This window comes from Leucopleurus acutus (genome assembly GCF_964270905.1).
Source record: "Leucopleurus acutus genome assembly, chromosome: 12".
NCBI classification, from domain to species: Eukaryota; Metazoa; Chordata; class Mammalia; order Artiodactyla; family Delphinidae; genus Leucopleurus; species Leucopleurus acutus.
This window is the reverse complement of record NC_139154.1, coordinates 56,388,715-56,512,102: the sequence shown is the minus strand read 5'-3', so window position 1 is coordinate 56,512,102 and position 123,388 is coordinate 56,388,715. Positions and strand designations below refer to the sequence as shown.

At 43.6% G+C, this 123,388-nt stretch overlaps 1 protein-coding gene across 2 annotated transcripts; it reads right to left on the bottom strand.

Annotated features, from left to right (window-relative positions):
* Positions 1 to 28,195: 28,195 nt before the first annotated feature.
* VIT (vitrin) lies at positions 28,196 to 123,019 on the bottom strand (the record flags this gene model as incomplete). 2 transcript variants are annotated; one of them, XM_082851855.1, is made up of 13 exons in its annotated part: positions 28,196 to 28,374; positions 31,860 to 32,373; positions 38,817 to 39,043; positions 43,017 to 43,120; positions 55,918 to 56,065; positions 60,627 to 60,689; positions 62,193 to 62,237; positions 73,191 to 73,382; positions 80,796 to 80,885; positions 85,530 to 85,663; positions 92,688 to 92,844; positions 114,098 to 114,163; positions 122,968 to 123,019. In XM_082851855.1, 13 exons carry the CDS (start codon positions 123,017 to 123,019, stop codon positions 28,196 to 28,198), a joined length of 1,971 nt encoding a protein of 656 aa, XP_082707981.1. The 2 variants fall into 2 exon arrangements, with proteins under 2 accessions (XP_082707981.1, XP_082707982.1); XM_082851856.1 differs by lacking the exon at positions 114,098 to 114,163.
* Positions 123,020 to 123,388: the final 369 nt, after the last annotated feature.

Sequence of the window (123,388 nt, the reverse complement as noted above, 5' to 3'; positions counted from 1 at the left end):
ACAGTGAGGATGAGGATTGAGTTTCTTTGTGGGGGAAGGGGTATGAGAGCGAGAGAGAGGGAGAGAGAGAGAGAGAGTGTGTATGTGTGTGTGTGTGTGTGTGTGAGTGTTTGCCAATCTGTGAAGGTCCTGATTTGTGACCATCAATGTCTTTTTAATGTATCTGTTCAACTTCTAGGACTTCAGGGGACATTTCATGCGCCGTCTTCGTGCTCTTCTGAGCACCATAAGTACTTTCCAAGAATTTTGAATGTGAATTCCTAGAAATTTCAGTAGAGAAGAAAATGGCTCTTCTTTCATTGTAAGTCAAGTTCAGGTAGTAGGAGAAATTATTGATTCACCAAAATTATGGGATCTCATGAACGTTGGCTAAGTAAATGTAATTTTTAAAGGCTCACTTTTTTAGCACTTCATATATTTCCCCTTTACACAAGAGCATGTCATGATTCTTATGTGATGAAGATTCAACTAGTAAAAATCATTTTTAATGATTTTTAAACACCTGAACTAGTTAAAATTCCACCTAAGAATAGTATTTAAATGGCATCTTTCATATCTACCTCTTTGTCATTGCTGCCATTTTTGACTCAAGCAAATCTTTATGACATCTAAAATAATGGTTGGATGCAATTTAAAAATCTGTGTTGGTGCTTTTCTCAGGCTTTGTCATTTAAGTTATATTGAACAAAGATGTCACAAATCAGATTGAAAGGCTTAGAATTAATTTTGATTTTCTTTTGAAAGAACTGCTTAAAATTTATCGTCAATGTTGATAGTGAGTTGGAGATAGTCTCTGGTTAGTATATGTCTGTGTGATGCTTTCAGCCAAGAGCCAAACTGTTACTGATTTACATGGGAAAAGAGCTCTTAAGTATAATTTTCTTCAGCTTACTTTATTCTTTGAAAGCTATTTCAAGGCTATTAAGTACCTAATCATTAATTTTATTTACTCAGAAGTTGCCTCTGTTACTGTGTTGTTTAGTTATTTATATAATTGCATTATTTTGTTTAACACTGGGATTCAGGTTGTACAAAAGTAGTAGCTGACAGAAATTGTATGTATATTTTTCTGAAACGTATCAATTCCTTCAGTTCATTTTAGAAGAAGGTCCAGAAAACTAACATATCTGTGTTTAAAAAACAAAGGACAGATCAGGTCCTTGGTAGATGATTTGAATCATTCTACTTTTGCCACTGGAAGTTTTTTAATTGGCTATATATCCATCATCCAACTGGATCTCAGTGTCATTGTAAAGGATGCCGGGTTCACAGAGTATTAAACAGATTGCATCTTTTTTTTTCAATCCAAAAAAAAAAAAAAAGCGAATATAAAGCCAAACAGAGATCTCTTGATCCCACTTATTTATTCTAGGAGTATTCCTGAAGTGGTGCTTAAGGGTCAGAATTTTCTGGATCTTTGCTAGCCAAGCTTTAGATTTGATTTAACTGGGACCACATGCCTGTCATCCCTTGGATGCAAATTAGAAAGTTCATTTTAATTTATATTAACTGTAATGTCTGCCTGGGTTTTTAACAGGCTGTGAACCAGTGAGTGCCTTGTTAACGTAGAATGATTTTTCCCTGGTTGTGTGTTAGCTCCTCTCTGAAAATGTCTTAGAGAATGGTATTTTAGTTGACTTGTAGAGAGCTGCTAAATTTGGTGTCATCAGCAATCAGAAAGCCTTCAGTCTATCACATTACCACCCTCCGTACTTTCTTTTCATTGTTTGGCTGAAGTTTGCCTCTTGTGAGAAACAAATACAACCCCCTTCTCCACACAGCTTTTTTCCAATCCAGATTAAGAGGTATCCCCTATACCTATCCCAACTATATGATCTAATACCTGTTTTTAGGAGGAACCACTTCTGGTTTTGTAATCCAGAAGGATTACAAATCCTGTAATCTACTGGTTATTTTATGTCTTCTCCACTTCAGTTTACTAGAGCTGACCTCAGGGCATCATCAGTTCAGATTCATCAATAACTCCTTTTCTCCACACCCCTTCACCCCTCCAACTGGTGATCCCTGGGCCAGATTGTTTGATCTTCAGGTATTTTAAAATTTAGGTGTAATATCAATTAATGTAAATTAATCCAAATGCTAATTTTTGTGGTGCAAGAAGTTTCTTTTGTAAATTCAGGGTATGGATAAGCTAATTAAGATATCCTTTTTTGGTGGCTCTAAGTGTATTATTTGTTTTTAAATAAAGTGTACAAATATAGATAATGTGCTATAGGTGTCTCATGAATTGAAATATTTGTCAGATTTGGAATCTAGTGGGTTTGCAGTTAAAATACTTTAATACAACCTGATTTTGTTTTGGGGGTTAGGTAGTAAAGGGGTGCAGAGAAATAAAAGTGTATTAGACAAAGTAGATGTGAATCCAAAGTAATGAACCAATCTTAATTATTGATTGTAAGGAAGGTGGAGAAATTTATCATTATAGAGAGTTTGGGGCTTTGTAAAACCAGTAAAATTAAAATACCCCACACGATTGGATCATGATACTTTCAGGGACATATGTATATTTTTTCTCAAGTGTTCAGTTACATAATTTAAAAAATTACACATACACATATAAATTTAATGTGCTTTTATTTTTTCTTTGTTTGGCTACTTAACAGGCAAGCATAAGCCTTCTACCCCTTGCTCCTTCAGATCAACATTATTTTTCAAGGGCTTCTGCTCAGAACTCACTGTCTCTTTGTTCCAATCTGGAGCCACAATAATATATAGAATCTAAAAGGTACCGCTTCTGGTGTCCTTGAAACTATCCACTGTTCTATGATGTTTCATATGCTGCTGTAGTAATAAGTGTTGTATTCTTTGGTATGTACACATTTTTCAGTAGTGTCAGAAATGTCCCTTTTGTCCCTTGTAATGAGAACTGAGATGTGATTTGCTGGAGTTGTTTTAAGTCATCTAGCTCAGAAAGTCAAGAGGACTCCAGAAGTTTTTCAGGGATTGATGGACCCTCTGGGGTCAGCCCAGGTTCAGAATGGTATTCTAACCTGCTTTAGGTTTCCCAAGGGCACCACTGAGGTTTTGAAGGGTCCTAGGTTGTCCTGGCACTTAGAGTATTCCCCAGGAACACCTGGAAATCTGGTAGCATCCAATGCTATAACCATAACACATCCCTCCACTTGTTACTTCTCAGTTACAATGAGAAGGGGACGTTTACAATGATGAGGACGCTCTAGCTCTGTGGAGAAGCACTGACATGCAACTTTGAAAATTAGATTCCATATTTTCTGAAACACAAATTCTAATTTAGTATATTTTGTATACTTCCAAAACCAAACAATCCAAAACCCACCAAACGGAAAATTACTCAAGTTTCACTTAGATCTTACAAAACCCTAAGCCCTTTCTTATTCTTAGTTGTTATTAGACTAAAGGTAATGGTGTTTTTGGTCAGACTTGAAGAAGGATCTGACTATTTGGGAGAATAAAATCTGCAATATCTTTCCTACTGGAAGGGTCTGTTTCATAGAAAATTCTCTCATCCTTGGTTATTTAGCCATTCACCTTACAGGAAGACTGGTCCAGATGCTAACTCCCTTTTGACTTTAAAACTCCCTTTTTAACTCTTTAAAGAGTTAATTAATCCAGTGATATAAAGGAGAACCCACAGCAAAACACCTGTTAAATAGCACTTGGAGTACTAGAATTAGTATTATTAATTCACATGCCAAAGTTTTTCATGTCCTTATAAGATCCAGGGTGTGTATCAGGTTCCCAATCTATAACCTCAAACCAAAGATATTTTTGAATTACCTCATATATAACAGCATCATCAAATTAAGGGTAATGGTAGGGAAACCCATCATTCACAAATGAGAATTCCCAAACTGAAAAACTTTCTTTAATTAAAAAAAAAAACTGCATGCATGGAAAGCAAAATTTTATGTTAAGCATATGTTGAGAAAATAAGCAGCTTGTGGTTTATATAAAATGTGTTGAAATGTTAATGTATACTGACATCACCTACTCCTTCCTTATGGAAGTGGGACCAAGGCAGTAATTTTTCAGAAATAAATAAGATTAACTTACCTTAAAGCAAAAGAAACTCATCAGAAAGTTTTCTTTCGGTGCTGGATAACTTGGGTGAGGGTGTGGGGAAAGATGTATCACACTGAAAAGGAAAACACAGTTAGCCTCTGATCTGGACCCATCACCCATTGTCTTCCTTTCTCGTTAAAAGACTTGTAAAGATGACCTCTAAGAGACGTTTGGTCTGTAAAAGTGAATGGTTCCAGTTCTGGCTTTTTTGTCATTGATCCCTGTCATCTAAATTAAAGATTTTGGGGAACTACGTCAAAAGTATCCAGGAGTCCCCTGGTTAAAGTGTCAGACAACATAGCTTTTTATTATATTGTAGGAAGCTATATTAACATAGGCCCAGGTATGCTGTGTCATCTGCATATGTCAGAATGAAAACCAGACATGTAAGAAATGTCCTAATGTAGCCAAGTGGTAATCTCATGAAAAGATAGAATCATTTTTATAGAATGAGTTCTGTTGTTTTGAATGACTTTGTGCTTTTAGAAGCATTTGTTAAAATATTTACATATTTTTCTACAAGCTTTGAGCCCACATATTTCAGAATATCCTATTGATGGAATTATTTCACTCAGTGTGTATTTTAGAAAAAGAACGCAATGGTCTCACGTATCTTTTTGCAGTAATTTATGGATAACACGCCTGACCCCTGCTCCCCACCAATACTCAAGTGCCATGTAGGAATTCTTTCATATGTGGTAAATATCTTAGTATTTTGCTGACTGGAAAAGCAGTATTTTTATACATAGCTTGCAGGTAAACCATGGAGCCTTGTGCATCTGATAAATGTTGAAATGAATGGAAAGTTAAGATAGAGCATGTATACCACGTAAGTAATGTTAATAGTGTCCCCTCAGAGCTAACAAGGATAAGGTTAGATTCTGCCAATTGCCATTCACAGATTTTGAAAGTATGTTTGTTTAGCCAAAATACCATTTAACAATCAGTTCGTTTAAGAGGAAACTTTTTCAATGAAATAGTACCTGTTCAGTTTCCTTGTATATCTCAGGGTCAGAAGAAAGGAGGTTTTTCCCCAACTCTGAAACATTCAGACTTTCTTTTATTCCTTTGATCAGCCTTTTAAACAAGCAGGACAATAAGCTCCTTATTTCTCATTGTCGTAGGATACCTAGGAATATATATCTGATGATTAAATTAAAAAAAAATAAAACTTGCAAGCAGACTTTTTTCTCTTAGAAACGTCGTTGCTTTCTGGAGGCAGAAACAATTTTACTTTTGAACTTGAAGGTTGTAGATCAAGGCAGTTTTATACCCTTGATGTATGCAAGTTATATACAGCTTGTCTCTGCAGATAATCACATTTTGTGTGAATTTTAGAATTGTTTTGGGAGTACAAAGATTGTCAAGGAATATACTGTAAGTCTAATTTACATACATATCTTTCAAAACCTTGTGGATTTTTTTTTTTTTTTGAGGCATGAGGAGCAGGTAGTGATGAGTTTTATTCTGAATGCTTTGATTCTAACCCCATTCTTAACTCAGATTTTACATATTAGGTATTGCTCACTTGTCACCTAAAAAATAAGAGTTGATGGTTATTTGTTTGCTGCTGTCTCTAAGCTCCTTGAGGCAGGGACCATATTTGATTTTCTTATATTCCTCAACACTTCTCCTGGTGCCTTACCATACAGAAAGTACTCGATAAATATTTATTGGTTGAGTGATCAGAGAACACGTTTTGAAACTCTAAATCTATCCAGATCACCAATAACAAAGGAAAAGAAAAAAGCATCCCTGCCAGTCCCTTGGCAAACTCAAATGTATTTAGGTCTGTGGAGCTGACGCTAAGATTGAGGTCTGCACCCTCCTTGGGGAGGAATTTGGACCTCATCTGAAAGGGGGCAACAGGATGCCCAAGGCAACACCCTCTTCTGCTACACACTTCCAGTTTTGACTGCTTTGGAACTGAGCAGAGCATCTGGGGGAGTAGGGGATCTCTCTAAGCTCTGTTGTGGTATCCCTTCTGTCCCCCTATCCTCCTGAACACCAACCCACTGGCCTCTGATCCCTTGACGGGGAACTCTCCAGCCTGGAACCTAACCCTGCCTTGACTGTCTTGGGCCCAGACAGGGTCCACCAATCTTTTCCCTTGTGACCCTCAGATGGTCCTGCTCTTCCTGACTGGCATTTTTCTCCAAAGAGGTAGGAAGCTTCTCCCAGTAGAAGGTTGTCAAGCAAGACATTTCTCTGGGGAGCTTGCTTTGGAGTTGAAGAGTCTGGGACAGAATCCCTCAGGATGTTCTTAGGGCTGATTTTGTCTTGAAGATTTGATGGTAATTGTCTGAATGTTTATTACCTCTCCTAGGAATAGTTCTGTGTTGTCTTGGTGTGCTGCTGCCACTCCAGCAGGGCCCAGGAGGCTTGAGACCTTGAGCTGAACAACTTAATTGTTTCAGGAACTAGTTAGGGACAGGGTATTTATATTTAACAGTCAAATGACTTTTAAATCATTAATAGAATCATCAACAGAGCAGTGAATTATGTGACTATGAAATATTCAACTAAATAAATCTCAAAATAATATTAAACCTATAGATCATGTAAGAACTGTTATCTCTTTTTTAATTATTGAAACATGATTCCTTTACAATCAGTATAGCACAGAGGAAAGAACAGGATTTTGGCCTGGGCACAGGACATTTATTGGCCATGAGACTTTAGATAAACTAATCTGAGTTGGTTTTTCATGTACAAAATGGGTATTATAGATCTGCCTACTTAGATTGACTTGAGATAATAGATATATAACACCTGATAAAATGTCAGGCAGTAATAAGTATCAAAGAAGTAACTATTATTCACTCCCTGAATTCAGTCTTCTTATCATGTAATTTTGTCACACTCCTGATAGCTTCTGAAATACCAGGTTTTTTAGGAGAAATCAGGTTAAAATGAACATCAAGAGGAGCCCTTAAATTATACATAAAATATTAGTTTCCTCAATAGTTGAGTGCCTGCTATGTGCCGGAGAGTTCTAGGTGCTGGCGTTCAGCAGTGAACAGATAAAATCCTTTACCTGCAGCTGACATTATAGTTGGGGAAAACAAACAACAAATAAGTAAAATACATTGAATATTAGTGATAAGTACTGAGCAAAAACAAAGGGAAGGGAGATGATTTGATGTTAGATTAAAAGAGTGATACAAATTAATAGTACTATAATTTAAGTTAATACAGTTAAAAGAACATCACAAAAGAGCAATAAATGAAATAATAAAGATGCATAATGGCAAAACTAATCATATCCCGCCATACCATTTCACTCCCACCTCCCCTGTAGCAGCCTGATGTATATTCTTATTCCTACAAATATGTATACACAAACATTACATACAGGGTTTTGTCTTTTTCTACAGTTACTCTGCAACTTCTAAAATGTAATGTATATTGTGAGCCCCTTACAAGTCTATACATATATAATTGCTTTTAAATTTCTTAATATACACACACAGTTTTATATAAAATGAGATTTTTTGGGTGGGTCAGTTTGCTTTAAATGGGAACATACATATCCTCTGCATCTTTTCTTATCCAACAATGTATGATAAAAATCCCTCCAAGTCTGTCTTATAACTCTTACTCTTTTTAGTGCTGGGTAATAGTGTATGATGATGAAGAGGTTATTAAACCTCTTCCATATTGATGGGCATTTACTTTGTCACCATGTTTTTACTATTATGGTAACTGTGCCTGTGCACATATTCATGACCATGATGGTTTTACTTCTGTGGAATAGATTCCCTGGAGTAGGATTGCTGGGTTAAGGGGTATGTCGATTTAAAATTTTTAAATAAATGTTGACAGGTTGTCTCCCAAAAAGGCTGGGACAATTTATATTTCCATCAGTAAATATACAAAAATACTGTTACCCTTTATACCCATTAGCAAAAGCTGTTGTAGCATTTAAAAAAAAGAAAAGGAAAGGAAGAAAAGCCTGGTGGTGGGTATAGTGATTTCGCAGTGTTTTTTTCTTTGCATTTTCATTACTACTGTAAATCTGGAAAACTTTCCATATGTTCTTTGGTCATTTGGATTTCATTCATAATTTACTTATTGTATTAGTTTTCTATCTCTGCGTAACAAATTACCACAAATTTAACAGCTTAAAACAGGACCCACTGATTATCTCATGGTTCTGTGGCTCAGAACTTCAAGCAGGCTTTGATTGGGCTCTCTATTTAGTTTCCAATAAGGCTGGAATGAAGGTGTGTGCCAGGCTGGGCTCTTAGCTGAAGGCTCTGGGGAAGAATTCACTTCCAAGCTCATACATGTTGGCAGAATTCGCTTCCTTGGGATTGTAGGATGGTTGCAAGATGGAGGTCTCTGTTCCCTTGCTGACTGTCAACTAGGGTTGTTCTCAGCTCCTAAAGGCTACCCTCCAGCCCTTGCACGTGGTCCCCTCCATCTTCAAAGCTAGCAGGCATTCATCGAATCCTTCTCATGTTTTGACTCTTTGTTTTCTGCTACCAGCCTTTTTAAAGGGCTCATGTGACTAGGTTAGGTCCACCCAGATAATTTCTGTATGTTAAGGTCAACTGGTTAGTATCCTTAGTTACATCTGCAAAGGCCCTTTGCCCTGTAAGTGTAGCATTATCATAGGAGTAACACCAGGGGCAGAGATCATGGGGACCATCTTAGAATTCTGCCTACCATAAATATTCATATTTTTATTTGTACCTTTATATTCATTTTAATTTTAATTCATATTTTTGCTCATGTTTCTCTTGTGTTTGTCTTTTTATTTAGTTTGTAGGAGCTTTTTGTATATTAAGCCTTCCAACTCTTGGTTGCAAACATTTTTTTCTAACTCTTCTAAGCTGTCTATTAACCACATTAATAAGTACTTTTTCCATAGAAAACTTAGCCATTTGGATTTCACTCTTAAGGTGAATTGCATATTTGTATTTTTAAATTCACATTTAAAATTTTAATTCATTTTTATTCATTTTTATTAACATTTCGCCCATATTTGCAGTCTTTTAAAAAAATTATAAGTGCTCTTTGTGTATTATAAACTCTTTCTCTTATTATTTGCAAATTTTCTCCAGATCTTTGATTTGTCTATTGACCATATTTATAATATCTTTTCTCATTCAAAACTTTATATTAGTATATATCCTATATATTATTTTATTTTTCAAAATACAGACATTTGTGAATATATAAACATTTTGAAGTATTCTGTATTGTTTAAGGTCTTCACCCCTGAGTGGCATGTATAGTCTCCTGGAATGGCTTCTGCATTTTATTTATTTATTTTTAATTTGTCTACTCCATTTGGAATTTGTTTTTGTATACAATGCAAGCTATGGATGCAACTTTACTTTCTTCCGAGTGAGTTGCCAATTGTTCTAGCACCCTTTATTAAATAAACTATCTTTTCCCAATGAATTGAAACACCAACTTTGTCGTATATTAAATTTTCACATATGATGAGATTTACTTCTCAATATGCTATTCTGTTTCACTTCTAGTTCTCTTTACATATGGCAGTATCATGTGGATTTAATTACAGTGGATTTCTATTCTGTTTGTGAACAGTGGTTTTATAAAATGATCAGGCAGAACATTTTCCTACCCCACACGCCTGCCTACTGTTCTTTTTACTACTTTTCTTGGCCATTTGAAATTTGTGATCACTTTATCCAATTAGGGGTTGAAATTGCATTAAATTTTCAGATTAATTTTGGGAAATTTGACATATGATATTGTCTTCTAAGAACTAAGAAAATTGTATCATTTTCAGTTTGCTCAGGTCTATAGCTTTATAGTAAGATTTGAGAGTTTTCTTCATTCAAGTCTTGCGTCTTTTTTATTAAATGTATTCTTATTTCTTAGCCTTTTGGTCATTACTGTGAATGGATTCTTTTTTCCATTTGCATTTCTAAAGGCTTATTATAAAAAAAGGAAAAGCCTGTATTTTTCTGTGTACTTATCTTGTATACAACTTTACTATATATACTTGCTAAATTTTCTCATTAATTTCAGCAGTTTTCACTAGAGTCTCTTGGAATTTGTAGAAATATAATGGTGACACAAAAATAATTCAGCATTTTTTGCAATGTTTGACAGATTCTTTTCTAGAATCTTTATTGTCTGTAAACTCCATCATAGTGTTGAGTGATAACAGTGATAGCAGGCATCTCTGTTACTGATTTTAGCAAAAATAGTTTGAGTATTTAGTTATTTAGAATATTTGTGTTGCTGCTTGGTAAATAATCTTTATCTTATTTAAATACATTCTTTCCTGTTTTACCAAGAGATTCTGTTAGGTGTAGCTGCTAATTTTATCAAATGCCTTTTCAGCATCTTTTGATGTGGTCATGTGTTACTTTCTTTTAATCTATTAACTAGCTGGATTATGTGTGGAGTTGCTGACATGAAACCACTCTTTTCTCCTTGTAATAAAGCCTGCTTGGTCATAATGTGTTATTCTTTTCTTATAAATCAGTATTCCAGTTGCTAATCTTTTATTTAGAACTTTAGCATGAATGTTCATAAGTGAGATTAGTCTGTAGATTTTAGTGGATTATTTTATTAGGTGTAAAAAATAATGCAGGTTGGCAAAATATGGGAGTCATCAGAAGGTTCATCCACTGCTGGTGAGAATGCAAATTTTTTCAAATACAGTTTCCAATTTATTGGAAAACCATTCGGCAGAATCTACTAAAGTGAAAATATTCATACCATGGAATCTAGTAATTCTGCTTCTAGGCATACACCCAATAAAATGCATACATATGTTCACCAAAAGATATGTTTTAGAGTGTTTATAGCAACACTACTAGTAATAGCCTCAAACCTGAAACTACCTAAAAGTCCATCCACCTGTAGAATGGATAAATACATTTGTGTGTGTTCGTACAATGGAATACGATCCAATGAGAATGAACAGTTTGTAACTGTGTGCAGCATATGGATGAATCTCAGAAGCATCACGATCAGCCTAAAAAGCCAGATATAAAAGAATGCTATATGCTTTCCTTCATATAAAGTACAAAAACAGGCAGAACTAATCTATGCTGTTAGAAGTCAGGAAAGTGGCTATCCTCAGTGGGAGGTAGGCAGGGGAGGAGACAGTGTCTGAAAGGAAGTCTGAGGGGGACTTCTGGAGCGCTGGTAATGTTTTGTTTCTTTATCTGAATGCCTGTTTACGGTGCATTGTTAATGAAAATCCATCTAACTTACATGTACACATTTTTTTTCAATAAAAAGTTTTTAGAATAATGCTGTTTCATAAAATGAATTGGGGAGATTTTCATCTTTGTCTATGGTTTAGAATTGTTTAAATACGAGATCATTGAAATTACCTGTTAAAGATTAGGAGGAACTTGGCTGAGAAATCTTTTGATCCCGAGGCCTTCTTTATTGTGTAGGACTGTCTCATGCATTTTGCCTCCCTAGCTCTTGGCTATATACACATATACACGTATATTAAGGTTTATTGCTAACCCCTATTTCCCTCTGCTTCCTTTATTTTCCTCTACATTGAAGTCTGTCTTCTAATTAATATCTTCTTTGGTTCTTAGTATTTTCCTCAGGTGGGGTAATATACTCTCTGAATCTCTGGTAAGCCACAGTTCTTTTTTCATCCTAATAGGTAAGTGATATCTTGGTTGGGTATAATATTTGGGATTACAGCTCTGTTTGTCCAGTGGCCTAAAATACATCATATTCTTAGTGTTGCAGTTGAGATGTGTGATGCTAATCAGAATCTTTTTGCTTTACATGTCACTTGCTCTTTTTGTCTGGAAGTAATTTTAAAAAATTCTTCTGGTTAAGGAATTAATTTTGACCTATGATTTGAGACAGTTTTCCACTTTCAGGCCACAAATTCCCATCTCATGCATGACCTTTCTCCTTTCCTTTTGTTTTTTAAGTTTCAGGGACTCTTTTGTGTATGTTTGTTGTAATTTAATCTACTTACATGGACCTAATTATTTTTGGAAGTTGTCCATCACATCCACAACCCTGTTTCACTGAAAACTTTTTCTGATCTGTTGGTTTTCCCCCCATCTCTGATAACTTGGCTTCTTGTATGTGTTACTGTACTGTTCATAGGGCTCGGCTGCTAGGAACTATGGTGTGTTCCAGAAGTGGTGGAAGACATGGCAATCTCTGCCCTGAGTACTAGTTGTTTGGAAGCAAATGGGTTGTCAGTGTGCTATGAAAGCCATGGAAGGAAGGCTTTCTGTGTCTAAGCCTCCCGATAACTCTTCCTGCCTCAGAGACATACAGAGGACTCAGTTCATCTCTTAGCTTCTTCTCACCTCCTTGGGGATTAGGATAATTAGTTATGCTCAAGTTGACCAGTGTCGCTTGCCACATGAATTGCAAATTGTGAAGATGCCCTACGTATGTATGAAAGGCTCAGTTTTGAATGAAGCAAAAGTTACAACAAAGATGATAGCCTGGACTTCCCTGGTCGCACAGTGGTTAAGAATCCGCCTGCCAATGCAGGGGACACGGGTTCGAGCCCTGGGCCGGGAAGATCCCACATGCCACAGAGCAACTAAGCCCGTGTGCCACAACTACTGAGCCTGCGCTCTAGAGCCCGCGAGCCACAACTACTGAAGCCTGCGTGCCTAGAACCCGTGCTCCGCGACAAGAGAAGCCACCGCAATGAGAAGCCCACGCACCACAGCGAAGAGTAGCCCCCGCTCTCCGCAACTAGAGAAAGCCTGTGCTTAGCAACGAAGACCCAATGCAGCCAAAGATAAATAAGTAAATTTATATATAAAAAAAAAGATGATAGCCTGTTCACTGTTGGACTCTATGATTATAAATGGTGAACGGTTCAAGCAAAAGAAGGACTCATTTCTCATACTGAATTCCCCGTGGCAACTTGAAGGACAAGGAAGAGAAAATTAAGGTACACCAAGAACTATCTCAGAATCTCATCTGAAGATTCCTGGACCAGTAACTGAGGAAGTGTGTTACTCTTCCTCCATTGCCCTTACCTTTGAAAACTAACGACATCAATTCTTTTTTTCCCCTCTCCTTGAATCTTATTGCTGCATCCAAACCTCTCTTGTTTCCATGCCATTCGGAAGAGTGTGCAAAGTAGGTTGGTTTCTGATACTATACAGTCAGTGGACAAGTTCCCAAGAATTTGAAAACTCTTCTTAGGTACAAACATGTAAAACAAATGGCAAAGAATAATCTGGAATGAGTCATGAATACTAGCCACCTTATCTATCTTATTCCAAGTGCGTTCAGTCATTATTACTGGACCATTTGTTTTCAATATTCAGACAAAGTGCAGCCCTGCCAATTTGCTTTCTGTTTCTGTTTCAGCAAGGAATGGAATTAGCCTTCATGCTTAAGAAAACCAAACAAATAATGGCCTAAAAATTAGGGGTTATTCCTCCCCTATAATAAGAAGGAGGAGGTTATTGGCATTGGTTGTACATGTTCAAAATGTGAAGAAAGATCCAGGCTCTTTTTATTTCTCTTCTGCCATTCTTAGAGTAATTTCATCTTTTTTTTTTTTTTTTTGCGGTACGCTCACTGTTGTGGCCTCTCCCATTGCGGAGCACAGGCTCCAGACGTGCAGGCTCAGTGGACATGGCTCATGGGCCCAGCCGCCCAGCGGCATGTGGGATCTTCCCAGACCAGGGCACGAACCCGTGTCCCCTGCATCGGTAGGCGGACTCTCAACCACTGCGCCACCAGGGAAGCCCTCATCTATTGTTTGGCTTCAAGATGGCTCTCACAATACCAGTCACATTATACAAGTTCAAGGTAAGAAGAAGGTAAAAAGGGGGAAGGGCAGTACTAATTAGGACTTTTCTCCTTTTGACAGTAAAGGAAATATTCCCAGAGGCGCTCCCTCTGGCAGACTTCCCCATGTATCTCATTGGCCAGAACATTGCCTCCCTACATTTAATGCATGTTGATAAAGTGAGTATCTCACTTTTTCAGCTTCTGGTGGTAGGCAATGGCAAGTGATAAGTCAATTTCAAATGGCTGTTAGGTTAGACAACAAACCTTTGTCTAGAAGGTTATCTCTAGATAACCTTAGAAGGGAATCTCCTTAGTCACTCATTTCTATTTTGCATTTCCCTTATCTTTCTCTCTCAACCTGATTGTGAAAGGTAAGATATGTAATTTGTAGACACTGAGTCCTAATATCCTGATATTCTAATATCTTGAAAATAATGTCTCCAATCACCTCCCAAATGAGACATTTGCTTCCTCCATAGGACATCACAATCATTCTAATCTTGTTTGTCCATTCCCTGCTTTGAATACACTCATTCTCTGAAGAATGATCAAACATCAAAGCCTGGTAAGTAGGCTTCCTTTCACACAAATCTTGAAGAAATCTATTGTCTTACATATAGCCTTGAGTTTGTCCCAAGGTTGTTGTTTAAATTTGTTGTTTAAGGTTGTTTAAGTTTGATGTATGACTCTTCTTGCATTCTTTCTACCCCAAGAGGATTATCTTTTAAACCTTAGAAGAGGTTGGTTTGTTTTCCGGAAGATGCTAAAAACAACTTAAGAAATGCCATAAAAAATAAACATGTTTAGGCATAAATACTTTGAGCCAAGCAATTTTTTTTTTTTTTCGGTACGCGGGCCTCTCACCGCTGCGGCCTCTCCCATCGCGGAGCACAGGCTCCCGACGCTCAGGCCCAGCGGCCATGGCTCACAGGCCCAGCCGCTCCGTGGCATGCGGGACTCTCCTGGACTGGGGCACAAACCTGCGTCCCCTGCATTGGCAGGCGGACTCCCAACCACTGAGCCACCAGGGAAGCCCGAGCCAAGCAATTTGAAAAAAAAAAACACACTCAAAACTTTCTAACCTTCTGATATAAAAGTGGACTTCCTTTGCTCTTTAAAATTAGACCAAGATGGAGTAACAGAGACCATATTTACACAACTTTTAAAAATAGAGAAAACAACAACAACAACAGTTTTCAGATATTGAACAACATCACAAGACAGTAATCCCTGACAGAGGGGAAAACAAATTGTTGCCCCAGCTTTCTACCTCGAGAGACTGTCCATGACTCAGTACAGGGAGTTGCAACCCAGGCAGAGCTGAGATTGTCTCTGTGAGTAGAAAAGATGGAGTTGAGAGTTTGGTGAGTCCAAAGGCAGCTAGAGTTTGCAGGGTGGAATATACAAGAGAGCTCTGGAGATCTCAGCTGGGCCCTCCCCAGGTCTTCAGCTGAGGATAAGTATAAGCATGTGAGGAACATATCAGAAGCTGAAGAAAGAGTCACCCAAAAGGTACAGAGAGAAAAATCCTATGATGTTACATACGGTTGGGAATAGCTCATGTTTCCACCAGGCATAGTGGAAATATAAAATTTGAGGCATTAGGTAGAGGACTCAGAAGAGTATTATTGCTTCATGACTGTGAAAAAACTCAGCCCTAGGCTAAAGGTTGCTTTGGTTCTGCCATAAAGCTTAAACGTAAGACCTGAAAGGATCGAATTATTTTCAAGTAACTTAACTGTGACCCAGAACAAAGCTCATATGTATACATATATGTATATAAATAAATTTATATATATATTTGTATATTTATTTAAATATAAAAGAATGTCTAGCACTCAACAAAGTAAAATTCATAACATTTGGGATCCAATTATCAGGTATGCAAAGTGACAGGAAAACACAACCCAAAATGAGGAGAAAATGTAATAAATTGAAAATGACTCAGAATTAATGCATATGATAGAATTAGTAAACAATGACAATTAAATGTTATAACTATACTGATATGCCAAAAGGCAGTGGAACAACATCTTTAAAGTACTGAAAAGAAAAAAAAATCCTGTCAATTTGAAATTCTGTACCCAGTAAAATTGTATTTCAAAAACAAAGGCATACAAGAGCCAAAAGTATTCATGAGTAACAGATATATTAACGCAAGTACTCAGGCAGAAGGAAGTTGATACTAGATGATAACAGAAAAAAATTACTTCTTTTTAAATCACTTTAAATGATAATTTACAGTTTAAGGCAAAAAAGTAATATACAGAGGGTTGTAAAATAAATGTAGAAGTAAAATATGTGAGAACAATAACACAAAGACTGAAAGAGGGTAAATACAAGTATACTGCTGTAAGATTCTTATACTATGCGTGAAGTTGTATGATATTACTTGAAGACAGACTGTGATAAATTATAGATGTATACTATTGAACCTAAAGCAACCATTTAAAAAAACATAGCTAATAAGCCAATAAAGGAGACAAAAGATAATAATAATACATATCCAGTTAATCCAAAAGAAGACAGAAGAAGGAAAAGAGTAACAAAGAACAGATACGACACATAGAAAACAAGTAACCAGATGGTAGATTTAATCCCAACAGTAGAAGTAAACACATTAAACGTAGACCATTAAATGTAGATGGTCTAAACACCATAATTAAAAGGCAAGATTGACAGATTAGGTACAAATAATGAGACCTTGCCTACATTGAATGCTGTATACAAGAAATCCACTTTAAATAAAAAGACTCATATAGGTTAAAAGTAAAAGGATAGAAAAAGATATGCCATACCAAAAGAAAGCTTCAGTGACTATATCAGACAAAATGAATTTCAAGGAAAAGAATATTATCAGGGATAAAGAGGTTCATTTCATAATGATTAAGAGGTCAATTCATCAAGAGAACACAACTCCTAAAAGTTTATGCACCTAATAGCAGAGCTTCACAATAAATGGAGAAAAAAACTGATAGAAAGAAGGGAGAAATAGACAAATCTACAATTTTGGTTGGCAATTTCAACACTCCTCTCTCAATAATTGATAGAACAAGGAGACAGAAAATTAGTCAAGATATAGAAGACTTGGGTAACACTACCAACCACGTTGACCTACTTGACATTTATAGAACATTCTACCCAACAACAGCAGAATATACTTTTTCCCCAAGTACCAAGAACATTTACCAAGATAGACCATATTCTGGACCATAAAACAAGTCTCAATAAATTTTAAAGGATTCAAGTCATACAAAGTATATTCATGGACCACAGTGAAATTAAATTAGAAGCCAGTAAAAGAAAGATGTCTTGAAAATCCCCAAATATTTGGAAACTGAATAACACACTTCTAAATAACCAAAGGGTCAAAGGAAAATTAAAAAGTATTTAGATTGGCAAGGATGTGGAGCAACAGGAACATTCATTTATTGCTGGTGTGAATGTGAATGGTACAGCCACTGTGGAAGACAGTTGGGCAGTTTCTCACAAAATTAAACATGCGCTTAGCTTATGATCCGGCAACATGCTCCTTGGTATTTACCCAACTGAGATGAAAGTTTATAATCACACAAAAACCTGCAGAAGGATGTTTATAGAATCTTTATTCATAATTGCCAAAACTTGGAAGCAACCAAGATGTCTTTCAATAGGTAAATGGATAAATAAACTGTGGTATATCCAGACGATGGAATATTATTCAGCGCTAAAAAGAAATGAGCTGTCATGAAAAGACATGGTGGAAACTTAAATTCATATTACTAAGTGAAAGAAGCCAATCTGAAAAGGGCTACATAGTGTATGATTCCAATTGTATGACGTTCCGGAAACTCTAGAGATAGTAATAAGACCCGTGGTTTCCAGGGATTTGAGTGGAGGGAGGGATGAATAGGCAGAGCACAGAGGATTTTTAGGGCAGTGAAACTATTTGTGTGATACTGTGATGGTAGATACCTGTCATTATACATTTGTCAAAACCCACAGAATGTGGACCACGGTGAACCCTCATGTAAACTGTGAGCTTTGGGTGATAATGATGTGTTAATGTAATAAATTTATTGTTATAAATGCACCACTCTGGTGGGGCATGTTGGTGGGGGCATCTGTGTGTGTGGAGGGAGACTAGGAGTGTATAGGAAATCTCTATACTTTCTGTTCAGTTTTGTTGTGAACCTACAACTCCTCTAAAAAAATAAAGTCTATTTTAAAATATTGGGGGGAAAAGTATTTTGAACTGGATGAAAATGAAACCATACCAAAATGTGTGGGATGCACCTAAAAAGTGCTTAGAGGAAAATTTATGTAGCACTAACCTCCTATATGGGAAAAGAAACCTCTCAATTTGATGATCTTGTCTTTCTCCATAAGAAACTAGACAAAGAAGGGTAAAGTGAACCCAAAGTAAGCAGAACAAAGGGAATGATAAAAATAAGAACAGAAATCAGTAAAATGTATAAGAGAAAACCAATGGAAACAGCTGATTTTCTTGAGAAGATAAAAGGAAACCTGTTCTGGCCAGTTCTTCAGACAAACTCCTGCCCAAATAGTTCAAGGAGGGGGCTTGCAACACCAACTCACACCCAGGAAAAATGACAGAAGAGGTCTCTGGGTAGCAAGAAATACCTGTTTTCCCACGTGCTGGGAGTTAATCAGTTTCCAAAATCAAGTAAGACCCAATGTGTTCTTCAGTGAGGAAAAAGCACAGGATTTCTTAATTTTTCCAGGAAAGCTGTTTGGACCTAGTCATTTAAGAAGTTTACATATATACTGTATTTGAGAGTTCTAAAACAGTATTTCTTTAAATAATTCTATAATTCCAGCTTCATACTTTAGACATCCTTCTTTCATCTTCATCCCCTGTTATTCAGAATTTATGAATTTGAACCTTCTTCAGAGCTTCCCTTTATTTATTCTTTAATTTCTTTTTGGTGGGGGGAGAAAGAGATCATTTGCTATGTTTATTCTTGCTTGAACAGACACATTCTAAATTAATCATCAGTGAAGAGTAGGATAAACATTCAGGAGCAAATATGTCTATTCTCTTAATCCTGACATTTGAAGAAAATGTATGAGGAACCTTTATATAAAATAAATCAGATATTCAATAAAGGCAGTATAGTTCAGGAATCTAAGGTCATGATGACTATCCCAAGCCAATGAAGTAATTTTTTCAATGAAACCATTACTTGATCATTTAACCTCTAAAAACAGCATCAAGCAGATGATCAAAATTGTCACTGGAGAGTACACTGGACATACAAAGATGGGTAAGTCATGGACTCTGCTGCATAGAGTTTTTTGTTGTTGTTTTTTTAGTATTTATTTATTTGGCTGCACCGGGTCTTAGTTGCGGCACACGGGATCTTCGCTGCGGTGTGGGGTATATTTTTATTAGTTGTGGCGTGCATGTGGGACCTAATTCCCTGACCAGGGATTGAACCTGGGCCCCCGGCATGGGGAGCGTGGAGTCTTAAACACTGGACCACCAGGGACGTCCCCTCCAAAGAGCTTTCTTTCTTTTTTTGTTTTTCCTACCCTTCTTTTCTTATATGAAAGGTAGCACGCTATATTCTCTTTTGCACTTTGCTTGCTTTTTTAACCCATAGCTTCACTTTAATTTGTTCCATGGCTTTTTTTAGCTTATTGGCTTTCTGTTTTCTTCTATGAGGAGCAAACCTTAAATGACTGTTGTTTTCCCAAAATTACTGCTGCATAGTTTTATTGCATTTACTAAAATCATACTGTATTTACTTAAATCTTTTTTTTTTCCGAGAAAAACTTGGATTTAAACCTGCCACTTATCAGATGTGTGGCTCTGGGACAAGTAAAACCTCTGAGTCTCTATTTTTCCTTCTAAAAATGGTGCCTTCACATCTACTATCCCAATTAAATCCCTCAAAGATAGAGCCAGGCTCGTGAAAGCCCCTCGGGAAGGCCAGTTTCTCCCCTCCCTTCCTCTTCGTCCCCACCCCCTGCAAACCTTAGGCAGCTGCTAACAGCTCCTGGCCGGAGGGAGAAACTTCACTGTGGAGAATTCTGGACCTGGTAACTAAAAGCAACACATTACAAAGACCTCTTGTTTTTAGGAAGCTGCCTAATCTGAATGTTTCCAGGTGATTTATTTAGAAACCTCCTTAGAAAAGGAGTCAAACTAAAGTAAAACTAATTTTCTTCATTCCCAGTTTTTTCCAGAAAATAGATTTATTTAAGAGAATTTATAGGCAAAGCCCTATTCAGGAGGAAAAGCTAAGAAAGCTCCCTTTTAGTTCCCCAAGTGTGCTTTGTCGAGATGCAGCCTTACTCCTTAAACCATGGAGAGGGGTGAACACCAACTGGGAGCCGACACTGCCCCATCCCTCTCCTGTGACACACATTGAGAATCAATTTTAGTATAGCTTGCTTTAAGGACCTTGGCCTCAGAGCCAATCATTCTGCATATGGTTCTTCAGGCAGTGGCTCCTACCTGATCTACCCAGGCAACACCTAAGCACCATCGCAGCCCAAAGGCTGCCAGGGCACCACTCCGGGTGTGGTGAAGGCAGTGTAGTTGCAAACATTCATAAATCTGAAGAGGGAACTCTTTGTTTGCACTCTGCTCCTTAGTAAGAAAAAGTTTTCCAATCACTGGCAGATCATTTGTAGCTGGGGTAGGTGACTGGGGTAGGACTCGGCATTGTTGTGGATATGCAGAATCAGGGGCACCCAGAAACCTTTTGGGGGACAGTGTTGTGGTAGGGAGGGCTTCCTAGGGCATCTGGAAAAAAACAGCTGCTGTCAAGTGGCCAGGCAGTCCCTACGCAACAGGGGTCACTGCCATGGCCAGATGGGTGCCACGCTGCAGTAGGTTTGGCAGGTCAGACACAAGGACCCAAGTGGATGAGGTCAGTTCACTCCACAGTCAGCCCCCTTGTGCCGAGGACAACACAAAAGCGAAAGGGGCCAGATGACAGGCAACATGAGTAGGGACAGGGCACCAATTCTAGAAGGCAGTGAGTTCACTTTATAGGCTGCAGCTGTACCCTAAGGAGCGGCCAGGTGGAAAGTCCCCGGCTGAGAAGAATGTTCTGTGAATGCGTCCTACTAGATGGAGAGGCGGGCAAAGTGACTGTGACAGCACCTCACTAACTGCCCACCTTGCCATGTTCCTGGGATGATGATCTCAGGCCATTGCAACAAGACGAGGGGCAGCCTGCAGCGGAGCCTTGCCCACGCGACCTATGTGGAGGTGTGCAAGGTTGCCAGGGCGCCACGGCAGAGCCATTTTCCTAAGGCGGCCACCCCATCATGTTCCACGGAAGGAAGTGGACATGAAAAAGGTGTCTACCGTCGAGTCTGCAGTTGGAGGGTATGCCTGACAGTCCTGAACTTCCTTTCACCCAAGGAAATTAAGCCCAGATATAATTAGAGTTTGGTCAGAGGAAATTTCTTAGAGCCACTTGTTTCTAAAATGCTTAGTTTTTGTCAATGTCCAGAGTCCCTTGAAAGCCAAAACAGTTCATTTACCAAATACCTTCTCTTTAAAATAAAAAGGTTGAGGGAGGCTCCACACTGGGACTCCTTCCTTCTCCAGATGGATATAGTATCTGCCACTTATTCTGTGTTTAAGGGCCTGTCAGCAGATGGACTAATACTGCCTGAGCTGGTGAGTAACTCCTACGTAATGATCAGGAAAATAGGAAAAGGGACACGGAAGGCAAAAGGCAACTTAGAACTTCAAGTAACAGTCCAGCCTCCCAAGATCTTGGATTTGATGCTGCAGAGTAGCAAATAGTTTTGTGTGTTTCCAGTGATATGCTAGCACCATTCATGGAACATTGGGACTGCATAACTGATGTCTCAGATTGATTTTACCCTCGTCACCAGAATATCCCTAGGCACCCCCAGCCTGGGTGCAAACGAAGTCATGTGAATGATAATTACTCAGTCGTGTTGGCTGGCCCTCACTGATATACTGCAGGACCAAGTATTTTGCGGGGGTCAGTGAGGGATGCCCCAGATCCGCTCATGAACAAGGCTTGCCAGGACCATCTAGGCTGCCACGCATGTGGGCGACTCCCCACTGGGCTGCCGGGTGGGTGGGTGGGGGCCTCGACTGGTATTTGTCTTCAGAGATCTTTGCTAACTGGCCAGGATTAGAGTGACTCTGGGATGAAAGGGTTGGTTTTCCACTTCAAGAGAATGCCTCCTCTCTGTAGGTAGAAGCATGTGGGTGTTCCAGGCCTTGCATTTAGGTCAGAGGAGCTGGAAAGATCCCCTGGAGTTTCCACACTGCCGTTGTCCCCCAGTTCAATGAGGGTATTCTCTTAGGAGGAAACTAAATTACACCACCACTTTGCCATTTAGAAAACTTCGTCTGCTCGTTTATTTTGCTTGGTGCATGTCTTAGTCATAACCACAGCAGTTTGAACCTTCGACTTGTCCCTGTTCCCTCTTTGGCTTTAAAATGCCACACAATCCCCCTACTGAGATTGGAAAGAAACTCCCTTTTACTATAATTTCAAGGAGAACTTGTAGAGTATTAGGATAATTGAAAAAAAAAATCGATATCATAATATCAGGGTACAGGTTTACAGATGCCTTGGGGATGTCAGACCAACAACAATTCAATTGATTTGGGGTTTTGTTTTGGTGTTTGCACAGTTTCTATGGCTTCCAGAGCCTCACAGTTTCTGTGTCCTGGGCAGTCATGTAAAGGCTCTTTGTTGAGAACTCAGATTCCAGTTTGCCATTAATCTGAATACACCCTGCTCACCTCAACCAAGTGTGAAACTGGAGGAGTCTCAGAAAGGGGCTATTCAGCTGAAATTGTATTTTTTATAAGAAAGTCTCAGCTGCCACGCCGAGTAGAGTGTTTGCTTACTTGGGCAGTTTATTGCCTGTGGGCCCAGTTTGTGTAAGAGCGATGGCAGGGATGAAGTTAAGCTCAGTATTTTTCAATTATAGGACATTTAAAAAACAAAAACGAAAACTAAAAACAAGAAAGAAAGAAAAGAAGCAAAGCCTGCATTGAAATTGTGATCTTTCAACCTTATTTGTTTTCCATGTAGATGGTTATTTAAACAGTACTTTTCTCCTCAATTAGGTCTTCATACTAAAAGCAGAGATGGATCCCAGAGGCAGCACTTCTTCCTCCCTGATGGTCTGAACAGTTTTCAATGGCTAATGGCCTATAAACAAGTAATGTCTTGTAGCCATTGAGGCCAAGAGAAGTGAAAAGGAGTCTTTGACAGTTACTGGTTTTCTTGGATAAAGCTTCTAAGCAAAACAGGGAGACTGCCATGCCAGAAGACTCTGTTATTCAGCCTGCATTTGGTTCTCCAAATTCGGGAACTTGTGGACATCCGTGTGTCAGCATTCAAGACAATTTGATGCTTCAAGGAACCTCACAAGGTTTTTAAGTGCAAGGTGATCAGATAGAATGATGCGAGTGCTCATCCCGAATCAGCCACACCAGCTTGGTTTGCTGGGTAGCCCTGCTGAAGGAGGCTGCGCGGAGAGGTCAACCCTTAATGGGTGGGAAGTTTCACTCTGTTCCCTCTCTGCAGGCTGGTGCAACAATTTCCAGATGAAGCTCATTCTGGAGGAGAGGAGAGTGAGAGAGTTACCTGGTCCTCCTGTCCTGCTCTTGTCCTTCCTCTCCTTTCTGAGACTCTGCCATCTCCCTGACCCTGGAGTTCATGAGTTTCCCCAGGTTGCTTCCAAAAATTCCCCCTTTGCTTGAGTTACTGAGGGGAGAGTTTCTGTTACTTGCAACTGAGAGAACTTTAAATGACACAGCGTTCCATGGCCTGGCCCCTGCCTCTCCCTCCAGCTTCTTTTCCTGACACCTCTGCCTCAGCCTCAAGTTGCATGCTGTCACTGTGTATCACACTGTCGCAAGCCGCCTTGCCTCCCTAAGCATCTTGGGCAGGGACCAGGTCTTATTTATCTTTGTACCCCAGCACCTGTCACAATGCCTGGCACATAATAGGAAGTTAAAACATGTTTGTTGAATGAAAGGAAGGTAAACAGAAGTAGGATTTTCATTTCTGCAGGAAAAATGAGAGCGTAAGGTGAGGAACAGAGTTTCCCTATGGGTAGATACCTGAAGAGGGTTCTGGCCCTAGAAAAGCAGTGATTGTAACAGACAGTAATGAACCTCAGAAGGGTTCGAAAGAGTGGTGCAGTCTGCGTGGAATTAGATCCTCTCTTTCTTGCCATCATATCCTGTTTCTCTCTTCCTGAAATATCTCTGCCTCCCATTCTACCAGTGCCATTGTATTAGGGGTTGGAACTGTCAGGTTACTTAGATTCAGAGTTCTCATTCCCTGCATTCCATGTCCTTGGTGATGTGTGTGTGTTGTGTCCCCTAATGGGAAGGGACTAAGGACATCACTGGAAAATAGGTGGGTCAGGATTGTGCATCCAGAGAGCCTAAGTCTATCTGAGCAACTCAGGGAAGGCTCCAAAGAGGAGGCGGCATTTGGACTGAGACTTGAAGGATGATTAGGAGTTTAACAAGAGGATGGGGAGCCCAATGTGTTCAGGGAGCTACAAGGACTACGGCTGTAGATTAAAATCACGCAGCTTAAGTGAGGACAGGAGGAGTGATGGGGGGAAGTAAAGTTTGCACTGGATGTTTAACAGACTCCTCACTTTGTACATTTAATAGACCCTGAGATACAACTTAGCAGAATTATACATTTTAAATTGCCAAGCTTACTAGAGAACCCCCTATGCAGCCACTTTGGTTATTTCGTGTGTCACCATCATAAGAAGCAAAGCCATTAAGTATATAGACCCTGGAGTCAGGCTACCTGGGTTTAATTCCCAGATCTGCCTCTCCTAGTCCTATGACCTTGGGCAAGTTACTTGACATCGTCATGCCTCTGGTGCGTGATCTGTAAAATGAGAATAATAACAGTACTTCTTGCAATAAATCATAGGGATAAATGAGTTAATACATGTGAAGCCCTTAGAACAGTGCCCAGCATGCAGCAAACACTCACGAATCGTTAGGCACTTCATGATTATTTCTCTCATGAGGTTGTTTGCAGTCGCCAGTCATGCACTCTGTGCATAACCCCATGATATTAATTATACGATTTTAATTGTTCATTTGTGCATAGTTTCTCACTGGACTGTGAATTCCTCACAGCCATTAGTTGAATAAATATCTCTTTCCAAAGTAATTGAATTCATGCATTCAAGCATATTTCCTACTTACTACATTTATATATTGGTAACCCAAAGGAGCACTTCTCTTAGGATGGTGACTAGAAGATAACATTATATTTTGGAAATTCCTCTTTCAGGCTGGAAAATCCTTGGTCACAGAAGCATTGTCTTCTTTATAAAACCATGTTGGTCCCCCTGAGACTGCCGCTGGAAAACTTGCTTCAGGGAGGTTTTGTCCCGTTCAAATGGTTTAAAGAGCCCAGAGAAACAAGAAATATCTGAACATGGTCAGTTTGGCTGAAAATTTTTAGTAGAGCCTTGTTGCAAAACTTATAGCCAAGAAACCTCTTTCAAAGAGCCTTAACTCTCAAGAGATGCGCCAATTAAGATGAGCGGAGTTTAGACATCACTTGCATCTGGAGAAGCTGGTCTGATGCTCCTCATCCGCTTGTTTTGGTTGACTTGGAGGAGAAAGGGCACGGAAGAGGTTTCCTGCTGAGACCATAGAATCAAAGATAGAGTTGCCTTAGGAGATTGGCTCTGAGTCTGCAGGACCCAGAGAGCTCCACAAAGGCTGGACCAGAGCCCCCGAGTGTGCAGAAGCAGGTGTGTGTTTGTGGGATGCCCCGAAGGCACTCAGATGAGTCAGGACACTGGAAGACAGGAGATCTGAATTCTAGTTTTATCCCTTCGCATCAGCACAAACTTCTTAAGGCCTGGGTTTCCTTTTTTTTTTTTTTTGCGCCATTGAAGAGTTTGATGTAGATTGTCTCCAAAGTTCTGTTTTTTGTGTTAAGATTTCAGTGTTGGCCCAGCAGTGCTGGGCACAGTTTAGGTTGAGCAAATTGGCATTTATATGCAAGCCTCCCATGGCACCCCTCACCACCAGGACCCTTGTCTCCACCCTGCTCCGTGGACCTCACCCAGCCCCACCTGCACTGCCGCCTTCCCACTTGAGCCCCCAGAGGCCCAAGCCCTTCTTGCCCGCTCTTACCTGAAGCCTGGTTGTCTTCCTCAACCCCCCGAGTGGGGGCTCCTTGTGCTCTCTCACCCCACGTGTTTCAGGCCTGGAGTCGGGATGGGTCTGCTCCTAGCTCCCTTGAATCTGGCCTCGGCCCTCCAGCCCTGTCACTGCTGTCCTCTCCCAACCTCCTAGTCACCTCTGTCCTCCGCTGAGCATCCATGAGCTTGGCTCACTGCTTCTCTCTCCATCCTGACTCCTGTCACCATCTCTGGCGACTTGAACATCCACACGGACAATTCTGACCACACCGTAGCCTCTGAGGACCTCAAGCTCGGAGCACTTCACCTCTGATGGTCCACACAGCATGTACTCAAATACGTGTTGACGACATGTCGACAATGGGCACGTTTGAAGAGGTTTCATTTATCTTCAAAATTATGATACCTGTAACTAGGGTGACCATATAATTTATTTTCCAAACTGGGACAATGAATGAAAGAGAACACCAAAATAATTAAAATTATGTTATTTTTGGAAGTATTTACTTATTGATGACAAATTGGTTTTTATATTAAGGACCCTGTAAAATAATTATATTCCAAAACTATTTTCCAAAATAAAATTTTTCTTCAAAAAACTTGTGTACATTGAAGTGACATTGAAAAAAAACTTTATATCAATTATCTGCACATTCAAAATCATAGGCAGAATAATTGTTCCTAGTACTTATGTTCTTTAATTAGTTTCCTAGCTAAATCTGTCACTAATAATGTGTCACTGGTATCTTTATGAAGAATTTCCTTTTTGAAGCTAGTTTTCCTATTTTGAAGGTTTTGAACAAATCTGTTTGCAATTGCTTTCGAAATAAAATCTATGGTTAATAAATTTGAAATTGCTGACACCTTTCTCTGTAGACCACAACATTTTTAATTGACAATAACTCCTCAGGTATTGAGAATTGGTAAGTTCTATGCAAATTCTGCTAAATGGATGCTATTTTCAATTCAGAATTTCTTATGTAAATATTTTGTCCCAAGTATTGACACAGGTACTGTCTTTTGGCCTCCATTCAGAGTAGCATTCTCCAGCACATATTTTTACAGGATATAACTTGTCAAGTTAGTCATCTCTATTTAGGATTCTTCTGAATGTTTCCCTGTGGTGTATGTAATTTCACATCCTAATAAATGAGTCCTTGGTAGAAGCCAGAAGTAAAAAAAAAGTGGAGTTCAACCAAACCCATGCCAGCTTATTTTAATGAAACTAGTAATAACAGTATCTAGTTAACAAATGAAATATGCAAGACAAATGCTAAACTAAATGGGACTCAACAACAACAGGCATAAACAGGGGCTCTCCCAGGAAACAGCTCTAACACTGACCCCTCCGAGGCAGCTCAGTAGTTCTCAATCCTGGCAGCATATCATCAGTACCACCTGCCAATGCTCAGACTCCCTTCCCAGAGAGTCAGCTTTCACTGGATTAGCATGGGGCCTGGGAACAAGCATTGTACTCTCAAGTGATTCTAATGTGCAGCTCGGGCTGAGAGTGGCTGCACCAGCCTGATGCACCACTTTTAAAGCCAGGTCAGTGTGGTCCTCCAGGGCCATTCCCCAACTGCTCCATATACTGCAGGAACACCGTGATTCTGATAACAGAGAACAGGGAGGTAAATCAGGCGCTGCCGTGCTGCTGTCACCTTGTCTCTGCACCCCCGTGGGTGCGCTGTCACCTTGGGCCAGGAGAGAGTGCACGGCAGGTGCTCTGGGGCATGAGTAGAGCAGAGAGGTGGCCCTGCCACAAACCCTGTGAACACTACCCATGACACGGTCAGAGTGATTGCATGAAATCCTGTCAAACGTGTAATTAAGCATCTCCTATATTGTCATGACAAAAATGAAACTTGTGGAGAGTTACAGAATTCTAATGGGAAATTAAAATGTTACAAATCTCACAAAAGCTCTAGTTAAGCCTTCGTAAGTGCTGTGTTCTATTCTCAATTTTTATTTTGAAAACAATTCTCAAAATGTAAAATCCCCAGCATTCCCAAAACGATGGATTATTTTGGCTCATTCTACAAATTTATGATCACCTTTCTAACTGTGTGTCGAAGTATGAAAAGCCACACTGGCAAAGAAAAATAACAACATGTGGTTTCCAAGCCCTAAGTGCCTTGCTGCCCCACGTGTGTCCCATAAAGCATTGGGGGTTGTCCGAGAGCCAGTCGGGAAAGCGGCATCTGCTGGTGCTTTGCCTGCTCTGAATTTAGTTCCGGGGCTGTGAGTTGAACTCTGTACAAATGTTCTGGATGACCTTGGGAACCACTTTGTAGAGGTGGTCGAACTCGTCCACAAAGAAGGCATGGTCCCTGGCAGGGTGAGTGGCGATGACTTCCAGCTCGTCCTGTGCAGCCCATGCCACGCCTATGGCATAGGTGATCACTCCTGTGGGGACAAAGGGTAGATGAAGCAAATGTCCCCAAGGGAAAGTACTGAAATGAATCCTTGCCTTCCTGCTGCTCTGTTGGCCATTGTGCTTGAAGGCAACCGAGTCCAAAATCAGAAATGTGCCCAAAGCATGAACATCTGCTGTATGCCAGCAGCAATAAAGTTGGTATAGTTGCTATCTCATAGGAGTTTACAATCTTTTGGAGAGAAAAAACAGGAAAACGGAGTAAATGCATGATAAGAATTTCATGTCCAGGAGCAGCATGGGGATGACATTTGGACAAGTGAAACTTTGGTGCCGAGCAGATTGTACCACATGGCACACACTTGCTCTGTGTGTAGAGGCGCACAAAATTCAGTCTTATATGCATCAAAAGGCAGTTCGAGATCTTTTAAATGAAAATGAAACTATGGGTAGTCAAATCCATTTCACCTGCCTTCACTAATCAAGGTCGTTTTAAGACTTGCATGTCCTCCAAGTGGCAAGTAGCCTAAACAGTAAGATGTTTGTCCAAGTTGTGCTCCAGAAACTTGGAGTCAGCTGTGAGTTGACCTTAGAGTCAGCTGCGTCTAGCTCAGCTGAGCTGGTTAAGACAGGATAGGACCACTGACCCTCCAACGGGGCATGCGCGAGTGCCCGCTTGGTGACCTTTAGAACAAGCGCAGAGGCCTGTAGCTTGGTTACGCCTGCGCAGAGCAACACTTCCACACCTTTTTCTAATCACACTCCCCACGCCTCAGACCGCTGGGCTCCTTTACTTGCTATAAATACCCCGAGCTCTTTGCCCTTGGGGCGGTAGATTTGAGGCTGGTTCTCCCGTCTGCCTTGCGAATAAACTCTCTCTACTGCAAACCTAGACAAAAAAACGGTGGCATTGAATTACTTTAGGCTTGAGGGTGACTTTATAAGCCATAGGCTCCAACCTCATTCCCGGTGCAGGAACCCTGCTTGCACAAGGACCTGGAGAGCTGTGACCCAGCATCTGCTCCATCACCACAGAAAAGTAAGTGTTTACCGATAAGGAAGTGGCGGGCAGTGTTGACTGATGCAGGAGGTCATGGAAGATGAAAGGGAATAAGCGCTCTTTGGATTCAGAAGAAACAGAAACAAGATACTGGTAGCCTTTGAAGGGAGCAGCGGCAGAGGAGTAGATGCTAAAGAAACCAAGTGAATTGCTGTGAGTTGAGAGTGAAAAAGAAATGAAGATGTGGGGCAGCACATATAGCTGATTCTTTCCAGAAATGTGGCTATACAGAGGAGGCAGGTGGTAACTGGAGCTAGAACATGAGGTCAAAGAGAATTATTTCCCTTTTTAGGAAGAGAGGGACTTGAGCTGGTCTAGATGCAAATGGGAACGAGTATAGTAGGATTAAAGGGTTTGGACTGTAACATGGAGCAGGGAGGAGAGGAATTCGGAGGGCAGGGATCTGTTCTCAGTGGGGAAACAGGCTGCCTGCTGTGTGGTTCTTGCCTGGTGAGTGGAAGCTTGACCTATTCCCACGCCCCCTCCAGGCTGACCAGGGTGGGGTTAGCAAGATGGCCATGAGACAGAGGGCAGAGCCTGGGTGAGGGTTTCCGGCCAGGCTCCTCTCCCCCGCCAGCCACTCACAGGGCCCACATCGCTCTCTCCAGCATCTTCCGGGTGCCCTGTCCTGCTGACCGGAGAGCCATCCACACCTCACGTGGTTCTGGCCTAAGCTGGCCTTTTTTTTTTGGCCGTGCTACGCGGCATGAGGGATCTTGGTTCCCAGACCAGGGATCCAACCCGTGCCCCCTGCAGTGTAAGCTCGGAGTCCTAACCGCTGGACTGTCAGGGAAGTCCCTAAGCTGTTCTTCTGTTGTGGCTCGTTGAGCTGAAGTTAAGCTGCCCGTTCCTTCTCTTACCTCTCCAGTGTCTTTTCTCTGAACACGGTCCACATTGGGAGAAGCCAGCGTGGGGCTTTAGACCCCTGCCAAGTGGCTGCAGAATGGGGCTTAGACTGACTAAGCCCTCGTTTCTGCTCAAAGATGGAAGGACTGCCCCGCAGTAAAGACAGCATAAGCAGTACTAGAGATTTCTACTGCCAACCCAGCCTCGGCTTGGACACTCCCAAGTGTTGGCTTGGACACTCCCACAGTGCTCATTGCTTCCATGTCACTTGCATCTATTGGTCCTTGTTCTTTAAAGCTGCCCAGAACATAACAGCCCTGATAGTGTCCAGGACATCTCCCTTGATCTTCACTTCTCCTGACGAGTAGGCCAAGGCTACCCTCTGGGTGAGGTGCAAAGGAGGGGCATCTAGGAAAATGAGTGAGTGGAGCTGAACATGAGTGGGACCAGATATTTGGAAAAAGCAGGAGAGCCCTGGGCTTGTCGAGAGCTGCCCCACCTGCGTCCTCCCACTCACTTTGGAACTTTGGGCAGGTTGCTTCTGAGCTGTAAACCATCTTCCCTCTGCTGACATGAGCCCAAGGAGCCCTGTGAAGGCTGGCACGTGGGCCACCTGCCATCCCACCATTATGAGTGCTCTGCACAGGGCAAATCACTGGGCAGACCGTCTGAACTTGGTGTCTGGTTACTTTGGTTTCCAGAAGCCAGAACTGCTGGTTCCTAAAGGCTTGTTTATTTTTACACCCTTCCTTGTTTCAAGCAGGATTAAAAGCAGCTTTAAAGAAAATGGAAAATCTTGCATCTGAACCAAGTTTAATGTAGGCAGATAAGAAAACTACCCCCACAATGAGTGAGTCTGTTCACTAGTACTTATCTACAGGTTTTTGGTTCACTGACCACTCAGTTTACTTCTGTTATCATTACTATTATTACTATCACTTGGGGTTTTCTCCAGGTTGTTTGTATTTTCCTGGTATTTTATGGCTCTTTCAAAACTGGTTATACATAGATTCTGTCAAAAAGCATTAAATATGACCGATTTTCTAAATATTTGCAAAAATAGTTTGCTCACTTTTCATGGTTGTAAACTTTCTGTTGCCCACTTCCAAATTTTCATATGGAAATATCTCTTTAAATATTTTGAATGAAAATTTCTTTGAGGTCTCCCCCAAACCTCCAATATCTGGTTAGCAGTTGCTTACAAAAGTAGCACTTTTCTTTTAAAACATCCATTTTCTTCAAATTTGTAACACAATTTTGTGGTCTTCAATGGAGATGAAAGCCATGAGTCAAATTCCTCTTCAGTGTGTCACATGTTGGTGTGCCCTGCCTCAGTGTGGGACCTTAATGTCGGCAGTCACCCACAGGCCGTGGTTTGCCGTGACACTGTGGAAGCCACCGTGGTGGCCCCTGCCTGACCCTTCTCTGCTGCCCAGTGGGGCCTGCAGTGTTGAACTACACCCCTAACACTCTCCCTGCAGTTCTGAACAGTTTATTAGGTAATAGGCAAAACCAGTGCATAGAGAGACAGTCCCTTTTTTGTCCCACTGGTCCACCAAGCCCCAGAGCGATGCTCAGCCCCAGACTGGTCAGCAAGACCAGCTCACTCACCCTCGTGATGGGCGACCATGGCCGGTATTCGGACATCGTCATAGGACCTCCCGTCAGTGATGAGGATCATTAATTTCCTCTTGTTGGGCTTGGACTTCTTGAAGAGCTGTTCCAGGGCATAGTTGATGGCAGCCCCCGTGCTGGTCCCACCACTCCAGTACCCCACTCTCTTGATGGCGTTGAGGACGTCAGGCTTGGTGCCGTACACGTCGAACCCAAACTCCAGCCGCTGCTCGTAGGTGTACTGCACGGCCCCGATCCGCGTGTCCGTGTCGGAAATCTCAAACTCTTTGCTGAGGTTGGCCACAAACTGGAGAACCGTGCGGAAGTTGCCCGTCCCTACGCTGCTGGAGCCGTCGATGATGAAGCCAATGTCGGCCGAGTTTAAGCAGGTCTTGCTGCAGGCCAGTCGGTCGGTGTCACAGACCCGCTTCACCAGGGGCTGCACGGTCTTGTGGAGGCTGAACCAGTTCTGCACACTGAGCGAGTAGAAGCCGTTCGTTCTGCACACAGCCTGAAAGACAGGGGGAGGCCACTCGCCAGGTCAGGGGCCTGGCCACGCCCCTCGCCACGCCCCCTGACCCCCGGGGCGGGGGAAGAAGCTGGCAGATGCTTGTTTTCCGCACCTGGCCTCCTAATGCGCTCTCTCCATCTCGGTTCACCCAGTCAGGTGCTCACCGGGGCAGAGACCTGTCAAGTTATCCCTGGACTCACTCCCACGCCCTCAGCCAGGTCTCTGCTTTTGTGGAGAGCCATCAGTCAAGCAAATCCACAGGGAGAGGGGAATCACTGGTTCCAGCTTCATATTTATGCCTCCTCAGGCCGCTCTGTTCATTTGTACTGGCAGCCAGCCATGAAGTTGGCATTGGTGGGCATCAACCCAGGAGAGATTAAAGAAAGCTTCTGTTGTGATTGGGAAAACAAAACGCACGCATGAGACATAGATAAAGAATTGTTTCCAGAGCAGCCCTGCATCCAGCAGGAAGGGAGTTCCACACATGTGTCAGGCACCACGCTAGATGTTCTTAGATTATCTCACTAACCCCCCAACTTAACCCTACAGGGTGGAATTATAACCCCCTTGTCATGAAGGAACAAACTGAGGACCAGCTGTTAAGTGACATCCCTTGAATCCTTGAGGCCGGAACACAAATCTGTCTGCTCGTAGAACCCAAGCTCTGTCCTCTGGACAACCCTGCCTCCAGGCAACTTCATATTTACTTGTGCCCAAGTTTGTTCCAGAAAAAAACTCAAGGCACCTGCAGATAAACATTGAGCAAGCTGGTTGGTGTGTTCCTGGAAGTGACTGTTTCCCCCTTGCCGCTGCCTCTCTGGGGGACAGGGTGGGTGTGCGTGGGTCACAGAGAGAATCACAGACCTGATGGCTACAATCGAAGGTGTATAATTAAAACATTATTTTAAGACAAGAAATGACTTTAAAATGTCCTAGGAAATATACTTTAATTGGTTTGTAAAAACCTAATGGGCTTCATAAAACTTTCCATGGCTTAGGTGGCATATGAGATGGGTGTTGAGGCTGAGCTGAGTTGTAGCCAACGGACGGAGAGGAGGGATTCCCCACCAGGCAGCCTGAGTAAGTCACAGCAGGATGCCAGGTGGCTGGAGCTAGGAAGATGCGCTGGGAAGCTGGGTTAGGACCACACTCCAGAAGACCTTGGGAATAATAGGGAATAATGAAGGATTTGAAGCAAGGACCCCACAGGACTGGAAAAACTCTTCATAAACATGAGCTTCATTGTGAAATCTAAACTGGAGGGAGAAATAATAGATGTAAAGTAGCTTGAACTGGAGAGGTGGCATTGGGCATGGGAAAGAGTGGACAGATGTGAGATACGTGACATGGGAGCTGACAGGGTGTCCTGGGGTGACTCTGGTTGTCTGAGACAGCTGTGGGGCCTGTATGTACAGTCCAGAGGAGGAAAGAATTTGGGTGGGAAAGATGATGCACTTGGCATTTTGCATGTAACGTTTAAGGCTCTTGGGGACATCGGGTGGAGACTAGTCAATCAGCTGGAAACAAATGGCTGTTGAGCTCCGGAGAGACCAGGGAGGGAGACATATGAGTGTGTCATTGCCTGTGAGCAAAGGCTGAAGCTGTGGCCCTGGGAGAGGTTCTGGAGGGAGAAAACCTAGTGAGAGCAGAGGAGAGGGCAAAGAACTCAGCCCTGGGGAAGTCTACACTTAGGGTACAAGACGGAAAAGAGGGCTTCCCTGGAGGCGCAGTGGTTGAGAGTCTGCCTGCCGATGCAGGGGACAAGGGTTCGTGCCCTGGTCCGGGAGGATCCTACATGCCGCAGAGCGGCTGGGCCCGTGAGCCATGGCCGCTGGGCCTGCGCGTCCGGAGCCTGTGCTCCGCAACGGGAGAGGCCACAGCAGTGAGAGGCCCGCATACCGCAAAAAAAAAAAAAAAAAAAAAGACGGAAAAGAGGAGAGAGCAAATGAAGTAAGAGCCACACCGTGTCCTAGAGGTTAAGGGAGATGAGAATTTCAAGGACAATGAAGTGCAGGATTCGTGCAGGGAGCTGAGCCCTAGCAGATCTGGAGACACAGAACACTAAAGCTTGCGGGCATCCCCGCACCCCTCCCTCCTATCCTCTTCCTTTCCTTTTTTTTTTAATCATCTTAAATTTCTTTCATCAGTGTCTTATAGTTTTCTGCATAGAGGTCTTTTGTCTCTCTAGGTAGGTTTATTCCTAGGTATTTCATTCTTTTTGTTGCAGTGGTAAATGGGAGTGTTTCCTTAATTTCTCTTTCAGATTTTTCACCATTTGTGTATAGGAATGCAAGAGATTTCTGTGCATTAATTTTGTATCCTGCAACTTTAACAAATTCATTGATTAGCTCTAGTAGTTTTCTGGTGGCATTTTTAGGATTCTCTATATATAGTATCATGTCATCTGCAAACAGTGACTGTTTTACTTCTTCTTTTCCAATTTATATTCCTCTTATTTCTTTTTCTTCTCTAATTGCCATGGCTAGGACTTCCAAAACTATGTTGAATAATAGTGGTGAGAGTGGGCAACCTTGTCTTCCTGATCTTAGAGGAAATGCTTTCAGTTTTTCACCATTGTGAATGTTTGCTGTGGGTTTGTCATATATGGCCTTTATTATGTTGAGGTAGGTTCCCTCTAGGCCCACTTTCTGGAGAGTTTTTATCATAAATTGGTGTTGGATTTTGTCAAAAGCTTTTTCTGCATCTATTGAGATGATCATATGGTTTTTATTCTTCAATTTATTAATATGGTGTATCGCATTGATTGATGTGCGTATACTGAAGAATCCTTGCATCCCTGGGATAAATCCCACTTGATCATGGTGTATGATCCTTTTAATGTGTTGTTGGATTCTGTTTGTTAGTATTTTGTTGAGGATTTTTGTATCTATATTCATCAGTGATGTTGGTCTGTAATTTTCTTTTTTTGTAGTATCTTTGTCTGGTTTTGGTATCAGGGTGATGGTGACCTCATAGAATGAGTTTGGGAATGTTCTTTCCTCTGCAATTTTTTGGAAGAGATTGAGAAGGATGGGAGTTAGCTCTTCTCTAAATGTTTGATAGAATTCACCTGTGAAGCCGTCTGGTCCTGGACTTCTGTTTGTTGGAAGATTTTTTTTTTTTTTTTTTTTGTGCGGTGCGCAGGCCTCTCACTGCTGTGGCCTCTGTGGGAGAGGCCTCTGTGGCCTGCTGTGGGAGAAGCGCAGGCTTCTCCTGTTGCGGAGCACAGGCTCTGGACACACAGGCTCAGTGGCCATGGCTCACGGACCTAGCCGCTCCGCAGCATGTGGGATCTTCCCGGACTGGAGCATGAACCCTTGTCCCCTGCATCGGCAGGTGGACTCTCAACCACTGCGCCACCAGGGAAGCCCTGTTGGAAGATTTTTAATCACAGTTTCAATTTCATTACTTGTGATTGATCTGTTTATATTTTCTATTTCTTCGTGGTTCCATCTTGGAAGGTTATACCTTTCTAAGAATTTGTCCATTTCTTCCAGGTTGTCCATTTTATTGGCATAGAGTTACTTGTAGTAGTCTCTTAGGATGCTTTGTATTTCTGCGGTGTCTGTTGTAACTTCTCCTTTTTCATTTCTAATTTTATTGATTTGAGTCCTCTCCCTCTTTTTCTTGATGGGTCTGGCTAATAGTTTATCAATTTTATCTTCTCAGAGAACCAGCCTTTAATTTTTTTGAACTTTGCTATTGTTTTCTTTGTTTCTATTTCATTTATTTCTGCTCTGATCTTTATGATTTCTTTTCTTCTAACTTTGGGTTTTGTTTGTTCTTCTTTTTCTAGTTCCTTTAGGTGTAATGTTAGATTGTTTATTTCAGATTTTTCTTGTTGCTTGAGGTGAGATTGAATTGTTCTAAACTTCCCTCTTAGAACTGCTTTTGCTGCATCCCATAGGTTTTGGGTCATCGTGTTTTCATTGTCATTTGTCTCCAGGTATTATTTGATTTCCTCTTTGATTTCTTCAGTGATCTCTTGTTATTTAGTAGCGTATTGTTTAGCCTCCATGTATTTGTGTGTTTTACGTTTTTTCGCCTGTAATTCATTTCTAATCTCATAGCATTGTGGTCAGAAAAGATGCTTGATATGATTTCAGTTTTCTTAAATTTACTGAGGTTTGATTTGTGACCCAAGATGTGATCTATCTTGGAGAATGTTCCATGCGCACTTGAGAACAAAGTGTAATCTGCTGTTTTTGGATGGAATGTCCTATAAATATCAGTTAAATCTATCTGGTCTCTTGTGTCATTTAAAGCTTCTGTTTCCTTATTTATTTTCATTTTGGATGATCTGTCTGTTGGTGTAAGTGAGGTGTTAAAGTTCCCCACTATTATTGTGTTACTGTCGATTCCCTCTTTTATAGCTGTTAGCAGTTGCCTTATGTATTGAGGTGCTCCTATGTTGGATGCATATATATTTATAATTGTTATATCTTCTTCTTGGGTTGATCCCTTGATCATTATGTAGTGTCCTTCCTTGTCTCTTGTAACATTCTTTATTTTAAAGTCTATTTTATCTGATATGAGTATTGCTACTCCAGCTTTCTTTTGATTTCCATTTGCATGGAATATCTTTTTCCATCCCCTCACTTTCAGTCTGTATGTGTCCCTAGGTCTGAAGTGGGTCTCTTGTAGACAGCATATATATGGGTCTTGTTTTTGTATCCATTCAGCAAGCCTGTGTCTTTTGGTTGGAGCCTTTAATCCATTCATGTTTAAAGTAATTATCGATATGTATGTTCCTATGACCATTTTCTTAATTCTTTTGGGTTTGTGTTTGTAGGTCCTTTTCTTCTCTTGTGTTTCCCACTTAGAGAAGTTCCTTTAGCATTTGTTGTAGAGCTGGTTTGGTGGTGCTGAATTCTCTTACCTTTTGCTTGCCTGTAAAGCTTTTGATTTCTCAGTTGAATCTGAATGAGATCCTTGCTGGGTAGAGTAATCTTGGTTGTAGATTCTTCCCTTTCATCACTTTAAGTATATCATGCCACTCCCTTCTGGCTTGTAGAGTTTCTGCTGAGAAATCAGCTGTTAACCTTATGGGAGTTCCCTTGTATGTTATTTGTCGTTTTTCCCTTGCTGCTTTCAATAATTTTTCTTTGTCTTTAATTTTTGCCAATTTGATTACTATGTGTCTTGGCATGTTTCTCCTTGTGTTTATCCTCTATGGGTCTTGCTGCACTTCCTGGACTTGGGTGGCTATTTCCTTTCCCATGTTAGGGAAGTTTTTGACTATAATCTCTTCAAATATTTTCTCGGGTCCTTTCTCTCTCTCTTCTCCCTCTGGGACCCCTATAATGCAAATGTTGTTGTGTTTAATGTTGTCCCAGAGGTCTCTTAGGCTGTCTTCATTTCTTTTCATTCTTTTTTCTTTATTCTGTTCTGCAGCAGTGAATTCCACCATTCTGTCTTCCAGGTCACTTATCCGTTTTTCTGCCTCAGTTATTCTGCTATTGATTCCTTCTAGTGTAGTTTACATTTCATTTATTGTAGTGTTCATCTCTGTTTGTTTGTTCTTTAATTCTTCTAGGTGCTTGTTCTTTAATTCTTCTAGGTCTTTGTTAAACATTTCTTGCATCTTCTCGATCTTTGCCTCCATTCTTTTTCCGAGGGAGGTCCTGGATCATCTTCACTATCATTATTCTGAATTCTTTTTCTGGAAGGTTGCCTATCTCCCCTTCATTTAGTTGTTTTTCTGGGGTTTTATCTTGTTCCTTCATCTGGTACATAGCCCTCTGCCTTTTCATCATCTGTCTTTCTGTGAATGTGGTTTTTGTTCCACAGGCTCCAGGATTGTAGTTCTTCTTGCTTCTGCTGTCTGCCCTCACTCTTCCTTTCCTTTTTAAACCTGTGGTCCTGTCTTTGGAGGAAGGTTTATGTGGGGTCCCACTGTACAAAATATACAAAAAATGGGCTGCTTTGGGGGGATGGGTGTGAGGGCCTGGATCCCCATCTGTTCTGCTCCCATCTCCTGCCAGGCATTTCTACAGAACTGAGGGGCAGCTGAGTTTGAAATCCTGATCTCCCTGACTTGATTCAATACCTTTTTCTTGTTTATCAGATTAGTTAACTTGTAGTGCATGTGTGCCCATGTACATGCTCGTGTGAAGTCTTGTGGGCTGCCCAGTTGAGGTCCCCTGGGGCTATAGGAGGAGCTCAGTGGAGTCTTTACTGTGAGACCTTGGCGATCCTGCTCCTCCCAAGGTGCTGATGCTGGGCCTCAGTTCATCAGGTACATGGTGGTGGTCGTGGGGTGGGGTGTTGCTTTGAGAGGATAACTGCAGGTTCCAGACTTACTAGTCTCTCACTGGAGGCCCTCCTACCTAGAAGTGAGCTTAACACCCATTTGAAGGAAAAAGAGACACAGCCTGGATGGCTGTTACAGCTTCACAAAGTGCAGGGAATTCTTATGTTGGGTGGGTCTCCCACTCACATACCTTGTTTGCAAAGTTGGGCTCTAGCACGTACTGCTTCTCATTTTCAGAGGCACCTTCCATGGTGATGAAGAAAATGTTGATTCCTGACTCTCTTGCAAACCGTGATGCCGCTTCCACCTTGTCCGTGGGCCAGCCGTCCACCATCACCACGGCCACATTGGGAGCACTGCCTCTGTTTCCATTAGATTTGGAAAAGAAGTTCTGAGTCACAAAGGAGATGGCCCGGCCTGGGAGAAAAAGAAAACTCGTGCTTGGAATGATCATGGAACTGATCATAGCAGCATAAAGAGATGCAGAAAAATACTCATTCCCTCCCTTGTTGGCTTCTTTTCTTTTTTGATCACATTAATTAGTTTTAGGTGTACAGTTCAGTGGTATTAAATGCACTCACAATGTCGTGGAACCATCACCACTAGCTGTTTCCCTCCCGTTTCATTTTAAGCCTTTAACTTCTAATTTTCTTTCTTTTTTTTTTTTTTTTTTTTTTTACAGTTTTACACCATTTGCGGCAAGCTGGATGGACCTAGAGATTATCATACCAAGTGAAGTAAGTTAGACAAAGACAAATATTATATATCACACGTGGAATCTAAAAAATAATACAAATGAATCTATATACAAAACAGAAACAGATTCACAGACATAGAAAACAAACTTATGGTTACCAAAGAGGAAAGGGAATCAGGGGAGGGATAAATTAAGAGTATGGGATTAACAGATGCTAACTATTATTCATAAAATAGATAACAAGGATTTACTGTAAAACACGGGGAACAATATTCAATATCTTGTAATAACCTATAATGGAAAGTAATCTGAAAAAAATATATAACTGAATCACTTTGCTGTACACCTGAAACTAACTTAATATTGTAAATCAACTGTACTTCAATTTTAAAAATTAAATTCAAAAAATAAAAGTTTTAAAGACCAGCAAACAGATGAGAAAAACTTTCATAGGAACGAAAGTGTCCGTTCTTTGCCTGGGTGCTGGAACCAACCGCACTAAGCCCCTGTGCCATTTCCCAGAGTGTGGGGTGGGGGGAGCTGAAGTGACGGGAGCCTCTCCTTGGGCTACGGTGGCTCGGGGTGAGCCCGGTGCTCCAGCAGCCGCTGGGTGGGAAAGGCTATATTCTGGGTTCAGTGGAATCTTGTGTCTAGTTCCACCAGGGGCACAGGTCTGGCTGGCTCGGGATGCGCTGCACCCACTAAGAACTAAGAGAGGTGTTCTAGCCTGGCTATGCCGCCTACTGGCCATGTGGCCTGGCTGGGTCACTCGGGGCCTCTGGGCCTAGGTTTCCATGACGACAACCTGCCTCAGCTGAGAGCAACAGTTGAGAGGGATAGCACAGCCTCCTAGCATGGCTTTCTCAAGCATATACTTCACACTGTCTAGGGTCTCCTGAAATTTTTTGGAATCAAGGAGGGTGATCAACTGTCCCAGTTTTCCAGGACTTTGCCAGTTTTAGCACTGGAAGCCCCATATGCCCCTGGGCAAACTGGGATGACTGGTCACCCTAGAGTCAGCATAGTTGCATATAGTAACGTAGGGCTCTTAACCTGGGCTCTGTGAGCCCCTGGGGCACTGGGGGTGAGTACCCACAAATCCCCTGAATTTATACATAGTATTTTGTGTATATAAATATTTATTTGGGTACAAGGGCCATAGCTTTCAAAGGGGTCCCCAATCAAAATAAAAGTTAAGAGCTACCTTCTTAAGACATTAGGGTTAATGACATTACACTCAATGCTTCTTTGGTTTTGGCCAGCATCCTGGCTCCCCTGGCTAGTATAATCTTACCTGACAAATGAAAGGATCAAATGGTTACATACTCAGTTGCTAGAGAAATGTCTCGGAGAACCCATGTGAGCTGGCTGCATAGAACACAGTTGCTAAGGGAAACATTGGCTGCTGAGAACTGCTTTCACAGCTGGGGCTGATTTCCCTCAAGGCCCAAGGCACCCAGCAGTCCCCCCTGGTTTAACGTTAACTGCCTGTAGACAGACCACAGGGAGCCATCAGAAGATCACCTTGACCCCACCAATCTTAAATTTGGATGTCATGGTCAATTTGTGCTCAATACATATTCCATCCACCTTCCAGCATGTCTTGAAAGCAGAGGCTGGAAATCTGAAAACTACGTTGAGACTTCCTTGCAGCTAGTTCTGGATTTGTTTTAGTTTCATGAAATGATGCACACACATGAGATTTGATTCTGCTGTTTCTGCTGACAAGTCTGTAGAGTGTTTGACTTCTCCAGGGAAGTGTTAGCAGAGGCGCCTATGTTTGGTCACCAGCTTCCTTGGTGTTGAGAATGTAGGGTGCAGAGCATTCACTTTGTGGCTGTGAATGGAGCAGGCAAGGCATGGTTTTGTAGCTGGCAGCTATAGCAGAAACTTCCTGATCGTGGTGGCTTCCTGGCTGAAGCAGATTCCTAAGGAGGCGGTGGTGGCAGAATTGAGAAAGCAATTTCCTGGTCTTGGAAGAGGTACAGCTCCTTAGAGGTCCTGGTTCTGCAAGAAGCCTTGGGAAGCCATCTCTGAAAGCTCAGCCTACAGTCCATTTCTTCAGTAATTCTCAAAACCATTTAATACCCTGAAATAAATCCCTTTCTGCTTAAACCAGCTGGAATGGGTTCAGTTCTCTAAACCCAAACCCAGATCAATACAGGGCAGAGATAGAACATGTTACCCACTGAAAGAATGATTTTATGCTGATTTTATTAATTCCATCAAAGAAACAGAATGTCTTCTGAAGTTTTAAAGTTTTTATTTTTTAAACAATTCTTTTAAAAATTTTATTTATTTTTGGCTGTGTTGGGTCTTCGTTGCTGCTCGGGAGCTTTCTCTAGTTGCGGCGAGCGGGGGCTACTCTTCGTTGCAGTGAGCGGGCTTCTCATTGCGGTGGCTTCTCTTGTTGCAGAGCACAGGCTCTAGGTGCTCGGGCTTCAGCAGTTGTAGCACGCAGGCTCAGCAGTTGTGGCTCGAGGGCTCTAGACCACAGGCTCAGTAGTTGTGGCACACGGGCTCAGCTGCTCCGCGGCATGTGGGATCTTCCCGGACCAGGGCTCGAACCCGTGTCCCCTGCATCGGCAGGCGGATTCTTAACCACTGCGCCACCAGGGAAGCCCCTGAAGTTTTAAAGTTTTAAAGTTTTACTGCATGATACATTACTGGAATTTCACTGATATAAGTATTAAACTGAAAAATCAGACATCAATTCTATCATGCTCCTGATGAGGTAATACTGATTTGGTGTCTTGGATAGCAGTGACTTGGCCAGTGTTTATTTAGACTTGTTCAGAGATCAAAGGCTCTTCATTTGCCAGATGCTAATACACTGGTCTACAGAGACAAACACTGAGGTGGAGAGGGAAATAATTAATCAGGTTTACTGTAATTTTGTAGATGATCCTTCAAAGATAGTTCTATTCCCTGTGTGCGCTCCATGTTAAGCAACTGTGCCTCACTTCTCCATTTCCCTGGATTGCGATGGTACAGACAGGTTCCCCAAGAAGTGGACAGCCTTCCCAGTGCCCCCCAAACCAGACTACCATTTATAAATTAGTACACTGGCATGGGCTCATTGGTGGCCTTTGAGCTTGGTTCGTGTGAAACTGTTTCCTAAGGCCTGGTCACCTCTGGGGAACTGATAAAATGGAGTTTCTGGACCTGCCCCATTGAGGACTAGATCTTGACCTTGGAATTCCGGTACCCCACTGCTACCCCACCCCATCACCACCACCAAGGATCAGATAGAGACTCAGCTTGAAACAAAGACCATGTCTCTTTTTGCACAGTTATTACTATAACAGGAGCTGATTAGAAAAACACTCTCAAGGGGCACTGTGGAGCTTCCTGAATGGAACTGATTACAAATTTTACTTATTTTTATAAAAAAAAGTTTTTACAAAATATAATGAAAAATAGCAGATGACTCGGAGAACAGTTGGGATAGTCACGATTGCAGTTCTACTTGTCCTGAAGAAAGCTGCCATACTGAGGAACCCGGCGTGCTGGAACTCTCCAGCATGTATGTGGTAATGATTTTTGTCCCCGAATCCATGATAATACTTGAGGAAAGATACAGATATATGTGAGTCATTTCTTGAAGGATTATTTTGATTTTTTCCTTTTTCTATCTAGCATGAAGAGAAAGAGAACCATGGTAGCAAGAAGATTGACATCCGGATCACGTACCTACATTAGAAAGCCCTCCTCTCTGGGTAATTTTCTCTATGGCTGTCTTCACATCCCGGGAATTCATGTGAGTCTTGAGATTAAACTGGGTAACAGGGTTGTCTCTGAAGATTCAGAACAAGAAATAAAAATTAGCTGGAAAGTTATTACACTTTGAGGAAAGCAGAAATCAGAGCTGATTGTTTCAGATATGAACAGAATGGAAGCTGCTTCAAAGCCTTAAGCTGGTGTTTATAAAATGCCCCACTGTGGACAGAAGTAATGGGAGGACTGGGTCCTCCACAGTGTGTGTAGAGAAGATTGGGCTGTTTCGGGGCTCCGAAGGTGTGGGTTCTAGTTTTGACTATGCTGTTTCCTAGTTGTGTGACCTTGAGAAGTCATCTAACTTCTCTGGGCCTCAGTTTCCTCATCTAGATAAAAATAAAGATCATAACGTTTATGTTGTTAAAGATCAGGACTGTTGTCAAGTGGGATTTTGCAAATGTCAGGATGTCCCCAGGCTGCCCCAGACCCTCCTTTCCAGGAAGAGAGTCTCAGCTGATAGCCACCCCCGGGTTACCCCAGCACTGGAACTGCATCTTAACAGCTGTGTCAAGGAGAAGACATCCCTTCATCTTTCTCACTCTGTGGCTCCTGTGACTGGGTGAGAATATTCAAATCTTACCCGGAAGGTCAACATCTATTTTGTTGAAGGCTGAAAAAGGTTAGCTGGAGAGGAGTTGGAGTGAATTAAGTGGGGAAACAGAATGAGAACCCTTCTCTAGAGCAGAGTCTCCTTGGTTAACAGGCTTGGGAGCAGCTGAGCAGGGGGTGTGGAATACCTTTCATGACCAGGTGGAAGGTGTGTCAGGAGGGATGAGGGCTCCGTGGGGTGGACGTGTGTGGTCACACTCAGGATGAAGTGGGGATGCACAGTGAAATCACATCTCTCGAAGCACTGACACTCAGCCACTGGCAGCGCTTCGTGCAGGTGTGACCTCTAGGGTCACACGGAGCCCCAAACGCCAAAAGAGCCTGCACTTGCTTCAACGCTCTCATGCTGCTGTCTTGAAATGCTTAATACTTTTTGAAAATGTGGAACTGCAAATTATGTAGCTGGTCCTGGCTGCAGATGACTAAGTCTTCAAGGAGAGGGAGAAGGAGACCTTTAAAAGCAAGTCTTTCCATAAACACCTGGAGTAGATCCAGGAAGAAGCAGGTTTCGGCAGTTTCAGGTGGGAATTCCCCGGCCCTACAGTGGATTCTCTGCCAGTCCTTTGGGGAACCTGGCAGTGCAGTCACCAGCAAGCCAGTTCCCCAGGACCCAAGAGGAGACATCCTCTGCCTCCCTCCCCTCCCCTGCTCTGACCCTATTATCCGACCCTCCTAGCTATCACAAGGTGATCTATGTCGGAGGAGAGTTCGGAAAGAGGCTGGAAGGATGCCCCTCTGTCCTCCATCTCATTAGTGAATATGAGGGACACAGGCTGGTTCTTGGGCAAAACCAAAGCAAACTGCCCAGAAGTCCACTTCTCTAAGCGAGAGGTGATGTGAAACTGGGAGGACCAACTACCTTCAGCGAAGACAAGGAAAGTTTAAGACAAGCTCGACTAGGGTGGGTGTTGGGGAAAAATCCAACCAGATGAAAAGCCCCCAGGTGAAAACTAAGTTCTAGTTCAGGATTAAACACGAACAACAACAATAAAGCAAAGTGCAGGACAGAGAAATGTGGGCATTCTGGCTGAGCTCGACCTCACCGTCAAGCCACATGCGAAGGCTGCGAACCGAACCGAGGCTGCTTTAACACACCCCACTGCTCAGGGCCCAGGGAGGGGGAATCACAGCGAAGGAACTCTAGTACCTTCTCGGTTAGTCTTCTTTCCCTTGGGGCTCCAGGGCTTTCCGGTTTCTATTCTCACAGATCAATTTCAGTAACTGCTGTACTTGCCCCCTGGCCATCTAGGCTCAAACCTGGACCCCATCTTTACTTGCTCAGTCATAGGACCCGTGGGACCTGTCAGGCGCATCTCCTAAGTTCCTCTGTCTGGAGCACTTGCTTTTATCCCCTCCTCTGTGTTTCTGTGCAACCCTCTGAGTTCAGGCGCCCTTACTTCTCGCTGGTTCTACTATGAGTCTCTATGTCAGTCTGTGCAGTGCTGGGTATATGCCTGTCTGCTAGAGAACCCTTCCTCATGTTCAGCTCTAACTGTAAAACTTGGCTCAAAATCATCCGAGACTCCTATTGTTAAACTTCATATTTTGGCTTTCAAAGCCCATCCGTAACTTGATTCCAGCCTAGCAGGCTCATACCGTTCTCTCTCACTCTCACCTATAGTCTACTTAGAATGAGCTACTTACTATTTCCTGGTTTTCTAGCCCTGTGCCTTTGCTCATCGGTTCCCTCATCTGGGAAACCCCAATTGTGCCCACCCTCCAAGCTCCAGCTACCTGTCTCCCTGGGCCCCGGCCCCAGCTGACAACCTCTGTGCCTGACTGCTTCCTCTAGCTGAGGACACCTCTCACAGTATGTGGTACCTGCAGGCACTCCATTAACAGTATTAAAGAGACATACATTTCTTCTTTCCTCTTCTGTGCATCTCTACCTCTAAGTGCTGATGTTCCCGGCAGTGCTATCTCCCTCATGCATCCCTTCTTAATTTACGCACAACCCTGGGGGATCTCATCAACTTCAGCCACCTGGGGTTCACCGAGCATTCATATGCCAACAGCTGTTTCGTGCACACTGGTCAGTCCTCTCACTTGAACCTCAGAATAAATAAAAGGCTTCCATACATCTGGAATAATTCCATACACCTGTGGTCCCTGGGTGTGGTCCACAGGCTCCTTGGCTTTGATATTTCCAAAACTGAAGTCAATTATCTTCCATATCTGCTCCATCAAACCACCCACATCCCCTCTGTAGTCCCTCTTCTGACTCATCAAGTCATCCCAGCAATATGCATTCCTGTCTCACCAACCTCTTAAATATTTCTTGTGTCTCTCTCATCCTTTCCATCCTCAAGTTTGGACTATGATCTTCTCTTTTCTGAACTATGGCTATAGCTTCCTACCTGGTCTTCCTGCGCCACAGTGGCCTCTGCAGAGGATGTTTTATCCAACAGGTGCTAAGTGCCTATGAGAGGTGGATTAACTTGGCTCCTAATGATACTTCTTCCAAGGGGCCTAATTTTGTGTTTGTAATTTTGCGTTCTTTTTCTTAAAAGAGTCCCCAAGCTACATAAGCTTCAGAGTCCCCAAAGTCTGGATCTACCCTGGGTAACCAAGGAATATGAACTTTTCAGGGACTGGAAAAAAAAAAAATGAATGAGTTAAAACAACAAACGTATTATTAGCTATAAAATAGAAAATTGAGAAATTGCTATTGACAATAACAACTACGTAATCGTCTACCAAACATAATGTTATATATGCCCCATTAACTGGAAAATTTTTAACTCTACTTACATTTGAAAATGATTTTGAGGCTAGATTTTCTCACTTTGAAAGATTTCCTGAGTGTGTCTGACGATTGTGAAGAAATCATAGCTGATCGTAAATTAAGCGTTGCTCACAGACAAATAATTTCAAAAGCAAAAATATAAAATTTTCTTTCAGAAGTGTTTACAGAAAAAGTATTTAAGTGTGGAAGCTAGTCACCTAGTCACATCCATAGTGTTCCGCTGCTCATGAGGCTGTCTGAATGTCGATCACTTTGTAGAGTGATTGATCACCTCTTTCCCATACTACATGTACTGTCAAGTCTTGTTATCTGCAATAGTTACGTTTTATAAAGTTGCTGCAAACATCAAATTAGCAAGTTCTGAGCCACTGCTCCTAGGGAAAATATGGGCTTATGTTCCTGTGGGCCTCTGGTCACATTTTCACCAATAGATCAGTATATAAACTTGTTTTATGTATGTTTCTGTTTCAAGGTACCCAATTTAATATATAAGTTTCTGACAAATAATTATATGCAAATTTTATGTATAATGAAATACTGAGAAGGGTTTAACATTTTCTTGACCCTGGGTAGTGCTCCTGTAAATTTTTCGGCCTTCAGTCTCACAGTGCTATCCACTGTGCTTAAAACAAAAATCAGTCATCATTTCATGAATTCCTAACTTCAGCCACTTTTCCATAGCTTCATCATGCACTATAGATATTAGGTACTTTAGCACTTTCTGGAGCAGATCAAATCTGTTGATCACACACAGATCAACAAATTTCCTCTTTTTTTTTGCTGAATATACCAAATCATCAATTCATTATTACTGAACTCATGACCAACAGCACAATAAGTTGCCTGAAGGAATTTTGTCCAACACTTGCAGTTTCTCCATAAGCACATCACAGCCTTCTTGTGCTTAGAACACTAGATCGCACTTCAACACTACACTTGGGGCCATTAAAAATAGTGAAATCACCAATGAGTAGCAGAAAAATGAGGTGCTAAATAGACTGTGAAAAGGACACTTGTTTATAGTAACAAGCTGAAACTAGAAGGCAGAGCATGGCCTTGTTGAACCTCAGCTGGGAATGTTGTATATTTCATACCCTCTCTGTGCATGTCCACACAACAGCTGTGAAAGTGCCCTAAGTATTGATTTTGGAGATACAAGTACATTTTAGGGAGTCGGTGAATTTGTAGGTATGGGATCTGTAAATCATGAAGATTGACTGTAACCTACTTGTGAACAGGTGCTATGTCCCAGTGTTTCCTATCCCTGGTGCTTAGCATACAGCGGGTAATAGAGAATTATGGAAAGGAAGGAAGGAAGTGAAGGGAGGGAAGGAGGAAGCTCAGATGTCCTCTCCTCTCTTAGATCATCCCGGGTAGAACTGAACACTCCCCTCTGAGCTCCACACTCCACTCTCTTCCCCTATTACATCATAGCGGTAGATGAATCTATCTTCAGAAGCAGACAGATGAGCTATTCATATACCCAATGAATAGATGCTTTTCATTTTATTTAATGTTATTTCTCTTAAAAATATCGCCTCCCTTACTAGCTGGTGAAGTCCCAAAGAACAGAATCTCTATCACAGTTATTTATTTTTAGTGAACTGAAAGGTTGGATCAGAGGACCTCTGAAACTCTTTCCAGTTGCTAAAATGACGATTAGGAGTAAAGCCGCAGAGCTCACCCACCAAGGGACTTACAGGCAAATGTAATCAGACCACTTCGATGAATTTTGCATTAGTATCCCCTGCGAATGGCATAGCGCTTAGACCGTGGTAAACACTCAATAAATCTTTGTTAAAATGTAATGTAATTAAATTATAGGAATGAATGGTAAGTCTTTAACCTGCAGACTGTGGCAGCTCTCAGTACCGGAGCACACGGGTGTATGTGTCCTTTTTTAGGATATATGGGCTGGTGGCCTTTTATTTAAAAGGCACCAGGCTAGGGGTAGGGATTTTTTTTAATAAAAGGAGAACACTTTTATTTTAAAAAATCCCTACCCCCTAGCCTGGTGCCTTTTCAGAGATGAAGATTATTTTAAAAGTTCAAAGAGATGTGCCACTATATTTTAATGTAAGCAACATTTTAATTTGTAATTTTATTAGAAGATCTCATTAAAGGAAAACACATTTTTTCCCTCAGTGATATCAAAGATTTCCTTTGAAACTAAGAGAAGAAAATAAAGATTTACAGCTCAAGGAGAAAATATCAAATTGTTCTGTGTTTGGAAAAAGAGCTAAGACTAATGAAGAGAAATGATAGGGAGCCAGCATTTGACTATGCGTAGAAAGGGATAATTCATGCAATAGGAAAGGACTATCCTGCAAGTGTGTGAGAAGAAAGAACGCCTGTTAAAGATGGGCACAGGTGATTCCTAGGAAGGCTGGGGCCTGGGGGCAGGGAACTGGACAGAACATCAGGGTCTCCAGGCTTCCCTGATGACACGTCTCACCTGAGCCACCCTGTTAAATTACACAGGTTACCGGGTCTCCTCCCAGCAGAAACTCAATTCAGTAGGTCTGGGCTGGGGATAGGGATTTTTTAAAATAAGGGATCCAGATGGATCCCATCCTTGGGACAGCTTGGGAAGCCCTGGATTTTAGAGGACTTCTGAGGCCCTTTCAGTCCTAAGGTTCCCATTTGGTTAAAGTCCCAGAGTCTATTGGTTTACCCCATAACGCTTTGAGTCACATAGAGTGAGCCTCTCAAATGAATTTTTATGCCAGTAGAGACACATTAACTAACCATATTCCCTATAACAAGAACCTTTTGAAACTGTTTCCTACAACAAGGCATCATCACCTTAAGGTGACAATAAAATAACATGACTATCCTTAGCCTTTTAATTAATGCTGAAGTGTGATGATTCATGGACTTAGTCATTGAGGTGAACCATGCCTGTGAACTCAGGAGGATGTTCTAGGGTGACCCTGGTTGCCTGAGGACATGCTGCTGGCTGCAGGTCAGGTGGCAGACTTGTCCCTTGAGGGTATTACCCACTCGGAGTGAAAATGATTCTGCCCCTCCCTACAAAGGACTGAGCATGGGGCCCAGGCCGACCTGCTGAGGGAATTAGCACAACTAGCCCCTTTTGAAAGGACACTGGCCTTTCTCACATTTCCTAGGATCAGAGACGTGGAACAGAGTCTTATAATCAAATTTTGTTTTTAGAGGAGTAGGGTTTTCTTTTTGGTAATTAGCAACAATAATTCCACCCCTCCACCAAAAAATAGAAAATTAATCTGCAAGCGTCTTCCTGCTGGAGGAAATGTGGATGAGTAATCTGATCTAAGAATTACTCTGGAGCCAGGGGGCTGTTTGGCTTGCTCTCTGTTACCACGTCGCTGGGCTATGTAAGTCCAGGGACACGGAATGTCTTGGCAACAGACACAGTGTTTGGTGCTTCCCAAATTTAGCCGTTTCGCCCGGTCACCTGGGGATTTTGTTAAAATGTGGATTCTTTTTTTTTTTTAATTTATTTTTGGCTGCCTTGGGTCTTCCTTGCTGTGCATGGGCTTTCTCTAGTTGTGGCGAGCGGGGACTACTCTTCATTGCGGTGCACGGGCTTCTCACTGCGGTGGCTTCTCTCATGGAGCACGGGCTCTAGGTGCATGGGCTTCAGTAGTTGCAGCATGCGGGTTCAGTAGTTGTGGCTTGCAGGCTCTAGAGCTCAGGCTCAGTAGTTGTGGTGCATGGGCTTAATTGCTCCACAGCATGTGGTATCTTCCCAGACCAGGGATTGAACCTGTGTCCCCTGCACTGGCAGGCAGATTCTTAACCACTGTGCCACAAGTGAAGTCCCTAAAATGTAGATTCTAATTCTTCAGGTTGGGTGTGAGGTCCTAGGTTCTGCCTTTCTAACAGCCTCCCAGGTGAGGCCATGGATCACATTTTGAGTGGCAATGTCTTAGAGGTTGCTGTAAGAATCAAGAAAATCAGCTGTGGGGCTGCCAGTGATAAGGGGAAGGGAGAAGAATAAATAAGAAGTCTGGAGCAGGCATAAGAAAGGCTGAGAGGAGGGAGGAGGATGGAGCTCCTGTAGCCCTAGGGTGGCAACCTGGCAGGGAGACAGGAGGGGCCCAGGACACAGGGTTCACCAGATGAGAGCACAGCCCTGTGGGAATATTTGTGCCTTCACATTCTGGTTGTGCAATAGAATCACCTGGGGAGTTTTAAAACTGAATGACGCTTGGGTCCCACACTCAGAAATTCTGATTTAATCTATCTGAGGTTGGGTCTGGGCATTGGGATTTTCAGATGCTCCCCAAGTGGTTCTAATGTGCATGGGGGTGGCGACCTGCTTCTCTAGCAGAATGGTCCAGGGGTCTAGGGAGAATGATCTCAGCATGGGTGGGGGGCACTGGGATAAGACCCAGCGATGTGCGATGGGGGGTCAAGGGGAACCGTTGAGTAGAAGTGGTGCAAGTCAAGGGCAGTGTCCTCATTTCCTTTGTCCCTCTGGGAGAACCGCATGGTGGGGAACATAAGATTCTTGTGTGAGCTGTATTCCCAGCTCATTCAGCCTTGAGACTGTGTCCCCGAGGCCTGTGGCTCAAGGGTTCACCTGCCTTGAGAGAGAAGTGGCAGGGGGCTCTTTGCAAGTGCCAGTAGGCCCTGGAGAGCCCTCTCAGGCAGTCAGGTGGCTGTTCCTGTAAAGGCAGTGTAGGCTGAGGGCGTGAGGAGAGGACGGGGCAGCAGTTGGAGAGACCTGTGCTCGGCCGGGTGCTGCCCTCTCACCTGGGAAGCCAAGCTGTCCCTTGCCCTCTCGGGGAGTTGGGGATTCTCACCTTGGCTACAGATTGGAATTATAGATGAAAAGACCAGCTTCTGGGTATTTGCAGGATTCTGGTTTAATAGGGCTGGGATGGGGCCCAGGCATCAGCATCTCTAAAAGCTCCCCTGGGGATCACAATGTGAAGTTGGGGCTGGGCAGTCCCTTCCTGCTCTGAAGTCCTGAGGTGCTGAGACTTGCAACTCCCAGGCCCCCTCCAGCCGGGGCTCATGCCCCAGCCCCTCCCATTCCTTCCTTTGCTGCAGGCTCAAGGAAATGTGACAGAATGGTCCTCCTTGCCAGGTGTATTAGTTGCCTATCTCAGTTGTAAACTTAGGGGCTTCAACAACACACTTAGTTTATAGCTCTGGAGGTCAGAAGCCCGAATTGGGTCTCCCTGGCAGGGCTCTGCTCGTTTCTGAAGGCTCGAGAGAGACAGAGAGAGAGAGAGAGAGAGAGAGTCATTGCCTTGCCTTTTTCAGCCTGCATTTCTTGGTCAGGGCCCCTTTCCTCCAGCTTCAAAGAAAGCTGTCGCATCTTTCCGACTAATCTTCCGTAGTCACATCTCCCTCCAACTGATAATAGCTGGGAAAGGTTCTCTGCTTTTAAGGACTCAGCTGATTAAGCTGGGACACTGGGTAATCCAGGACCATCTCCCATCTCAGGGTCCTTGACTTTAACCACATCCACAAAGCCCCTCCTGCTCTGGGAGGTAACGCAGCCGGGGGTTCCAGACGTGGGCAGCTTTGCGGCCATTATTCTGCCCATCACACCAGACCCGACACCTCGTTTCTTCTCCCTACTCTAGTTGCCCCACACTCAGCGGCTCCGCTGATCCACGGGAGCCCTTGGGCATCCTTCCCGCTTTGGGGGGCAGGAAGGGAGGCTCAGCTGAGGGTGCTCGGTCAGGGCTGAGTTGGGTGGGCTGTGAAGTAAAAAAGTAGCTAAAATGCGAGCGGCTTCTCTTCTTTATTCTGTTTGCTAGACTTCACCTACCAGCGACTTGCTCTGGCCATGCTTTCATCTGGCCTCTTAATGTTCCTGTTGGTCGTAAGCGCAATCACGAGCATGTTGGCTGTTTAACTGTAAATTAGAACATGTGTGCAAGATGGGGGCTTGAGCCTTGGCTTGGTCTGCAGCCGTGTCTCTGTCCTCAGTCTGGTGGAAAGCCTCCATTATCAGGAGCTTTCTTGGCAGAGGAGCAAAATCTTGAAGTCAGTTTGGTTTGACATTTTAGGGATTAACCCAGGATTTAACATCTCTCCTCTCCCCAGTGGTCATGCATTTAGCTGTGTGTTCTTAGGGAAGTCACTCAACCTCTCTGCGTCTGTGTCATACGCTGCGTCTCTTACTGGAGGTGCGTGATGACTGTGGAAGGAACGCTGTGGTTGCTGAAAGGTTAACGCGGGCCTGGGCTCCGAGCCTCTGCAGGTGCGGGTGGGGGATGTGGGAGAGGGAGCATGCTGGCACCACGGGGGCTGAGGGGGCTCCCCCTGGTCCAGACCAGAATTAGGAGCCCAGCCAGGGCAAGGGGGAAGTTACAGAGGAGCAGAAACCACGAGCCTGGCAGGGGATGACGCTGTCTACTGAGGAGAGAACGGACTGGACAAGCAGAGAGACGAGGAGATGCAGGGAAAGGACGAGGGAGGGAATGACCAAGACTTGCCAGTCCTGTGACATCACTCTCCCTTCACCTACCTGCCTGGGTTGGTTTTCTGTTTCCAGCATCCAAAATATCTTTGTGTAGGATGCTTACTGATCAGGATACAGAACGAGCATTTTGTACATCAGGTCATTTTTATCCTCGTATTTTTATTTCTTATTTGCCTTCTGTTTCCTGTTAATAGTATGAGTCTTCTAAATTCCAAATTTAAAAGTCTAAGTTCTGCCTCATCTCTAAGGAAAACCAAGGGAAGGAATCTTCTGGGGGGAGTCTCCTGTGTGGGCCCACGGCAGCGGTGACAGAGGGGAGAGGCCCGAGAGCAGGAGAAATTCTGAGCTCGGGAGTCCTCCAACCTTGGCCAGCTCCTTTCCAACCCCAGTCTCACCTTGAGTGCTCGTTCTTGCCAAGGTGGCTTGTCTTTTAGAGCCTTGTCTCCTCATTGTAACACGAGGAGGTGGAACCAGGAACTTTCTAAGGCCCCATTGCTCTGTGATTCTGAGAGAGCAGGGCTGATTCCCTGTGGTTGTGAGCTGGGCACTAGAATCCGGTGAGAACCCAAAGTACCAGTAGAGGAATCAGTTTCCCAGCCAGCCAAGCACTGGAAAGCCCTTTTCCAGAAACACTGGCCCCATGTCTGCGTCGACCTCTGCCCGCATACCCTTTCCTACCCCACCCCCTGCCCTCTCTCGCACTAAGACCATTTGCTGAAGAAAGGCCGGATGGGAGCCACCCAGGTGGCTGAAATAAAAGCAATTTCAGCGGAGTGTGTGGATTTCCCCTTCAGCCTCCTCACACCTTCTTAATGCCTCTCTCCAACTGATTTTGTTCCCCACATTCCCCTGACGGATGTATAACCTCTGTGCAGCCATCATTTCATTGTTGATCATTCACCCACCTAATCAGAACCTGAGGCTGGAAGGGAGAGGATGCTCACCCAGCACGTTCACCCAGCATTCATTGATTGGATGTCTTCTGAGTACAGAGCCAGTCACTGAATTACAGAACAGCAGGGCTGGCAGAGCCCTAATAAATCATCTGGTCCGACCCGCCTGTACTGTAGAGATGGCAGCTCTTACATGGAGAGGTTAGGTGACTTGCTTAGGGTCACACAGCGGAGCTAAGGCTAGAACTCAAGACGTCCTGTCACCAGTTCGTTGTGCTCTCCACTCCACCCCGTGGCCGAAGGAGGGTGAAGATGACTGATCGGTTTGTATGAGCATAAAGTAAAGGAAAACAGACACATTTCCCTTAAGGGCTTTAAATGAATAAGGACCCTGGACGGAAAAAAAGATGAACAGGGAAGGGATTTTTAGAAAGTGACATTGGAAAGCATGGAGGCAAACTCTTCCCCGTAGATGGTGATGGCATTAGGGACACGTGAGAGAAAATGTCTTTTTGAGGGGAAGGGGTCTTTATTGCATTTTTTCCTTCCCTGCTACATTTGTTCTTTAATCCATGTTCCCATCAGCACACAACACAATGCTCCTGCCGTTTTTCTTTTCCTTGACATATTTACCACCTTATTTTCATATTCGCCTATAAACCTTGGTATACACAGCTTTTAAAGCAGCTATTTTGAATGCAAGATGACATACCAAGCTTTGAACCCCCCAATAAAACTGACCGGGAACATCTGGCACTAAAACGCTTACATTTCCTCCCCAGAGAAGCCTGCTATTCATCTGCTAACTTTAAAAAGTAACACAGGAATGAAAATAGGTTGACGTCTTGAAAACAATGACCCAAACCACGTATTTTCCTATTTCACGTTAAAATCCTCCAGCACATCCGACACTGAGAATTAACACGTGTAGCAATTGGTTATTTTCATATATTGGGCTCTGACTATATATAAGTGCCACTTAGCTATCTTCCTTCACAGAAATAGAAGATAGTGCTAAATACGTCATTGGAATTTAATTCTAAAAATACAAACATTATAGGTTCTTATGAAAATAAAGCATTTTATTTCTTTGGACATCTCAAAACTAAAGATTCTAGTGTCTGTGACATAACAACCTCGGTTAAAACGCTGTTCTGGGATGTCCCCGGGAAACATTTGCAGGGACCAGAGACGGTCCCAGATGTTGTCAGGTGTGTGTTTTTTACTTTTCAGACTGTGGCTTCTGAGCAGGAGGTACCAAGGCCTAGGTTAGTGTCCAAGGCCGAGGCTAAGCTGCGGATCTGGGAGAAGGACGGGCGGGTTGTGCCCGAGATCCTTTGTGGAAAGTGAGACAGTTATCCTGCCCTTAATGGCTCTTGATCAAAAGCCCACCTGTTATTTGAGATTTGTGCTTGTTTACGCTTTTGATTGCCTATTTTCAGTTGATATCTGTGTATCTGCTTTAGCGAGAAATCTACTACATCTGAAATAAGATTGACTTCTTATCCCCGATGAGAGAAAAGTTGAGATTGGATGGTAGTTTGCGCCCTCAATTTCTACCCTATGTAGAATAGTAAAGTGGACTGGGGACGGTCACCTGGGCGAGTGCTGGGGGCCATCCCTTCCCCCCCACCCCAGTCCTCCCCATTGCCGGGGGAGCTTTCCCAGTACCAGTGTAGAGGCCTAAGGTTGTCCAGAGAACCTAGAGCACCGTGTTTTCTGGGCATCCCACCTATAGGTGGAGCACAGGAGCCCCTCAAACAAATACTCTAATAGGGTTGAAAGGGGGCCAACCTTGATGAGGAAACTGACCGTGAGAGAGGTGAAGGCCTAGCCCAAGGCCACGCAGCTTGTTATTGGCTGAGCAAAAACTTGAACTCGGCTCTCTTAATTCCCAAACATATTCTCTCTACCAGTCAGGAGTGCAAATGCCATTTACTTTCAAGTGTGGATTAACTTGTCCCTCCTTCTGGAAGCCTCAGATTTCTTCAGCGGCATCTGGATTGCTTCGGTTTCTTTCATTTACATTTGTATCAGGGAAGGGGATGAGTCTGCTGTGCTCTAGGATGTGTCGGTATTTTTTTCTGGCACAAAATTAAGCATGGGACATCCCTTGATTTCTGAATTCAGAGCAGCACTTACCCATACTGAACAATACCCATCAGTGGACCGGCAGGGCCAATGTCAAGAGCTTGGGCAACGTCGGCCAGGAACTGCTTCTGGATTCGGAATCGACGTTTGCCAATGCTTGCGCTCCCATCAATTAAAAATGACAAGTCAACTTTGCAGCCTAAGGAATGGAAAGGGACTCTGTTATTCTGCTTCTCTCTCATTGCATTCAATGCTCACTCCCCGCTCCCTCCACCAGAGCCCCCTGAGATGCCAAGGAAAAGAAAGTTAAAAAAATAAGTAGCAAGATGCAAGGTATACTTATTTATGTATATCCATAACTGATTTTCACGGGGCACCAAGGTCCTGGACACTGGGCTGGTACTTATTTCCATGACTGTTGTAGAAGTCTCTGTATCAGCCACAGTTACAGACTTCAGAAGCAGGGACCTCCCAGTCAAGTCTAAGAAGGCCCTCAGAATGGTCTCCTAGTTCAGACCATATAAGTGCAGACCCCCAGATGCGGGCATTCACCCAGACTGAGTCCCTGGAGCTTATGGTCTTTTACTCTCATCCTAACTTTTTAGAATTGTGTGTTGGCTCTCTATAAAGGTGGGAAGAATCTGCAGGGCCAGTGCTGAGGGCAGGGCAGGAAGTGTAGATTGAGAAATGCATACTTATCTTATCCTTCACTTCCCTGGGTGGGGCAACCATAGAAATTATCCACCTGTATCAACAGATACCTGTTCTTATTTGTAGCTACCTTAGATTTTTGCCCCTTCTTTTAGTTGTAATAAATACTAGGACAGCTCTGGTTAGGATCTTGGGACCTCTGCAAGTAGATGAAGGTTAGGATGAAGGCGGGGGGATGGTGGGCCTGCAAGCTGGTTCAAACTTTCAGACGCTGAAAGGAATTGATGGAAAGCCACGTAAGCAAGTAGAAGTCGGTGTCTTTTTTATTTATTTATTTTTGGCTGCGTTGGGTCTTCGGTTGCTGCACGTGGGCTTTCTCTAGTTGCGGCGAGCGGGGGCTGCTCTTCGTTGCAGTGCACGGGCTTCTCATTGTGGTGGCTTCTCTTGTTGCAGAGCATGGGCTCTAGGCGCGCGGGCTTCAGTAGTTGTGGTTCGCGGGCTCTAGAGCGCAGGCTCAGTAGCTGTGGCGCAAGGGCTTAATTGCTCCACGGCATGTGGGATCTTCCCAGACCGGGGCTTGAACCCGTGTCCCCTGCATTGGCAGGTGGATTCTTAACCACTGCGCCACCAGGGAAGTCCAAGTTGGTGTCTTCTTTGCTCTCGACTGAAATTATATCATCTCAGGATGATAAAACTGATTATTCAATGCTGATCAGAAGTTTCTTATTGGGAGCTATATAGTCCCTTGATTAACAAAAAATGAGGAATTAGTTCTTTTAACAACTGCAATTTGGGAGACAAAAATATTTCAAAGCAGAGTTCCGTGGGTGAAAAAGAGAGACAGTAAAATTAGAAGTTTCTGGACTGGAGTGTCCAGGAGGACACGGGGGCCAGCTCTGCCCTGTGTGGGAAGGGTGCAGCTGTCCAGACCAGCCTGCATCTCTAAGCTGCCACACAATCGCCCATGAGGCTGCTCTCGACTTCTGTTCTCTGCACTGTGTTGCTTCCATGGGACTGGGGTCCTCCCATTCCCCAAAAGGAGAAGCTCCGTGGCAGGGAGGGATATATATTTTTAATGAAAGCAAGAAATGAACATGAGTTGATACAGTTTTAAGCAGAATTGATGAGAAATATTTAGTAAAGAGTGATACTACAGAGCGAGCAGGTTAAGGGGAAAAGTTCTGAGAACTTGCTTTGTTCTGTTGCTGTGGTGCATGGCAATCAAAACCAGAGAAGTAGGCGATGACAGGGGCCTCTCTGGGCCTGGCTGACTCGCTCCATCTAGAATCAGTGCCTCGGCTCACTAGGGACCTCGCAAGCTTTTAGACCCTGTGTGCCTGGATGGTCAGGGCCTGCCGTCTCTTCCTGTTCAGCTGGCTTCCCCCGTCCTTTGCTGACCCCAAACTGTCTATGCTCAAGCATGCTCCTCGAGATGAAGATTCGAAGAAGCAAATAAAATCAAGGAGCGGAGTTTAGAGATGCCACTAAAGCCTGGGCTAAAGCAAAAGAGAAGCAGAACTGCTCTACGGCTTGGCAGGTTCCCCACACAGGGCCAACCCTCTTTCCTATGTCTGGGCTTGCGATGTGAATTGCCGCCAGCAGGTGGCAGTGGTGCTCTTTAGGGCTTGCCGCCCACTGGCACCTATGCTGGAAATGTGGACGGACTCCCAGGCTCCACCCTGACCTATAAAATCGGATCTCAGTTTAGCAAGATCCCCAGGTGATTCCTATGCACATTAAAGTTTGAGAAGCACCCCTGAAGAGAGGTTTTCCTTCAGATGTCAGCAGATTATAGTTCAATATGCCTTTTTAAATGAAAACCTTTTTTTAAAAAAATAACAATTACAGTAAGGGCCACGGGGGATTTTCTTTTTAAATGAAGAAGCGTACGTGTTTTGTAGCATCTATGTTAGTTCTTCCTAGACCATTTTTTCTCCTTATTTTTAAAATATTAATTTATTTTTGGCTGCGTTGGGTTTTCTTTGCTGCGCGTGGGCTTTCTCTTGTTGCGGCGAGCAGGGGCTACTCTTTGTTGTGGTGCGTGGGCTTCTCATTGTGGTGGCTTCCCTTGTTGCGCAGCACGGGCTCTAGGCACACGGGCTTCGGTAGTTGTGGCCCACGGGCTTGGTAGTTGTGGCGCACGGGCTTAGTTGCTCCACGGCCTGTGGGATCTTCCCAGACCAGGGCTCGAACCCGTGTCCCCTGCACTGGCAGGCGGATTCTTAACCATTGTGCCACCAGGGAAGTCCCTCTCCTTATTTCTTACATCTTGAACTGTGTTTTAAGGAGGTTTTGAGGAGGTGAGGTGTTTCTCTGTTTCCTCTGTTCTCTTCACTCATTAGCCTGCTGGCTGTTATTGGGATCACCTTTGCTCCTCCTTCCCAAGAATGTTTTAATGACAATGGCTCCCGCTCAGGGCATGTGCTCACTGAGACCCTAGTGGCTTTCTCATACAGACATAAAAACATGCTGATGTGAAGATGACAACAGCAATACGAAAGGACAGTACTGGGTTATGAAATGTCCAGCATGAGCGATTTATTACGGTCACTGAGGTTGTAGCAGGAGGAAGAAAAGGTAAGACAGAGTGTCTACAGTCATCAATCTACTAATTTTCTTAATTGCTTTGGTTTTCTTCAACGTGATACAAGTTTATAGATTAATGCTTTTTGTTGGCCAGTATATTAGGCCAGTGTTTCTTAACCCTAGATATGTATCAGAGTTGCTTATGCAGCTTCAATAAATAAAGATGCCTGGGAATCACTCCAGGCGGTGCTTCTCAAGGGTTAGCATGCAAAGGAATTGCTTGATTCAGTAGACCCGGCCGGGGTGGGGGTGGGGGGTGGGAGTCTGAGATTTTGCATTTCTAGCAAGCTCCCAGGTGATACCAATGCTGCCGGTGCTCAGACCACACTTTGAGTAGCAAGATCTAGGGAGAGACTGATTCAGTAGGTATGAGGCAGGAATTGATATCTTTCATTTTTAAAAATGTCTTCAGGTGGGACTTCCCTGGTGGTCCAGTGGTTAAGACTTCGCTTTCCGATGCCGGGGTTGTGGGTTTCATCCCTGGTCGGGGAGCTAAGATCCCACATGCCTTGCGGCCAAAAAACCAAAACATAAAACAGTAGCAGTATTGCAACAAATTCAATAAAGACTATAAAAATGGTCCACGCCCCCCCCCAAAAAAAGTTAAAAAAAATGTCTTCAGGTGATTCTCACCCAGAGGTGAGTTGAGACTCACAGCCCATTGGTGGCTGACTTTTCGCAACTTTCTGGGAGAATTTGCAGGTGCTCTCCTTGGCTTGCAACACACAGCTCCCTCCCAGTTTTCCTCTTTTTCTCTGGTCCCTTCTTTCTGGTATCCTCAGGTGGCTTCTCTTCCACCGAGTTAGTCTTAAAGGTCTTCAGGTTTAAGTCGTCTGTTTCTTCTTACTCTATCCTGTCTCCCTAGGTCACATTTTCTGTTCTGACAGCTTTGACTTTGAACTATGGCTCATCATTTTCCAACTCTAAATTTCTGGCTGGGCTGTCCTTTCAGAATGTCAGATCTGGGTAGTTAACTCTCTGCTAGACCAAACGTCTTACAGAAGATGATAGATGTAAACACCCTCCTGCCCCAATGTGCTCGGTCCCCAGTGGTCCTCATGGCAGCACCATTTGCCCTAGTTGTCCAAATCATCTTTAACGGCTCCCTCTCTTGCACTTCTACCTCTAACCCTCTAGATTCTTCCTTCTCTATCTCTTGAATTTGCCCATTTCTCTCCATTTACGCTTCCCTCTCTGAGCTCTGTGTACCATCATCTCCGCTGGACCACCGTCCTCGCTGGCAAGCGAGTCTCCTCCTTTCATCCTCCTTGTCGCCCCACCCCACCCCACTCTGTTGCCATAGCGATGTTTTAAACATCTGATCCTCTCCCCCTCTTGCACATAGATAGTGTAAATCCTTCAAAAGCTTCCCTTTCCCCTTAGAACAAAGTGACAGAAGAGAGGAGATAAATAGATCCAGGGTAGGAGAGAGGCGGGTTAGGGTGGGAGTGAGTGGGGAGAGGGGAGAGAGAGCAGATCAGATGTCAAAGCCACTATGGGTTTCTAGTTGTCAATTAACTTACTTGGATCTCCCTGGGATACTGGCTCCAAAGACTGTGTGCTTAATTCTTTTTTTGGAACAAATCCTGGAAAGAGCAGTAAAACTTTTGGTGACTTACAAGAACAGGAAGCATCTGGCCTCACCCCAGGGATGGGGACAAAATGGATATTCACACTCAGCTCAGGGGGCTTGGCTTACTAAGTGTGCTCTTCTCCATAACACACCCATCTTAAGAGAGAAGAATGAATGCTTACCGACAGCCTACTAGAGACACAGCACTCCCCTGGGTGCTTACAGGCATTTGAAGTCAGGAGACTTGAGATTGGTCCCCTACTGCCCGTTAGGAGACAGCCATAGTCTCCTTATCTGAAAGCATTAAGCGCTTTGCCAGTGTAAATTATCCCTCTGTAAAATTCTGAAAATCTTGCGGTCAGGGCGCGTGTCTCACTCATCACGTGAACCTTTCCTGTGGTCCTCAGTCAACATTCAGTGACTGAGTTGATGAACAAAGGTGAGTGAGACCGAGGACAGTCTAATGGGGGTTGGGTGTAGACTGGAGGGGAAGAGATGAGATACAAGCAACTCAAATGAGAGGGTCTATAATGCTTCCCTTCCCCTCCAGCAGTCTGAGACCAGAGTACAGATGCAAAAGGGTTTAGGGCTTTGAGAGGGGGTGTATGTGAGTTGAATTTCAGCCTCAGGGGTCTTCTTTAGAGCTGTTTACCTGGGAGCCAAGTTCACAAATATATCATATAAGGAAATAAAGACAATAAATACGAGTCTCTTTAGGCTTGGTAAGGCCAATGAGTTTCTTGGGCAGAGTGAAACTTGCAGCACCAACCAGAAGTGAGTCTCCCCGTTTCTGGGATGCTGGGTAGCGCCCACTGAGACTCTCCCCCAGTGGAGGAGGGTGCTAAGGGCTCTGCTCGCTCCTGGCTGGGGTGAGCTTTCTCCTGGCTTGTTAGTTTTTCCAGTTTGCAAAGCACATGAGTTCATCTTCCCATTAAAGGTCAGCTTGCTCATCCCACTTCCTCACATCATTTAAAAAATTCACGAATGGCATTTCTCATCCAGGAGCTCTGGGAGGGGAAGAAATACATGTCCAGAGGCCGGAGTCCTTTCCTCCATCTCCCCCCAACCCCAACCCACCAGCAAAATCTGCCCTTGAACCAAGAGTCAGAAGGCCGCATTTGCTGTTGGAGTTTCAAACACTTAACGCAGTAAACAGGGAACAACATTCATTCATGTGAAGGGAAAACCCAAATCCCACTTGCAAAGAAGGAAGAAGAAACAGAAGGAAGTCAAAGTGTGCTCCCAGACGGAGTGAGGGTTTAACCCATTTTGGGGGCCTGGAACTCACTCCCTTCTGCTTTTTTGTCTTCACATTTCCTTCCCTCTTAGTGATCCAGTCTTGTCCCTTACCCAGGCCTCCCTGTAGGAGCTTCAGTGGGCCCTTCGCATGGTCACCAGACCCTAATGTCGGAGGTGACACTGTTGGAAAGCCTTCTCTAGCTGAGATTAGTCTCTGTGCCACCTGCTGTACGAATCTTGATCTAGTCACGGCCAGGAGGAGGGGCTGCATAATTACCTGCATCTAGAAGCACCGATCCAGGTTTCCACAATTCAGGTTCCCCTGCTTTTCAAAATTAAAAAGAAACAAACTCATTACTTAGATGAAACCGGCAGAAGCTCTCAAGGGAACTGCCAGGATGATAATGTTTTCTAACTGTGGCAGAAAGTTCAGTAAAGAAGCAGGAGACCAGACTTTGGGATGAAGCAACCTGAAATCTGTGGGATTTTCTCATTTAAAGCTCTTAAAGCCAAAGACGAAAACATCTTTACTCTTTTCTTCCTTTCCCTATGCACCAAGAATCACGGAATAATAGGAATCCTGGAATTCAAGGGGACCTAAAAGCTCATTCAATTTGAACCAACCTCCTAACCTGCTTCAATAACATCTCTACCTAAGCGAGTGGCTGGCTGGTGCTTGGATCCCTCCAGAGACAGGGAACTCATTACATTCGCAACTAAAGTAGTGCATTTCTTCTTGGACTACTGAGACTTTGAGAAGACTTTTCATTGTATCAATATGAAATCTTAATCCATCCATCCATCCTTCCATCCACCCATCTACCCGTCACACTCAATAAGCACCCAGAATATGCCCAGCATCATTCTGGGTACGTTTGCCTTACCCAACTGTTTGTGTTTCTTTCCTTGGAACCACACAGAACAAATCTGGCCCCTTCAGGGAGCAGGCAGTACACTCATTTCCTGAGGCTCTGCTTCTCATGGTGTGCCTCAAGCAGAATAGAGCAAAGTGGCACCTGGCATCCTATCTGTTTAATGCCCTTCACCACGAACCTGTGCTGATGAAGTGGCAGCGGTGGTCGGGAAGGGGAGATTCTTACCCAATCCCCCTGATCTCTTTTGGAGAATTATGGCTGGGAGGGGCTCAGAGGCAGCACAAACATATTAGGAAGCCTCGTAAGGACACCCTAATGGCTGTTTCTCTCCCTCTCCCATTCCCTCCCCTCTCCCCTTGCCTTTAGCTCTCAAGGCTGAGAGCGTAACAAACTGTTTCATTTCTTAAAGGCCATCAGCTTTCCAGCACACTGCAATTATTAACACACTCAAGTGAAGTGATATTTTCCTTTGCATGATTAAAAGATGCCAGGCTATTTTGAAAGATAGTCTGTTCTTGCAGGTTCTGGGTTAATGGTGAGAACTGAGTTTAATTTGGCTCAGCTGTTAACCAGGTGTAGGACCTTGCGCAAGTCACATGCCCTCGAGGAACCTCAGTTCCTTTTTGAGTAACATTAGCAGTTTGGGTGGGATGATCTCCAAACTCAAAATATTTATGACGTATATGTTTAAACATTCAGCTTCTTTAACCTCATTACTCTATCGCCACCTACTGGTAAAAATATGCGCTTTGCCCTTTTCCTTAAAAAAAGGTGCTGGTGCCGTCTCAGTTTTTGCCCTAGGCTTTCAGCACCCTTGGACGTGAGGAAAGATTAGAATGCTGGAGGCTCTATTACTTTGGCAGGAGATAAACAGTTCTCTGACATGAGGGATTTTCAGGCCTCTTACTCCTGTCCTGGAGGCCTGTCCTTCTGTCCATGGCACTTTCATTTGTTTGGGACAAGTTTGAACCAAATCGCTTTCATCCGAAAGCCAAAGGCTGAAAAAATATTTGAACAGCTCAGACTTGGTGTTTTGGGATTTGGTAGTAATGGGAAGTAGATTTGTGAGAACATTTGTGTTCTGGTGTTGAGGTCTGAGGGCGTGGTGTGGGGAAAACAAGTCAGAAGACCCGTCCTGAGTCTACCAAAACACTAGCTGGGGGTCTGGGGGGCTAGCCTACCTTCTCTGATCTCCAGTTTTCTCCTGCGTAAAGCCGAGCTCATAAGGACTTCTCCTGCCCTGCCTCACACGAAGGTAAATGTGTATAAAATCACTCTGAAAAGTGTAAAAGGTGCTCGTAAAAAAACAGCTAATTATTTCTGTGATAATCCTGGCTCAGTCATCTTCTAGGTGCAGTCAGTGTCTAAGAGAGGTATTGATTTTGAACACGCACTGACCAAGCGCCTTCTGAGGATTAAGTCACAATAACCCTGTGGGTCAGGTACAGCTGTGATCCCACTTTACAGGTGAGGAAACAGACGCACAGGGAGTGGCAGAGCAGAACGTGAAGCCCAGGCAGGCAGGCTCCACCTGCACGTAATCACCACCTGTTTATCACACGGGAGGCGTCATGGTCGCTTCAGCGTCTCAGGGTACTGGGTGAGGCCACGGAAAAGCTAGGCCTGGAACTACACCTGTAACGCACACGAAGCGTGAGGGCCCAGAACATTCCTGTTTCAAGATCCGTGACGACCTTTGCACTGGTTACAGCTCCTTCTATTCCCTGCACATCTGGAAGTCACCAGCCCGGGACCCAAGCGGGAGCCCCCTATAAGGGAGGCCCTTAGGGCTCTCAAATTTTATGGGGCAGAAGCACAGGTGACCCTTTAGCCCCCCGGCTTCTCCCCGGTGACTCTCAGTGCAGTTTTTAGGAGGAGGTGGTCGTCTGAGAGACAGCAGCCTCTGGAGCCGGGGGAATCTGCACACCTCCCTTCCGGGGCCCGGCTTCATGCCCCGGGGGCTGCACATTTCCCTTGGAGAACTTTCTCTGGCTGCGGTGAGATGGGGGCACTCGGAGAGCAGCTGCAGCTGTGCCAAAGGAGCCTCGTGCCTGCGGCCCGACGCACAAGGGCTGTCAGAGAAGGCCGAGGACAGTCAGAGGTCCTGGGCACGGGCTGTCACGCCGGCGATGCGTCAGCAGTCCCGGGTTTACAGGTGGGTTCCCTCCATAGCTCCGTGTGGAATATTTGTTTGGCAGCCTCTTATGGAAACAACATCAACTCCACTGTTAGGTTTCCAGGCCAGTGAAGCTTATCTGATCAAACAGAGCTCATGGGACCGTGAAACCAGGCAGCAGCAGGATGGTTCCAAGGAAAAGTCCCCGAGTTTAGCTTCAGTCACTCTAGTCCCGTCTCAGAGGGTCCCGGTAGGAGGGGCGGGGGTCTGCCTGTGGGGGCTGGAGGAGGCCCCAGAATTCTAGAATCTGAAAATATCTGAGTCATCTTTGTAGTTCTAACAGCATAGTGTTTGACATATAGTACGCTCAGTAAATTTTTTTTAAATTAAAGAACAGTTCCCCTGCCGTGGAAGTGGTGGTTTAAATTGGGGACGTGTCAAGTTACACCTGTGGGCAGAAAGCATAGTGGGAGGAGGAAGCAGGAATCACTCGGGGTCATAAGTTCAGTGTCCCGTGGAGGAGAGGATGAAATATTGAGGCTGACGACAACATTAGGTCCATACATAGCTGCCTGGGTCTGTTAATGGTTTGCCCTAAACACAGATGGGATATTTAATGGGGCTCATGAAATGCTGTCCCATGTGATGTAATTTTATCAGTGACTGGAAGGGAGATAGGTGGCATGTTAATCAATTTGGTGGATGACAGAGAAGTTGGAAGATGGTTAGTATATTCAATGACAGAATTAAGATTCAAGAAGACTACAGGATTGGGGTGACCTGCTTCTGTAGAAATACCTGAGAAAAGACCCTGGGAACTTGAGTGATTGCCAGTTCAGTAGGAGATGAGCTGATGATGAGACAGAACCTCCCCCCCACAAGGAACTTGGGATGTTTTCATGGAACCAGAGTGTTTAGGGTGAGAGGCAATTCCCCGGGCACAGCCCTTGAGGCATCGTGTCCTGCTCTGTGTGCTCTGTTCCCACTCACTGACAGGCTGTGGTTTAGCTCGAGGGTGTGATGCTGAGTCACGTAAGGACCTGTTGGAGGGATGAGAGAAATTTATCCCAGAAAAGATGAGACATAACGGAGGACGTGAAGGCTACTTTCATATATTTGAAAGGCTCACAAATTTATGCCCTTAAAAATGTTGAAGACCCCCAAAGAGCCTCTGTTTGAGTTGGCTACATCTACTGATTTTTCTTATATTAGAAATTAAAGGGCTTCCCTGGTGGCACAGTGGTTAAGAATCCGCCTGCCAATGCAGGGGACACGGGTTCGAGCCCTGGTCCGGGAAGATCCCACATGCCGCGGAGCAAGTAAGCCCGTGTGCCACAACTACTGAACCTGCGCTCCTGAGCCTGTAAGCCACAACTACTGAAGCCCGTGTGCCACAACTACTGAAGCCTGCATGCCTAGAGCCTGTGCTCCACAACAATAGAAGCCACTGCAATGAGAAACCCTCGCACTGCAACAAAGAACAGCCCCCGCTTGCTGCAACTAAGGAAAGCCCGTGCACAGCAACGGAAGACCCAACGCAGCCAATTAAATAAATAAATAAATTAATTAATTAATTAAATCTTAAAAAAAAATTAAAACTGTGCATCCTCTCATCTGAAACAGAGTATTAACTATCCATCTATTTTACTATTTATTCACTTAAAAATAACAATAGACCTATCTATTCTAACATTTTTTATGAAAAATGCTTTCTGAAACAAAAGCATTCAGTGAGAAGAGTGGCACATTTCTTCAGTGTCTGACATAATAGAAGGCAGCTAGAATCTGATGTCAGTTCCTGCAGTCAATCTGGTGAAATCTCGTTTTTGTTGAAGGGTATGAAGAAAATCTGGCCTCACACAGTTCTGTACGCAGAGAAGTGAGGGCCTCACAGAAGGCCTGAAAGCAGGTCCCCGGACCACAGTTTGAGAAGTAGTAGTTTAGAAAAATTAGGAGCAGCAGGCTTAAGTTCTAGACAGTATGTCTAACAATGGGACTGGGAAGTTATCCTACACAGGGCAAAGGTCTCTGTCACGCCATAAGGGATGCATTTGTTTGGTGGGAAATTAGATCAGAGGCCCTTTATACAATTCTTTCCAATTCTACCATCTGCTGATCTTCTAGCTGAGGAATTGGGTGACTTGTCTGAAATGCATGATTATGTGGGAAGTGCGAGCCCGTCGAAGAGTAGCTAAGACCCCGCCTGCGAGTTCTCCCCCGCCTGCGGGAGCAAGTGTGGGGCTTCGCCACTGTCCAGGCCTGTGTGGCGTGGAGGAGGAGGGGCCCCAAGGCAGGGGCACGCGGGGGTCCGCGGGAGGGTCTGAGGTACTGAAAGCAAAGCTGCAGGGGTGACGGTGGAGGGGGAGGAGCCACAGAAAGGAGCAGGATTTGAGGGTGAGAAGAGCTGGGAGCATCTGTGCGGTCAATGAGATAGAACTTTCGTTAATTACTGGAGCATGAAGAGAACGGAGGAGAAAGGGAGGCTCAGAGCTACAGACCCAGGGGGAAGGTTATGAAGGGTCATAAAAAGGGAGTGGGACCAGGGCTTCCCTGGTGGCGCAGTGGTTGAGAGTTCGCCTGCCGATGTAGGAGACACGGGTTCGTGCCCCGGTCCGGGAGGATCCCACAGGCCGCGGAGCGGCTGGGCCCGTGAGCCATGGCCGCTGAGCCTGCGCGTCCGGAGCCTGTGCTCCGCAACGGGAGAGGCCACAACAGTGAGAGGCCCGCGTACAGAAAAAAAAAAAAAAAAAGGGGAGTGGGATCAAATGCTCCAAACAGCTTTGGGTTGCTTTGGGTTGCTGGAGGTCAAAGAAGCGCCTTGTTGCCATCATCCCCCAAGCCGAGTCTGACTGGCGCCGTGTGTCTGGGTCCTGCTCTGTGTCCCAGAGGTGGGTCCTGGGATGGCACGGGGGGTGCCTCTCCAGCCGACCCAAACCCCTGACAGCCCTTGGGTGTCTGGACTGGCAGGGACGTACTCTCGGCACACTGAGAACGGACAGAGCAAACAGATGCTTATTAGAGTTAAGACAATTTGGCATGACCTGGAGGTGAGCGGCAGAGGCCAGCAGGTGCGGAGAGAAGGTGTTTGTTAAGTGCCGCAGAGCAGGGCCGGCAAGCAGTGGGCAGCCTCGCCAGGTTTCTGGAAAGCAGCTCTGGAGAATCCTGCCCTCGGATCCCCGGGGGGATTACACAGGGTCAGTTGATTCACATGGAACCAGCAGTCTGCTTTCTCTTGTTTTGCCCCCTGATGAAAGTGCCTTGGAAGTCAGCCGAGCTTTCTGTGCTTGGCTCTACTTTTGGGGGTTTCAGAGGACGCACAGATCCTGGCCAAGGGCACTAGAGGAAGCAGTGCCCCGGGCTTAGCTGCCTGAACTGTCCCACGGGCCTGTTAGGGTCTAAAATGGCCTTGGAGTCCTTGGCCTGCCCAGCGATCTGATCCTTAAGCCCTTTGTCCTGAACAGCGGCATGTACGTTGCCAGCGGTGCAACTGTGAAGCCATCGAAGCTCTTAGCCCTGTCCAGGGGACCTGGTGGAGCCGCTTCTCCCATCTGGAATCAAAACAAAACAGAACCCACAGTCTCTAGGACTCTTTGAACTCATGGAGGACAGACAGGTATCCCCCAGCAAGAGAAAGGCCTGGACTCTTCTTGTTCCTAGTGCCCCAAGGCTACAAAGGAAATTGTCTCTCAAGTCTGTCAACGCATGGCCCAGGCCCCAAGCAGAGTTTGTGGAAAGCATCTAACCGGGTGAGATTTTTCTTTCCCATCTCTGCAGGCCTCAACAGCATCTCAGAGAAGAGAACTTGTTTCTTCTCTCTGCATTCCCAGTTCTTGGGCCAAACCTTGAAGAGATGCACCCAGAAGTGCAGAAAGGGGAGCCAGGGGGTGTCGTAATTCATAGGAGAATTCCTGGAGAGAGAACGTATTTCTGTTCCTCATATCACAGAACTACTCAGGCAAAATTGGCTCTGCCCTTTCCTGGGAAATGATAAAAATTTCTCTCTTTCTTTGACCCTTGTTCCTCAAGTATAAACCCGAGAGAGTATCCCTTTTCAGGTTTGTAAGAGCCTAGTTACTGAATCCTTAGGAATTTCTATCACAACCTCCACAAAATTGCCTTTGGGGAATGGCGATTGTGAAAGCTTTGCTTATTTAACGGCTTCCTTACTTTCCTTACAAGTTGGGCCCTTGAGCAGTATCTTTTGTTGGCATATCTGGTTTAATGCTTTCTGTCCAAATCTGAGTCAAATGACAAGGATTTGGAAAGACAAACCCCATGTAAACAAGCTTAACTTTCGTCAGTAGCTAGAAAGGTGAGTTCAGGTTCTTACCTGGATTAGTTCAGGGGCTATTTTGGCTGTTAGTGTAGGTGGTGGTGGACCAGAAATCTGTAATAACATTGGACTGGTCAGAGCATAAATTTTAATCTAACTGTTCTCATTCTTTCCTTGATCCGTCCTAGCAAGACATTACCAAGGTCAGAACCAAGGTAAAGTTTGTCCTTGGGTGGTCTGAACCTGCCCTGGAGGAGGCATTGAAATGAAAAAAAAAAAAAAAGGATCTAACTCAAAACACTAACTGAAAATTCCAGGTAACAGTAACCCTTGTACTTCACAACTGTCCAAGTAAGCATCTTTTACTAAAGTGCTATATTTCTTTATACTTCATTATTCTTACAATAATTCAGCTGTGCCACTCTTGAGGGGGTTAAAGTGATCCTTCAATAGAAATGTCACTTAACATTTAGCAATTTGCTTAAACTGCATTAACATGGTATTGATGAAAATAGCATTAGCTTTCAGTCATTTTTAAAGGTACACAATGGGTTATCCTTAATTACTCTGTGGGAGAATCAAATACACTTCAGCATTCATTATTCACTGGGCAATTTTTCTGCAGCAAGGCTTTAAAAGGGAGAAGGGAGATGGGAGATTCTGTAAAAAGAGATGCAAAGTCCATTTTCGGGGAAAGGGGACCACATAAAAAGCAGCTGAGGGAAAGAACCAAGTTTCATGGAAGGGAAGAGATAAGAGGTCATGGGAAAATATCAGTTTTTCTTAGAATCAAATCTGTCTGCCATAACTTTCACTCCCTGTGTCTTCATTCCAGTTATTTGGACACAAACTCAAAATAGCTCTGTTTTCTAATTCTAAAACGAACACAGGCTGACTGTCAAAATATACACTCTGGGTCGTAAGGAATCATCTGCAATCCCTCTATACAGCAGTGGCTGGTTTACAGTTTTGGTATACAGTGTTCTATCCCTTTTTCTATGCACATGTTCTCATGTGCAAAAACATAATTATAAAACATGAGATTGGTACCCATCCTGTTTCGTAGCCTGCTTCTTTGACTTAACAACCTGTCACAGACCAATCTTCTGGCAGTAAGTGCACATATTTTAATAGCTGTATAGTAATTTCTTTAACTGTTCTGACAATGGACGATTAAACCGTCTCCATCTGTTTTTCTATCATGAACAACATCTGTGTCCAGGCTTCTTTTGACTCTGGCTGATAATTACCTTAGGACATATTCCTGTAAGTGCAAATGCTGGTTCTGAATGAACAGATGGATCAGGTTTTGCTTGCACGCCCTATCTACAATCACTTCTAGAATCTTTTTTTTTTTTTTTTGCGGTACGCGGGCCTCTCACTGTCGTGGCCTCTCCCGTGGCGGAGCACAGGCTCCGGACGCGCAGGCTCAGCGGCCATGGCTCACGGGCCCAGCCGCTCCGCGGCATGTGGGATCCTCCGGGGCACGAACCCGCGTCCCCTGCATCGGCAGGCGGACTCCCAACCACTGCGCCACCAGGGAAGCCCTAGAATCTTTTGACTGTAGTCATGTATATGAAAGGAAAAAACCACTTCATAAATGCATCAACAGCAACTTGCTTGTCCATCAGCAGAAGAGTTGCTCTCATAATTAACAGAATAGTTTCAGCTATTTGAAGAAATTATCTATATATTAAACATTATTTAATATGGTTGGGCTAAAATGTCACAGCGAATATCTGTAGGCAAGCACTAGGACAGGCATTCATGAAAGTAGACTGGTGGTTGTCCAGGGCTGGGGGAGGGAAGGCTTAGGGGGACACGGTGAGTGACCATCAGTGGGGGTGGGGATTCTTTTTGGGGTGATGAAAATGTTCTAGAACTGACTGTGGTGACAGTCGCACAACCCTGTGAGTATACTGAAAACCACTGAACTGTGCACTTTAAAGGGGTGAATTGTATGGTAGGTGAAAAGTATCTCAATAAGGCTGTTATTTTCAAAGAAACATAGGCATTCAAACACTAGTCTTCACTCTTCTTCATTCCTACAGAAAATCCTTTGAGTAGGCCATACGCATTTTAAAAAGTCTTCTCTTCCTTCCTCCCTCCCCAGTTTGGCTCCTTTCTTAGCAATTAGGGCACAGGCTGCACGGAGCGCTTGCCCTGCATATTTGTCTAGCAGTCTGTGGGGCAGCATGGACGTGGGTGCTGGACCAGGATGAAGAGTGAACACTGATGGGCTGCGAGGCTGCTGCCCAAAGCTCCTGTCCCCAGGCCAGGAATAAGGAAGCTTTGCCAGGCTGGGGGCCACTGCTTCGAGTTGCTTGAGGTTTTCCATAAGCACAGGCCCAACTTTTAACAGGATTTCCAAGCTCCTGGTGTATCCAAATAAATATGCCCCGGGCTTAATTATATGTGTTATGTAAAAACTGACATCCTCTAAGGAGACACCCACTCACTCAGCTACTCAAAAGTCTTTGAAAGAACCAAGATGGTGGGGGAGTGTCTGATATATTTCAGAAATTATTTGTATGGTATTTTTATTTGGGGACTTTATATTATAGCTTCTTCCATGAGTCATTCATCCAGTGTAGTAGTAATACTCCCTATTTCATAGAGTTTTGGGGAAGAGTAAATAAAATAATGCATACAGGGTGCCTGGCACAGGGAGAGAACGGACTGTGTTCTGTTACTGTTGCTTAGTGATCACAGCGGGAATTGGCTGTGTCTAAGACCCTCGAATCTTGTCACCCCACTGATGTCAAGGCAGGTCAGGCCCCTGATTCTGTGCCATATCGTTAGTGCCTCGGGTGTTCGTTTATGGAAGGGATGTCTCCTGCAAGGGGATTCACGGAGAGCCGGCTGCTGGGGGTGAATCTTGGCTCTGCTGCTTCCCAGCTGTGTGGCTGGGGACCAGTTGCCTCACTGACCTACTCCTTGGTTTCCTCCTCAGTATGATGAATTAGTCAAATTGGAAGTAATGTATCTACTTTCTAGGGCTGTTCTGAGGATTTAATAGGTTAATATTTGTCAGGTGCTTAGAAGAATGTCTAGCACATTGAAAGTGTTTGGATTTGTTGAATAGAAAGATGACTAGAGAGCTGGGCTCTGACATGGAAGGCGGGGAAGGGGTCGTGCTACAAGACACTGATGTTAGGAAGCTGGAGGTGAGGCTGAAAGAACGAGTCCTGGGCGCTTCCTCCTAGGAGGAAAAAGTGGCACCAGGTGGGAAATATTTGGAAAAAGTAGCTGAGACAACAGGGATGCTCCCGCTGTGGCATTTCCCGCCCTCTTGCCAGAAGACCTTTAGAGCTGGGATAGGTGCGCTCATTGCCCAGGAAGCCTGGTGTAGAAGCCTGTGTAAAATGGGTGTTTGGATTATCAGATGGGCTCCTAAGGTCGTATCTGAAGTAATACTGAGATTAATTCCATAAACTGGACTTTGGTAAAACCTAAAACATGATTTAAGAAATGGATACAAGTGGGCAGACAAAAAGCAATCAGAAAAGGAATAAAAACGTGAGCTATCTGGCTTTTCCTAAAGGGATTCTTTTTGTTTTGTTTGCTTCTAATATTTGAAGACTTCCAGGAGTATTCAGTTTGTCCCTTAAAACAAAACAAAACCCAACAGTGTTTACATAGAAATCTATTATCCCTTCAACTGAACTTTTGGAGAAATGGGGATTTTGCAATGGGAAAGTTTCACATCATATCCTACCTTCCCAGGTACGATTAACAGCAGTCCTATTTTCAAATCTATATTGAGTCCCTTCTACATAGTTTGCGTAGCTTTTAGCTTGGTCCTGAATTATTACTGGCCTCAGGTTTACCCCTTGAATCCGGGAGGGCATGACACACACCCCTGGCCCGGGTCTCCGGCGCTCTCCCCTCGCCCAGCTTAAAAGGTGGGAGATGGGCTCATACACAGGCATTCAGACAGAGCTACTAACTCTAAAAACCCAGTCTTCCATTCTTCTAGCACATGGCAACACACAGTGACTACCTACTGACCCAGCTCCTGGCTTCTCTGGCCCACGGGCTGTGGTCTGAGGCTGCTGGTGGTAGAGCCTGCAGGTGGGGGCGGCTTTGGCAAGGTGGTATGGGTGCCTTCAACTGCGGTGGTCCCCAGTGCTTGCATCAGGGGGACTGGCTGTGCGGTTGTCCCTGGAGCTGATGGGCTCTGATAGGCTTTTGTGGTCTCACCTGTAAGAAAGTGGAATTACACTGGGTCTTACAAAACAGACGGTAGGCTCTTCAGGACAGAAATAAATATTTCTTGAACACTAGCTATGAGCAAAGTCCTGTGCTAGCTGCTGTGGAGCAATGTACAATCTGGATGGAGGAATAAGCCAATAAACAAACCAAAGATGAAATAACAAAATACTTAAGAGACAGCTCAAAACAACATTAACATAGACAAGGCCAAACATGATTAACTGTCAAATTAATTTTCCATACACCAGAAGCAATGGTTCATGAACGTATTTTTTTGCTGTTTCAGTTAGTGTTGGCCTGGGGATAGGGCGTACTTTCAGGTCTTTCACCATTTTAGACAATGTGTCTTAGGTGTTCTAGTTTACATTTGGTTCATGACTAGCTGACTAACTCCTCTGGACCCCAGTTTCCTCAGCTATAAAATGGGGTATCAGAACTAATTAGATGGTAAGGACCATCTATATGATTCTTCTGAATTGTGCTCTTCATCCCTGTGTGATGATTTAGATTGTTTCCATAATTTTAAACGAGTCTGAATTTGTTAGGTTGAGGGCATGGGGACAAGGGGCCCACTGGGCCTTGTCGTTGTATTGAGAACTGTGGGCTTGCACCAGAAGGAGACAAAACATGGTCCCCAAAGTGAACGGCACCGCAGCCCTGGGAGGGAACAACAGCCACCAGTCACTTGTGTCTGCTGGACCCATGGCAGGTATGCCAACTTCTACACCTGTGCATCTCTATTAGTTTCCTGGGGATGCTAACAAATTACCATGTGCTCAGTGGCTTAAAACAACAGAAATTTATTCTCTCACAGTTCTGGAGGCTGAAAGTTGGAAATCAGTGTCACTGGACTGAGCTCCCTCCAGAGGCTCTAAGGTAGAATCTGCTCCCTGTCTCTTCCATTTCCTGGTGGCTGCTGGCATTCCTTGGCTTGTGGCCCCACCCCTGCAGTCTTCAAGGCGAGCATCTTCAATTCTCCCTCTGCTTCATCTCCATGTGGCCTTCTCCTCTGTGTGTGTCAAATCTCCCTCTGCCTCCCTTTTTTTTTTTTTTTTTTTTTTTTTTTTTTTGTGGTATGCGGGCCTCTCACTGTTGTGGCCTCTCCCGTTGCAGAGTGCAGGCTCAGCGGCCATGGCTCACGGGCCCAGCCGCTCGGCGGCATGTGGGATCTTCCCGGACCGGGGCATGAACCCGTGTCCCCTGCATTGGCAGGCGGACTCTCAACCACTGCGCCACCAGGGAAGCCCTACCTCCCTCTTTTAAGGATACGTGTGATTGCATTTAGTCTCCTCCACAACCCTGCCCCCAGACAATCCTGGATAACCTCCCCATCTAAAGATTCTTAACTTAATCACACCAGCAAAGCCCCCTTGCCTTCCTCCCCACTCCCATTTTTTGCCATATAAGAAAACATCCACAGGTTCCAGGGATTAGGACATGGATATGTTTTCGGGCGTCGTTTTTCAGCGTATGACTGCATCCCAGCTCTAGCCTTAACTCTGCTTAGGGATGAAGCATCTTTGGTCACAGAACAGCAGGCCGGGGTTGGGGGGTAGCAACTGAGAGAGAAGGAGCTGTACTCTTCATGGGAACCACCAAACCTCCTCTTTGACATTGTACAGCACGCTGGGCAGTGTCAGACCACAGCCCTGTCCAGCCATGTAGACAAATGCGAAGTGGCGTCGGGTGTTTGGACCCACTGCTCAGCACTGGCACCTGCGCATTTCCCCACCCTGACGCTATTACCTCCTGTTGGGAGGGCAGGTCAGCACTCACCGCCCTGGGATTGGGTTGGAGTTCGGCCGTCCTGTCTGCTCTTGCAGGCATTAACCCGGCAAGGCAGGAAGTGGATCCCTCATTTACCCTGATGTTTGCTAACAGTTGGTTGCCTTTAAAGCCACCTGGAGACTGTGCCAGACAGATTGCTAAAGAGCTGGCAGCGGCCTCGGGGGTTCAGCCAGTCTTCACGCCATCCTTGGGCAAAACTAGTGTGATTTATGACATTTCCATTACTCTAAAGGAATTGAGCTTTCATAACAAGTCCTAGGGAAGTTTCTAATTTCTCTAAAGTACTCTTCTGTTATACCCTCTGGTAAACGCTACCAGGCAGTAATGCCTCTTTAGGGAGATGCAGGCCCAGGTTCATACAGGGAAAAGCCATTTAATAGAATCACTTGTATATTTTATGAAATAGGCTATAATTACTAACTTGGAGAGAAATATATAAATAAACTGACAGTACATTTTACTTGCAAAGTATTAATTAAACCACAAGTAATTAAGTTAAAAATAAAACTTCTACTTGGAAATAGTCAATATTTTTGCCACTTTAAACTCATCGGCTGTGGGGGATCTGGATTATCTTTTTCTCACACCATTGGCTAATTCTGAGGTTTCTGGACCCCCCCAGTTTGCCTTTGCTGGTATTGCTTTGCTAGAGAGCAGATTAAATATCCTGAGGGCAGCCATTTATGTTACTTGCATAGAACACAGATGTCTTCAAGCACATCGTAAATTCAGCCGGCAGAGCCAAGTCCCTGGTCTTCCACTATCTTCCACACAAGACCTCGACGTTTTTGCCTGCTCTCCTTCACAGGATATAACTGTCTTTAAGAGGGAGACAGAGAAGCTACTCTGCCCCGATGCTTCCAGTTCCTTGCTGAGCATAATGCCTGACGTGACCCAAAGTGAATTCTTCACGGGACCAGGTTCTTTAGGAGCAATTTGAAATAAAACCACCAGAATGGTTTCTTCGTACAACCTCAGATACATGGGAGTTTGGTCTCTTTTCAACGATTTTCATGGGAAAACATTTCAAAACTTCCCTTAGACTCTTAACGTATTACTCTTTGGACAAGGTCAAGAACAGCTCCAGACAACCACCTTCTCAACGGCACCGAGAGGGCCTCCCAGCCTCCTACACCCGGTCATCATTAGCATCACAGTGGAGGTGATCCAGGGCCCTATCCACAGAGATTCTGATTCACTGATCTGGGCTGGGCCTTGGAAATCTGATTTGAGAACCACAGCCAGCGCCAGGCTGGCCACTAGGCTTTCTTCAGCTTCCTGAGCCTGGCTCCCTTTGCTGGAAAATGGGGATGGTCAGACCTACTTGGGGGACTGTTGTCACAGGTAGAGATCATGTCTGTAAGGGGGCCACACGGTGCTTGGCCTTCGATAAATGACAGCTGCTGACATCATCGTGATATGCCTCCCCCTCCGCCAGTGGAAAACAGGGCTTTCAGTAGGTGTCAAATGTGAGGTGACTGAAGGAAATTGAAACCAGTTTAGCAGCAACACCTTGGGGTCAGAGCGACAGGGAAGGATTTGGCTCTTCCCGTGAGAACTTAGAACTTGCCTCAGGGTTCTACATGAGGGCAGGAAGCTTAATGTTCACTGAGCATCTACTATGCACCTCTTTTACAGAAGCATTCACATATGATATTAATCACAATCCTGAAAGTCAGCCAACTATTCCCATTTTTAAGACAAGGGACAGATTCTCCAAGAGGTCAAGAAACGAGTCTCAGGTCACATGGACAGCAGGTAGCGGAGCCAGGACTTGGACCCACATTTGTTTGATGCCAAGTTCCATACTTTTTCCCACAAAAGGGGAACAAAGTAGAAGTCATGAGTCACTTCAAGATCCCTGAATGGGGTTCCCCTCAGAGGGTGGCCTGAGGTCTCCAGAGTTCTGGTGGAAGTCATCTTACTCCCAAGACAGGGTGAAGGGGTGGCCTTGGAGGGTGTTGGCAGTGAGGGCAGAAGGTCCCTGAACAGTCAAACGTATTACAATAAACTTGGGCTTGATTTTCTTCCAGGGCAAGGGATGACCAAGGGGAGTCAGGAGGGGGTTTTCCTGACACTCTAGCTCAGCAAGAGTAAAGATTTACTTTCCCTTCTCTTGTCGCGGTGCCGGCAATGTGCCTTCTCAGCTTTGGGGGAACTTCTACAAACCGACACTTACCTGTTTTTATTGAGCTCAGAGTAGCTTGAGACTCCAGCCAAATACCAGCTGCCTGTTTAATGGCTGCTAACTGCCTTGGGAACAGCGTTTAAATCTCAGGAATGTGTTTTCTCAGCAGGAGCTGCACATGGCAAAGCAAGATGCATCCTATTTTGTGAGTGAGATAATTTCCCATGAAAGAGGGTTGCTGTGCTTTGGGGGGTCGTCCTAACCTGATTTACCTGTTCACTCACATTCTTGGAGAGATCAGGAAGCGTCTTGCAGGGGCATGCTGGGGCCTGAGCAGCTGCTGGCCCTCACATCTTCATTTCTTCTGCTTCCTTCCATTTCTAAAGGAATTTTATCACTGAAGGAAGAGTAGCAACGAAGGGAGCCACCCTTTTACGGTTCTCAGTGGAATTTTTTATTTGAATTGGTGAAACTCACTCCACGGTGGGACTGTCACTTGAAAGAGAGGTTCCTCTAATCTTGAAGCTGGATGAGACCCCAGTATTCCTTTTATGTTGGAATCCTTATAGCTGAGCTCAGAGTCTGCCACAGAGCAGGTGCTCACTACATGGTTATTGAATGAGTGAGTGAATGAATGAACTTAATTTTTCAGACTCTGACAGCCATGAATAATCTTGTGATAGGAGGCTGATAGTGATACACGGTGATGGTGTCATCGAAGGTGGAGGTGTTTTGGTAGAGGGGACAGATGACAGTAGCAACGCCTGAGGTTCTGGCTATGGCTTTTGCTAATTTTAAATATACGTAGCAGGATGGGAATTCCCTGGCAGTCCAGTGGTTAGGACTCTGCGCATTCACTGCTGAGGGCCCAGGTTCAATCCCTGGTCGGGGAAGTAAGATCCCACAAGCCGAGCAGCGTGGCCAAAAAATATAAAATAAAATATAAAACAAAACAAAATAAAATAAAATAAATAAAATAAAAATAAAGTACGTGGCAGCAAAGTGTGAGAAGGCGCCCCGTCTCCTCCACACTCCTCCTGGCCGTCAGTGAGTCAGGCCTGCTGGGGTGGGCAGTGCTAAGCTGGACCACGGTGCCTGGGGCAGATAGAGAAGTTTTGAAAACGATCTCTGCTATGGAGGACGTAGAAACCAATGGATTTTTATCACCTAAGTCGTCATTTGGCTGTAGTTGTCTTCTCTCCCCTCCACCCACTCTCCCTTCAACTTGACCTGCTTCGAGGGGATGCGATCAGATTTTGAGTGCTATAGGGGCCGGCCGGAGAGGGGCCCTTGGGCAGGGGCTGAACCTTATCTGAAACGAGGGTGACCCGGCACCCTGCCGCAGGGTCACTGTGTAGGACAGGCGTCTGACACAGAGAAAGCACTTGCTGATTGATGGCTACGGTCACAGGAGGTTGTGCAGCACTCTTCCTGTTGTCCAGATTCTGGCTACGACTAAAGTCAGAGGGCCCCAGTCCCCCTTTCTGCATGAGGAGAGGTGCCACTGAACTTCCTATGGGTGGGGCTGTCCCAGCAGAACCTGCACCATCACCAACCCCACCTGACCCAGGCTCGTCAGCAGAAGGACAGGACCAGAAGAGGGGGAAGGGTCCGAGGCCACCTCTGGGGGGAGAGCAGTGTTCAGGGTAAGAGGATATTCCCTTCCTTCTTTCACGCTTTGTCCTCCCCAAGCCAGATGAAGGGGCTTCAAGAGAATCTCTCATCAACACCATGGGGCCTGCGGGGTGTGGGGGGCCCTCGTTTCCCGCTGGCCTTTCTGAGCTGTGGCACCGACAGGCTCACCTGGTGCACTGCAGGAGCGGAGCTCAAAGAGGAAGTCTGGGGGTGTATTCTGGGAGTCGAGAAGTATTCTCCCTTTCACGGGAGAAACAGGGAGTGCTGGGCATGTGGTCCCTGAAGCTGGAGGGCTTCCTTGAATATGGGGTCTGTTCCTGAAGTGGGGGAGGGGTGCTGCTGGAGGGGCTCAGGAGGCCAAAGGTGAGGCGAGATGGGACAAGAAAGGCGACCAACCTCATCCCATCCTAAGTCTCCTCAGGCCCCAAAAGGGAAGAGGAGAACCCCAGCCACACCCGTGACTCTGTGTGAAGGTGCTGCTGCCAGTGGATGGGGCCCCTAACTCAGAGAAAGAGACGGGGCCAGGATACAGCGGAGCAGTGCCCCCGGCTCCAGATACCCACACACAAAACCTGCTGAGAAATCACTGAGAACTTGGACGAGACAACAGAGAGGACAGGGACACTCTCCCTCCACCAACTGGCCAGCCACTCAAGGAGACCTCTGTCCCCTAGTCATCTTCCCCGGCCCACACCAGAAGAGGACAGGTGACATCTCAGAAATGGTCCACAGGGCACCACCACCCGCTGCCAGCTTGTGGGCGGGGTTACAGAACAGGTGGTTCCTTGCAATAAAACGAACAAACAAACAAAAACAGGTCTAGATTACTGGAATAATTAAGAAGTCGTTAAAGATATAGTTGGAGAGGAACTGGGGTGGAAAAATGAAAAACATTCCCTATTTGAATGCATAAGAAAACATAGGATAATGGTGTAGAGAGGGGTTTCGGAAGCCAGATTGTCCGGATCTGAGTCTAAGCTCTGCTACTTACTTGCTGTGTGGCAAAGGGCAAGTTACTAAACTTCTCTGGTGCTGCATTTTCCTCAAACTGTAAATTAGGGCTAAGAGCAATACATACCCATGGTATTGTTGGGGTGAATAAATACAATAATCAGATAAAACTCTTGGAACAGTGCCTGGCACACAGCGAAAGCTCAATAAATGCTAGCTTCTATTGCCTATCCTTAAACCATATTCACCTTAAGTACATGAACAAAATCAGCTAGCTCTTCAACTTTCTGGAAGTAATGTTAAATTCCACCATAAAACAACTCACAGCTTCTCTTTGTGTGAGAAATCAAAGCATACCTTCCCCCAGAAAAGACAATAATGCATAGTATAGCTCTTGCTTTCACACGGAAACCTAGAAAAAGGTATTTTCCTGGCCTGAGTTTTACTGTACCCCCTTGGTGAGTCACAGGAAGCTGGATCGGCACAACCTCACAGGCTGTATTTTTGGCTTTGGGTTGTTGAGATGAGCTGCTTGCTGCTATCACATAAGCCACATCCTCCTCTTTGCTTCCCTCCATTTCATATGTAAGTAGAGACAGCCAGGGAACATTTCCACACAGAATGTCACGTCATCTTCTAAAGTAACTATACAGTAAAATTCAGGGCAACAGTCATTCTGAATGAAAATGACACAAACTCAGAGATAATCTCAGAATTGCAAAACAAAAAATAAAGCCTCACTCTTCAGCACATTGATTTCTGTACCCATGTTCCTGGCATCTGTTAAAATATTACTGGAGTCAGCGGAGCTTGACTGGTTAAGTTGCTAATTTTTATCCTATCTCCTAAAACACAATATTGCCTGTTTACGAAATCAGAAGATTTAAATGAAATCACACGTGGACACTTGCCTGCTTTGGCAGCTGGGCTTTTAGATGATGAATATGTAAGAGATGATGGGTAGGTTACACCCTTTTGGGGTTTACCTTCTGCAAAAAAAAAAAAAAAAAGGAAAAACACCACAATGATTTATTTCTAGAGCTAGAGGTTTTAGATGGTTGCATTCTGTTAAGTTGACTCCCTCCTGCTGATTTGTTTCTCTTGAGTTAATGAAATCAGTCAGTCTCCACACCCCTCTCCCTGCTGAATTGTTGATTACAATGAGAAAGTCAAGTGGCGTTCTGTTTTCCTGTATCACCTATGTTTTATTAATATTAGAAAGGAGGCAGTAAAACCTCCATCAGAATTCACATGAGCAACCCTTATTTTGCCCATGAAGATGTGAACTGGAGGTAAAGTTTCCATACACGGGACTTTCTGAATGTTGAATCAGGTCAGTAGATGAATGGAAAAACCCTCCCCACGTTCTTTTCCTGGTTGCTGAGAGCTCTGGCCATCGGCGGGCTCTACGTGAACAGCAACCTCTCACTTCCACAGACCCCGTGGGACCCATTTGAATTCCACGGCACTAGAGAAACTTGAAAGTAGGTAAATAGAGATCGGCCTTGAAAATGACCATTTGTTGTCCACCCAGGGAGTGAAAGTTTAGATACCAGGGGAGGAGAAGGAATGCTAATGTGTATCAGGGAAACCATGGAGGCATAAAGAAGAAAAAACGATCAGGGCTGGGGAGGCAAGCCGCAAGCCTGGTGTGGCTGAACGTGCCTGAGAAGGCTCCAGTCCGCAGTCCTCCTCTGCCAGGGAGTGCGGCTTGAAATTCCACCAAGGAGTTTCATTCCACACGAAATGGAAAGTGTCACTAGAATGCAGAAGGCCCCTGAGGCAGGTAATTTGTCTCACTTGGTGGCTGTTAAATCCCCAGGGCCTGGAGCTGTCTGGGATGTAGCAGATGCTCAATAAGAATAACAGAGGAATTACCTTAGTGCTTAGATCTCTGTTAAAATTTAAATGCCCTTGGGAGGGGTCTCACCTGTTTTTCGATATTTACACCTGATAATGAAAGCATTTTAAACTCTCAACCTGAGGGAATATTTTTATAGGATGGGCTAGGGGAGGAGAGGTGAGGAGTGTCAAATGGGAGGTGGGAGGTGGAACACAATCTAGTGCCCGCTTTTGCCAAAGGTCCTCCTGGCACAAGGGACTGCAAGAGTCATGAGGCAGACAGAATAACAGGGTCTCAGGAGGGGCTTGGGATTGGGAGCAAGAAAATCTAGGTTTCCCTTTCTGTTTTACCATTCATTAACTGCCTCAATCTCTGAGACTCTGGGTTTTTTTGGGTTTTTTTTGTTTTTTAATTCAGAAAATATATATAATGATGTGGACCAACTTACCATACAAAGTTGTAGGGATCTAAAGAAAAAAAAAACAGTTAAGAAGTTTTGGAACTATGTTTCACCACAGAGATGCAAAGAAGTTATTCTGGTGTTACCTATAAATGTCACTCCAGGTGGGGAAGAGGCAAATGTTGGGGCTCATGGGAGTTACTTCATCTCACAAAAGCCACCTGGGAGCAGGGCTGGACACCTGCATGTCCTCGCCCTGGGCCAGCCCTGCTCCAGGTGGACAGTGAGTGAGGTTATTTCAGACCCAAGGAGGGCGCCTTGGCTGTGGGCCTCACTTTATCCACAGCGAGCGCTGCAGAGACATCGGCTCCCTCAGTTTCCTGTTCTTCTCGCATCTAAAATCCTATGGTTCTCTCTGTTTCTATTCAGAAGGAAAAGGAGCCTGAGCTCAGTTTTCTGCAGTGTGGATCAGAGGACAAACGGGCAGCATTAGGAGGTCCTTGCTGGACCTTTCCCATCCCTGAACTGTGGAAAGATTGTGCTGAACAAAAACACACCTCCCCTCTCCTGCCCCCTCCCAGCCCACCAAAGTGAATTAATTAAAGACGCATAGCAACATGTGAAAAGTGGAAATAAAAGCCTAGAGAAAAGTCACGGAGGCATCAGAGCCTTCAGAGAAGGACTCTGACACGATCCAGCAAAACTTGTTGGCCAGAAGCCTCTGGACAATGGAGAACCTGCCCTGTCCACCGCCAGCTGAGACCTGTAGCCGGCATTGCACTCTCCTAACTCATTCGTTGGAGACCCCTAGCCATTGCAGAAGCACATGTGTTTATTATCATTGGCAGAAAGTGTTTCTGGTTAAATGTCACTAGGTTGAATGAGAGGACATGGAAGTTGAGATTTATAGGGAATAATCACAGCAGATTGATTTTCATTTAAAAAATCCAAAACATCTCTACCCTCATGGAATTAATTTTCCTTGTAAACCTCTGCTGGAATTCTTGGATTGCAGGCTAGGCAACAAAGATTGAAACCCTCTTGTTTCGCCAGGAGCTACTTGGTAGACACCAATGTGGAGATTATATGTCTATGATTGGCAAATTTGTATTCTAGACCTTAGCATTTTTATATGGCCCCAGTTCTGAATGTTTAGTTACAGGGCAGAGCTTGCAGTACTATGGTTGATAACCTCCCATTATTTGACATAGAAACCAGTGTAATTTGAACCCTAGGTGTGCAGAATTCCGCAGATAAGAGGAAACAGGAATTGCTTAAATAGAGAAGAATCTTAAAAGGTCTGACAGCAGTCCTATTAAAACTCTGATCAATGGATAGTAGAGGTTGGGACATGGGGTGTCTAAAGGTGCAAAAAACCCACCCAGATTGGAAGGCCTGATATATTATGAGACATTTCTCTTTTCCTTGCTTTAGTTGGTCTTCTGTAGGCAGTTCTTTCTCAGGAGAGTCACATGGCTCCTGATTTTGTGGGGATGCCAGAAAGGTTTGCTAGAATGTAGTTTAAAATCCTGCAGTGCCTCTTTGGAGAATATGGGAGATTCAAGGTCCAGTGTAGGGTAAGTATAAGGTGAGGATAGAATGTTGTGTTGTGCTCAAATGCTAATGAGGCATGTCAAAAGCTGGAAGAGCTCCCACTGGCCAAACCTGGAAATTTTGAGCAACAGAAAGAATAATGATGATAATAGACTATAACACATTGTACTTTAAAAAAACAATCTGTGAGTCCATAGTTGTACTTGAAAAAAAGCCCTCTTCCTTGTGTAATAACACTAGCTAATAAATGTGGAAGAAATAGAATTAGAACAAATATAATTTTGCAATTTCTGATGTAATTCTTGCTACAGCAAGGATCATCAATAGATGTTAAAATCATTGGGTTAAATTTTGGAGGGAACAAGATATTCATGCTGTTTTGAAGTATCACCCTACAGGTTGCTATTAATTACAAAGTATCTTTACCATGAAGAGACAGGGTAAAGTATCCAAGTAATCAAATTTAGCATCAGCGACAAATGGACAAAATGCTATTGTGTCTCCTGATATGGCCATTTGTGATACTACACAATGGATATGCTATGATACCACCTATGTAGTGTCCTTGACAAAATATTTAACCTGAATCCAACCGTGAGTAAATAGCTGGACCTGTTTGTGGTCCAGACTGTGGGACATAGTAATAGATGACTGGCTGGGACTTCCAAAATGTCATCACTACTTATGACCAAAAAAGGAAGTGTGGTGGTAGACAGTTCTAGATTAAAGGAGACTAAAATGGACATGACAACTAAATACAATGGATGATTTTTGATTGGATTGTAGATTCCCCCCCCCCCAAAAAAAGAAGAATTACTGTGAAGAATATTTGGGGAATAGTTGGATACAACTGAATAAGAACTTTTTCTTATTATTTATTTATTTATATTTATTAAATTATTGTATCAGTGTTAATTTTTTAGATGTGGTACTGTGGTTATTTAGGAAGATGTTTTAGCTCTTACCATACGTGTGCTGAAGTATTAAGGGATAAAGTGTCATCATGCCCACAGCTTATTTTCACACAGTTCAAACGAAATATAAATAGATAGATAGATAAAGCAAGTATAGCAAAATATTAACAATTGGTGAATCTGGGTGAAGAGAATATGGTATTCATTGTACTATTCTTTTAATTTTTCTGTAAATTTAAAAGTTTTCAAAATAAAAAGTTAGGTTGGGGAAATTCACAAAAATAAAAAGAGGGGAGCAGGCAGGTCATGATGATAGTACAAAGACCTTGGTTATCTTTTTACTGTGAAATAACACAGCTATGAGTTCATTGATATTACCTCTTTGGAAGAGGGAAAAAAAAAAAGAGTGAAAATGATTATCTATAAAATCCTGTGGAGCCAATAGTGAGAATGGACTAAACAGTGAAACAATTAATTTAAAAAAAGAAATCTCTAATAAAATTGTAGCTCAGTGTTCTAAAAACCTGTCCCTATCTGTCCATTTACCAGAATTCTCAAGGAATAAGCTTCCAGATATGAGGCACATTTGGCATAACTAAAGGAGTAGTTCAAAAATCCAGTTATTAAACGTAATTCACTTAACTAAAAGTTTGATTGGACTTACTGATAGCTGCTGTGTGTTTAAAATGAGTAATTGGAGCCTTTTAATATTTCCAGACTTTGTAGTGATTTATCACTGAAATTATAATTCATTGTTTCATGATCTTAACTATCAGAAGAACTAATGCTTCAGATTTTTATGAAATGAGGTGGGCCATAAACTAAAACTAATGGCACACTGAAAAGAGCCCATTTCATCCCGTGAGGTAACTTAACCGAAGTACCAGTTGTAGGGCAGCATTTCTCCAGGGTGTGGGCATACCTGAGACGACAAAGGATTCTCTCCATCGTGGCAGGGATAACGACTGGACACCATTGGAGTAACTCCCTTTATAGCCAGACTGTCCAGCAACTTTCCGAACAAGTATTTTCCCTCCTGAATTATCGAGCACACCACTGTGAAGAGAAAAAAAAAATTTTTTTTGAAGAAAGGACAGAAAAATATTGTTTGACATATAACAGACTTTGAAACCGACCACCATCTTTATTTTTTTTCTTGTTCTACATGTTATACATTTTAAAAAATTGATTGGAGTATAGTTTATTTACAGTGTTGTGTTAGTTTCAGGTGTACAGCATAGTGATTCAGTTACACATATACATATATTCATTCTTTTTCAGATTCTTTCCCTATATAGGTTATTACAGAATATTGAGTAGAGTTCCCTGTGCTATACAGTGGGTGCTTGTTGGTTATCTAATTTATATATAGAAGTGTGTATATGTTAATCCCAAGCTCTTGATTTATCCCTCTCCCCTTTGGTAACCATAAGTTTGCTTTCAAAATCTGTGAGTCTGTTTCTGTTTTATAAATAAGTTCATTTATATCATTTAAAAAAAATTAGATTCCACATATGGGTGATATCATATGATATTTGTCTTTGTCTGACTTAGTTCACTTAGTATGATAATCTCTAGGTCCATCCATGTTGCTGCAAATGGCATTATTTCATTCTTTTTTTATGGCTGAGTAATATTCCACTGTATACGTGTACCACATATTCTTTATCCACCCCTCTGTTGAGGGACATTTAGGTTGCTTCCATGTCTTGGCTATTGTAAATAGTGCTGCAATGAACATTCTCTTTCTCAAGATTGCTTTGGCTATTTGGGGTCTTTGGTGTTTCCATACAAATTTAAAAAATTTTTGTTCTAGTTCTGTGGAAAATGCCATTGGTAATTTGATAGGGATTGCATTGAATCTGTAGATTGTCTTGGTGGTCTAGTCATTTTGACAATATTGATTCTTCCAATCCAAGAACATGGTGTATTTTCCTATCTATTCGTGTCATTTTCGATTTCTTTCATCAGTGTCTTATAGTTTTCAGAGTACAGGCCTTTTGCCTCCTTAGGTAGGTTTATTCCTAGGTATTCTTTTTGATGCCATGGTAAATGGGATTGTTTCCTTAATTTCTCTTTCTGATCTTTCCTGATTAGTGTATAGGAAAGCAAGAGATTTCTGTGTATTAATTTTGTATCCTGCAATTTTACCAAATTCATTGACGAGCTCTAGTAGTTTTCTGGTAGCATCTTTAGGATTTTCTATGTATAGTATCATGTTATCTGCAAACAGTGACAGTTTTACTTCTTCCTTTCCAACTTGGATTCCTTTCATTTCTTTTTCTTCTCTGATTGCTGTGGCTAAAACTTCCAAAACTATGTTGAATAAAACTGGTAAGAGTGAACATCCTTGTCTTGTTCCTGATCTTAGAGGGAATGCCTTTAGCTTTTCACCATTGAGAATGATATTAGCTGTGGGTTTGTCATATATGGCCTTTATTATGTTGAGGTAAGTTCCCTCTCTGCCCACTTTCTGGAGAATTTTTATCATAAATGGGTGCTGAATTTTGTCAAAACTTTTTATGCGTCTATTGAGATGATCATATGGTTTTATTCTTCAGTATGTTAATGCGGTGTATCACACTGATTTATTTACAGATATTGAAGAATCCTTGCATCCCTGGGATAAGTCCCACTTGATCATGGTGGATGATCCTTTTAATGTGTTGTTGGATTTGGTTTGCTAGTATTTTGTTGAGTATTTTTGCATCTGTGTTCATCAGAGATATTCAGCCACCGTCTTTATTTAGAGATAGGAAAGCAGGGAGAGTAAGAAAACCTTCACCTTGACCTGCAGCCTAACCCCCAAGAACGATGCTCCCATCACGTGGCCTGGCATCTGTCTTCCCATGTTCGATGTCCTTCTCTTTCGTATTACAGGACATGACCATGCCTCAAATTTCTTTTCTTTGGTTGCTTAATTCCTACTAGTTCTCCCTGAAGTAAAACCTGTTCCCTGACAATTTCCAATTTGGTTTTGTGACATCACAGAACGACTCCAACTATTTCAAAAGGTGGTACATTATTAAAAGCAAATTATTCCTTTTATTTTGGGCTAGGGAACGAAGGTGTGTAGCTAAATTAAACTCATTTAAAAGAGTCCCCAAAGGCTGGTAATTGTTTCTTTAATTTCTTGGATTTTGAAGGTTTTAGATCCTGATGTGATAGTAACTGACATATCTACCTCTTTGCCTCCATTGAAGCCGGGGCTCCAGTATGTCAATTCCTTGTCCCAGAGCCTAACATGGCTCCCTTGGGTATCTGTAATTTACAGCACAGGGGAGCTAAAAATGTCCTTAGATTTGTTCCCATCAACACCCTTCCTTCCCTACAGGAATGAGCGTTGCCATTTCCTGCCCTCCCACCCTCATGGTGAGTCAACAACTTTCAACACTCAACTTCCCAACAACTTGGAAAGAAAGTGATAATAATACTTGACATGTAAAGCCTTTAATTGCTTTTGAATCATCCCCACTAATGGATCTCACTGAGTTCTCCTAGCAAACCTACTGGCTGTGGAGCAGAGGGAATGCTGTTATTCCCACTTCACAGAGACAGGCTTAGACAGGTCGAGGGACTCACTCCAGATTTTGTAACTTCTAAATTGCAAGGTAGGGATTTGAACCCAGGTCTAAATGACCTGGAATCCTGGGTTTGCCCCACTTGGTCACAGTTGCCTCAAAAGCCATGGGCATCTCCCAACACCAAGTCCTCATCCCTCCATCATGTCTTTGCAACCCTGCCTGCCCTTCTTCAGGCAGCTCTCAGTCGGGGCCCCTCACTTCTCCCAGCTGCAGCCAGGCCGGCCTCTTCTCTCCTGACGGCCCACTTGATTCCCACTCCTGTGGCTCTGTTCATGCTGCTCTTTGCTCTGGAGAACCTGTGCCTTCTCTCCAACACCTCCTTCTCCATGACTTTGCTATGCCCCTTCCTAACAATGCCTTCGAATCTTGTCTTTCCATGGAGGCTCTGATTTTATTTGGTCTTGTGCTACTTCCTAAAAATTCCTTGAGTTAACTTTGTCTCCCAACTAGATTAGAAATTTTCTTATGGGAAGACAGTGTTTTTGCTTCTGCATTAGAAGGCCTGTCAGTGTGCGGACACCACTCATGCTGGCTTGGGAAAGCCAGTTATTAGGCTGCTGGATTGTGCAGGTTCATTTCACTATGGTACTTTGAAATCAGCCACGGTGGGAGTATTTATACCCCAGATGTTGGTAAATCAGTACCCCCCAGGCCTCCACTTAGGAGGGCTGGTTGGTGAACCTTTACCACCACACCACTGGCATAGGCTGTAAATTCAGATTAGTTTTTAAAAAATTACCCCGATTATCCCATGGTCCCTAACTGACAAGTGGGGGAAAGAGAAATAGCTCTTATCTTTTTATTCCCCCCCCTGGAGAAATTATTCTGCCCCTGGATTTATATTCCATTGTATTGAGGAAATGTTCGTGCACTCATTCTTGTTTAAAAGTCAGAAGCGCTGTAGCTGCCACTCAGAGTGGAAAGAGGGGCTGAGCTTCCCTTTTCTCAGGCTGTTTAAAGGGAATGGGGTGGGCCCGGGGGTTCTCAGGCTGGATGGGGAGGCTGAGATCCCTTGTGGCAGTTATATAAGACCCAAAACCCAGACTTTGGGAAAGGCACGGAAACAGAACTCTTGTCTTCTCATGAGACTTTCCTGTTGCAGAAGAGAGTGATGCCCTGTCTTGTGAGTGGACTTCACTGGAGGCCGTGCACGTTCCCTGAATTGTCCTAGAGGAGGGCAGATCCTGGGGCAGTCAGTGGTCTGTCAACTCCTGGAGGCGACAGAAATCCCAGGGGAGGAATGCACCGGACGCTTGTTCACCACAGGAGATACCAGAGGAGGGAGAGAGCCTGAAAGGCTGTGGTTATACTTATGAAGCAGATGGGGGCTCAGAGCCACGGTAGTTTGGAGAATTTATATAAATGCGACCTCATGTGCACCCTCACTGAGGTGGAGGCACGTCAAATATATTCTCTCAAAGAACAAAACCAGTTCCACTCCTTTGCATTCCTCAGACACGCTGCATGATGCTGAACATGGCTTCGAGGTTCACCTCCTCCCTGACCCTGGCCCCAGGGCACTGGGATAATCTGAGGGTCAGCTTCGTGGCTCGGAGAAAAGGGACTGCCCACAGCGAGGCCAGGTTTTGAATGGCTGCCATTCTCAAGGTGGGCGTCTGGTCAGAAATCCATGCTCTGCATGGAGATGGCCTCTTCGTTGTCCCAGCTCAGAGAACTCTCCCCTCTCTCCAGGCCTTGGTCCCACTTTAAACAGAGAAATTAGTTCAGGATAAGACTGAGCCAAACTATGATGCCTCAAATATGTTCATTATCCCTTTGGTTTGCAAGAATCAAGGGGATCACTCATAATGAGGGATCTGATTGTCATAGTTTGTATGAAATTTAAATCCTTTAAGCTAAATCTGAATTTCTAAACCAAAGTGTGCTCTCTCCAGTTTCCCAGTTCCGACTGCAGGGGACTCTGGCAGGACAGTGATGGGAGGTCCTTCAAACATTTTCCACTCTATTCTCTGTCTTAAATCCTGCCTTCTGGGATTCCCTGGTGGCGCAGTGGTTGGGAGTCCGCCTGCCGATGCCGGGGACACGGGTTCGTGCCCTGGTCCGGGAAGATCCCACATGCCGCGGAGCGGCTGGGCCCGTGAGCCATGGCCGCTGAGCCTGCGCGTCCAGAGCCTGTGCTCCGCAGCAGGAGAGGCCACAACAGTGAAAGGCCTGCGTACCGCAAAAAACAAAACAAAAAAACCCCAAACCTGCCTTCTAAAAACAGACTCCTTCTGTTTGTAAAAAACAGAACTGGTATTATCCAAAATTCCTGTCTGTTTTCCCTTAAGACCTCTATACATCCTCCTCATGGATAGTGACTCCTTCTTTCCAAACAGTTTCCTACAGTATCAGTCGCTGGTCCAGGAAGGTACAAGGCATTCCGTTGCTCCAGCAGCAAATGTTGCTTCTTGAAACAGTCAAACTCTTCTCCTCTGTCCCTCTACCCTCATCTGTATTCTTGCCAGGTAGTTCCTATGCTCCAACCCAAATGCTGGGATTGCTGAGTCCTGGTCCTTGTCAGTGCCCTTCTTATTTTCTCTCTAGAGGTGTGTCCGTTCATCCTAAAATCCTTTCCCAACTCTGACTACCCCAAAGTGCTACAACCCCATCACGTCTTCATGTCCTCTCGGTTCTTATGTAAAGGTATCACCTGGGCTCAGGGCTGGAAGTCAGGGGACACAAGTTCTAGTCCTGGATGTGCAACTAACTAGCGACTTAATTAACTTCCCTATGCCTCCCTTCCTCTTCTAACAACCGGGGATGCTAACAGCAGCCTCATAGGGCTGAGATGATGCTAGAAGGAGAGGATCTCAGTGTAAGGGGTTACTGTCATTATGATGACATCTTGGTGAGCTCACATTAACTTGTGTGGCTCTGTACCTCAGGGGACCAAGGAAAGGCAAGAGAGAGCCAGCAAATGCCAGACGAAGCGAGTGCCAACCATCTCGGACCACAGTTGGAAAAATACAGGCAGCCTTAAGACGGGCTCGGCCTCTGTAACATATGTCAGTGTCTACACGGGCACAGACTGGAGTGTGCTAATGGTGTTGGCGGAGCTGTATTGGCATGCACACGTGTGTGTCAGGGTGTGTGTGAGCACGCACGTGTGTTCTAGCACATGTGGGAGGCATGCATATGTGTACAGGTGATTGTGTGGAGGCATGCACATGTTCACGTGTAGGTCTGCGTTATCGACTTGGTGCACAAAATTGATTTCAAAGTGAAAACAAAATAATTTTATTCCACAGTTTGGAGTTAAGGAACAGCATTTGGTGTTTTGTTCTTTAATGTTCCTCTATATATCCTCAGCAGAGCTTTTGTATTCCCACTCCCATTGAAAAACCAGGTAGCTGTTCATCTCTTTGGCTGATGGGGAAAAGAGTATGACTGACAAAGTCTATTAGTAAGTCTTAAATCTTATTTTAGGCATAGATTTTTTTTTTTTTTACTTCTTCCCCAAATTTCAGAGAGGCTACTGACTAGACACCTTGAAAAGGAATGAATTTTATGTCTCCCCTCTCTCTGGCGGAGATACAACTGAACAATCAAGTGACTGACGTGCAAGTAAAGAAAAGGAAAAAGATACCGGAAGCCTGAATAATTGAGAAACTTCATCAGTATCCAGCAGCCAACCACTGACTTTGAGCCACATCTCAAAGTAGTGCTGGCTGGTGAATAGAAGTGGGGGGCTGGACGTGGGTTCCAATCCCCACTCGGATACTTTTTAACGGTGTGGCTTTAGAAAGGCTACTCAACCTCTCTTCACCTTTAAGAGGTCGACAACGGTGGTAGATACCGCACAGGGGAATGGTGAGGGCCGAATTAGATAACACAGGTGGAGTGCTTCACACACACCCATTATGAAAGCTATTAAGTAAACATGCATTTCCCTGGGTTTTGGCTCCAAGCCTAAACAAAAGAGGTGTGAGGATTCTGTGAAGGTCGCTACTGCCTTTCCTCATTTAGGCAGTGACATGGTCCAAAGCATGTCATGCTTCCTGCCCTCCTTCCTGGATCCCCCATCAACAGCTGACCAGGCAGGACCCCCTGTCACCCTCCTTCTCACTTTTCCCGTTCCTCTTTGTCTCCAGGTCATCAACTGGAGCTGTGACGTCGCTTCTCTAAACTTCTGGGCCTTCCTTAGTCATGTCCCTATTATCTCCTTGCACAGCACATACAGGTAAAAATAAAACGGCTTTACATCATCAAGAACTTTGGTTTCCTCATTATGAACACAAAAGAGTAGGATTCTCCCTCCCACCCCCACCCATTAAGGTGTAAAGAGAAGTCAGTCCTCCTTTCCAGAGAGATCTGAAAGGAGATCCAGGACCATGCACAGATTCTGGGTCATCCCGTGGGATAGGGCTGCCAGATAAAATACAGGAGGCTCCGTTAAGTTTGTTTGCTCTTGCTTGCTCATCAGGCAACCCCGCGCCGGGGGATCCCTGCCCACACCCTGGTTGCTCGTGCCTAAGAAGCTCAGCGCTACCCACCTGTGAACCGCAGCGCCACACACGCTGGAGTAGGATGCATAGACGTCAGTGCCATAAACGTGGTACCTGGGGTCTTGGCATCCTGCTGGACATTTCACAATGAACTCGGGATTGATTATCTTTCCAGCTCTCACATCACAGTTGATCTGAGGCACAGCTGGGAATGCAAAATGAGGTCAAGATTACACCTTGTGCTATCAGCTTATATATGGGGTGACTGTTAGGTCATAACTGTTCATTTACTTAATCTCTAAAAGCCAGAGCCTGGGCTGACCCTGGATCCCCTCCATATAATGAAAGCAAAGAGGTAATTAGGACATTCCTCAGACCAAAAGAGCAATCACCATCCACTGCACTTAACCTGCTGAGAACAAGAACAAGAGGCTCATTCCTGTGCTTATTCGAACCATTAATTAATTGAAGAAGAGAACGCTGGGAAAAGACCTGCCTCCAATGGTCAGAAATGTCAGCCTGAGTCCACGATTAGAGAATACTGGTTTTTCAGATGCTCTGGAGCTAGCCCAGGAAAAGAGGAAACTCAGAAAACCTCGCAGGAAGAAGAAAGGTATCGGAAAGGGCAAGCGAGAGAGCGTGGGCCTTGCGTCGGGACCAGCCGGGACAAGGTGGGCTGCTGCAGCAGAGGCCCCGGGCTGGAGCCTGCGGGGAGCATGGGGATGGGCAGGCCTGGGCCAGGTGAAGGAGGCGTGAGTGCTTGTGTTCTGTGCGGGAGGTGGGACTCCATGGAAGGTTTTTGGACAGGCGAGATAGATAATGAAAGTGATCTTTTGTCTCGGTCCTAGAGGCTGGGTCCTAGCTCCAGGGTCAAGATGGGAGTGATCTTTGCTCATCTGCCTCCACACTCAGTGGAAAGCTGGGGACTGCCCTGCTAGGCATCCAGGGGAAGCTCATTCATCTGTCCTCCCTCCTCTCTGGCTTGGTGACGCCATTGACAGGCTAGCAGTATTCACTAGGCAAGGCTGCTGGAGCCCGAAGCTTGCTTAGGGATGAGACAGTGTAGATGCTCTCGTGGCAGTACCTAAAAGGGGGTGCGGCTGCATCTTCCCTGAAAACAATTTCCCTCAAAAACTCCTGAATGAAAAGGTCTCCTAGAGGATATTGATGCCTGGGAGCTAGGAATAGATTCTCTAGAAGGGACTCTGAAACATAATCACTATTCAAAGAGTAAGCAGGCTCTGGAGGGATCTGGAAACCACCAGATGGGAGGGCTGCCTGGCACAGATGGGGCGTTTGGCCATAAGAAGGCGAGCATTTGGAGGCAAATATAGCTGTTTCACAAGTAGGACTGTCGTGTGCTATGGCATCAGAGGACTGAGCTAGAGCTAAGGGGGAGATTTTCTACGGAGGCATTTTTTGCCAAAAAGAACTTTCTAGTAAATGAAGTTGCCCTTGAAGGAAGAGGCTGGAAGTATGCAAGCAGGGACTGAACAGTTGAAGAAGGGATGTCTCCACTGGGTGGGAGGTAGAAAGCAAGCCCCGCCCAGTGGTAAGAGTCTGTGATTACAAACATGGATTCAGGATCTCTGCCAGGCCACCCATCCTCTAACTGGGTTACTGAGATGTTCTCAGAGTTGTTAATAGCTTCCAGCTGTATCCAAAATGCACTTTTTTTTTTTTTTTTTAACCCTTATGTATCTGAATGGAGCAGAGTTGCATTTCATTCAGACTGGAGAGAGAACTAAAGTTAGAACTCCTGCTCTTTTCCTAAACACCCCTCCCAGACAGTCTTGGCCACGCAGGGCTGGGCCAGCATGGAAGTCCTTCTCCTGGGAGCCCGGGGGCTGAGTGTGATCACAGGCTAAAACAATTTGTGGTCCACATTAAGGAGGGAAGCGCTGCGCTTAAAATGGTTTTGTGGTTTCGTTCTTCCCACCACAGGCTGCTTCCTCTCCAAAGTTATTTTCTTTTTATCTTTCATTCTTTTAAACCCTGATACTCAAGGCTGCATTGACTATTTTGAGTCTTGGATTATTGTTCTAAAATGCCAGTTGTGGGACTGAAGATGCCTGTGTAGTCTCTCCTTAAATTAGTTAGTTGTTGGATCACTGGGTGTAACTAAATGCTTTCAGCTCTCCTCCCTTCCACAGATCACTGCCCCACTCCCGAATGCATCTCCTCCCTTAGATGTAAAGAAAATGGAAGCATTCCTTCTCAGCTCTTAGTTACATGAAATAGGAAGTGAGGAGCTCTGTGACCTGGGATTCAATTTGGATGTGACTTTGTCACCCTGAGGGTTTGGATCTCCTGGTAGGCCAACCCAACTCTCCTGGAGTTGTAAACTGGGCTCTATCTAGAAGCTTATTGCATGAGTGTCATACAGTGGTCGAACTTATTGCAAGACAGGTGCAGATGTGGTAGAATTTTCCATGAAATAGTTGGTTTAAAAAAATAAGGGGAAAAGTGTCACATGGGAATATTTTGCTTCCGGCTAATCAATTCCCACCCCCCCACACACACACCCCGCCCCTTCCTGTGGGGGGAATTTGTTTTTTGTTTCACTTTTTGCTTTGTCTTGTTTTTACAAAGGCCTGGGCAAGCCCTTAAATAAGATCTGCTGCTTTATCTGCACCCAGCTGGATTAGAAAACTTGGTGAATTAGCTCATCCCACGGGGTGGGGGGCTGTAAAATGATATCAAGCACATATGCTCATGCACTTTGGAAGAACAGGGTACAATGACAAAGTTGGCCAAAGGTCAAATATTCGTTCAATTTGTACAGAAAATTCAGCCGGAGAGAGTGAGCTAATTACAATTTCAGAGTAATTGCCAAAATCATTGGCAAGTGTAACGTCTTAATCCAGCTGGCAAGAAGCAGTCACCTGCATCTTTTCTGGCTGCTCTTCTCTGAGTATATGGAAACCACGATTTATTCTCTTACAGTATTTTCTCAGTTATTTGTGAAGTAGTCTGTTTTCTTATAACCTTCCAGGAATCTTCCATCCATCCACTTAAAGCCGAAATGATAATGATTTATCTTTGTATTTCCTCTGAATACATTTGAACTATTCCACCTTACGGCTTAGGTCTTCCTTTTCTCTCTTTCTCTTCTGTCGTATAGGTTCATTTTCTTATTTTTAACATCTTTATTGGCGTATAATTGTTTTACAATGGTGTGTTAGTTTCTGCTTTATAACAAATGAATCAGCTATACATATACATACATCCCCATATCTCCTCCCTCTTGCATCTCCCTCCCACCCTCCCTATCCCACCCCTCTAGGCGGTCACAAAGCACCGAGCTGATCTCCCTGTGCTATGCGGCTGCTTCCTACTGCCCATCTATTTTACACTTGGTAGTGCATATATGTACATGCCACTCTCTCACTTCGACCCAGCTTACCCTTCCCCCTCCCCCTCCCCATGTCCACAAGTCCACTCTCTACATGTGTCTTTATTCCTGTCCTGCCCTTAGTTTCCACAGAACCATTTTTGTTTTAGATGCTATATATATGTGTTAGCATACAGTATTTGTTTTTCTCTTTCTGACTTACTCTGTATGACAGACTCTAGGTCCATCCACCTCACTACAAATAACTCAATTTCATTTCTTTTTATGGCTGAGTAATATTCCCTTGTATATATATGCCACATCTTCTTCATCCATTCATCTGTCAGTGGACACTTAGGTTGCTTCCATGTCCTGGCTATCGTAAATAGAGCTGCAGTGAACATTGTGGTACATGACTCTTTTTGAACTATGGTTTTCTCAGGGTATATGCCCAGTAGTGGGATTGCTGGGTAGTATGGTAGTTCTATTTTCAGTTTTTTAAGGAACCTCCATACTGTTCTCCATTCTGGCTGTATCAATTTACATTCCCACCAACAGTGCAAGAGGGTTTCCTTTTCTCCACACCCTCTCCAGCATTTATTGTTTGTAGACTTTTTGATGATGGCCATTCTGACTGGTGTGAGGTGATACCTCATTGTAGTTTTGATTTGCATTTCTCTAACGATTAGTGATGTTGATCATCCTTTCATGTGTTTGTTGGAAATCTGTATATCTTCTTTGGATAAATGTCTGTTTAGGTCTTCTGCCCATTTTTGGACTGGGTTGTTTGTTTTTTTGATACTGAGCTGCATGAGCTGCTTGTATATTTTGGAGATTAATCCTTTGTCAGTCGATTCGTTTGAAAATATTTTCTCCCATTCTGAGGGTTGTCTTTTCGTCTTGTTTATGGTTTCCTTTGCTGTGCAAAAGCTTTTAAGTTTCATTAGGTCCCATTTGTTTCTTTTTGTTTTTATTTCCATTTCTCTAGGAGGTGGGTCAAAAAGGATCTTGCTGTGATTTATGTCATAGCGTGTTCTGCCTATGTTTTCCTCTAAGAGTTTTACAGTGTCTGGCCTTACATTTAGGTCTTTAATCCACTTTGAGTTTATTTTTATGTATGGTGGTAGGGAGTGTTCTAATTTCATTCTTTTACATGTAGCTGTCCAGTTTGCTCAGCACCACTTATTGAAGAGGCTTTCTTTTCTCCATTGTATATTCTTGCCTCCTTTATCAAAGGTAAGTTGACTATATGTGTGTAGGTTTATCTCTGGGCTTTCTATCCTGTTTCATTGATCCATATTTCTGTTTTTGTGCCAGTACCATACTGTCTTGATTACTGTAGCTCTGTAGTAGTGTCTGAAGTCTGGGAGCCTGATTCCTCCAGCTCCGTTTTTCTTTCTCGAGATTGCTTTGGCTATTTGGGGTCTTTGGTGTTTCCATACAAGTTGTGAAACTTTTTGTTCTAGTTCTATGAAAAATGCCATTGGTAGTTTGATAGAGATTACACTGAATCTGTAGATTGCTTTGGGTAGTATAGTCATTTTCACAATGTTGATTCTTCCAATCCAAGAACATGGTATCTCTCTCTGTCTGTTTGTATCATCTTTAGTTTCTTTCATCAGTGTCTTATAGTTTTCTGTATACAGGTCTTTTGTCTCCTTAGGTAGGTTTTTTCCTAGGTATTTTACTCTTTTTGTTGCAGTGGTAAATGGGAGTGTTTCCTTAATTTCTCTTTCAGATTTTTCATCATTAGTGTATAGGAATGCCAGAGATTTCTGGGCATTAATTTTGTATCCTGCTACTTTACCAAATTCGTCGATTAGCTCTAGTAGTTTTCTGGGTAGCATCTTTAGGATTCTCTATGTATAGTATCATGTCATCTGCAAACAGTGACAGCTTTACTTCTTCTTTCCTGATTTGGATTCCTTTTATCTCTTTTTCTTCTCTGATTGCTGTGGCTAAAACGTCCAAAACTATGTTGAGTAATAGTGGTGAGAGTGGGCAACCTTGTCTTGTTCCTGATCTTGGAGGAAATGGTTTCAGTTATTCACCATTGAGAATGATGTTGGCCGTGGGTTTGTCATATATGGCCTTTATTATATTGAGGTAGGTTCCCTGTCTGCCTACTTTCTGGAGGGTTTTTATCATAAATGGGTGTTGAATTTTGTCAAAAGCTTTTTCTGCATCTATTGAGATGATCATGTTTTTTCTCCTTCTGTTTGTTAATATGGTTTATCACATTGATTGATTTGTGTATATTGAAGAATCCTTGCATTCCTGAGATAAACCCCAGTTGATCATGGTGTATGATCCCTTTAATGTGCTATTGGATTCTGTTTGCTAGTATTTTGTTGAGGATTTTTGCATCTATGTTCATCAGTGATATGGGCCTGTAGTTTTCTTCTTTGTGACATCTTTCTTTGGCTTTGATATCAGGGTGATGGTGGCCTCTTAGAATGAGTTTGGGAGTGTTCCTCCCTCTGCTATATTTTGGAAGAGTTTGAGAAGGATAGGTATTAGCTCCTCTCTAAATGTTTGATAGTATTCGCCTGTGAAGCCATCTGGTCCTGGGCTTTTGTTTGTCGGAAGATTTTTAATCACAGTTTCAATTTCGGTGCTTGTGATTGGTCTGTTTATATTTTCTATTTCTTCCTGGTTCAGTCTTGGAAGGTTGTGCTTTTCTAAGAATTTGTCCATTTCTTCCAGGTTGTCCATTTTATTGGCATAAAGTTGCTTGTAGTAATCTCTCATGATCTTTTGTATTTCTGCAGTGTCAGTTGTTACTTCTCCTTTTTCATTTCTAATTCTATTGATTTGAGTCTTCTCCCTTTTTTTCTTGATGAGTCTGGCTAATGGTTTATCAATTTTGTTTATCTTCTCAAAGAACCAGCTTTTAGTTTTATTGATCTTTGCTACCGTTTCCTTCTTTTCATTTATTTCTGATCTGATCTTTATGATTTCTTTCCTTCTGCTAACTTTGGGTTTTTTTCATTCTTCTTTCTCTAATTGCTTTAGGTGTAAGGTTAGGTTGTTTATTTGAGATGTTTCTTGTTTCTTGAGGTAGGATTGTATCGCTATAAAATTCCCTCTTAGAACTGCTTTTGCTGCATCTCATAGGTTTTGGGTCATTGTGTTTTCATTGTCATTTGTTTCTAGGTATGTTTAAATTGCCTCTTTGATTTCTTCAGTGATCTCTTGGTTATTTAGTAGTGTATTGTTTAGACTCCATCTGTTTGTATTTCCTACAGATTTTTTCCTGTAATTGATACCTAGTCTCATAGCATTGTGGTTGGAAAAGATACTTGATACAATTTCAGTGTTCTTAAATTTACCAAGGCTTGATTTGTGACCCAAGATATGATCCATCCTGGAGAATGTTCCATGAGCACTTGAGAAGAAAGTGTATTCTGTAGTTTTTGGATGGAATGTCTTATAAATATCCATTAAGTCCATCTCGTTTAATGTATCATTTAAAGCTTGTGTTTCCTTATTTATTTTCATTTTGGATGATCTGTCCATTGGTGAAAGTGGAGTATTAAAGTCACCTACCACTGTTGTGTTACTGTCGATTTCCCCTTTTATGGCTGTTAGCATTTGCCTTTTGTATTGAGGTGATCCTATGTTGGGTGCATAAAGATTTACAATTGTTATATCTTCTTCTTGGATTGATCCCTTGATCATTATGTAGTGTCCTTCTTTGTCTCTTGTAATAGTCTTTAAAGTCTATTTTGTCTGATACGAGAGTTGCTACTACAGCTTCCTTTTGATTTCCATTTGCATGGAATATCTTTTTCCATCCCCTCACTTTCAGTCTGTATGTGTCCCTAGGTCTGATGTGGGTCTCTTGTAGACAGCATATATATGGGTCTTGTTTTTGTATCCATTCAGCCAGTCTATGTCTTTTGGTTGGAGCCTTTAATCCATTTACATTTAAGGTAGTTATCAATACGTAGGTTCCTATTACCATTTTCTCAATTGTTTTGTGTTTTTTATTGTAGGTCTTTTCCTTCTTTTGTGTTTCCTGCCTAGAGAAGTTCCTTCAGCATTTGTTGTAAAGCTGGTTTGGTGGTGCTGAATTCTCTTAGCTTTTGCTTATTTGTAAAGGTTTTAATTTCTCTGTCAAATCTGAATGAGATCCTTGCTGTGTAGCGTATTCTTGGTTGTAGGTTTTTCCCTTTCATCACTTTAAATATGTTCTGCCACTTCCTTCTGGCTTGCAGAGTTTCTGCTGAAAGATCAGCTGTTAACCATATGGGGATTTCCTTGTATGTTATTTGTTGCTTTTCCCTTGCTGCTTTTAATATTTTTTCTTTGTATTGAATTTTTGATAGCTTGATTAATATGTGTCTTGACGTGTTTCTCCTTGGATTTATCCTGTATGGGACTCTCTGCGCTTCCTGGACTTGATTGACTATTTCCTTTCTCATATTAGGGAAGTTTTCAACTCTAATCTCTTCAAATATTTTCTCAGTCCCTTTCTTTTTCTCTTCTTCTTCTGGGACCCCTGTAATTCGCATGTTGGTGCATTTAATATTGTCCAAGAGGTCTCGGAGACTGTCCTCCATTCTTTTCATTCGTTTTTCTTTATTCTGCCCTGCACTAGTTATTTCCACTATTTTATCTTCCAGGTCACTTATCCGTTCTTCTGCCTCAGTTATTCTGCTATTGATCCCTTCTAGAGAATTTTTAATTTCATTGATTGTGTTGTTCATCATTGTTTGTTTGCTCTTTGGTTCTTCTAGGTCCTTGTTATACGTTTCTTGTCTTTTCTCCATTCTGTTTCCACAATTTTGGATCATCTTTACTGTCATTACTCTGAATTCTTTTTCAGGTAGACTGCATATTTCCTCTTCAAGTGTTTGGTCTGGTGGGTTTTTACCTTGCTCCTTCACCTGCTGTGTGTTTCTCTGTCTTCTCATTTTGCTTAACTTACTGTGTTTGGGGTCTCCTTTTTTCAGGCTGCAGGTTCGTAGTTCCCGTTGTTTTTGGTGTCTGCCCCCAGTGGGTAAGGTTGGTGCAGTGAGTTGTGTAGGCTTCCTGGTGGAGAGGACTGGTGCCTGTTTTCTGGTGCATGAGGCTGGATCTTGTCTTTCTGTTAGACAGAGCTGCGTCTGGTCGTGTGTTTTGGGGTGTCTGTGAACTTATTATGATTTTAGGCAGCCTCTCTGCTACTGGGTGGAGTTGTGTTCCTCTCTTGCTAGTTGTTTGGCTTAGGGTGTCCAGCACTGTAGCTTGCTGGTTGTTGAGTGGAGCTGGGTCTTAGCATTGAGATGGAGATCTCTGGGAGAGCTTTCGCTGTTTGATATTATGTGAAGCCAGGAGGTCTCTGGTGGACCAATGTCCTGAACTCTGCTCTCCCACCTCAGAGGCACCGGCCTGACACCCAGCCAGAGCACCAGGACCCTGTCAGCCACATGGCTCAGAAGAAAAGTGAGAAAGAACGAAAGAAAGAAAGAAACGAAGAATGAGAGAAAGAAAGAAAGAAAGTAGGAAGGAATGAAGGAAAGAAAGAATGGGAGAAAGAATGAAAGAAAGAAGGAAAGTAAGAAAGAAGGAAAGAAAGAAAGAATGAGAGAAAGAAAGAAAGGATAAAATAAAGTTATTAAAAATTATTAAAAATTTAAAAATAACAAAAAAACAAAAAACAGACAGAACCCTAGGACAAATGGTAAAAGCAAAGCTATACAGAAAAAATCACACAAAGAAGCACACACATACACACTCACAAAAAGAGAAAAAGGAAAAAAAATGTATATATAAAAGAAAAAGGAGAGAGCAACCAAATCAATAAACAAATCTACCAATGATAATAAACTCTAAGTACTCAACTAAGATAAACATAAAACCAGAAACAAATTAGATGCAGAAAACAAACCCCAAGTCTACAGTTGCTCCCAAAATCCACCGCCTTAATTTTGGGATCATCCGTTTTCTATCAGGTATTCCACAGATGCAGGGTACATCAAGTTGACTGTGAGATTTAATCCGCTGCTCCTGAGGCTACTGGGAGAGATTTCCCTTTCTCTTCTTTGTTCGCATGGCTCCCGGGGTTCAGCTTTGGATTTGGCCCTGCCTCTGTGTGTAGGTCGCCTGAAGGCATCTGTTCTTCTCTGAGACAGGATGGAGTTAAAGGAGCGGCTTATTAGGGGGCTCTGGCTCACTCAGGTCAGGGGGAGGGAGGGGTATGGAATGTGGGGTGAGCCTGTGGTGGCAGAGGCCAGCATGATGTTGCAACAGCCTGAGGCGCGCCGTGTGTTCTTCTGGGGAAGTTGTCCCCGGATCATGGGACCCTGGCAGTGGCGGGCTGCACAGGCTCCCAGGAGGGGAGGTGTGGATAGTGACCTGTGCGCGCACACAGGCTTCTTGGTGGCTGCAGCAGCAGCCTTAGCGTCTCATGTCCGTCTCTGGGGTCTGCGCTGATAGCCGCGGCTCGTGCCCGTCTCTGGAGCTCGTTTAGGCGGTGCTCCGGATCCCCTCTTCTCACGCAACCTGAAAGAATGGTCTCTTGCCTCTTAGGCAGTTCCAGACTTCTTCCCGGACTCCCTCCCAGCTAGTTGTGGCGCACTAGCCCCCTTCAGGCTGTGTTCACGCCGCCAACCCCAGTCCTCTCCCTGGGTCTGACCTCCGAAGCTGGAGCCTCAGCTCCCAGCCCCCACCCGCCCCGGAGGGGGAGCAGACAAGCCTCTCGGGCTGGTGAGTGCTGGTTGGCACCGATCCTCTGTGTGGGAATCTCTCCACTTTGTCCTCTGCACCCCTGTTGCTGTGCTCTCCTCCGTGGCTCCAAAGCTTTCCCCCCGCCCACCCCCTATCTCCGCCAGTGAAGGGGTTTCCTAGTGTGTGGAAACTTTTCCTCCTTCACAGCTCCCTCCCAGAGGTGCAGGTCCCGTCCCTATTCTTTTGTCTCTGTTTTTTTTTTCTTTTGCCCTACCCAGGTACATGGGGAGTTTCTTGCCTTTTGGGAAGTCTGAGGTCTTCTGCCAGCGTTCAGTAGGTGTTCTGTAGGAGTTGTTCCACATGTAGATGTATTTCTGATGTATTTGTGGGGAGGAGGGTGATCTCCACGTCTTACTCCTCTACCATCTTGAAGGTCTCTAGATTCACTTTCATCTCTCTTTGGGTTTCATCTCAAAAGTGCAGAAATAAGACTTCCTTCAGAGGACAGGTCAAAACTAAGGCAGCTCAAGAAGTGTCCATCTCAGGTCTGAAGGGAGCAGGAAGACACTGATGTGGCAAATAAGACTCAGGGGATGGGGAATGGTGCATCCCCACTACTAACCTTGGGGGAGAACTTAGAAGTCATAAGAAGGTTTACTCCTAGGCACATTTGGAGAAAGCAAGAAGAGAGCCTCTTCCATTCCTTCCTGAGTGGAGTTTTGTTGGTGGAAATGAGAGAACCCTGGGCTAAAGTCACAGAGATCCCGGGGGAGCCCAGAACTGCTTGAGTGGAAACTACACAGAGACCTATTCCTCAGCCATCTGCTCTGCTTCCCCCTCATATGATTCCTCAGGGTTACCTTGCCTTCTCATGGCCGTTATGATTTTCTCGACAGAGCTCACATTAGAGCATCTCAGAATCTGCCAAGGATTCCTTCCCAGAGGCCCTTGGCACCGGACACAGGGAAAAGAGAACTATTTGAAACCTGGATGGTTAGAATGAAAGGATAACCTTTAGATGCTGCCCACTGAGGTCGTGTGTCTGCTGTACTGATCTCAGAGTGTTCCTGGGCAAAACTGGTATTGTTTGAGCCACTATCTTCATGCAACATTGGAATCTTAGAGGCACAACTGCACATGTTTCTGCTCTAAGTTGGTTCTTCTGCCTGACCTAATAACAGAGTGATTATTGGGTGATGTCATATACAATAAGCCAATGATGTAGAGGCCAAATCAAACTGTATAATCTGCTTCTTATTTTCCATTCATGTTTTCAGTGAATGTGCCTTTCAAGGCAAGCCACATTGCTTCGGGAAAACAAATTTCTTCATCAATCAGAGGTGGCCATTGTAAGCTTGCCTCTTGGCTGTTAATGAGAAAGAATTATTATAATATAAAAGCACTTATGCATAAACAGTTTTGATATGAAACTTAATTTTGTTCTACTGTGATATTCAACTAGAGTAAAATTCTATTTTTAAGAAGATTATGCAAAAATGTTAATTTAATGAAATAAAATGATCATCACATAAAATTTGAAGATGAATGCTTCCTTCTCCTGACACCAGTGACCAGATCACGTTAATTCTTCCTTGGTAGCAAATTCTTTTGCAAAGCATTCTTTTCCATTTTTCTTTTTTGAAAAATATTTATTTTTTTATTTGGCTGCATTGGGTCTTAGTTGCGGCGTGCGGGCTCTTCATTGCAGCGCGTGGGCTTAGTTGCCCCATGGTATGTGGGATCTTAGTTCCTCGAGCAGTGATTAAACCCATGTCCCCTTCATTGGAAGGCAGATTCTTAACCACTGGACCACCAGGGAAGTCCCTCTCTTCCATTTTTCTTAAAAAGTCTCTGACTATGTTGAATCTTTTTTAAAAATTTATTTTATTAAATAATAGTTAATTTACAGTATTGTGTTAATTTCTGCTGTACAGCAAAGTGCTTCAGTTATACATATATTCTTTTTCATATTCTTTTCAATTATGGTCTATCACAAGATATTGAATATAGTTCCCTATGCTGTACAGTAGGACCTTGTTGTTTATCCATTGTATACATAATAGTTTGCATCTGCTAACCCCAAACTCCCAGTCCTTCCCTCCCCCACCCGCCCTCCCCCTTGGCAGCCAAAAATCTGTTCTCTATATCTGTGAGTCTGTTTCTGTTTCATTGATAAGTTCATTTGTGTCATAGTTTAGATTCCACATATAAGTGATATCATATGGTATCTGTCTTTCTCTTTCTGATTTACTTCACTTAGTATGATAATCTCTAGGTCCCATGCTGCTGCAAATGGCATTATTTCACTCTTTTTTTTTAATGGCTGAATAGTATTCCATTATATATATATCTCTATATATCTATATATATACACACACAGACACACACACACACACATACCACATCTTCTTTATCCATTCATCTGTCAATGGATATTTAGATTGTTTCCATGTCTTGGCTATTGTAAAGAGTGCTGCTATGAACACAGGGGTGCATTTATCTTTTTGAATTATAGTTTTGTCCAGCTATATGCCCAGGAGTGTGATTGCTAGATGTAGCATACACAGGAGCCATCTAAACTGTTTTTTTGTGTGTTGGCAATTGGTGTTGGGTCCAGGAAGGCTTTCCTTTGCATAATTTTATTTTACCTTATACAAGATCGGGTGCTCACTGAAGTCAGAGGCTTTGCAGGATGGACAGGCAACAATTTGTTGGAGTTAATCATCACAGCTCTCACCTGTGTAACACTATCTCATCTGACCCCACTTTAGGCTATAAGGCCATTGCTTCTGGAGCCCTTCTGGGGCTTCCTTACATGTAGAAAAGCTATTGAGGAGATTTTACAACGTAAAAGCTTTTCTCTCTCTAGCACAAACACTCTGCCAGACAGGGATTGTTCTAGAGTTGTTGGTGGACATAATTTATGGGGAAACATATGATGTGTTTATTGCAGTATGGGCTAAAAGGTTCATGAGTTGAAGAGTAGGCCTTTTTCAAATGTGGAATCTAACATAAATGAAGTTGAATCTTTGGTCAAAAGCTGTCAATATCTTTCTGCTGCCTTGAGGAAAAAGTCTAAAATCTTTAAGGCGTTTCCACAGTCCCCTCCATGGAACTTCTGGGCTTGCCAGTACTGCCCCTGGTACTTTTCAAATGCATGTTATCTCACAAACTTGGCTTGTATCATTCCTTACACCTGGAACCCTTTTTCCTTTCAGCTGTTCAAATGCTACTACTTTTTCAAGGTCCCAGTTTGTTACATTTTCTTTCATCTACTAGACTACACACTCCATGGGGGCAGGAATTTTTGTGTGTTTTGTTCATTGCTGATCAACAGAATGTCTGCTGGATGAATGAAGGGATAAATGGAACCCATCCATTAGCAAGTCCTACTAGTTTTATTTCCAAATCTGCAATTTCTCTCTGCTTTCGCCTTGGTCCAGTTCACTGACATTTCCTGTCTGGACTATTAACACAGTAGCCTCCTAGCTTGTCTATTTCCTTCCATATTGTTCACCCTTTGCCTCAGTCCTATCTCCATTGAACAGCCAATGTGATACTTAAAAAATTTAATCACATTTCATCATTCTCCTGCTTAAAACCTTCATTGGTTTCCTGCTGCCCTAATGTCCAAGCTCTTTAATATGGTCCACGAGGCCCTAAAGGATCTGGTCCCTGTATTCCTCTCTATTTACTCTCCTACCATGGTTACTTGGATGATGAGAAGTTACCAGCCAGCAAAGGTCTAGGAGGACCTTCCAGGCAGAAAGAAGAACCAGGGCAAAAACCTTGATGTGGGAAAGGGCTTGGTGGTTTGAAGAACACAAAGGAGGCCAGTGTGCCTGGAGCGTAGTGAGTGGGTTGGGGGGAGGTCCATGATAAGGTCTGGGGAGTCAGCAAGGGTCACATCACATGGGCACTGGGTGAATTAATAGTCCCACTGTGACCAAGGTGTCGACAGTTGTTTTTGCTAGAACTCTTTTCAGAACTGTACAATATTATTTTCAGAAGAAATTTCCTTTCTTTTTCTTTTTGGAAAATTCCATTTTTAAAAGTTGGGATACCATTCACATACCATAAAATGGGTCCTTTTAAGCGTACAATCAGTGATTTATAGTATATTCACAAGTTTGTGAAACCATCATTATCTAATTCCACATCTTCATCACCTCAGAAAGAATCCCAGTTAGTAATGTCAAAAGAGAGACAACAGGCCCAACATAGAGTCACTTGTGCAAAGCTCACGTCACCAAACCGAGACAACGCCTAACCTAACTGCAGTTTCATTCTTTCCCAGGAATGTAATCTTAACAAGTCCATCTGGAAGTTCCTGGTCAGCACGAGTGAGGTAATCCACCTGACAGACTGCTGTCATCCTCCAAAGGAAGGTGACCTTGCCTGAAACAATCAGCTCTCTGCTAGAGTAGTTCCCTGGTTCCCTGACCAGGGATTGAACCCTTGCCCACTGCAGTAGAAGCTCGGAGTCTTAACCACTGGACCACCAGGGAAGTCCCTAAAAGTAACCTACTTTTAATTTAGAAAGGATGTAATACACACTTATTCACTTGACTCTTAACAAAATCCTGAGAGGCATATTGTCCCCATTTTGCAGAGAGATAAGTTTATTTGTTCAAGCTCAGGTACCAGGAAAGTGGCATAGCCAGGCCCTGAACTCATACCCTCTGGCTTCAGACACAGAGCTTTGCCAGCTCCACCTGGTTGCTTCTCCCATTACTGAAGAAAAGGAGTTAAATGGTTGCTTCCCTACTCTGATCCTACGAGGCTTTTCTGAACTTGAAGATCACTGACAACCACTAGTGGGTAAATATAGGATATGTCTTGTAAATAGGTTGTCTGTCTGGGTGTGTGTGTGTGTGCATTTGTGTGTATGTCTGTATACAGCTGTGCATGTATCCCAAATACCTGCAAGGCAACTCTTATAGTGCAATTTTCCTTGCATTCTTTGCCTGTTATTTCTGAGAACTGCCACGGTAAAGCTTATTCAACTGAAAATCTACAACACAGAGAGAGTCCACCTCCCTTCTCACCCACACACCAGAAGGAGGGCTAGAGAGTTAATCCACTTCCTTTTTCATGGTGTGAGAAACGGCACACACATCAATCTGCGTGGAGAACACACTGGTGTTGGTACCAAGTGTCTAAGGAGCAAGCAAACATTGGGGGTTCCTTACAAGTTGCTATAGCTAACGACACGTGAGCCCAGTGAAGAAGCTGTGTGCCTGCTATACCCAATTCCTACAATCACAGAGCTGTATGTCTTCAACAGTGTCCAATGTACTCAATAACCAAGTCCCAGAACTATTACCTCTTCATGCTGAGGCAGTACCTCTGGGAATTATCCACCCTTTCCGGGTTGATTGCAAAAATCTTTCCATGGCTTACATGGTATTAAGGTTAACTTGTTGGAGAGAGCTATGTGAATTAAAGGTTATACATTTCACCCCAAGTTAAAGACTATCTCAACAGACTCCAGTGTAATGGAGATATTCCAGCATGTGGCTTCACTGCCTGTGGGGAATATCTTGCTGTTGTTTATCTTGCTGACTGTTGTCTTCATCATGTAGATTTCCTGCTCAGAACACTTTCAGTGGTTCCCACCCTCTAAAGAATGGCAAAAAACAAAGCTTCTCAGACTGGCATTGCCTTGTCTTAACCCACCTTCCAGCTGCATCTCCCACGACTCCCCAGCACTTAAACCCAGTCACGCCACTCACTGTTTCCTGACCCCATCTTCCCCATGCTATCTGGGCTTAGTGCACCTAGAAAGCCCTTCCACCTACCTCTGCAATTCCACTTATTTTTCATATCCTACCTTAAATGCTCTTTCAAGAAACTAGTATGATTCCTATTGTAGACCCCTTGTTATTCTTTGGTAGCATTTACCACATTTTGCTTTATTTTACAGTGTTTTGTTTTATTGTTGTAGTTCGTCCAACAAATACCTAATGAGCACTAATTATTTGGTCTAGTTGAGAAGACAGACTGTATAAAAAAGCTCTTATAATAACGTGCAGTAAGTAGACAGCAGAGCAAGTGTAGCATACACAGGAGCCATCTAAACTGGGTTTTTGTGTGTTGGCAATTGGTGTTGGGTCCAGGAAGGCTTTCCTTTGCATAATTTTATTTTACCTTATACAAGATCGGGTGCTCACTGAAGTCAGAGACTTTGCAGGATGGACAGGCAACAATTTGTTGGAGTTAATCATCACAGCTCTCACCTGTGTAACACTATCTCATCTGACCCCACTTTAGGCTATAAGGCCATTGCTTCTGGAGCCCTTCTGGGGCTTCCTTACATGTAGGAAAGCTATTGAGGAGATTTTACAACGTAAAAGCTTTTCTCTCTCTAGCACAAACACTCTGCCAGACAGGGATCGTTCTAGAGTTGTTGGTGGGCATAATTTATGGGGAAACATATGATGTGTTTATTACAGTATGGGCTAAAAGGTTCATGAGTTGAAGAGTAGGCCTTTTTCAAATGTGGAATCTAACATAAATGAAGTTAATCCTTAAAGCCTATAAGGTATCTTGACTGCCTTAGGAGAAGTGTTTTATGAACACACCTAAACCCTTCAACCATTATTTGTAGCCTTCAACAGTCAAGAAAAACGCAACCACATTTTGGTCATTTGTTAGAAACTGCTTGAGTAGGTTTAAGCTGACTAAATATATTAGTGAGGTACCTGTGGGTAAGGTCAGGTCTATGGCTCCAAAACATAGCAGGAAAATGAGAGCCTTGAAAAAGTCACATCTGTAAAGAAACTTGGTAAAACTCTCATTCTGTACAGTATGGTAAACTTTACCCTGCACCATACAGCAGGTTAATTTACTAAGACATTAACTTATGCTTATTCTTATTGTATTTTTCCCCTTACTATTCTAAGAAGGTAGTCAGACTTTTGTGTTCTCCTATCTCTGGAGCTCAAGGTTGCAAGAGAGAGGGCAGGGGTTGCCTGGCAACTCTCCCTCAAGGTTCTGGGAATTAGTTGCTCAGAAACCTCCTTGTTTGAGGGGATTGGGCTTGGTCAGCCCAAAGAGTGATGGAGAGAAAATGACCTTCCAAGACTGGGAAGGTGGAAGTGGGCAGGTAGGTCCCAGTAAGGGAAATGCCCCTGTTCCCTAGCAGCTGCCTTGGATGAACATCACTTTGGAACAGTACCTGGTGTGGTGCCCCTCTGGGTAGAACCTTCGGCATAGGGCTTCCCCACATTTGCCAAGATCCCACCATTCATGAAACGATGGAGCTAGTCAACTTCTAGGAATAACATGTGCTGGGACACTGAGCAATGCAGGGGCTCTCTCTGAATGTTGTAAATTGCATAAGGCTTCCAATGCCTGGAGCTGGGAGGGAGGAAGCCCTTGTAATGATGGAATTTTAATATTTCAGCCCTAGGCAATTGGCAGTCTGGTGTCAGACTTGATTTGACTTAGAAAATAAGATGCTGTGATAAACCAAGTGACAGAATAAAATTGTACCCAATACGACTGTGTACGCGAGAACAAAATACTAGCTTGGAATGAACGGTCATGTATGGGTGGGAGGAGTAGAGCCGTTAAGAACAAGTCCCAATTTTTTTTTCACCTTTGCTTTTCCTTTTGTAAAAGCCCCATGCGAAATTATTTTCAACATGTACTACCTTTTTGGCCCAAAGGGCCTCCAGTGGAGCTGAGCAAGGTCCATAAGGGCCCCTGGGGGCCATGGGTAGACCAAAGAAATAGAAAGAAGGAAAAGGAGATGAGAAGAAAAAATGAGAAAGCAGAGGAAGTAGGGAGGAGAGAAAGTGACAACTACCTAAAGTAACAGTAGCCGTATGCATAGACAGAATAGATGCGCTAGTGTGGCATAAGGTCTAAGGCCAAGCCAAAGGAGGAAACTCATGCATTTACTCTTTTTTCTATTTTCCCACATTTCTTCTACTTTACTTCCTATTCAGTCAGCCCTTGATTATCTTAACACCTCATCTGCCTCTAGGCAATGGATACTTAATTCCTAGATGGCTAGCTTGAGACGAGGCACTAGAAAAGCATGTGGTGTTGAGCCTCACAGAGACCCGAGGTTCAGATCTGGCTCTGCCGACTCATGGTACCATGTCTGGTCACTAGATCCTCAAGAGACGAAAGTAGTGCTCCATGTGTAGTAGGTGTCAGTGAACTGTCCTCTGGGCAAAACTCTCAAACGACCTCCTCCTTGTTATTTTACCTTCAGTCCTCTGGGTGGTGAAGACTTTTAGTCCTGAGTAAACACTGGTGAAAATTGAGGGCCGGCTAGGAAAGAGGCAGAGGGCACTGAAGAGAACCCGTCATTTCACATTCACATCTGTAAGCATCCCTGATCTTGGGTACGTCTAGTCCAGCGGTTCTCAAATTTTACCAGGCATCGGAATCACCTGCAGAGTGCAAGGGCTCCAGACTTCTGATCCTTGGATCTGCAAATATTGATACTCACCTCCAGAAGGAGTTTCGGGGTCTCCAGGTATACAAAAGACACTCAGGAGGTCCATGTATTTATCTTTCCAGGAGTTAAGAGAAGTTGTAATTGTTCTGTCTTCTACTTCACTGTAAAAGTTTGTGTGAAATTCTGTCCAGACTTGGTAGATACTTTCATCCTACCTGTATATGAATGTCTATCTGTAATGCTTACTCACTAATAATATTGTGTACTCTCTCTTCTCTCTTCATAGGCTGGGACAAAGGGATTTTTGTTGGGTTTTGTTGTCAGGATTGTTTTACTTCCCTAACACAACCCTAACCATTCAACTCTTCTCTGAAAACCACCCTCCCAGCCTAGGCTGATGCAGTTAGAGTTTCTCTCCCAGGAATTTGGGATCAGGGCTGAGAGACATGGTCTGCATGAACCAGGGGATCGGTGGGTGGGTAGTGAGGCAGACATGCAGAGAGAAGCAGAGACACCAATTCTTGAGATCTTTCCACCTGGGGTACAGTCCCAGTGAGTGCAAGTTGCCCTCCCCACCTTGGGTTCTGCGAGACACCTCATGTCATGTGAGCTACCTCATGTACTGCCAAAATCTCCTTTTCTGCTTAAGCAAATTGGCCTTGGATTTCTGCTAACTGCACCTAAATAATCTGCACTGAGATATTCCCCATTGCCCTCATTGATGAACTGCAGATTCCTAGACACAGTAACAAAGATCTTCACGATCTGGTGCCTGCTTACCCCCCATCTCTTATCTCAACACATGTGCCTCCCACTCTATACCTCAGTCATATGGAACTACTTTTGAGCTCTTTCTTTTCTTCAGGGCGTAGGCATGCTTTTTCTTTCTGCTTGTAACACTCTTTTCCCCTCATTTTTGCCTGGTCAATCCCTATTCGGCCTTCAGATATCAGTGTAGATGTGTCACTTCCTCCAGGAAGCCCTCCTGGATACATAGCTTTTTTCTCCATATTCTTGGAGTACCTTTAGCTCCCGAGTCCTAGCACTTACATAAGACACCATAACTGCCTGGTGACTTGTCTTTCTTCCTCTCTAGACTTTGAGCTCTGTGAGGGCACAGTCTGAGTCTCAATCGCTGTTGTATCTGGGTGTCTAACTGTACCTGGTACTTAGCCGGCACCCAATAAATACTTGTCAAGTGAATGAACGATGTGCCTCCCTTGCTATCAGTCACCTGCCCCAGTGGCAGATTGACAAGGTTGAACAGAAAAAATGAAAATTACTTTGGCCTCAAGGTATAGATTACAATTTGGAAATACTCCTGAGGTAAAGAATCAGGTATCGCCATAGTTCGGGAATATCCTTCATTTTATATTTTTCCCCCTTATTTAATGACCATGACAGAGTTTCTAATTAGAGAAAAGGCCTCATGCATACATTGATTCAAAAGTGCTGTATCACTAGGGAGATTTTGAGAATAAGGTTAGAATTTAGCATATCAGAAGTTGAATCCATTTGAGATCTCTCAAAGAGGTTTGACCTTGGGTCGTTGAGCACAGACTTTCATAGTCACTGAAAACTGTTGTCATGGTAATCATGGAACCTTTTATGATTTTTGTAGACAAGTTAATGAAGATACTGGGAACAGCCCAAAGGAATTCATACCTGAGTGTGCATTTGTCTCCATATTAACCCAATCACTGTTCTGAACACACATCTGCCCCTGGCCTGATTCTCTTGGCTCTCCTTCCTGACAGGAATAAATAAAAAACTGATTCCTTTTTAGTTTTTCAGACTAGGAGGCTGTGGATGGCTGCCCTTTTGGTCTCATTTCAACAGGAAGTCCTGCACAAAGGGCTTAAAGGAATAGAAGAAAAAAAATGCTGCGTGAAACAAATCTCTTCTTTTACTTCAAAATCTTAATGTTGCCGATTTAAGGCACCTAAATCTAATGCCTATACAGAAGTTTCTTTTGTAGACAGCACAGAGCACTGAATATACCTAAAGTCTTTTTCTTATGTTCCTTCATAAATATACCTTAATTTAAGCGTCCATCAAGTCTACAAATTTACATACAGATAGCTCAGTGTGCTCACAAGATTTGAGTGTGAGATTTTCCATTTATGTCCTGTCCTGCTAGTTCTTTCCCAGTATCCATTCTCTCTTCTTTCCTAATAATAGTACTCCTTACTTTTAGCTAGGCATGCAGATGCTTGAAATCAACACATTTCCCATTCTCCCTGAATTCTGGCCAATGGTATTTAAGTAGAAGTGGTGTATTTGACTTCCTGGACTTGTCTTTAAAGGGAGTAAGTATGTGCCTTTCTTCATCCCTTCCTACTGACTGGAATGTGGACATGATGGATGGAGTTGGGGTAGCCATTTTGGACAGTGAGTTGAGAGCCACATTGAGAAAAGCAGAATGACAAGATAGAAGGAGTCTGCGTCCCTGAAGATTGTGAAGCTCCCATAGAAGCCCAGAATATATTTACAGGAGAGAGAAAGAAACTTCAGTCTTATCTAAGCAACTGTTATTTTGGCTTTTCTGTCATCTAACCTTAATTATCACCCAAAAATGAAATTAATTATTCCTCTTTCCACTGATTGGGTGTGAAACTTTTCTGTGAGATTACCCATTGATTCCAGGGCACGCTGGAAGGTGGGCAGGTTTGCTGGACTTTTGCATTAGCCAGACTGAATTTTCTGGTATGGGGAATTGAGACAGAATGGCAGAAAAATACCTACTCCAGCTTAGGCATAGAGACATAGTGTCGCCTGGTCTTTGTATGTGCATTTTGAATTTTTCTAATATAGTAGAACCACGTATCTACCCTAAAATAAGAACCCTTATTTCAAATGCTTTTTGGAATGAAGTAGATGACAAATAAGAATCATTACTAATTAGTCTGAGTGCAAAGTATTGAGATAAGACACACACAAAAAAACCCAAAACAGAAAAACCCCAAACTTTCCAAATTATCTGAAACAAGTGTAACAGTCCTCCACATGGGAGACACAGGTCTTGTACCAGTGAGGAACTGCAACTTTACTTACTGAATTTGGGCCGTTTAATCTTCTTTGTCATTTCTTTATTTGAGTGTATTCCAGTCACCAGCAAAACTACATGAAGAAAAGGCAAAAAAATCTAATCAATATTATTTCACCTAAATGCTTTCTCTCTTTTGACCTTTATGTTTGCTTCAAGCATATGTTAAAGTATTCTCGTTACTAGAACTAATTTTCCCTTATTTTATGGTTGGGGAAATAAGATGTATACTTTGTGCTTTTCTTAGCCTCTGCTTAAAGGGCCTTTTAAAAATACCTCTTGGATATCTGTCCCGTGTTTTGCTGTCTTTAAATTTCACCACACCAGCGCCACCATCTCCACTTTCCAAAGGCGGGAACGTGGGTCTGGCGAAGCCCACTGATTTGCTTGGTGCCAGGAATAAATTGTAGAGGTAGGATGAACACCCAGGCCCTTCCTGTTCTCTCTCTTCCGTTCCACACTGAGTTTCCAAATGCCCAGAGAACCGCATACGCATGCGCACTTGTGCATTTGAAGTGCGCGCATGTGCGTGGGAGAGAGGGAGGGCGTGATGAAGCGCGTCCGTACAAAGCCTCAGAGGAGGACTCTCTGGAAAGGAAGACAAGGAGGAGGGGGACTGGGGAGACGAGAGAGACTGCTCGCAGGGTATGGTGCGACCTGACTGTCTTTGGTGGTCCTTCCAGCCCCAATTGGTGCTGCGCCCCCCAGAGGCCAGCTGCAGGTAGGTGAGGTTCCTTCTCGGAAACGGAGCAGAACCTGGATACTGCTCTTCGGGAAGCAAAACAATAGGGGAAGAAAGGGGAACTCTTTATGCCTTTAAGTTTAAAGTCGCATTGCTAGTGTGAGCCTTGTGTTTTTAAAATATAGGGCTTCCCTGGTGGCGCCGTGGTTGAGAGTCCGCCTGCTGATGCAGGGGACGCGGGTTTGTGCCCCAGTCCGGGAGGATCCCACATGCCGCGGAGCGGCTGGGCCCGTGAGCCATGGCCGCTGAGCCTGCGCATCCGGAGCCTGTGCTCCGCAATGGTAGAGGCCGCAACAGTGAGAGGCCCGTGTACCACCCCCCCCCCACACACACACACACTCTCTCTCTCTCTCTCTCTCTCTCTCTCTCTCTCTCTCTATATATATATATATATATATATATATAACATTGACCGAATTTTTCTTATTACCAAAATAATACATGTTCCTTGTAGGACAGTAAAAAAACACTCAAAAACAGTACTACAGAAAATAACGGATAAAAGCAAAAAGTATAATATTTTCAGGCTTTTTCTATATATATGTATGTACTGTACTTTGAAACAAACATTTGATGATGCTTATACTGTTTACAATATGTCATAAACTTAATTTCTACTTAAGGACATAGAAACATTTTTTCTTGTCATTTAATGTTCCCCTCATAATAATTTTAACTGCCTACAAAATATTGCAATTCATGGACATACCATAATTTAGCCAACTCCTGATTTAATATAAATAGATTTATCTTTGCATGGATTCCTTATTATTGCCTTAAAATAAAATTCCAAATAGGGTTTCTTGTCTGAAAGATATGCCCACTTAAATTTTTGATATATATTGTGAACATTTCTCATAGCAATTTTTTAATAATGTCTGAAAATGCTCGCTTCTCTGTACCTAGACTAATTCTACCTATAAACAGAAAAGCATGTTTTTCCTTTCAGAAGGCTAGTCAGTGTCTCTTCTTCTTCCTTCCTTTCCAGGCCGCCTTCTGCCTTACCCACCCAGAGATGATACTGCTCTAACTAACCTCCATTTTAGCTACTTTTTGAGAAACCCACTTTCTGGATGGATTTGGAATTCTGGAGGTGAACATGAGGCAGCAGAATAATTAAAATAGGAATTTTACTTCCTACTTTATGTTTTTTTTTTTTAACAACACAGATGCTTGATTAAAGCATAAATCAGGAGTTAGGCATTCTTGAATTGTTAACTGTCTTTGAAGGAAAAAGTGGCAATGTCACCAAGTGTTTGTTAAGAAAATTTTTTATTTATCTTATGATTAACTAGCTGAGCTGTGCCAATGATGTAGCTCCTGAATTATCCTGTTTTGACTGTTAGCCCTAGTTGAGGCCTGGACAGTTGACATACCATGTCCTACAAGAACAGAGCCATGAAAGAGAACTGAGTGAAAACCAAACGTCTAGCCAAGTAGAATGAAGGCAGACATTTTTTAGGTGTTATTTACTTCTGGGGTTTGCGTAGGGTGTGAATGTCGTGGAGGTCTGATTTTTATAGTAGGCTCTGTGTCATTTAACTCTGTCCAAAGACAGCATCTTCATTTTATACACAAAAATAAATAACTAGAATATTTTTAAAAAAACAAGTACGAAATAAATATATAGAAAAAATTATGCGCATAAAGCAGAGGGAGTAAGTGAAATAGTCATAAATTTGGGTATCAGTTCTTGGTGGGAAACCAAATACTGTCTTTCTGGGGCTGTGTACCCATGGTATGTGGTTTATAAGTCTTGGTATCATTAGGACTATAAATATTTGAGTAAGACCACCCCATCACTCGCATTTTCTTGCCCAAGACCCTCCAGGCTGAAAACATGCAGAGCTGGGTTCAGTTTTAAGCAGTGGTTAATAACGTCATTATTTTCAATGGTACACAGAGGCCCTCCCCTCAGCTTAGATGCTTGTTAATTAAAGCTCCCCAGAAGCCACTCCTCAAGGGGAGAGCTGGTCAGTAAGGCTGCAAAAGTGCTTGTGCCCTGAAGCAAGTCATTCCTCATCTGCAAGACCTCTCTTGCTACCTTGGAAATGGTGACTTGCATGTGGAATTCGGGTGAGAGAAAAATCAGTCTTGTGTTCCTGTTCTTAGGAAGCCTGGCAGAGCACCGAGATGGATGACAGATGCTCACTTCAAAGTACAAAGCAGAACACAGGTCTGAAAGCCCTTCCATGGGAGTAGTTATCTGGCCACAGCTGAGGCCATTAGAGTCTAGAGGCCTTGAGGAAATCAAGGCTAGAGTCTGGAGTTCCAAGGCAACGGTGATTTACCAACTCTGCAGCAATACTTCTCAATTTTTAAAAATTCAATGTTCCAGCTTTGAGTAACATGAAAAGTTCTCACCTTTTGCTAGTCATGTTTGAAATTTCAAAACAAATTAAATATTGAATTTATTTTTTCAAATAAAAATTTTCCTCTGCTCTGTTTCTGTCTAATGTGGCCATCAGTATGATTAAGATAGCTGAGGTGCAATTGTTTTATAATTCAATTTAAGTAAATTACCGTCCACATAATTTATAGAGAAAATACAAATGAGTTAGCCTGAAACAATGTTCAGTCTCATTAATGATAAAAAATGCAGGCTAAAGCAAAATGACAAGATATTTTCTCACAGTGTGTACTGAATATTGAACACAAGATTATACTTAATCCTGGCGTGGATTTGGGATTAGGGCAGTCCAGTACACTGTTGGTGGAGTCATTCTGGAAAGCCATTTGGTAATACATTTCAGTAGCCTTAAAAAACATTTATATTCTTCGTCCTAGAAAATATATACCTAGTAATACATCCCAAGTTATAATCAGAGACATAGACAAGGATTTATGTATAATAAAAGGTGTTCATTACAGCATTATTCCTAATAGCAATCGGAAATAATGAAATCTTGGAAATGTCCCAACAGTAGGGGAATACTAAGCATTTATTTCAAATGATTTTAGCAGAAGATTAAATGACCTGGGAAGTTCTCAGCTCTAACCCTAAGCATGATTCTGACAAAATTAGAATATACGCAGAGAGAAATACCTGGAACAAATATACCAAAATTTTAATAATGGTAGAGTTATAATTCCTATTTTATATTTTCTGTATTTTTCCCATTTCATGGTAAAGTTCTTACACATAAATATTCTATGTTTTATGCAGAATGTTTCTTTTCGAATTAGAAAGAGACAATTGTTATTTAATTTGGTCGTATTGAAATCAGATAGACTTACAATAATGAAAAGCGCTTTCTAAAATCATTGGCATGGTTAATAGGCACTTGTGTTCCACTCTTCCCGTCAGTATTAAGTCATAATCAGAATCCATTTATTTTCAAGAAAAGACATGAAGTGCCAGAACATTTAACCAATTATCAAATCAGTAAGTACTTACTGAATACTTACTACGCGTCTAGAACATTCATAGGAGTGCTTCATTCTAGCCCGTAAACTTCTTGTTTGATCCCTTAGTGCCACTCAAGATACTAACTCAGGTGGTGTTGACAGGGACTCTCTCCTTCACCAGACTTTAGTCAGGCTCCTCTAAGCCCTCTTCTCAACTAGGCTTTGACCTCGGGCTTCTGTGTCTGTCCTTGTTGGGCCTGCATCCCTTAGTTTTAGCAAGAATCTTGTTTAGAGAGAATCCTCCACCCTTGATATGTGATCACCCTGGTCTGCCTTTAGCAAGAATCCCCTGATTCCCGTGAACTCTCCTCTTAGTAATTTCCATCCCCTGACCCCTGCAAGCCGCTCCTTGGCTATAAATCCCCACTTTTCCTTGTTATATTCGCAATTGAGCCCAGTACAATACTGAAGTCTCCTTTCCCCTATTGCAATGGTTCCTGATTAAAATCTGTTTTTACTGCTTTAAATACTGTCCAGCTCTGGTTCTCTTTAACAGTGGCCACAGTGCCTTCCTGAAAACTGATTTATAAAGCAGATGATTTAAAATCAGCTCAAATTTCCCCTATGCTTTGCTTTCGACTTACTTACTCAATGAAACATCTAGCATGAAATATATCAGAGCTTCATTGCAGAGACAGGATAACTTATTCTCTATAATCACATAAATCACAAAATTATGCTTCAGATCATAGAATATTGAAGCTGGGAGGAGCTTTGGAGGTCATCTTTTTATTTTTTAGAAAAGAAACCGAGGTCAAGGTGGACATCTCAGCTGAAGCTGCTTTGGAGGGGGAGGGGGCAGAAGTTGGAACCAGAACGCAGGTCCCAGCTGGTGCTGGTGCAGCCGCAGGCTTTTTATGCTGCCTTCTCCCCACAGTGCAGTCATTGATTATAGGTGGTGCTCCGATGACAGTGGGCAGCGTACAGCTCTGCTACATCATAAATTTACACGTTTAGAGTGACCGTGCTAGCTCTGATATATACCGATTAGACAATTAACATTGATTTAGAGGGCTTTGGGGGATCTTTGGATGGTTCGCTGTGATATTGTGATTTATGATAAATATATATTTTGGTGTTCTGGCCACAGTTCCTGCCTAACAGCTCCCCAAACCCTTGGAATGTCCTGAGTGATAAGAGCAGTGGGAGCATCTTTTGTTACAATATATATATTTTTTGCTGGAGTAAAATTGCTTTACAATGTTGCATTACTTTCTTCTGTACAGCGAAGTGAATCAGCTCTATGTATAACTATATCCCCTCCCTCATGGACCTCCCCCCCCATCCCACCCCTCTAGGTCACCACAGAGCACCGAGCTGAGCTCCCTGTGCTATACAGCAGGTTCCCACAAGCTATCTATTTTACACATGGTAGTGTATTTATGTCAAACCTAATCTCCCAATTCGTCCCACCCTCCCCTTTGCCCCCTGTGTCCACGTGTCTGTTATATTTGATTTCTTGTCCTCAGTTCCTGAAATCAGAGCCATAAAGGTGAAATGGGTGTCTTGTTTTTCATAACAAGCGCCTTTCAATCACAACTGAGTTTATGTAAATGAGGTGGCTTTTGAAAATCCCCTAAAGATGAGGGAGCTGGTTGCCAGGGAAACCCACCGTGAATAGAGAGTTGGAATTTTCAGTCCCATCTCCTGATTTCCCAAGAGGAAAGAGGGGCTGGAGGTTGAATCAATCACCAATGACCAGTGAGTTAATCAATCATGCCTATGTAATGAAGCCTCCATAAAAATCCAAAAGGAGAGGGTTCAAAGAGCTTCCAGGTTGAGGAATGAGAGCTCGTCCATGTGCCACCGCGCTGGGCCCAAATTCCACGGGGACAGAAACTCCTTTGTTCAGGACCTCGCCCTATGTATCTCTTTATCTGGCTGTTGATTTGTATCCTTTAATATCCTTTGTAATATACTGGTAATCTAGTGAGTAAACTGGTTTCCTGGGTTCTGTGAGCTGCTTGAGAAAATTAATCAAACGCAAGGAGGGGGTCATGGAAACCTCTGCTTTATAGCCAGTCAGTCAGAAGCACAGGTGACAACCTGACTTGCAATCGGCATCTGAAGTGTGTGTGTGTTGGGTGGCGGGGGGGCAGTCTTGTGTGAGCCCTTACCTGCAGGATCTGATGCTATCTCCGGGTAGAATGGTGTCAGAATTGAGCCGAGTTGTAGGAAACCCAGCTGGTGTTGAGGAATCACTTGGTGTGGGGAAAAAATTCACACATAGGAATTGGGTGCAGAATCAGACTCTAAAACCTGAAAAATCCAACATCCCTGACAAGAATAATATATTTAGCAGTATTTCTTGAGTGCCTGTGAGATGTGCTGAGAACTGAAAATGCAACAGTGAGCAAGACACAGCTCCTGCTATCAGTGTCGTACAGTGTCAGGGGAGGCAGCCTCATAACGAGGTGAATGCCATGCAGTCGTGACTAGAATCAATACAGGGCACCAGGGAAGCCCATAGGAAGAGGGTCTGATCAAATGGAAGGCAGAGGAAGCTTCCTGGAGGGCCAGTAGGGTGTGTGGGAACATTCCAGGACAGGGAACAGCATAGGCAAAGACCTGGAAGGGAGAAATGACTCGACCTTCAGGGGAATGAGAAGGTCAGCACTTCCCACGTCCCTGGAAGCCAGGCTGGGCTCTGTGGTAGGGAGGAGAGCAGGAGGGGACGGCAAGAGCCATATGAGAGAGGCCTTGCCAGCAAGCAAGGCGCTTTGAGAGATGTGGGCTCCGTCATAAAGACAAAGGGAAAACACTGAGTGTTAAGTCAGGAGAGTGGGATCAGATATGGGCTTTAGGGAGATTAATTGGGGTGTGGTAGAGAATGAGTTAGAGGGGTAAGGATTTGGGGCAGGGAGGCTGTCACAGTACTGAAGAGGGTTTCGGGGGACTTAAGGGAAATGTCCCTGGGATGGAGACAAGCAGATGAATAAGAGAGATTCCAGGGAGGGGCATATAAGGACATAGAGAAGAGAATCTGCGGTAGGAGTCTCCCTTTTCTACTTTGATTTCTTGCTTTGTGAATGAGCAACCCTGAGGGGAAAGCGGTTTTGCAGAAGGGCAGGCTGAGAGGCGCGAGACAAGCAAGGACAGTCAAGTTCTTCTTGGTTCCATGATGTGGGGGACATGGCAGAGTGTGAACCAGCCTCAGGGTTTCTGTGTTTTGTTTTGTTTGTTTTACAGTGGCTAAATCCTTCCTATTCCTAACCCCTGCCCCACCCTCATCCCACCCTGTGTTCACCCCTACTAACCTATAGGTTAGTATGGGGCTGGGGGGAGATAGCCTCTCAGAAGGGCAAGGTGGAAGTGAAGGACCTGTGCTCTCAACGAGAATATTCCTTAGCAAGTTGGTGGTGGAGTCAGGGCCAGAACCTTATCTTCCCTCTGACTCCCAGCCCAGTCTCCTTCCACCATACTGAGAGCCCCTTGCCTTCCCAGCTGTGTCACCTCTTTCTCTTCCAGTCCTCAGTTCTGCCACTGTAGATTCCCCTCTGCACAGACCTTGCACATTCTGACTATATTATGGGTTAAATTGTGTGCCCCCCTCCCTGAATTCATAGGACTTCTGATGGACTTCGTGTTTAAGTCCTAGCCCCCAATACCTCAGAAGGTGACCTTAATTGGAAATAGAGTGGTTGTAGATGTAATTAGTTAAATTTAACTAACTTAATTAGTTAGGGTGATGTCATCCTCCTGGAGTAGGTTGGGCCTCTAATCCAGCATGACTGGTGTTATAAAAAAGGGGCAGTTTGGATATAGACACAGACCAACACAGAGGTGCAGGTGTTTAGATATAGACACAGACAAACACATGTGAACGTGAAGGCATAGGTTGGGGTGATGCCAAGGATTGCTATAGATTGCTAGCAAACCACCAGAAGCTAGGAGAGAGGCATGGAACAGAGTTCACTCTCACAGCCCTTTGAAGGAACCAGCCCTGCTGACACCTTGATTTTGGACTTGTAGCCTCTAGAATTGTGACAGCATAACATTCTGTTGTTCTAAGCCACCCGGTTTGTGGTATTTTGTTATGGCAGCTCTAGCAAACTAATACTGACTATCTAAAAGGCCTTTGTACCCTGCCGTGGCAGTAGTTTCATAGTGACCCACAGGATCACTCTGCCTGACACCGAGTGGCCACAGCACAGCGGGGTCAAGATTAACCAAAGGTTACCCTTGGGCTTAGTGCTAAACCCATCAGCACTTTTCTTTCGTCTGGTTGACCTGCTGCTCCTTAAGGGCCTACCCCAAATTGTGTTCTCTGTTGATAATATAAGGTTAAAGGGTTTCACCTCTAAAAGTATGAGTTGCCGGTGGTACAAGTAAGGCCATGTCAGTGATAAGAATTTTTTTTTTTGAGAAATTAAGAAATAAGTTCTCTAAATTCAGAATCTGTAAATATGCTTTATCTGAAATATTTGCTAGTTGGTGAATAATACAGACACACAAATATGTGTGTATATATGTGTGCTTAATATATAATATGTAGACATACATATGTATACACATGTTTGCTTTATATAAAAAATATATAGACATACATTCTGAATTTGATCTACATTTAACATTCCCAGTTAAACATTTCTCCAAAATGTTTATCATAAAAAGATACACTGAACTGTTTATATGCTCTGTCTTGGTTTAAATCTTTTGTTGGCAAGATTATTTGGACATTAGGAGAATGTTAAAAGCGTATCCAGATACACATATAAAAGTACTTACCAAGGAACATTTCAATAACAGATGCCTTCATAGTGAGGACAGCAATCCCCATAAATATCAAAATGGCACCCTAGAGAGGAAGAAACAATAACATCATCATATTTCAGCCAAGAGTTCTGAACTGGATGCACAGAGTGTAGGGAGGGGCTGCCTCATTTTGCATTGCCCTCTGGAGTCTTAGGATTTCAATCTGCGGCTTTCTGTAAACAACGCATGGAGATCAGCTGCGCTGGTACCCAGAGAGGCTATTCTCAGAAAACCTGTTCTAGCCACCAGCCTCCTCTTCTTCAGAGATTTGGTCTTAGACTAAAGAGGAAATAATTCCACAATTTCCAGAATATGTTCAACCAGTCTTCAAATTAGGACAAAAGCCACACTTACGGTATTTAGAGAACATTTTTAGATTACAAATTGTGGGGGG